This window comes from Sorex araneus, chromosome 1 (genome assembly GCF_027595985.1).
Source record: "Sorex araneus isolate mSorAra2 chromosome 1, mSorAra2.pri, whole genome shotgun sequence".
NCBI lineage: Eukaryota > Metazoa > Chordata > Mammalia > Eulipotyphla > Soricidae > Sorex > Sorex araneus.
In genome coordinates this window covers 137,901,127-138,039,999 of record NC_073302.1, presented here as the reverse complement: position 1 = coordinate 138,039,999, position 138,873 = coordinate 137,901,127, and the positions used below count along the sequence as shown (strand labels likewise).

The 138,873-nt window shown below is 42.6% G+C and overlaps 1 protein-coding gene and 1 pseudogene across 3 annotated transcripts; one reads left to right on the top strand and one right to left on the bottom strand.

Annotated features, from left to right (window-relative positions):
* Positions 1 to 17,224: 17,224 nt before the first annotated feature.
* GPBP1 (GC-rich promoter binding protein 1) lies at positions 17,225 to 74,024 on the bottom strand. Of its 3 annotated transcripts, none has more exons than XM_055134061.1 (13): positions 73,910 to 74,024; positions 71,512 to 72,468; positions 46,436 to 46,554; positions 34,709 to 34,832; positions 33,930 to 34,153; positions 32,932 to 32,998; positions 31,873 to 31,932; positions 25,828 to 26,012; positions 25,073 to 25,213; positions 22,700 to 22,867; positions 22,352 to 22,539; positions 20,108 to 20,210; positions 17,225 to 17,915 (listed from the first exon to the last, which is right to left on the bottom strand). In XM_055134061.1, the coding sequence occupies exons 3-13, from the start codon at positions 46,496 to 46,498 to the stop codon at positions 17,757 to 17,759; spliced, it is 1,482 nt and encodes a 493-aa protein (XP_054990036.1). In that variant the 5' UTR covers positions 46,499 to 46,554; positions 71,512 to 72,468; positions 73,910 to 74,024; the 3' UTR covers positions 17,225 to 17,756. The 3 variants fall into 3 exon arrangements, with proteins under 3 accessions (XP_054990036.1, XP_054990035.1, XP_004608504.1); XM_055134060.1 differs by lacking the exon at positions 73,910 to 74,024 and adding an exon at positions 73,617 to 73,773; XM_004608447.3 differs by lacking the exons at positions 31,873 to 31,932; positions 73,910 to 74,024 and adding an exon at positions 73,617 to 73,773.
* Positions 74,025 to 121,649: 47,625 nt separating this feature from the next.
* LOC129401140 (U2 spliceosomal RNA) lies at positions 121,650 to 121,736 on the top strand (annotated as a pseudogene).
* Positions 121,737 to 138,873: the final 17,137 nt, after the last annotated feature.

Sequence of the window (138,873 nt, the reverse complement as noted above, 5' to 3'; positions counted from 1 at the left end):
ACTTTCAAACAGGAGAAGGAACTGAAAGGGAGCCAAGTGTTATGCACGAAACCCTATCGGTAAAATTCTATAAGTCACAGTGTACAAAGAAAGACAGACAGAAAGAAAGAGAGAGAGAAAAAGAAAAAGAAAGAAAGAAAGAAAGAAAGAAAGAAAGAAAGAAAGAAAGAAGGAAGGAAGGAAGGAAGGAAGGAAGGAAGGAAGGAAGGAAGGAAGGAAGGAAGGAAGGAAGGAAGGAAGGAAGGAAGGAAGGAAGGAAGGAAGGAAGGAAGGAAGGAAGGAAGGAAGGAAGAGAATTGAGAAGCTGGTGGGTGGGAGGTAAACTGGGGGCCATTAGTCTCCACCAATGGATGTGTACATTGGTGAATGGATTGGTGTTGAGAAATTCTATGGCTAAAACTAAATCATGAATAATCTTGTGATTCACAATGACTATACCAAAAAATTATTTTAATTTTTAAATTCAATTTTAAAGAAACGAAAATTATGGCCAGCCTCCAGGAAGCATGCATTCCCAGTCGTGGGAAGCTCTTTGGCTCCCTCTACTGGTAAGTTATATACTTGGAGCAGCAGGTTCAGATCTTAAGAATTTTAAGCAAGCTAGCAAAGCCATTACTTGCTTAGTTTCTATTTTGAAGAGAGGGTGCTGGTAGAAGGATGAGGGACAGAGGAAACAGCTTACAGGCCTGTGGATATGCTTTGCATTTGGTAGGTCTAGCTTCAATCCCTAGCACCGCATGGTCCTTCGCTGGGAGTGACCCCGAGCACCAAGCCATAATAGCCTCACCTCAGCCTTATCCCCAAAGTTTGTAGCCACTGTGTATTGTTTGAACAACAGCGAAAAACTAAACAGATGGTTCCTTGCATTCAGCAGTCTCAAAACATAAAAATGGTTTACATGTGCTAATTGGAGGTGCTAGTAGATAGCGATATTTATATCTATATCTATACCTATTTACATATACACTCCAAAAATAAATAAAATACTTGAAGTGAAAGGCACATGGTCCCCAAATTCTTACAGCAGTGTATTATGTGTTTTTGTTGGGGATGGAGAGAGAGGAGGGTGGTACTTCTAAACAGTAATCAGGGGGCCTGGGGTCCCCTCCCAGTAACTCTTGGTGAGCCAGGCAAGTGAGTCAATGCAGGGGTCCAAGAATATGGTGCTGCTCAGGCCTTGAAGTTCTAGGATTCCCTAGGACACCACAACAGTGCTTGGAGGCTCCTCTGGGGTCACATATGTGGTGCCAAGGATCAAACTGGGGTTGGCCATATGCAACACACACCCCTTAATTCCTGTACAATCTCTCAGACCTATATGTTGTATTTTTTTAATGTTATCAATTCTTTCCACGTACATATAAAATCATGTAAATACATAAGAAAAAATCAGGAAGGACACATACTAAACAACAAGCGAAATAAAAAAGGAAGATAGCCTTGGGTGGAACTCCAAGGGAGTTGCTTTGACTGTCAAGTTTTAACTATTTATAAACATATGGTTTTATTAAATATCTAAGAAACTGAAATTTTATGTAAAGATAATCATCTCTCCATTCCCATCCAATCCCACTTCCCAGGACAATATTAGGAACCTTTCCTGCCTCTGTTCAACACGAAGATATACAAATATATACATACAGTACCTTGTTCTACTTTCTTTTTAAGTTTTTTATTTTATTTTATTGAATCATTGTTGACAAAAGTTACAAAGCTTTTAGGTTTAAGTCTCAGTCATATAATGATCAAACCCCCATTCCTTCACCAGTGCATCTGTTTCCCCACCAAGAACCCCAATATACCCCCCTCCCACACCCACTCCTGCACCTGAGTGGCTAATGATCTTTACTTTATTCTTTCTATACTTTGAATACATTCAATATTTCAACAGAGAACTATTATTATTTGGAATTTTCCCCCAACAATCAAACCTGATGAAAAGGCATCATTTGATAATTTGCTTTCCATTGCTGGGAATGAAGATCATAGGAGCTCGAGCGGCCACTATTTCAGCCATGTGGTTTTGGATTTCTGTTGTCTTAGCTCAGTTTACAGTCTAGATGTATTTCTATAAGAAGTCTCTGGGTGCCAAAATGGGTTAGTAGACCTCCCGGGTCATAGATTTTAAGGAGCAGAGGGGCCGTGCATGCACGGCTGCTGCGGATCTCATCTGGGCAGAGAGCTTGCCGGTAACACCCCCATCCCATGATCTCTTGCGTGCCACGTCACTACAAGCTCATACCTCTTGGTTGTGAGTTCTAGAAGATGGTAGACTCCGCGTGGGCGCTGCTGCTGCCGTTGCTATCTTCCCCGTAGAAAGAAAGCGGTGGGCGAGAAAATCCTTCCCCCTCCTTGGGTGGCATGGGGTTGTAGCTCAGCTCACAGTCTAGATGCATTTCTGATAAGTCTCTGGGTGCCAATGGGTTGGTAGACCTCCTGGATCATAGTCTTTAAGGAGGAGAGGGGCCGTGTCGTGCGCGGCTGCTCCGGATCTCATGTGGGCCAGTTTTATTTATTTATTTATTTATTTATTTATTTATTTATTTATTTATTTATTTTTGCTTTTTGGGGGTCACACCCGGTGATGCATAGGGGTCACTCCTGGCTCTGCACTTAGGAATCACTCCTGGCGGTGCTCAGGGGATCGTATGGGATGCTGGGAATCGAACCCGGGTCGGCCGCATGCAAGGCAAATGCCCCACCCGCTGTGCTATCGCTCCAGCCTCCCTTTTTCTACTTTTAAAAACCTTATCCAATATAAGAACAGGCCGTCTAGGGCTGGACCAGAAACAGAGCAACAGGCAGGGCGTTTGCTTGTCACACGGCCAAGCAGGGTTCAATCCCCAACATGACATACGATCCCCAAAAGAAATGATCCTTGAGTGCAGAGCACTGCTGGGTGTGGCCCACAAAGAAGAAGAAGAAGAAGATAGAAATAGACCACACATAATCTTCTACAATTTTTTTTCCGCTTTATGACATTCCAGTCTTCGGTATGTGACTCAGCAATTGAGCTCTTGACTCAGCAGTTGGGCACCTCCCATGCATGAGGTCCTGGGTTCAATTCCCAGCACCACAAAATTACAACAATAACAATATTTCAAAACTCATTCTAGACAATATGTAAATATGTCTTACTGTTTTTAATAATTTCAAGTAAGGCACAGCATAGATTATTCATTTATTCAAAAGTTCCTTACTTGTGAATTTTTCTAGTGTTTTTTTTTTAACCACCGCATATAGGTGTCAGATATCAATACATGTCATTTATACATATGGTGGCAAAGCATATGCAATAGCAAAAAAGAAAGAGCCACAAGAAATTGTCTTTACATCTTGACATTTTTTTCTTGGCATTGCTGGGTCAAAAATCACACAACTGAGACACACCCAGAAATCTCGGACCCGAGCAACTTGCGGCAGAGATGGCCCGGGACTTTGCAATAGGCCTTCTCCACTGGGCCGCTCCAGAGGGGGGCAGGTGCTGTCCGGCCGCCTGCCCTCTAAGAGCTCCAGCGGTGGCCTTTTTCTAGAAGCCAGCAAGAAGCACCAGTTCCCACGTGGCCACGATCCAGAGACACACACACACAGGAATCTCAGACATGAGCAACCTGTGGCAGCAATTTCTTCAGACCCTAATTATTAAAATCTTAGAATTCCTAAAGCGTAAAAGAAGCCGCGCAACATTATATTATATCCATAACAAGCAATACAAAACACATTGTCTAGCAATTGTATTTTCAGCAGATGCAAGGGGAGGTAGGACTGGTCTTGAAATATCGAAGGTAAATGAAGTAGAGAAAGAATACCTTGCAAATTGTGTGCCACAAAAGCAGGGGGAGGTATGGAAAGGGGGGGAGCGATATTGGGGATTTTGGTGGTGGAAAATGTGCGCTGGTGAAGGGATGGGTGTTGGGTGACTGTATGGTTGAAGTTTAAACATGAAATTTTTGATACTGTATCTCACAGTGAATTAAAAAACATAAATTTTAGAAAGTCACACAACTATATGACTTTATTAGATGATCAAAATTATATTTCCCCCAAGGATTCCCACTCCCACCAATAATGCATGGGGGACCTCTGTTGCCTGCAGGGGCCAGTTTTGAATATTGTCACCAAATACACAATTCAGAAGCAAGCTTTTCCTCTGAAATCTCATCGTTTTCCAGGTGGACATGCTAAATCCTAAAGAGATCAAATTCTTGATTCAAATTACACAGCCTCTAATGGATGAACTGGAAATTGAAACTCCAGCCCTCCTAACTGGCCTCCTTTTCCTCCTTACCCCTAACAGCCCCTGATTGGGGGTGAAAGCAGTATGCACTGCCCCCACCCTCCCAAAAAAGACATTTACATCTTAACCCCCAGATCCTGAGACTCTCACCATATATGAGCTTGCATGACAAGGGAATTTTGCAGATCTGGTTAAGTTAAAGATCTTAAGATAGGCAGATTACCCTAGGTTTATGTGGGCAGAACCAATGAGATCCTGAGGGTCCTTGTAAGCGAAAGAGGGAAATGTAGGGATGGAAGGAACAGTGAGCCTGGAGCAAGGAATTCAGGCAGCCTCAAAGGGCTAGAAAAAGCATGAAAATGAGGGACTTAGGCCTACTGACACCTTGACTTTAGTTCCACAGATTTATTTGTTGGGGGCAGAGTGGGGGGTTGTGGTGTGGCTGGCAGGCAGGGACCATGCAGGGATTTTCGCACACACACAGACACAGGCTCTGCCATTCGAGCAACATCCCTGACTGCCCACTGCAGAATCTGACGGCCAATCTTGTGAGATAATAAATGGGCCTTGACTGTTTTCAGTGATTTTGTCACATTTTGTCACAATGCTGAGAGTACTCCACCATCCACAAGTCTTGAGAGCATTTCATTTTGTGGTTCATAACAATTAAAAAAAAAAAAATCCTAGGGGCTGGAGCCATAGCACAGCGGGTAGGGCGTTGGCCTTGCACGCAGTTGGCCCGGGTTCGATTCCCAGCATCCCATATGGTCTCCTGAGCACCGCCAGGAGTAATTCCTGAGTGCAGAGCCAGGAGTAACCCCTGTGCATTGCCAGGTGTGACCCAAAAAGCAAAAAAAAAAAAAAAAATCCCCAAAAAATATTGTCAAAATCAATCAAATTCCCAACCATACGCTCTTGATATTATGGTGCTTCCTGAAGATAAGTTTAGATTATTGTTGAAGACAACTCATATGCTTGAAAATACTCAGAGCCAGGGGACTATCTGAACACACAGATAACAACCCTTTAATACAGCACTAGCTAAGTTCCCGGCTGACGGATGCCCTTCTGAAAGGACAATAAAGAGGGTTCTGTGTAGGTGAAAAAGCAGAATGAGTAGAAGTTTCACCAAAAATGGAAGGAGCCTAAGGGACAGTTCAATGGCTCCAGCCATGAGGCCCCGAGTTCCATCCCCAGTGCTGCCACGTGCACCAAGCACAACCCTAGCAGCTTGACCACTAGTTCTTCTCAACACCACAGGCCACGGCCAGCTTCCCCCAATCAACTGTGTGAGCACCAGAAAGGGCTACAACCACAATTAAAACTGTGGTGCATGTGTGTGTGTTTGTGTGTGTGTGTGTGTGTGTGTGTGTGTGAGAGAGAGAGAGAGAGAGAGAGAGAGAGAGAGAGAGAGAGAGAGAGAGAGAGAGAGAGAGAGGCGCTCCACAGGATCTCCTCACGAGCACTACAACCAGAACTGTGCAAGCAGAACTCAAGAGGGAGATGCTCCACCAGCACCTATGCCGAGTGCATGAACACAACCTGATGCCCCACCTCCAGCGAGCACAACAAAATGAGTGAGCACCTCAGCCAAGCGCATGTGGGCGTGTGTGTGACCCCATTATTGCAACAACAGCAACTACAAAGGGAAGGGCAGGTGGAACGAGGCAACCTATTGACTTCTTAAATTGCAATTTGTAAACACAAAAAAATACCGCGTTCTTCAGACATCATTTTCCCCTTCCTTCCCCTGCTTTGCAATTTCAAGGTCCTAGGGACTTGTGCATTTTTCTACACGCCAACTAATAGGATCCCAGAGAGACAGGGTAGCTTCCTCCTCACTCAGACTTAGGAGCAATTTACCATCACCCGGGAGACAATGCTACTCCCAGGCAGGACTGAGATCTGAGCTCTCAGCAACAGAGCACAGTGATTCAGGTGAAAATGAGGGCAATGACTATTTCCTTTGACTTCCAGAGTGCAAAAATTTAGGCATTTCAGCAGGGATCTCCAGGCATGCATATGGAGCAAAGAGTCCTAGAGGCTGAACATTTGAATATATTATAGCCTGGGAGAGAAACTTACTCACCTCGTCAATGTGGTTTTACCTATGAATCTGTTGATGCGATATCCCATTCTTCCCTTCTATCCATCTTGCTATATCCATACATAAGAGAATTTCCATTCAATGTCACATGTTTTTGTCTAATCTAGCATGTTATAATTTTTGAAAAGTCTAATTGACAATCACTGTCTATTTGACAAGGGTGATCATCCACGGCACTAACCTTCCCTAAACCTCTTGTGGTGGCAGCCTTGTCTATATGGAAACAGGAATGCTGTGCCGAAGGTAGATAATGGACCAAACATGGTGACCTCTCAGTGTCTGTGTTGCAAGCCATAATGCCCAAAAGTAGAGAGAGAGTATGGGGAATATTGTCTGCCATAGAGGCAGGGGGAGGGTGCGAAAGGATGGGTATACCCGGGATATTGGTGGTGGGGAATGTGCACTGGTGGAGGGATGGGTGTTTGATCATTGTGAGATTGTAACCCAAATATGAAAGCTTGCAACTATCTCACGGTGATTCAATAAAATTTTAAAAATTAAAAAAAAAAAAACAGGAATGCTGGATCAGAGCAGACAGTGTCCATATATATCAAGGTATATTTAGAACCCTCACCAGAATGGAGAGAGCCAACAGAAACAATTTGCTAATCCCTTCCTTGCCTGGGAACTCAGGCGGTGGCCTCTGATTCCTTTGGCAGTTGATTGGCAGCAAGTCGTATAGAATACATGATATGCTGTTACTGCTTTAACCAAGTAAATGCATTTCAAAGGCAATGGGAAATGGGAGAACAGAGGAGGGGTTGAAATACATAGAAATAGTTTGACATCTGCAGGATTATTTGGAGAAGAAGAGTTTTATTAAAACATGGAATGAAGGTTGAGGGGATGGTTGAAGAAATGATAGCACAGCAGGTAAGGCACGTGTTTTGTACGTGGCCAACCTGAGTTCTATCCCTATATCCCTTATGGTCCTCTGAGGATTGCCAAGAGTGACTCGAGTGCAGAGCCAGGAATAAGTCCTGAGCACCATTGGGTGTGGCCCCAAAACACAAACAAGATTTAAAGAACACATAGTATTTTTTCCAAGTGGCATTACCACATATTGCCACTTGAGGGCACCAAAGATTTAAAATACTTTCACATTTTCTCAAAGTTGCTGAAAATTTTGTCAGTGACCATTCAGTTATTTTTTTATGGGCAAGGGGCTGTAATAAGGACACAAAGATAAGGGAAACATAATCACTGGCTTTTGTTGGCAGGCTCAAGGTCTAGGAGGAGTGGCCTGAGAGCTACAAAGGAGTGGAATGTTTTGAAAGAATTATTAGCATTAGGTAGAAGCTACTTATATACTTTATATAAGCACAGCTGCTTTATACTCACAGTGATGCTATTCTTAAGGTCCTAGCTCCAGAGTCTGAGCTATTTTCATGGTTGGTTGAGGTTCAGCTATTTTGCTAGCATGTTTTTGCTATCATTTTCTTATGCATGTACAATGGCATTTTCCTAAGTCTACATGACATGGAATAAATATTGCTCTGCTAATGAAATCTTTGCTATTGATTTTTGGGTTTTAGAAATTTCTATGCTAGTCTCTGGTAACAATCGCATGCATTTTTGTTGGTTAACATTGGGTTGTCCTTGCTCCTCCATCAGGGAGCTTAGGTTTGAGCCACTCCCACAACAGTGTCCCTGAGGCACACCCAGTTCCATCAAGCACTAATAATCCTATATTGCTTTTCTCTTTTCTTTATGTCACTTGCATGGTTTATCAATGTCCTTCTTGTATAGACACAGGAAAATAGTTCATGCTATGCTTTGTAATATTACTTGACTCCAAATAATATTTACTCCTGGACATCCATATTTACTCAAGTCTCAGTTGCCCTTAGTTCATAACACTCCAAGAGCAGGGTCCTGATAAAGAGACTGGATGGACCCAGGGCAAGCTGTAAGATACCCTGGCATAGAAAGGGAATAAGCTAAGTGCCATAAGAAGTATAATAAGTTAAGAGCACAGTCATGGGACAAACTCTGTCATGATCCAAAAAGAAGTAACTGAATAAGGACTCTGCCGGAGTTAGGAAAGACTAACCTGGCCTGAGGACTGTGATGTGGAATATATAGAGATGTCCCCAGAAAAAGTCAACCTTTGAGCTTAAAATATCTTACTGTGTTCATACAAAATGACTAGAAATATTCTAAGAAGTAAATTTACTGATTGTTTAAATGGATTACTAGATGAGGAAAGGAGAAAGCAATACAGCCTAGATGGAATCCCACCCTTGAGCAGATGTCCTAGTAATCTGGAGTGCTGAACCCTCAGATGACATTTTGTCCTTGGGTTAATCTAAAACTTCCCTTGAAAGAGTGGCTTTAATAGTGGCAGTGTGGGGTGGGGGGAGACGGGACTGGGGAGGTGGGAGGGATGCTGGGTTTACTGGTGGTGAATGGGCACTGGTGAAGGGATGGGTTATCGAACTTTGTATGGGGGAAAACATGAGCACAAAAATGTATAAATCTGTAACTGTACCCTCACGTTGACTCTCTAATTAAAAATAAACTAATAATAAAAAAGAAAGAGTGGCTTTACCTCTGTTATGATAATGTTCAACCCCACCTATGTGTACCCCCAACTCTTCATGATTTCTATGTAACTATGCTACAAGGGGAAAGACAGAAGTAAAGGACTTTAAGGTCTACAAGATTAGAATGATGAAACTATGATGACTATGACTTCGACCAAAACTACAACTGATTGTGCAGTAAGGGGAGAGATCAGACAATGCTGGGGAACAGAGAGAAATAAACTGTCTACTAACCAGCCTGGGGCCCTGTTTCTCCATTCCCCTGTCTTTCGTCCATCCATCGCCATGGGCCAGCCAGGGGAATGGTTCATTGGCCACCTAATGCTCCAGTCCTATGCCTGCCCACACTTTGCCTTGTAAACTCACACATTTTCATGTTAACTCAGTTTGTTCTCTGTATTTGTAGCTACACTTATCGATCTCTGCCACGTCATTATCCAGTAAATTCTAATTTTGAAGTCCAGATTTTTCTTGTTCCTCTGTGGAAACATTAATATACTTTCCTGTCTTGTTTTCATAGTATTTTTAAATTCTTGAAAACTCTTCAAACTAAAAAAAAATATTAAGGGAGCACTATTTTGGTCACAACTATGGTTCTCAGGACTTATTCCAGGCTTTGTGCCAAGGACCACTCATGGCAATGCTGGGGACCAATGCAGTGTTGGGGATCAAAGTGTCCACAGCATGCAAGTTTTTTTTTTTTTTTTAAGCTTTTTGGGTCACACCTGGCGATGCACAGGGGTTACTCCTGGCTCTGCACTCAGGAATTACCCCTGGCCATGCTCAGGGGACCATATGGGATGCTGGGATTCGAACCCGGGTCAACCGCGTGCAAGGCCAACGCCCTACCTGCTGTGCTATCACTCCAGCCCCAAGCGAGCATGCAAGTGTTTTAACCCAGATACTAATTTTCTAGCCCCTAAAATTTTATGCAAAGCGTTATATTATTTATCAAAAAATTACTATATTTGGGAGGGCACACCTGGCATACTCAGGTATTACTCCTGGCTCGGAACTTAGGAATTACTCTTGGTGGGCTCAGAGGAACATAAGGGATGCTAGGAATAGAACCCAGGTCAAACACATGCAAGGCAAATGTGGCTGTACTATCACTCCAGCCCCAAAACATGTATTCTTTATACTAAAATCACCTAAATAAACTATTCTTATGTTTGAGAATACTTTAGGGACACTTAGCTCAACAAGCTGAGCATGATTCATATGCAGGAGTCCTGGGTTTGATCTCTGGCATTACAAGACCTACCTGCCCCTCATACCCAACCCCGCCCAGCAGCACAGGGAAATGACCCTGAGAACTGAGCCAAGAGCAGCTCCTGAGCACTGTTATGTGTGACCTAACACACTCTCTCTCTCACACACACACACACACACACACAAAGTTTTCATAAAATAAGGAGAGGAAAAGCCTGCTTTTCTGTTTGTGGGGGAATGACACCTAGTGCTGAGGGGTTACTTCCAACTCAGTGCTTATAGTTTGTTCCCAAAGTGTTCAGGGGACTATGTGGTACTAGGGATTAAACCTGGGGCTCCTACATGTAAAGTCTGCACTCGGAGATGACTAAAGTGTGTCTGTGCACACATCTGGCCACAAACAAAAAATGCAAACAAACCACAAAAAGAGGCATATGGGGGCCGGAGAAAGTATAGTAGTTAAGGCACTTCCCTTATGCCAGGCCAACCTGGATTTGATCCTGCCACCATGTATGGGTGAGCCCCGAGCCCCACAAGGGGTGATCCCTGAACAGAGAAGTCCTGAGCACAGCCAAGTGTGACTCCAAAACTAAAACAACAAAAAACAACAGGAGTATGAAGAAAATTGTCTTCCACTGGCCTTAAACACATTAATAACTTACCTTATTATGCCTTATGAACATTCTGCAAGTCTCAAAGTTGCCACACCCTTTGAGATGTTTCAAAATACGTATAGAACTTAAAGAATAGAATTTAAATAAAACAATGGCACTGTGAACAACATGCACTCAAAATTCATATCCACCCAGAACTACAGAATATCAAGTAACGGAAATAGTTTTTGCAGAGGTAATTAGCTAACAGGGATTGTACTGGATTGGAGTAGGACCTAATCCAATGACAGGGATCCTCATTAAAAAAAGGAGAGACATACAAGCACACCAGAAGGAAAAGCAATGTGAAGGCAGAGGCAGAGATCAGAATTACACTGTCTTAAACCAAGTAGTGTTAGGAATGCCAGCCAGATTATTCCTAGCTATGATGAGGCATGAAGGGTCTTTCTCTGGAGGCTTCAGAGGAAGCAGGGCCCGCTTACACCTTGCTTTTAGACTTCCAGCCGTAACTATGACCAAAGTTCTTTTAAAACCTAGTTTGTGGGGGCTGGAGCGACAGCACAGCGGATTGGGCATTTGCCTACCCGGCCGACCCGGGTTCGAATCCCAGCATCCCATATGGTCCCCTGAGCACCGCCAGGAGTAATTCCTGAGTGTAGAACCAGGAGTAACCCCTGTGCATTGCCGGGTGTGACCCAAAAAGGAAAAAAAAAAAAAAAACACCTAGTTTGTGATATTTTATTATAGCAACCTTAGAAAACTGATGCAGAAAAAAAATATTGTGCTTTGGGGCTAAAAAGATAGTACAATGGGTAGGGCATTTGCCTTTCATGTGACACACATGGGTTCAATCCAGGTATTCCACATGGTCCAGGAGTAATTCCTAGAGCCAGGAGTAAAGCATCAACGGGTATGGCCCCAAAACAAAACAAAAAAAGTGTGCTTCAAGTTTTTCAAACTAGACATGAAAAAACCACCAAAGTTCTTTGAGAACTTAATGACACTGACCAGAGAAATGGGAGGTTCATTTACATGGTGCCAGAAAGACAATATAGTGGTTAAGGCTTTTGCCTTTCATATGGCTGATCCTGGTTCAGATCCCTGGTACCATATATGGTTCCCTGAGCTGACAGGAGTGATCCTGAGCACAGAACCCTGAGCACAGCCAGGTATAGAGCAACCAGTGTTCCCCATTCCCACCCCTACACACACACACACACACAAATACACAAAGAAAGCAAGCTATGCTGGAGAGACTTTACAGTGGATGGGTGCTTGCCTTGTATATACCAGCTCATATTTGATCCCTGGCAACCTAGATATATGGACCCCAGCCCTGCCAAGAGTGATCAATGAGTGCAAAACCAGGAGTAAGCCCTGAGCATCACTGGATGTGGCAAAAAAATTTATATTATATATACTAAAATATATATATATATATATATGGAAGAAAAGAAAGGGGGCGGGGGGGAAGCCTGACTAGAAAATTGACCCAAATTCAAGTCCAAGCAATAATGGCCCAGAACCAAAGACCCAAAAATGGCCATGCTGATCTTGGTCAGCAAGAGAGAACACCAATGAAGAGAAACCCAGTCTATATTAAAAAGATAGGCTATGAGAACCTATTCTTCATATCTCCAGTCTAAATAAGCAGTCTGAAATTTGTTCAAGTTAGCAAGTACAATTTTAACAGAACTCGTCTACAAAAACTCAAGATAAACATGCAATTTTACTTTAGAATTTTCTCATTACTCACATCTTAAAAAAAAAAAAAGAGGCCACCTTAAAAAAAAAATCCTAGAGGGGCTGGAGCAATATAGCACAACAGGTAGGGTGTTTGCCTTGCACGTGGCTGACCTGGGTTCGATTCCCAACATCCCATATGGTCCCTTGAGCACGGCCAGGAGTTAATTCCTGAGTGCAGAGCCAGAAGTAACCCCTGAGCATTGCTGGGTGTGACTCAAACAGAAAAAAAAAAAAAAATCCTAGAGCTGTCTATCCAAAGGATGAAAGAATATTTTTTCCTTCTGAAGTCATCTTGGTATCCTGCATGTCGAGCAGCCACAATACTACGCACCTAGGTGTTGAATATATAAATGATCTTGGTGATGTCATTGCTTAGAAAATTTCTGAAATTCTATTATATTCTTCAAAGTCAAAACATTTAGTAATCTTTGACACTAGAACTTCTTGATTTCTTGTCAAGCTCTGGCATTGTCTCTGCTTCACTGTGAAACAAGACGAAGTGCACAACATAAATCAAATTTGGACTTACTTTAAATGTATTTTAGAAACACCCAAAGCACTCTTGTATTTAAAATTTTTTTTCTTCTCTTTCTGTTCTTAGCCAGGGGCAGTACATGCCAGATTATGGTGCTGCCACACTTGGCCACCACGCTCACCAAGTCCTTTGGTCGCAGTGCTTGCACACACAGTTGCCGAAGGTCGGTCTTTTTAGCTGGAATACTTGTCGGGGTTGCCTTGGTGCTCACAGTCTTAGGACACAGTCCTGATTGCAGGCATGCCAGGGAGTCAGACCATTTAGTTGAAATGTGGTGGGGTTAAAATCACTTGTGGCGTCAAAAATCACCATGAGTAGAATAGCTAGGATCACACTCAGGAAGATGCAAAGAAATCAGAACTCGGAATACCCTTCCCCCATCCCCAGCACAATTTCAAAGAAATTTTTAGGGGCTAGAGCAATAGTACAGCAGGTAGGGCATGTGCCTGGCACATGGCTGAACGCGTTCAATCGCCAACATTCCATCCCCCAAATACTGCCAGGAGTGATTCCTGAGTGCAGAGCCAGAAGTAAACCCTGAGCAACACTGGGTGTGACCCAAAAACAAAAACTTTTTCAAGTTTTCAGGTATTCAGAACATTTATGATTTACCTTCACTGGCCTGTTATGAAAGAATACTTCTGCAAGTCCTGTTTCATTACCTACGCTATATTTTGACTCTTGACTAATATTTTACTTATAGTAACTGCTCAGTACTGAACTCTTTTTTTTGGGGGGGGCGGGGGGGCTTTCTGGGTCACATCACAGCGATGCTCTGGGGTTGTTCCTGGCTCTGCACTCAGGAATTACTCCTGGCAGTATTTGGGGGACCATATGGGATGCTGGGAATTGAACCCGGGTCAGCCACATGCAAGGCAAACTGTGCTATCGCTCCAGCCCCGCTGAAGCAATATTTTTTGGGGAGTGCTAGTTGGGAATGGATGAGAGAACCCCAGACGTGTTTCAGGTCCACTACTGATATTTGAATTGCATGGGACTGAAGGTGGCCAGGCCCAAGGATATAGTGAAGCTCAAGCCGTAAGAACTGGGGCACCCATACCCCAAGGAGACTCAGGGCTGGAGGTCAAGCCGAGGGTCTAATGCACACCAAGAATGTACTCTAATGCTATGAGCTCTCCCGGATATATCCTCACTTTTCCTCATCCTTTGCCTCTAGGATGGCCTCCCACATTTGAGGTATGTACTCTGCCACTAAGCTATACATAACGAATAAATTTACAGAATCAAGTTAACATTCTTTTACCTATACTTCTACTTCAAAAAAAACACAGGCATAAAAATAATTCTCATCCTTAAATTTCTCTCATCCATTTAAAACAAATTTAGGTATCATTTTGAAATGCTTTAAACCCACTACCATTAAAATATTCATTATATTTCGTATTTTAAAAAACATGCTGGAGAGAGACAATACCAAGAGGAAATGATTTTAAAAGAGGGCAGCATACCCAGAAACTTTTGGGGATGTTATAGCTCTAACTCATTACCTTGACTATAGTGATTGCACAAGTCAAAACATCCTAATACACACATTCAACTCATAATTTATAAATCTCTACCTTGATTTTTCAAAAAATACTGGTGCAGAGAAACTAAGTTTCAAGAACCACAATACCTTTTGGAGACCTCCATGGCCTATTCTGGTTTCAACAATTCCAACTAGATGTACATTTTAACAAGTTTTTGTACACAGGCTCCCTTTCAAACAATATGGTTGGTATTCTACTACTTGTTCAGTAAAAAAATAGTTACGCTAAGCATGAACAATACCATCAAAGTTATATGTGCTGTGTCACACTTTTGGTAACCAATGCTATCATACTATACAGAATAACCAAACAACTCCATCAAAAGTATATGTGCTAAGCCACATTCTTGGTAACCAAACTTAATGTTATCATACTATACAGAATAACCAAATCCACTAACTTACCATATTTAAGGCATAGTATTAAAAATGGTTCCATATCACAATGCACAAATACATAGTAAACATCACTTAAATTTTATGTGGGAATTATGCTCCCCCCCAAAAAATAAATCTTAGCATGAAGATACCACAAAAGTTAAAGTTACGAAAAAGAATCGAGGGGGTAGGTGGGATTGGCAGGGATGGTTGTGCCACATACGACAGTGCTCAGGAATTACTTCTGGCTCAAGGATCACTCCTAACAGTACTGAGGAAATCATCATGTGGTGCCAAGGATCAAACTGAAATAGGCCATATGCAAGGCAAATGTCTTACTGCTACACTATAGCTCTGGCCCTAAAAATCCATTTTTAAAAACTACTTAAATATAGAGATGGTTTTGTCCAAGTATATTTTAGATTCTTTGCTAGTAAAACAAAATCTAACTCAAACTGATTGAATTGGGGCATATAATAAAATGCCTTCTGTAAATATATAAAGAAGCTGTACTGCAGGTCGGGCATTTGCCTTGCATATGGCCTAGTTCAATCCCCAGCACTCCATATGCTCCCCTAGCCCACCAGAAGTGATCCCTGAACACAGAGCAAAGAGTAAGTCCTGAGCACCCCCAGTTGAGGGCCCCCAAACCAATTAACGGGCCAGAGATTAAGTACAGCAAGTAAAGCAGCTTGCCTTGCATGTGGCTGACCGGATTCGATCCCAGGCATCCCATACAGTCCTCTGAGCACTGCTAGAAGTGATTAAAAAACTGCTAGAAGTGCAGAGTCAAGAATAAGCCCAGGGGCTGGAGTGATATAGCACAGCGGGTAGAGCGTTTGTTTGCCTTGCACTCGGCTGACCCAGGTTCAATTCCCAGCATCCCACATGGCCGGCCCCCTGAGCATCGCCAGGAGTAATTCCTGAGTGCAAAGAAAGGAGTAACGCCTGTGCAACGCCAGGTGTGACCCAAAAAGGAAAAAAAAGAAAAGAATAAGCCCAGAGCACTGCTGGGTGTATCCCCCCCCCCAAAAAAAAAGCCCTGGGCGATTTCCCGAAGAAAAAACAAAACAAGGGCTGGAGCGATAGCACAGCGGGTAAGGCAGTTTTGCCTTTCACGTGGCCGACCTGGGTTTGAATCCCAGCATCCCATATGGTCCCCTGAGCACCGCCAGGGGTGATTCCTGAGTGCATGAGCCAGGAGTGACCCCTGTGCATCGCTGGGTGTGACCCAAAAAGCAAAAAAAAAATATGTTCTTTGGGGCCGGAGCGACAGCACAGCGGGTAGGGCGTTCGCCTTGCACGCGGCCGACCCGGGTTCGATCCCCGGCATCCCATATGGTCCCCCAAGCACCGCCAGGAGTAATTCCTAAGTGCAAAGCCAGGAGTAACCCCTGAGCATTGCTGGGTGTGACCCAAAAAGAAAAAAAAAAGCCCCAAAAGCAAGTAATATTTAACACTCTACAATTACTTTTGAGAAGAGATTTGTGCTGTTATTTAACCTTACCACCAGCCTAAATGTAAACCCCTAAAAGTGGCTTCTGAAACAGATAAATTTGGTAGGATACTGAAAACAGCAAAAATATTAGCAGTCTTCTAGGAAGATACAATTAAATACAATGAAAGGCAAGAAAGAGTGAGAACTACCTAACTATATAAAACCCATAGCATTTTTGTTCTAACAAGTTGTTTTCTTTACAATTATGGTATATTTACACGTGGGCTGGGGATGGGAGCAGCAAATCAGTTAAAACTAGAACTAGCAAAAGACAAATATAAAGAGCCAGGCTACTCGTTCAGTCAGCAGTGAAACAAAAATGATTTAAAAATTAATATGCAAATGAAAATAAAATGGTCAACAATCATTTAATAACTTATTAAGCATCTGATGAGCATTTTCCAAAGCTTTCTTTTCGTAAAATTAGAAAGTAATCACCATCTTTAATAAAGTATAACTTTGTTTTAATAAGTGAACAAAGCACAGTGTTTAGAAACCAATACCTTGAACACTACAGAGAACAACAACATTCTGAAAATCCAGTTTATTTTTCCATGTTGTGGACAGATCCAGTCAATGTGATCAATTTTTCTGCATGTGTAATAATTTATCAAAATAAGTTTTCCCACAAGATTATTTTCCATCAGCTCAGAAAATCCTGGTCTGACAACATACCCAAATATAGCTCTTGGAAATCACCTCTTAAAATTTGGAAGTGTGGCCAAGTCTTTTCCTGTAACATTTACTGAACTACAAATGGCTAAAGAGCAATTTACGTTTGAAAAGGTGACTAGTACAACAGTTGAATTCAGGAAATTAATTTTAGTGCACTTTGCTCCAGTTTTAGCCAACATGCTACATTGTCCTTTTGGGGGGGAAGTTGGGAGCGCACAAAGTGGACTTGAGGAATTCCATTGTACGAAAAAGATATGACTCTGCAAGCAAACAGTGTAAGCTGCCTTTTTTTTTTTCTTAAGACCTGGACATTTTAAGACAGAAGCTTTGCAAAACATTACACAATTTTTTATTATTAAATGAGAAAAATCTCATTTGTTACATCGTCACATTGCTAGTCAGAGAAATGCTGCAGTGATGAAGAAAGTCAATGTTGGATCAACCAAAGTCCTCATTTCTACAACATTCATTTACAAAGAAATAATGTTCAACACAGCCCAACACAACATTCTTGGTTTTCTTCATATTGAAGTCCCCCAAAAAAATCATCTTCTAATGGGGTTTTTAACTACATAAATTATAGTTCTTCATTTTTACAATTCACCCCAAATTGTATGAGATGTATCACACTAAAATTTCTAAAGCTGTTAGGAAATCCTTCACACATCATCATCATCAGATGTGTCGCTGCTACTTGTTTCTGTGTCATCATTCTCAATAGTGGGTTTGAAAGTGCTGTTTTTCCAGGGTCCAAACTTGAAGTCACAGATCAGGCCATTTTTCAAAATACCATTTTTCCTCAGGCCATTCTTCTGTAACTAAAATGTCAAAGATACAAACATTAAAAATAAAAAAAATCAACTTCCCACCAAGAGTTAGTGATGTAATAATGGTATAACTAAACGTAACTATCAATATGTCGTATAAGATGCCAGGAATTGAACCTGGGTGGGCTGAGTGCAAGGCAAATGCCCTACCCACTGTACTATCACTCTGACCTCGGACAAGTACTTTAAAAAAATATCACTGAAGAGCAAATTGAGTAAACTGGGACTCTGCAAGACAAATTAGGACTAAACACTAGTAGGGTTATTACTTAAACTAGTTACCATGTCTCTTCATTAAAAGAGCAGATGCAGGGGCTGGAGCAATAGTACAGTGGAGCTTGCCTTGTACAAAGAGGGCCAATGTTTAACTCCTGGTGTTCCATATGGTCCCCCAAGACCACCAGGAGTGATTTGTGGGTGCAGAGCCAGGAGTAAACCCTGAACATTGCAGTGTGGCCCCCAAACAAACAAAAAATAGGGCAGACAGGGGCTAAAGCAAGAGTACAGGGAGTAGGATGCCTGATTCGAAAGAGGCCTACTCTAATTCAATCCCAACACCACATATGGAACCCTGAGTCCGAAAAGTGACTCAAAAATGAAACAAAAGCTACCTTGAAGAAATATTTATATAACATGCTCCCCTGCTTTCAGACCTTACACGTGTTGTATATCGCATTCTGCTTTATATGGGAATCTATCTATTCTCATCAAACTGCTTTCTCATGAAGAAACTCATCTCTGTGAATTTCAAAATATTTGGGCAGAAAGGTAACACTCAAGAAATGTTTCATGCGATGATTTAGCTCTATTGACAAAACCAATAAAACTGTTATCGATCTAAGAGATTTTGCATAAAAAGAAAAAAGAAACCCAAAGATCAAAAGAAAAAGATGTCTTACTGAATGAAAGAAAATACTTTTACGCCATATATCAAAGATAAAGGATTGAAACCCAACTTACATATAATTCAAAGCACAACAATGGAAAACCAGTAACCCCATCAAAAGGGGGTAAAAAAAGATAAGCAGACACTTCCCTGAAAAAGACATATAGACAACCCAGAAGGAAAGTGAAGAAGTGTTCATTTTAACTTAGTATTAAGAAAAGTAAAATTAAAATGACAATGAAATGTCATACATCCAACGACCAGAAACAATCAGTGGCAACAGGGATGTGGTGAAAATCTATATTCATTTACTGCAGGTGTGTATGTTGTTTAGTAAGCCTCTATGAAAGAAATGTATGGAAACTTTTTATTAGGAAAAAAAAAGTATAGAGACTTATCAAAAGGTAGATGACCACTGCTTGGCACCAACCATAAGAACACAAAAATATTAACTCAAAATTTATCCCTGCACATCCCCCCAACCCAAAGTTTCATGAATTGAACATATGGAGGTTGAAATCAAGAATTTACAGTAAGGCTAAAGAATGAGTTGAGCATATGGTTTTGTATGCAGGAGGGCAGGTTCAATCCCCAGCACCAGAGATCCCCTGGACACCTAAAGATATCTGATCCCCAGCACTTACCATGGAATACCAACCCCACCATACTACCTCCACTGCAGCACCACAGGGTTTAGCCTCAAACAAAACCTTGCCAATCAGATCCTACTTTCTCAGGCATCTGAATCATGGTATCAAAAATAAATCTATGCCTATCATGAGTCCAGAAAATTATATATGAAGGAAAACTGGGACTATAAAGTGTTTTAAAATGAAATAGTAAAGAATAAAAGGTGAGGGGCTAGAGTGATAGCACAGCGGGTAGGGCGTTTGCCTTGCACGTGGCCAAATGAGTTTGATTCCCAGCATCCCATACGGTCCCCTGAGCACCACCAGGAGTAATTCCTGAGTGCATGAGCCAGGACTAACCCCTGTGCATCGCCGGGTGTGACCCAAAAAGCAAAAAAAGCAAAAAAAAAAAAAAAAACAAGTGAGATAGATAAGCTAAGAGAAAATCTGAACAATGACAAAGACTAATTTCATTAATTCCTAAACACTGTACATCCAAAGATTCATCAAAGTCATGTACGCCTCTATTAGAAGGTAAATCAGATATAATGTGATGTCTAACAACTTGTAAATAATTTTAAAAAAATTCCCTCCCTTAGAAAGAATTACTACTAACAATTATACTGATAAAGAGCAATTTAAAATCACCTGTATGAGTCAAGTCATACCTGTTCACTAATAACTTGGAATTCTCTCATTTCATCCTCAGTTAAGGGAGCACAGGTTTCATCATTTTCACTGTCTTCTTGCCATCCCATCTCCTTTAACAATCTGGATAAGAGGAAGTAAACTGATTAATTTGATCTACATCATCACCTAAATATGGTAATTCCATTTATATGATACACTAAGAAAGCATCTCATTATACAAATATTCTAAAATATGCCTCCCCAAAATGATTTTTAAGTTTATGTTTTAAAAATCTTCCTAGGAACAAAGATAAGGTGTTGTACTTGCCCATTACCAACCAGTTCAATCCTGAAACCATACTCCTGAGCAATGCCAGGAGTAATCCTGAGCACTACACTACCAGATATAGCACCCTTCGCTCATACCTCTCCCCCCAAAAATTAAATGAAATTTAAATATTGTTCTAAACCAAATAAACTTTAGCACAATTGGACTAGGAGGATAGTTCAAGAGCTGGAGAGATCCAGTCAAACCCCCAGCACCAACTGATCTTTCACCCATCACCAAGAGGAACCCCAAGTAAGGCACCAGTAGTAATCCCTGAACCCTGCCAGTTGTAACCAAAAATCAAAGGCGGGGATGGGGAAGAGAAAATATGTAAGCAAAGTCTTAAAGCAGTCCTTAATAATAGTTATAAAAATCTCATCTTGTATGTAGAGAGAAGCAGAAACTATAATCTTAAGGGGGAAAAGCTAAAACATACCCCATCAAATTAGTTTTACAAAGTAGGTAAGAAAAATACATTTTAACACCACTCACCAAATTTAAGCACTCAGCAATTAAAGTGCTATGCCAAATCCAGATACAATATACAGTAATGAACAACTAAAAAACGAATACTGGGCCACAGCAGTGGGTAAGACCTTGCATGTGGTTGACCCAGGTTTGATCTCTAACACCACAATATAGCGCGAGCTGGATAGAAATGATTCCAGAATACAGAGCCAGATGTAAGCCTCGAGCACAACCAGGTATGGCCAAAAATAAACACCACACAAACAAAAACAAAAACCTACTATAATCATACCATTCATTGTGGCCTGGAATCTAAGTAATATATATAACCCAGCCTAGTTCCCATTTCCCATAATGAAATAAAGTTCTAGGAAAAGTAGTATTAAACTAAACAGAAATCAATTCACAGACAAGAATATGGTGAAACTGTAACTTTCATATATTATTAATCAGAAAACAAATTGAGTCAGTCACTTTAGTTTCTCAAAATGTTAATTAAGAATAGGCGTCAAGGGGCTGGAGCAATAGCACATCGGGTAGGGCGTTTGCCTTGCACGCGGTCGACCCGGGTTCGATTCCCAGCATCCCATATGGTCCCCTGAGTACCGCCAGGGGTGATTCCTGAGTGCAGAAGCAGGAGTAACCCTTGTGCATTGCCGGGTGACGGAAAAAAAAAAAAAAAAGAATAGGCCTCAATCATTCTAATCCTAGGAATTTACACAAAAGGAAAACACTGCCATGCAAGAGCCTGCACATTAATGTGCATAGTAGCATGTATTTAAAAATACTCAAAATACAAAAAATACAAGCCAGAGAGACAGTTAAGCCAGACTTGCATGCAGGAGAACCCAATTTGCTCCCCAGGACTATATACAGTTCTTTGAACACCACTAACACTGACCCCTGAGCAAAGTCAGGAGTAAGCCCTGAAAAGGACAGATGTGCCCCCACCCCTCTAAAACGGAAAAAAAAAAAAATCAGGCATGAAAAATATAATGTGGTAGACTTAAAATACAGTGAATGATTTGGGAAAAAAAAAAAGTACTGACACATGTAAAGTTACTGATGTTAACCTTGGAAACATGCTAAATGAAAGAAGTCAGACAAGAAAGCCAAGTAATTTATGCTTTTATTATATATAAACTTTCCATAAAAGGGAAGTCTATAAATATATAGAAAGCAGTATAAAGGTTTCCAAAGGATAAGGAGTAAAAATTGATAACTGCAGAAGTGGTTTCTTTTTGGAAATATCCTAAAGTTATATTGTAATACCAGTTGCACAACATTTAAGATATCAAAATTCAATGACCTGAATGCCTAAAGCAGGTTACAATTTATGGTAAATTACTCTCATTACTTGTTAAAAATAAATCACAGCATTGATGTAATTTCATCAAATTCCTAAACAGAAAATGCTGGAAGAGGAGAAATCATCATCATCATCATCATCATCATCATCATCATCATCATCATCATCAAAACCAACCTGTGTTCAGCTTCAAGTGAACTTGAAAGAACATCAGTTTGTGGGAAGGTGGAAGAACGAATGATCTGTTGGGATATCATTGAGGCATTGCCATTTTCTTGTGGAATATCACTTTCATCAAAGTTTCGGTTTATGTCCCTTTCTTGGTGAGTACTATTGCTGTTATGCAAATTAAATGAGTCGTCATCCTAATTTTTAGGAAGTTGAAAAAAAATTAGTCTGAGAATACAACTGTTAAAAACTTTGATCATTTAGATTTCATCACTGATACAAAATGCTTTAAGGATTATTTGCCCAAATATTTTAGTGATATTGCTAATGTGAAACCAATAGTTAATGTAATCTTACCTTCTCTGAGCCAGGATGGCTTTCATCTTCATGTTCCTCTTCTACTCTGTCCCTCTTCAATGCTTTCAAAAATTCACTTTTCTTATCGGTGCGCATACGAGTCAGTTTGGTTAGCCGAGGCTGTTGATTAAGTTTGTCAACAGGTGAAGAGGAATTTGAGCGATTACACTAAGAAAAAAATTGAACATTGATAAATTTGTAGGTAGAAAATGTCAGTACCAAACTGATATTACAACTTTTTTATACCTTTATGCACTTTTCTCTATCCCTGTATGTTTTTATCTCACTGAATAATTCTTTTCCTCCCACCCTCCACACATCCCAGCTCCAGCCCTCAGTTACCTTTCAGTGATGACAAGTAGTCATTATACAACGGGGTTACAGTGCTCCCAAGTTTTGGCCTGTGGTACTCCAAATGTCACCCAATTTGTTGTGACCCAGGGATCTCAGTGCAACCACTCGGATTGTACTTAGGCTAAGGAGTAAAGCCAAGTACTTAACTAGGCATCACTAGTTTTATGCTTGCCAGGCAGGAGGTTTACAGTTAAACTATTTACTGGGTTTCCTAAAAAGAATTATTGCATTCTAGAAATTAAGGTTTATTAATAGTAAGAACTGGGACCAAAGCTAGTACAGTAAGCGAGGCACTTGCCTTGCACACATACAACCCAGGTTCAATCCCCATAAACCCATATGGTTCACAGAACCCACCAGAAGTGATTCCTGAGTGAAGAAGCAGGAGCAACCACTGAACATAACAGGGTGTGACCCCCCCCAAAGAAAACTATATTCTATATTACAAATAACTATATTCCAAACTAAAGTATAAAATACCATTTAGAAAAAAATCTGGGACTGGAGCGATAGCACAGCGGGTAGGGCATTTGCCTTGTACGTGGCAAACCCAGGTTTGAATCCCAGCATCCTCTATGGTCCCCTGAGCACCGCCAGGAGTAACTGCTGAGTGCAAAGCCAAGAGTAACCCCTGTAAATCGCCAGGTGTGACTCCCCCCCAAAAAAAATAAAAACAAAAAACACCTGAAGCTTGTGGGCTGAAGTCCAATAAAATCTATTTCCTTAATTACTTATAAAAAAAAAAAGCCCAGGTAGCATTTCATCAGAAAAAATTTTTGTAGAAGATCAAGAACAAGAAGAAAAGGGACATGTGTTAGTAACCCTTTGTCTTATTTGTTTCTGGGCCGTATCTGGCAATGTTCAGGGGACCACATAGGGTACCAAGGATCGAACCCAGGTTGGCCATGTGCAAGGCATACACCCTAGTACCAAACTGTTGTACTATCTCTTCAGCCCCACCCTTTGATTTTTAAAGTAAAATATAATAGACAATAAAATGTTTGGGGCCAGAAAAATAGTACAGTGGGCAAGGTCTTGCACAGGACCAGTACCCCATATGGTTCCCTGAGCCCTCTTGGAGTGATTTTTGAATGCAGAGCCCTGAGCAAAGCTAAGTGTGGCCAAAAGGAAAAGCTATAAAAAACTGTACTGTAAAAACTGTACTGTTGACAATAATGTTTGTAGATTGCAATATATCTAAGTCACAACTGAGAATGCTGGCACAAGTCTAAAATCCTACAGCTGATAACATTAAAAAAGAATAGGGTCAGATACTACCTGTTAAGGTGCTTTCCTTGAAAGCTGTTGCCCTGGGTTCAACTCAATGCATATGGTCCCTGAACACCAACCACCAAGGAGTGACCTCTGAGTAGAGACGGAGTTATACCCTGAGCATGCTAGGTGTGGGTCAAAAGTCGAGAAAAATGTTAAAAAAAAAAAAAAAAACAGTATATAAAGACTATGATGTACCAATTAATTCAACGTCTCCAGCAATTAAACGTATCAGATTAGGCTGACCTGGGTAAATGTAAAGAGCACTCCTAGGAGTAATCCCTGAATAGAGGCAAGAGTAAGCCCTGAAGCACAGCCAGGTATGGTCCAAAACCAACCACACAAAAAACCATAATTTTACCATGAAGCAAATTCCTTGCTCTGGATTTGTTAAACTCCTAAAATGTTCATCAACCACCAACCCCCGACATCCACCAAGGACTATTACAAATCCACTTAGCTATTCAAAATTAATTACTATAGTATACTCTCACTCTACTGTAATTCTCAATCATTCTTTCTTATACATGGGTGTTTCATTATACTGTTTTCTCTACATTTTTGGATGTTTAGAAATAGGCATTAAATTTTTTTACATAGTTCCTACTTAACTATCGTGGGGCAGATATACACAGTACATCACACGCCAAGTAGATGTGAGGACTTGGGTTTGATCCAAGCATCTTTTTGCTCACTATTAATTACTCTGATTAATTTGTTGACTTGAGGATAATTTTAATATCATACCTCTTTTACTGAAGTTGTTGATGGACTAAAATTCTTGGCAGTTGATTTAAAAGCATTAAAGTTGCCAACACTGTATGTAGACTCATGAGAAAAAGAACTCCCAACTTTATTTTCTTTAGTTTGGCTTTTCCATTGTGTAGGCTAAAGAAAAACAAAAATATTAATGACTAACTAAAAGATCAGATTACTTAGAGAAAAAAAATGAACTCTATGAAACAAAGAGAGCTACATATGGTAAGAACAATGTTTTCCTGTATTTCTTCTTAATCATTCCTTCATGGTTCCTTTCCATCTTTTTCTACAAATAGTAACAAAACTTGATATTCAGGGGGAAAAATATCTCAATACACACACTGCTTCATATTTCAACTTTATAAAAACTTGAGATTTGTAAAGCTGAAAATTAATGCAGTGTATTCAGATTCAGTCTAAATTCAATCTATAAACTTTTCTGGCTAATATCAAGAAAAGTGAGTTTTAAAAACCTAAAGCTACACACCAAGAAACAGCACTATATGTTACATAATTATGCAAAAATATCAAGGTATCCAGCAAAAGATTGTGAATCATTCACTAACAAAAACAAGAAAAAACATAGCAATTAATAGTCAATTAACATACATGACAAAGAATCTTTACTTTCAACTTAGAAGTCAGCAGTCCACCAATATATTGTAGTTTAAAACCTTTCACAACCTTTTCCCAAAATAACTTCAACTAAAACCTTTTTTCATTTTTAATAAGTTAGGACTTACTTTTGTAGGTGGAGCAGCTGGTTTAGGGACTAAGCCTTTATAAACACTTGGACCAGTCCCATTCTTAACTGGCTGTGACTGAAGATTTCCTACAACTGGGAATCCAGAGAGCTGTAAGTCTTTTGTATTACCTTTCTTAATAACCAGCATCCTTGGGGTTCTAGATTTAGGATTCGGAGGGTATTCTGCATAAATAAAGCACGAGCAAAAGTTACACAGAGCTTCAAATTTCAGCATAAACTAAAACCACCTAAAGAATAATATATTTTCAAACATCAAATTTTTAAAACAGCAATCCTTGGTAAAATAATTAAACTAAGTATGAACTGTATTCCAACATTAGAAAGCTAATACATAAATCCAAAATAACAATTAAGCAACATCAAAAAATACTGAAAAATTAAGCTAGACAGTAGCCTAGAAAGTTAACTATGACCAAACCAAGATTAACTGCATTTTAACATGTTTCATTACTTAGCTATTTACCTTGAGTCCTGGGGCCACATCCAGCATTGCTCAGGGACTACTCCCAGCTCTGTACTTTCAAGGATTGCTAAAAGTTCGAGGGACCATGCAGTGACAGGGATCACAAAAGTCTCCTACATACAAAGTATGCACTTGGCCTACTGAACATTTATCTCACTTTCCCTTTACTCTCCTGCCATTTAGTCTGTTGTGCTAAGGGAACCAAGTATTGTCAAGAACTAAACTGGGGTCATTAGTGTGGGCACAGGTGAAGGGACTGTTGTTGGAACATCTTATGCCTGAAACTCAAACATGAGTAACTTTGTAAATCAGTGTCTCAATTAAAAAGAAAAAAGCTTAGAATATAAATTGCGCATTTCTATTTTTTTATAATTTCAAAAGGAAAATTTTAATTTTTACTAGAATAAGAACGTTCATGATACCAATTTATTAAAATATCTGATGACAAAAATACACTCAATCCCCTGTGCAAATGATATAGAAGAACAACCAATTCAATCCTGGTCTTAGAAAACAGTACACTAACCATTACTAACTTAAACTTTACTTAACTACTGAGGTGGTTAAATATGAACTCCTAAAACTGCATCAGTGATTATCAGACACATCTTTCTGGTGAGGGATCTTTCCCTTAGAAAAGTCTTTGTGGGGGCTGGAGAGAGAGTAGAGGGTAAGGCACTTGCCTTGCACACAGCTGACAAGGGTTCAATCCCCAGCATCCCATATATTTCCTTTCCTATCAGCAGTAACCCCTAAACATCGCAATGTGTGCAACCCCACCAAAAAAGGGAAGCTGCAAAATTTAGCAAAACTAAATGACATCAACAAACCAATCTTCAATAATAAATAAATAAACAAACAAACAAACAAAAAACTGAAGTTGGGGAAGTTGTTCAAGTGGTAAAGTAGCACTGTCGTCCCATTGTTCATCGATTTGCTCGAGCAGGGACCAATATCGTCTTCATTGTGAGACTTATTGTTACTGTCTCAAATAAAGTCTTAAAAGTTTGTTACTCAAGGGTGAGGGGTATGTAAGTTTGATCCCCAGCACCACTGCAATTCAAGAATTTAAACACTAACTGGTACTGGAAAATATAAAAAAGTACTAAGACTTCTGGAAGATTCTTTCTCAAGACATCCATGTAGAGAAGCAAAGATAATTCTATCAAGACAGCACAGTTAACAAAATTTAAACATGACTAGTGATGTTACTGTCACTGTCCATTCCTTGCTATCCAATTGCTCTAGCGGGCACCAGTAACATCTGCATTGTGAGACTTGTTGTTACTGTTTCTGGCATATCAAATACGCCACTGGTAGCTCACCAAGCTCTGCCATGCGGGCAAGATACTCTTGATAGTTTACCAGGCTCTCAGAGAGAGGTGGAGGAATTGAACCCAGGTCGGCTGCGTGCGAGGAAAATACCCTACTTGCTGCGCTATCGCTCCAGCCCTACTACTGATGACTTAAAGTTATTATTAACCTTGGTGACATTAATCACCGGTTAAGCACTTAGGGGAGAAGATCAAATACATGAGTAAAGAAAAGAAGTGTCATCAGCAAGCAATGATCTTACACATTTCTGGAGAAGTAAAGAACATGTTAAAAAAGTATGAAGACTTAGATTGCAGATCTTTAAACTTCAATGTACTCCATCACTACAAAGATCACTTTTCCTAAAAAAAAAAGATTCCTTGACAACTTGGAGGAACAAGAGATATTCTAGCTGTCTCCCTGAGGAGAACATAAATGCAAAGAATAATAAGTATCCTATATCTTCATACAGAAAACCTCAGAAAAGCAGGGAGCAAAGTAAAGATGATGAAGGAAGACAGTGACTCAGAGGGAAAAGAAACTGATACAACACTAATGAATTTAATAAAGTATATTCAAATACACTGGTAAGATTAAGAACATTTGTTTTCAGACCTGATCTAGGCTTTGGATACTGGCATCAACTTTATTAATCAATCTTCAACAAATTAATTCAGTTACTGAGTAATTTTTCCTTCAAACTTACTGGTAACAATATAGAAGTTATAAACATCTCAATTATTAACAATTACATACAACAAAGAGAGTAACTAAAACTATGTTACACATACCATTTTACTCTAAAAAGCAACTCATCTTTTTACTATCACTATAAAATTTCCTGATACAAACCTGCCAAATTGTTAGAATATTGTACCAGAGACAGAACAAAGGGCAGATGTGTGCATGGTAAAATTGTTTCTTTTAAAGACTATTTAAGATACTGGTTCACTTATATAAAAGGATTATAAAATAACCTCACTGACATTCTTCTAACAAATTTCAGGTGCTTAATTACATCGTTAATATAAGCAGGTATTATTTCAATTTAAGTTCAAAACATCTTAGACTTAAAATTTGATTTTTCTCATAATTTCCCTCTATCCTCACAAACTATCATCTAATAATAGTTGACTTTAAATATCTCGAGTGAGGGATGTGACAGAGTGGTAGAAGGCATGTTCTGCATGTGAGGTCCAAGGTTCAAACCCCATTACAGAAACAAAAAAAAATCTATAAAAACAAAATAAATTATCACCTCTTCATCCTTTTTTTTTTTTTTTTGCTTTTTGGGTCATACCCAGCAATGCTCAGGGGTTACTCCTGGCCTTGCACTCAGGAATTACTCCTGGCAGTGCTTGGGGGACCATATGGGTTGCCGGGGATTGAACCCAGGTCGGCCGCGTGCAAGGCAAACGCCCTACCTGCTGTGCTATCGCTCTGGCCCCATCACCTCTTCATCTTATCACCCAACATGTCTTATTTCTTAACAACAAAGTCAATACTGGAAAGTGAATGGCTAAATTCTTTGATTAAAAGAATCTAAATGACTTATAATACAAACTACATAACTCACAGCTACCATCTGATTTTCTCAGCCTTTAAAAATTTTTGTTTTTCACTACACTCTACATATGTACCTAACTCTTCTGACTCAGTCAATTTACTCTTTGATCCATCCATCCATTACAGTTCCTTCTTTCGCCCTACTTTGGACCTTCCCAACAATGTTTGGGACCTAGCTACAAGGGCTAACAGTCTTGGTGTTCTGGGGCGATACCAGGGCGGCGGGGGGGGGGGGGGGGGGGGAGGATGGTGTGTGTGTGTGTGTGTGTGTGTGTGTGTGTGTGTGTGTGTGTTCTGGGGTGATACCAGGGCGTGGGGGGTGGGAGGAGGAGGGGTGTGTGTGTGTGTGTGTGTGTGTGTGTGGAGGGGGGGTGTAAAAGCATGAACTCAAGTCCTCCAGTCTTCTGAGGTACCTACCAACCCTAGGTTCACCTCTATTAAATCTATTAGAATATTATGAAAATTAAGCACAATCTAACACAGCGGGTAGTGTGTTTGCCTTGCACTCGGCCGACCTGGATTCGATTCTTCCGCCCCTCTTGGAGAGCCCAGCAAGCTACCTAGAGTATCTCGCCCACACGGCAGAGCCTGGCAAGCTACCCGTGGCGTATTCGAGATGCCAAAAACAGTAACAAAAAGTCTTATATTACTGGTGCCCGCTCGAGCAAATCGATGAGCAACAGGATGACAGTGATAGAGTGATATTAAACACCATTAACATGGATTTTATATGAGGCAACCTAAGAGTTAACATTCCAGATAGAATCTGAATCATGGTACTTCGAGTAATTTCTACTGTGAACACTAATTTTATTGTCACAAAAATGCTTAAAATTATTTTTTACATGACATATGAATTTTTTTGGTTTTTATTTTTTGGGTTTTTTTTTTTTTGGGGGGGAGTCACATCTGGCGATGCACAGGGGTTACTCCTGGCTCTGCACTCAGGAACCACTCCTGGCAGTGCTCAGGGGACCATATGGGATGTTTGGAATCAAACTCGGGTCGGCCTCGTGCAAGGCAAACACCCTACCTGCTGTGCTATCGTTCCAGCCCCTGGTTTTTATTTTTAAGAGATTTATTTGGGAAAAGATATTTGAAGAAAGGGGAGAAGGGATCACATAGCAGTGCTCAGAGGGGTTACTCGTGGTATGGTGCAGTGGAGGAGTATGATGTAGTGCCAGGAATTAGACCTGGGCAACTGACATATTTGTAGAAAGAAATGCACCTTTAGGCACTAGCTAGGCCATCTGCTTTGGTTCAGAAGTCCAAAATAATTCTGTATAATGTACGTTTGTGTAGGATAGGTGACACCAGGGATCAAACCTAGGTCTCTCATGCATGCAAGGAACATATTGTGCCACCAAGTCACATCCCTGAACCTAAAAGAAGTCTAAAAAAAAAAAAAAAAAAAAGCAACCTATGTTGATAATATAAACTCACCACCCCCCCAACCCTCAAGAAAGTTCATCAAATTAACAAACAAGATATAATAAAAATGCAAAGTTGAAGGAATAATTACACTACTAATGACTGTGAGCTTACTTATATTTAGTATTTTAAGCTCTGAATCTGCCAATAATTTACTATAACGTCTCTCACTCAAGTCAATAGGATTGCAAAAAACAAAAATCAACTGCCACTAATCATGTTCCAAATGCTCACTCCATATGTACTATATATATAACTACATATACACATATATGTACATATATACATATACACACATACATATATACATATACATATATACATATACATATATACAACTATACTAACTTTAACTCTGAGGCACACAAATAATTTTAAATTATTAAGAACCTAAAAGCAGTAGAACTTGTTTATACACTAACAAGTCACAAATAAGCTGCATGAAGATTTATCAAAACTAAAGAAAAAGTTTAAGTAGGCTTAAGCTATATTTTAAATAGCTTTCCTCGAGGCAGTTTTTTTAAATGGGTTTAAACTCTTGATCTACAAAAGGGTAGTTTCAGAGATAAACTTGGGTTTTGCGTTTTAATTTTTTTAAAAATGCACATTACACATTTCCATTGTTAAATTCTGACTTACCTGGAAAGAAGTAGCACTAGAAAAGTTCTACTGAAGTCTTTCCTAATAGTCACTCATATCTTCCTCAGGAACATAGCTATTTTTAATATTCAGACCATATTTGGGGACCCAGGGGTAAAGTGAAAAGGAATAGCGAAGTGTAACACAATGAAAGTTTAATTGTATTTCTATGGGAAGTACTGGGAATTTAACAATCAAGTCACAATCATTTTTCTTTTTCTATGCAGACACATTAGCTCATCTACAAAACAATAAAGAGTACATCTTCCTTTTAAACATCTTTTCAACTATTGCTCAAAAGTCTTAAACCAACCTGAAAACAGTAGAACCAAAATCTTTATTAGTACATTTTGTTCTCATTTTCAAAATGCCTTTCCCTTAAGTCATTTATAAAATTATTAAATTAACAAAGGATCAGAACCAATACTAGCTATAGGTAGTTTTATTTGACAAATGCTTACTGACATTCTTGAATTTTTAATTACTTTCATTCTAATCAAATTCAAACTACTCCTAATTTCTTAGATTTCTATTTAACACCTTTCAGGTGGTTCTATATTATTATGCAATCAGCTGTTCCCAGAAAAACTGAATAATAAGGAAACATACCTAAGAGAGGAGCTTGGGAGATTTTTTTGGTTGGGTATGTGTGTGTCTGGGCGTGTAGGCCTGGGGAGAGTGGTAGAAATACTAATTTGCAATACAGAAAAAACAATGCCATTCACATGGTTCTAACAAAAATGTTTGACCACCCCCACCCCCACCCTCAAAAAACCCTTAAATAAATTGGGAGAACAAAGAAAACAAAGTAATTCCCCAGAATATTAACCCATAAATACAATAAAGAACAGCACAGGAAGTGGCAAAGTTTAAAATAATGCCTTTTATGGTAGGACTGGAATGCTGTCATAAGCCACAATCCTTTTGTCTTACATTGTTGATTTACAGTAGAAAAAAAACACAAACATGTAAAATTCTATGGTTGACACAGCACCTTTGAATTTGGCATCAAATAAATTTGGTTTTCAATTATCAATTTTTTCCATTATTTTAAACTTCACTTGAATCTTTAAAAGCCAGCTGGTTTCTACTATGAGTGCAGTTTAATCTTCTATAAATCAACTTATATTCAGCAGTTTTAAAGAAAAGGGATGTATTACCAGAAAAACTGTCATTAAGCTTTAACAATCAATAAGGAAAATAATTTCAAATTATCAATTAGTTCCATAGGCAAATTCATACAATTATTTTTATTACTCTGCATAACCATTTTCATATGTAAAAAAGATTTTTTGACTCACTATATTAGAAGTACTAACTTTTCCAGTTTACTGTTTTCAACTTTGAAAAACTAAAAATTAACTTAAACTCTTTTAATTATCAGGCTACTTCCAAATGAGATCAATTGACTGCTTTAACTTAGAATTATTTTCTGAAATTTCTATGAGTATTCTTAATGGTATTAACATGTGCAAATCAAGTATTTCAAATCCAATGCTTCTCTACCACTTATAAACATTTTTTCTAAAAAAATAGGTGCATCATTTAATTGTAGCTTAACAACCCAAAACAGGCACTTTAAGAGGAAATACAGTACTGGACTACTAGTTTTTTTAAAGTAAAATCTGTAACATTTATACCCCTAAAGGCATATCAAAAATTACTTACCCCATACACCGGCAGCTAAAGATTTATTCTGATTTGGTTCTCTCTCATACTCAGGATTTAAAGATGGCTAGAAGAAAATTGCAATAGAAAGCATAAAATAATGTCTAAAATGTTCATTTTAAAAATAAATCTTTCCAAAAAACCTAAAATCTATACTGAAGATGATGTAATCACAATTAGTAAAAACTGGTTTGTTCAAAAAGAGTTAACTTTCAGTTTATTCTAACCATTAAAACAAGTACAACCCTAGAGAAAAGTATCACCTACCTTGGTATAACAACAAAAGTATAAATATTAAGAATATGGTAACCGGGAGTGGAGCGATAGCACAGCGGGTAGGGCGTTTGCCTTGCACTCAGCCAAGCCGAGTTCAATTCCCAGCAAACAAACGCCCTACCCACTGTGCTATCACTCCAGACCCAGCTTATGACTTTTAAATACTATGGTGTTGTCATAAACACCAAGTTCAATTATTATTTTATGGGGAAATGTTTTAAATTTCTGTAAGTAAAACCTAAGTGTGTCCTAAGTTTTCAAAGAAACCGTAAGATATAGCAAATAAACAGAGGCAAAGAAGTGGACAGAAGGGATGTTAATGTACAAAAAGCCCTCACCGAAGACCCGAACACAAGATTTAAAATAACTGGACCTATCAATTGTGACCATGTATAAAATGAACTGTATTTAGTAAAATCTTTGATGCTAAAATGGCACGTACAGAAACCTTGTATTAGAAATATCCGAGGTGATGGGGCTGGAGTAATAGCACAGCGGGTAGGGCGTTTGCCTTGCACTCGGCCGACCCGGGTTCGAATCCCAGCATCCCATATGTTCCCCTGAGCACGGCCAGGGGTAATTCCTGAGTGCAGAGCCAGAAGTAACCCCTGAGCATCGCCGGGTGTGACCCAAAAAGAAAATATATATATATATCCGGGGCAAGGGGAAGAATCCCACAAAATTAAAATTAAGAAAAGATTACAACAACAACTACTACTTACAAAATCCTCAGCCTCGAACTGTTTGCGTTCTCTCTTATCATCTTTCCTCCCTGTTTCATTGTCAGGTATGCTGTTTTCATGTAGTCCTTGGCTTTTTCCAGGATGGAAAATACTGCTACGAGAACGGGAACTTCCACCATGGTATCCCCCTCGATGATTTATGTTTTCTGTACCATTTCTTCCATGTGTACGCCATCCATTTTTTTCTTTCCTTCCAAAATTACCTTTATTTGATAAATAGTAAAGTGTTACAAATTCAAAAGAAAATGGCTGTTACAGATTCAATCCTAAAACATTCCTAGGGGCAGCAGAGGCCCCTCCTAAGGGGTTCTTAGCAATTCCAGTGATTCTTGGCCAAACAAGGCTGAGGATACAATGTGCAGGCTTTAAGATGCAGTGCTGGGCTGGAGAAATAGCACAGCGGGTAGGGCGTTTGCCTTGCACGCGGCCGACCCGGGTTCAAATCCCAGCATCCCATATGGTCCCCTGAGCACAGCCAGGGGTAATGCCTGAGTGCAGAGCCAGGAGTAACCCCTGTGCATCGCCAGGTGTGACCCAAAAAGCAAAAAAAAAAAAAAAAAAAAGATGCAGTGCTGCTATGGGGCTGAGCACCCCTTCTCTGCAAACTTCAACACCCTCCCATTCACACATGGATGGGGACAGACATGAACACACAGTGCTAGGGATCAAACCAGGGCCAGAAACACATAAAACATGCATCCTAACCCCTGTACCTGTCACCACAATCATTTAAGAACTTTTGCCTTAGCCAACTGTACCTCCATTAGGACGTCCAATACTAGAGTCAAAGCCATCTGAAGAGTTGTGTCGTCGACGGTTCACATCATAACGATTTTCTGTCCATGAAAAATTTTCAGAATGCTTCTCAAAATTCAATGACGACTGAAACAAATTGTAAGCATGCAGGTAAACGAACACAAATCTAAATACGATTTAAAAATAAGATAGTTTGATTCTCTCCATAAATGTTAAGTAGTCAAGAACATTTTTAATTTGTTCAATAATTGGTCAATGTAAATATAAAATGGGTTCTATTGTTAGTCTATTTTCTTCTCTAATGGAAGAGTAGAAACAACTCAGCAATTATATCCACTTACCCCCAAAAACTTTAAAGATAGGTGTTAAAGTAATAGTATAGTACGAAGGGTGCTTGCCTTGCACATGGCTGACCCAGGTTCAAATCCCTGCACCCCAAATGGTTCTCCAAGCCCACCAAACATGATTCCTGAGCATAGAGTCACAAGTATGTCTTAAGCATTAACTGGGTGTGGCCCCAAAATACACTTTTTTTTTTGGGGGGCTTTTTGGGTCACACCCGGCAATGCACAGGGATTACTCCTGGCTGGAGCACTGCCAGGAATTACTCTCTTACCACTAAGAAACATCTGAACAGATAGAAAAATAAGGGGACCATATGGGATACTGAGGATCGAACTCACGTCGCCCCAAATAAAAACACTTTTTAAAGGTAAAATGCCCTTGTAAATAAACAAGGTAAGGGGCTGGAGCAATAGCACAGTGGGGAGGGCATTTGTCTTGCATGCGGCTGATCCGGGTTCGATTCCCAACACCCTATATGGTCCTCCAAGCACTCCCAAGAGTAATTCCTGAATGCATGAGCCAGGAATAACCCCTGTGCATCACTGGATGTGACCCCCACTCCCGCCAAAAAAAACCAAAGTAAGCAAAGCATGGTATATTTCTCTTAAGAAAATTACTCATCTAAGTAATTTTCCAGGAGAAGGACAAACACAGGATGATCTCACTTCTCTGTGATATACAGAATAACTGAAAGAGAAAATGCAATGTAATAAAGAGGGGATGCTTTGGCAACCCCTGCCTGACCCCAGAGTAAAGGAAAATGGAGAAGGCAAGAAGTTGAGGGGGAGGGGGAGGTAAAAAGATAAGAAAAACCAGTAACAGGAAAGCAGGGATAAAGGGGCCTTGGGTCCATCAGTAATGTGGGGGGAGTAGTATAGCTATATATCTAAACCAGATTCAACAACACTGAAATCATGAGATCTAAACAAACTTTAAAATTTGGCTGCTGAGCCAGCGAGATAATACAGTGCAGACAGGGCACCTTGCACATGGCAGACCCTGTCATCCCATATGGTCCCCCAAGTATGCCACGAGTGATCCCTGAGCATAAAGCCCTGAACACCACCAAGTGTGGCACAAAAACTAAAAAATAAAATTAGAAATAAATGTGTCTGTCAAGGTCGCAGGCAGGTTTGGGAGTGGGGGGGGGGGGGTAGGAAAAAGGGTGGGCGGTGGAAAGGAACTTAGGAACACTCGTGGAAGGAAGTTGACACTGGTGCTAGATTATATGAAACTCAACTACCAATAAATTATGGTTCTTTAGTAAATTCTAATATTAAGTTTATTATTGAAAAAACAATGCTACAAGTGGCTAATAGAAGATATAGAAATCATATGTGGATTTTAAGCATGGTGGAACTTAAGGACAAGGAGAGCAAAGTCTTAATGCTATGCTAAACACAGGCACCCATGGAGACAGAGAGGCTGAAATATTGAAAAGCATTGGGCAAAGACATGGAGGTACAAAACAGTGGCAAGAAAAGTCCATACCTAGCAATAGCACAGCAGGTAGGGTGTTTGCCTTGCACGGGGCCAACCCGGGTTCGATTCCCAGCATCCCATATGGTCCCCTGAGCACCGCTGGGAGTAATTCCTGAGTGTAAAGCCAGGAGTAACTCCTGTGCAACACCAGGTGTGACCCAAAAAAGCCAAAAAGAAAAGAAAAAGAAAAAAGGAAGTACAAATGGGAGAAGACAAGACTGTCCCCCGCAACCTCCACGTGTATTGAGAAGTAGAAAAGAAACACGGGTCAGAAGATGACAGTAATGAGGGGCACAAAGGAACAGGAACTGGCATTTGAACTCTAACACCACAGTGACACACAACCCCAGCCCCACTCCCAACACTACCCACCAAGTGTATGCCTGACAGTTTCCTGAGCATCAAATCATCAAACTGCCCCACTACTCACCCACCTACCAAAAAAAAAGTTATGCAATCCCTAAAGGAAAAATGTTCTCTCACCCGTCACTTAATCCCCATATTCCCAGCTAAAGAAATGTCATCTTCTGAAAGCGTAGTTTGTATTCCTGATATGCAGGTACCAAATTCCTTAGTATCCACAGAGATTAAATGTACCCCATTCCCCAATTTGCCGAATAAAAGGCACCATGGCTTCTTGCATCTTTGCTATAAGCCTTTGGCCAAGAATCATAGTAACATCCTGAGCACTGCTTATAAGGCTCAGGGGAAAAAAATCATTTTAAAAAGAAGTTAAGGGGGAGACAGCTCAAAAGACTGAAATGCATGTTTTCCATGCTTAGAACCCTGGATTCAAATTCCTGATACATGATCCTCTCTGTTTTACCTACTCCTGGGCTAGAGAAGCATCTAAGAATCTCCAGATGTTAGTCAAAAAAGCAAAATCATTAATAATTTTTTTTAAATGGTGGCTGTGCTCTTGATCTATTGCTGACATCTTACTGAAACCATACAACTAAAGTAAGAACCACTGGAAAAGAACAAGATATGGAACTGGGGGAGGAGAGAAGATAAATCAACACCAGCGCTTACTGATCAAATGGAGTTTTCAAGGAACAAGTATTCAAGGGATGAAGCTGGCCTGATCCTCAGGACATTCTAATTTTGCATGAAGTGGCAAAGACACCTTTAAATCTTATTTTCCTGGACCAGGCCACCTGTGATAGGCTCCAACCAAATCAACAGGGTTTTCAAATCACAAAAATTTCCCAACTTTATTCTCACTGAATAATTGTCACAGATTTTATTAAATAAAAAAAAGAGGCAAAAAAATTTAAGTATGATCATTATATAATGCTTTCCATAAAAGTTATGAAACAGGAGCTGGAGAAACAGTTCAGCAGGTAGGACACTTGCTTTGTACGCTCCAAACCCAGGTTTGATTCACAGAGTCCCTTATGGTCCCCAAGCACTGCCAGGAATAATTCCTGTATGCAAAGCTGGGGTAACATTGAGCATCGCCAGGTATGACCCCAAAACAAAAAGTTACAAACAAATTTTTGGACTTTAAAAAAAGGTACTATAATTATTCAGTAAAATACAGTAAACATCTGGCCTGGTTTACTGTTGATGGCATTCTAAAAGATGAAAAATCCACTGGGTGGCAGCAGCCATCTAAAACCGAAACTGAATACTAACTGGGTGCTGGTTCCATAAGCTTGAGGAAAAAAAAAAAAGCCGTAACCCTTATCTAAGGAAAAAGTATTTTTACAGATGTACTGGCTATGGGGCCAATAGTCACCTGAAAAACAAATCAGCAGATTAAAAACACTTCTTTGAGATTATGAACAAGAGCAGCTGTTGATGAGATTGATCTGAGTCACTCATGTAGGTATAAAGCTGCCAGATGAATACAGGTATTAAGAATAATATCACAGGCATCCAAGAATGACTGAAATTAGGGTGTCTACTAAGGCTGTGGAGGCTATTTGGCTTCATAATCACACCAAGCATAAAATACATCCACTATCAAGGCCGGGGTGGAGGGTGGGGAGAGCTTTATCTTTCTGATGAAGAAAAATCCATCACTGGGGGCTGGAGAGATAGCACAGCGGGTAGGGCGTTTGCCTTGCACGCGGCCAGCCCGGGTTCGATTCCCAGCATCCCATATGGTCCCTCGAGCACCGCCAGGAGCAATTCCTGAGCGCATGAGCCAGGAATAACCCCTGTGCATTGCTGGGTGTGACCCAAAAGGCAAAAAATAAATAAATAAATAAATAAATGATCCATCACTGGGGGCTGGAGCAATAGCACAGCGGATAGGGCATTTGCCTTGCACGAGGCCTACCCGGGTTCAATTTCCAGCATCCCATAAGGTCCCCTGAGCACCGCCAGGAGTAATTTCTGAGTGCATGAGCCAGGAATGACCCCTGTGCATTGCCGGGTGTGACCCGAGAAAAAAAAAAAAAAAAATGACAGAGCTAAGTATCCAAACCACTGAAATCTGAACACTGAAATCATGAGATCCAAACTTTAACAACCAAACTTCAAAAGGTGCCTGTCAAGAGGGCAGGCTGTTTCTGTGAGGGTGGGGAGGAAGAGAAGAACGGGAGAGAACTCGAGAACAATGGTAGAGGGAAGTGGACACTGGTGATGGGATAGTTGCTGAACACTGTATGTCTAAAACTCAACTGGGAAAAAACTTTATAAATCACAATTCTTAATGAAAATAAATTTAGTTTTTAAGATTCTCTTTTATGGACCAATATCAAGGTTCATTATCAGTGGATTAACCAAATTAAAAAAAAACTATCTGCATTTGGACACCTGAATACTTAAGAACTGACCTGGCACTACATCACAGAGAAAATTACCATTTGCTTAAGCACATTTCTCATTAAATCTCCACTATCAAATCTATGTGGACCAAGATATGGGTCATGAGTATCTGAAAATTGTGTAAAAAATTCCTGATCCCTGGGGCTGGAGAGATAGCACAGCAGGTAGGGCATTTGCCTTGCAAGGGCCGACCCGGGTTCAAATCCCAGCATCCCATATGGTCCCCTGAGCACCGCCAGGGGTAATTCCTGAGTGCAGAGCCAGGAGTAACCCCTGTGCATCGCCAGGTGTGAGCCAAAAAGCAAAAAAAATAATAATAATAATTCCTGATCCCACTCAGTGCCCCAAAAATGGTTGGAGGGAAAAGGGCAGATACTGATTCCAAGTAAGTTTTTTATTAAGTTTTCAAATAAAACCAGCACTGTAAGAATGAAGAATAGAAATTGTATGGCGGCGGTAGGGGGAAGGGGGGTGTTTACACCAAAAATCAGATGAGGATCTACTATGATTCCAGAAGGGCAGAGAGTGAAAGTAGCTCATACTTGTTCTATAAGCTAAGAGTAGAATCACTGTCTGATTCAAAATAACAGCTAAAGCTAATACTGACCCACCACTAGATGTCATACCCCATTCATATACTTTAAAAACTATGTAATTTAGGGGCTGGAGTGATAGCACAGCGGGTAGGGCGTTTGCCTTGCATGCGGCCGACCCAGGTTCAAATCCCAGCATCCCATATGGTCCCCTGAGCGCCGCCAGGGGTGATTCCTGAGTGCAGAGCCAGGAGTAACCCCTGGTAACCCAGGTGTGACCCAAAAAGCAAAAAAAAAAAAAAAAACTATGTAATTTATGCGGGCATGGGCAGTCCTTGAAATGTTCTAAAGTGCCACATGTCAATGGCAGCTCCCAGGTATATACACGTAGTAAATGAAAAACACTCATAGCAGAGGGCTGGAGAGATAGTACAGTGGGTAGGGCATTTGCCTTGCACATGGCCAACTCACATTTGATCCCCAGCACCTCATTTTGGCTAGCCCCCAAGCCCCTCCGGGAGTGATTCCTGAGTACTACTGGGTGTGGTACAAAACAAACAAAATTAAGCATTCAAACCAGAAAACCTTGGGGCTGGAGGACAGCACAGCGGGTAGGGTGTTTGCCTTGCACGCAACCCAGCCGACCGGCGTTGATTCCCAGCATCCCACATGGTCTCCCCAAGCACAGCCAGGAGTTACTCCAGCGTGCAGAGCCATTAGTTAACCCCTGTGCATCACAGGGTGTGACCCAAAAAGCAAAACAAACAAACAAACAAAAAAAAAACCCAGCAAACTCTGATTTCAGCATGATAAGTATTGCATTCAAGTTAATACCTGAGTGAGTCTTAGATTATGTTATGCATAGCAACTAAGGTCGCAATTAATGGTGAAACTGATGTTTCTTTCTTTCTTTCTTTTTTTTTTTTTTTTTGCTTTTTGGGTCACACCCAGTGATGCACAGGGGTTACTCCTAGCTCACGAATTCACGAATTACTCCTGGTGGTGCTGGGGGGGAGGGGACCCATATAGGATGCTGGGAATTGAACCCAGGTCAGCCTCGTGCAAGGCAAACTTACCCTACCTGCTGTGCTATAGCTCCAGCCCTAATCATGTTTCCTAATCCAACTAATGTAATCCAAAACAAATTTAGCAACAAATCCCAATCTGGACTGATGTGGCCCTTCAGTTGGTATGATGCTATGAGGAGAGGGGGAGAAAAAAGAAAATAAGCTACAGAATTTCTAAGGAAAATAAAAGGTTTCTTTCTGGCCACATCTTTTTTATTTAATTACAGGTATCAGTTTAAATTCCCTTAAGCACATTTTAATAGCCATTCATTCATTACATACATGCTGGTTGAAAAAAAATCATGTACAGATAGAATTTTGGCCTCACCCCACTGCTTTAGGATGTTTCAAGAGTCTTTATTAAATACTGCATAAGACACGTTAAATTATTCCTATCCAGGCTACAAATGTAACAGAGCTCTCAGCACTGGGATAATACTCATGAGGACTCCCTCCCTGTTATGTACCCAAAAGTTTTGGGGCCATGAAGAACAAGTGTCAACATAATACTTAGATTTCTAACTGTACCGTGAGTACCAAGTTCTATAATAAAATCTAACCCAGAAGGAGTCTCATTCATGTCTTCTGTCAGCATCCATAAGAAAACAGAATACCCAGTGATTTTGTAGTAGGCTAAAGTTCCTAATAATTCAGAATGACATACAGTCAGCACAGTAAAATCTGATTAATAAAAATACCAAAACTAAACAAAGGTAAATATGAAACAAAAAATTCAAGAAAGGGCCTAAGCAATAGTACGGTGGCTAGAGTGTCTGACTTGCACATAGCCAATCAAGGTTCAATCCCTAGCACCAAATAAGATCCCCCAGTCCTGTCACAGGTATCCCTGAAAGCAGAGACAGAAGTAAGCCTCTGAGTACTGGCAAGTTGGTGTTCCTCTATAACACACACAAAAAATTTCAAAAGGCATTACGATCAAGGTTGCTAGATATCATACAAACAAAATTCAAACATCATCAAGCACACTTTTTAAAGCTCACAAAGACCCAATCTCAACCACAAAGAGAATTAAAAAAAAATAAAATTTAAAAAAAAAACAGTGGAGACATAAATTAAAAGGCTTTCATAAGGCTGGAAAGAAGTGATCCCTGCATGTATAGCCAGGAGTAACCCTTGAACACTGCCAGGTGTGGCATCAAAATAAAACAAAACAAAAACAATTAAATTAAAAAAGGCATTTGTACAGAAAAAAAAATGTATGGACAAAAAAGATGCACATGTACATATACACATGTTCTAAAATAATATGAAAGCATCGCCACAAGAAAGAACAAAGGATAAAAACAGACTAGTAACAGAAAAATAACTCCGTGTTCAAGAAACAGTGAAAACAAAACTTATGACAAAGTGGCAAGAATATTGACAAAATATTAAAAGGAGTACAGTCATACACAGCATACAATACAACTCCAGTGATAACTTGTCAATGTCTAAGCAAGTCAAGCAGAATCAACATACTGGGAGATGGTGGGGCTTGGTTGGTTTGAGTTTTACCATATACTACCAACCTCAGAAAACTACTTAATTTCAGTCTGAAAATATTTTTAACTTTAACTCAGATCCTCGTATCATTTTTCCAAACAACAAATAAATCAAAGACTTTGTTAAACTGGAATGAAAAAACAAAACAAAACAAAAACCAAACAAAAAAACCTCGTAATAATGTCTCTTCCACCTATTCTTGACAGTATTAAGAGGTTCCAGCAAAAAACAAAAGGTTAATAATAAATGAGAATCTACGAAAAGTGCTTTTGAGATGAAAGAATGAAACAGAGGGACAAGAAGTTACCAGTTGACTTTTGCTTTTAATTGCCAAAGACTTTGGTTAAGGCCTAAGGAAATCATTCCAAATATGTCTTTATGAAAGAGTTCAAATTGAGGACCAGAAAGGTGGTTTAAAGGGCTGAAAACATGCACTGCCTGATGGAGTTCCTGGTTCAGTCTCCAAAACATGGTCTCTAGCAACTCCAAGAGCACTGTGCTGGAAGTAGCACCCCAAAAAACACTGTGTGTGGCCCCCCAACCCAGTATTCCACAAAAAGTGAAACAGTTTCATTTTCTGGAGATAAAAAAGGAAATCCTAATGCTCAATTCATTTAGATTAAGAGTTGGGTTCTATCTATAAGGAGTAAGAATTTTACTAGGGATATTAACAATTGCTAATAATTTTTTGGACCACACCTAGGAGTTCTCAGGTCTTACTCTTATTCTTGGCTTTGTGCTCAGTGATCACTCTTGGCAGGGCTTGGGGACGAAATGTGGTCCAGGGAAAAAAAACAGTCAGCTACATTGCAGGGCAAGCACCCTATCCCACTCCGCTATACTACCATCACAGCCTCAACAATTGCTAGCTTAACCTCAGGCTAACATTTTAATAAATACAAGAATTATTTTGAGCCAGAGAGATAGACAGTGAGGAAAAAAATAGTAATAATTTTAAAAAAGAGAATACAGTGGGTAGGGCCTTGACCTGCACGTAGTTTTAACGATGGTCCTGTCCCTGACAACATTATGGTCCCTGAGCCCCTCCAGGAGTGGGCACTGTTGGATGCAACCCTATGCCACCACCAAAAATTTTGATGCTGTGTTATGTTTTGCATATAAACTTCCAGGTGCTGATAATTTCTTAAGTTTCAAAGTGAAAACAATCTTATTTCTGAAAACAAAGAAAAAGGAGACCGTATGAAATTCCTAAATACCCAAGTTCTGCAAGAGGCCTTTTGTTCTAATTTTGAGGTTTATTTGCTTTTTGGGTCACATTCTATGATACACAGGGGTTACTCCTGGCTCATGCACTCAGGAATCACTCTGGGGGGTGCTCGGGGGACCATAGGGATGTTGGAAATCAAACCTAGGTTGACCACGTGCAAGGCATACTCCCTACGCGCTGTGCTACCACTCCAGCCCCAAGGCCTTTTATCTTTAAATAAGCCCATTGGGATGAGTGAGATAGACAGCATGGTTTTCTGGCCCCACCAACATCCCTAGGAACGGTCCATCAAAAAGTTTACTACAAGAATAAGAATAACTGGAAAAAAGATAGAACAAAAAACTAGAGGGGGTTGATTTCAAGAGGGTGAGAGTAATCATGCTATCAAGTAACAAGATCAGCTACTATTTCTGTTTATAACATCAAATACCATCTAAAAATCTAAAAATGGGATGTTAAATCATTTTTAACATGGGAGGCAAAATCAACAGTACAGCAAGTTAAGGTGCCCCACCCCCTGCCAAAGTCTAAAAATTGGTTACTACTGGAAAAGCAAAGGAAAAGGAAATAAATCTTGAAATCTGTACAAAATAAGGTCAGATATTATTAAAAATTTATCTTCACAAACTAAACTCTTCCATTTCAATGCAGCTCTTTCAAAATATTATGGCATTATTAGGGAACACATCCATCAACCACAGGAGATCAACCTGAGGCCACAGATGTCCCAGGTGCTGCCCAGAGATGCAGGCAGGTGGGTGTTTGTCAGTGTACAGATCGTTACAACATGCCAGTCGACCAAAAGCTTATATTTGGTAGACTGGGAACACATGTAAAGGCAATTAGAGGTCACTCCAAAAGCCTCCACCCTTCTCGGAGAGCCCGGCAAGCTACCGAGAATATGCCACCCGCACCACAGAGCCAGGCATACGTGATATGCCAAAAACAGTAACAATGAGGGTCCTTTCCCCTGACCCTGAAAGAGCCCCTAACATGCCACGGGCTACACTAGCACGCGACTGGAACGAACGAAGACATTACTGGTGTCCACTCGAGCAAATAATGGGAGGGAGGGGGGGACGGAGACGCCACATACCAGGCAGTACTCAGCGCTTATTCCTGGCTCTGCACGGCTAGCCCTGTGGCATACGGCCTACTCTAGTATCCTTATTCTCTTTTAAAGAAAAACAACAACAAAAACTGAGTAATATTACTCAGTACCCTCCTGAAAAATCTGCCTTCTGTTAAAGAACAGTGGCTGTATAGAGTACAGCAGGTCCAGAGCTTCCTTTATATGAAACAGACCCCAATTTGATTCTACCATAAAATATAGTACCCATCCCATCCCATCCCCACCTCCACCAAGAGTCATTCATATGAACACAAAGCCAGGAATAGCCCCTAAGCACACCTAGGTGTGGGCCAAAAACAAACAGAAAGTGCCCCAAGATAATTTCAACAAGAAAAAAGAAAAGGCTATTGTCAGCAGCTGTATATCCCACTAGCGGCAACACTAGTGTGTAGGTTTATGCTTTAACATGGGTGGGTGAACTTGATTAACAGGCAAGGACTCCCTTGCAAAAACAGAGAAGACAGTAATTAAGCCTGTAAATAACTCAAACCAATTCCAAAGCTCCTTTTAATGTATCTTGTAAATAAACAACTATTTCAATATGTTGTAATTAAAACTACTATCTTAAATTTAAAATTAAGTGAACATTTCAGAGTCAGAAGGCAGTACAGAAGAGTAAAGCACTTCTTCTGTATTAACACCAGTTCTATCTCCAGTACCTCAAAAGTGTGAATCCTGGGACCAGAAAGACAGTACAGTGAGTAAGGCACTTGGCCTTGCAAATAGCTGACATGGGATCAATCCCCAGCACCCCATATGATACCCCTATGTTTTAAAGAATGACCCCTAAGGGGCTGGAACAAAAGTACAGTGGGTAGGGCATTTGCCTTGCACACAGCTGACCCAGGTTCAGATTCCCAGTATCCCATATGGTCCTCTGAGCATTGCCAGGGGTGATTCCTGAGTGCAGAACCAGGAGTAACCCCTGTGTATTGCCAGGTGTGACCCATAAAGAAAAAAAAAAAAAAAAAAAAAAAGACCCCCTAAGCACAGAGTCAGGAATAACCCCTAGCACAACTAAGTGTGCCTCCCCACCTCCTCAAAGTACCACCAGGAGTGGTGTCATGGACCTGCCTGTTAACTATATTTTCTGGTCCCAGTGCTGCAAAATTCTTATCATCCTCAAGCTTTAGTAAAGTGACATTTCAAGGTTCTGTTAGAAAATTACTAGCTTTTTAACTGTAGAGAAATTTAAAAGAAAAAGATAAACTCTCTCTTGGGGGGTGGAACAGAGGGAGGGTATCACACCAGCAGTGCTCAGGGAACCATTACATGGTGTCTGAACTGAATCAGGATAAGCAGAGTACAAGTTAAGTGCTTTATCCCCTATATTATCTCTCCAGCCCAAGTTCCAATTAAAAATATTATAGTAAGTAAAACAATCTATAAGAAAGTGTAGGAAAAAAAGGTCAAAAGTAATATTCAACTCATCTGTTTAGAATTTTAACGCTTTGGGTTTTACTTCAAATCTGAAGTAAATAAATGATTTAGCATGTTAAATAATGAAAGGCTAAAAAGTGACCAGGTATGAAATAATTTCAATGTAATATAAAAAAACTATCCTACAAAATTATTAAACCTTTGCATTGTAATTACATTTGTGGAGAAAATGAACAGGAAAGTCTGGCTAAAAAGACAAAGAAAGATGAAGGACAGAGTACCTTTGTTGACGATGGTGGAGTAGGAAAATTAAGCCAGGCTGGTGCAAAGTCATGCTGCGCCATTTAGGTCCAGTCTCTCCGACTCAATGAAACAGGCTTCAACACCTCATGGCAAGTCCCTGTCATATAAAAATATTAAAGGAATTAGACCTGCAGCTCCTGAGAAATCTTTTACAGCTTTATCTCCTTTAAATTACAACAATCTTATTGTAATATTCTGCATATCATAAGTTTCTCCTAGAAAAGGCAAAAATAAAACTATCAACTGTTTCAAACTGAAAATTCTTGATTTCTAGGTTTCTAGTTGGCAGTTTGTCCCAACCAGACAGTGAAATGACTTTTGTTTGGGGCCCACAAGCAGATATGCTCAGGTATTACTCCTGGCTCTGAGCTCAAGGATCACTTCTGGGGGGCTCAAGGGAATATATGAAGTACTGAGGGTCAAGCCCAAAATGGCTATTGGCAAGTCAAGAGCCTTACCCACTGTACTTTCTTCTCTCCCACCCTGAAATAACTTTCTTTTAAATTTTCCTTTTTTTCCAGTGGCTACTTCTATGGTTGCAGTGATAGCACTTTGCAGAACAAATACGTCTAATCAAAATAAACTCCATAAAAACTCCGGAACTGTGAGCTCTAATTTTACTAATATCTTGCATTAGATCTTGAAGTCTTCTAAAATGAAAGTGTAAAGTGAAGTTTTATAGGATCATATAAAGGATTATTTACTGTGAAACACTACAAACTACTTTGCAAAAAGTGGTAGGATGTTGGTGATGCACATCAAAAATATAACCTACTTTTTTCTGTAATGGCTTTTTTTTTTTTTGGGTCACACCCAACAGTGCACAGGGGTTACTCCTGGCTCTGCACTCAGGAATTATTCCTGGCGGTGCTGGGGGACCATATGGGATGCTGGGAATCGAACCCGGGTCAAACCCGGGTCAAACGTCATACACGCTGTGCTATGCTCCAGCCCCCTTTCTGTAATGTTTTATATAATTTAAATATGCTCTAAAGAATAAAATATGAATAGCTGGGGGGTGTTGAGGGGGAAGTTAAGAATAGTAATTAATGTTAGGGTATTTATACAAATGTGTGAAGCAAATCCGATTATGCCACCCCCCTTTGCTGGGTCACAGGAAAACAGACTACTTATCACTTAATAACTTTAAATCAAAAACAAGAGTTCCTGACCTGTTTTATCTGCCTTAAAAGCAGAACCTCACCAAAAAATTTCCACTAAAACAAAAAGCTTTTGTCATCATTTGTAAAACATCATTTGCTCCTTCCATTGACACTTCCCTTTTCCATTAGAGGAGTGGATAGCATATGCAGATAAACTTATTTCTCTTGTTAACTTGTCTTATTTCTCTTGTTAATTTGCCTTTGTCAGTCTAAATTTACAGAGCCTAAGGAAGAGGGGGGAAAAGGCTAGCTTAGAAAGAAATAGAACTTGTACTCACAAGTTAAAGGGTAAATAAAAGTTTCAAAAGCTCAAATCTATTCCATTTCTTTTCACTGTGTGATCTGATTACATCCATTGTAATTCCCAGACCTAGCAATTATATTACAGAAGTTATAATAACCTTCCCTAACCCTCAGAATACAATCACATTTGGGGATAAGTTCTTCAAATGCAAAAGAGGTGATTGACAAATTAGTTTCTTAAGGTGGATCCTATTTTAACAGTGCTGGGAAGAATACAAGATAAACAGGTTGAATAGCAAGAGCTTAACTACAAGCAAGTCAGAGAGGTATTATAGGGAACCTGAAAGCATCCTAGGCTTCCAACTTCCAGAATTCAGAGAACTAAGCCACCTACTTGCAGTATTTTATTATGGCTGCCCTAGCAAACCAGCAACAATAAAACACACAAATGATTATATTTTATTTTATACATGACATGTATAGAGTGGAAGAGAAATATTTCAGTAATATAAAATAGATGAAAGTGAGACAGTGAGAGGTCACAGCTCTAGTAACACCCCAGAGATTCTAAGAGCTTTTTAGGAATCTACCAGATTCAAGTCAGAGAGACACAACCTAGGTTCAATCCCTGGCACCAGATATAGTCTCTGAGCACTGCTGAGTGTCTGACCTCAAAGGTCTACTGGGAGTAGCTCCAAATAAAGATCTGAAGTTGTTCAAAACTTCTGCTTTATGCACATGAAAATTAAACTGAGTATTAGTAAAGTTATAAGAAAAAAAGTGTAACTGAAGAACTTCAAAAATAATGAACTGGACTTTAATTTTATTCTCAATAAATATCTATATTTATTGTCTTCCTCACAAAACTGAAACTTATTCAATGGGATCCTAAAATTTTATAGTTAATATACATGAACTGGGATAAAACCTAATTCAAACCATAGTTTCTTGATACACACCCTGCCCCCATCCCACCCCAATCTATTTAACAAAGAAGGAAGGAAGGGCCCAGAGGAAAGTTTGGCATCTAACATCAGTAAAGCTGAGTTTAAAAACACAGCAAAGTTCCTCTGGTTAAAGCAATTTTATTTTCAGGTCACTTTCCAAAAACAGGCCTGGCTGAATACCTAGCAACAAAAAACAGATAAAATTTCTTTTCTAAGGACCCAAAGATAATACTGAAGACTTACTTACAATAATTGTAAAAAAGGATCTAGTCACAAATTCCTTTATCAGAAGAGTTATAAGCAAATTATTTATCAGGAACATTTACCCCAGTTTTGTAAACTGAAATAATAAAGTGTACTTATTGCAACGTGAAAAATGCAGTATGGAAAGATACAGGTTTTTAAAGAGGGGAAGAAATGGGTAGAGAGAGAATACAGGGATTAAGGTGCTTGCCTTGATGCAGGCTGGTTCCATTCCCCAGCATTGTACATGGTTTGCCATAATGCCAGTCTGCCCCCCACACCACCACGATACACCCCAGCACTAACAGGCAATAGCCATAAGCAATAGCCATGAGCAATAGCCATAAGTAAACTCTGAGCACCACCAGGTTGTAGCCCCAAAACTATTTTTAAAAATAAAATAAAGGGCCAGAGCAATAGTACAGTAGTTAGGGCATTTGTCTTGCACACACCAGACTGGAGTTCAATCCCTGGCATCCCATATGGTTCCCCCAAGCACCACCAGAAGGAATTCATGAGCGTAGAACCAGGAGTAACTCCTGTGTGACCCCAAAGCCCCCCAAAAATAAATTAAGTTCATAGATAGCTCAATGGGAGGAGCACATTCTTTGCACCACACAGTCCCTGAAACTCAACGGAGAGTAACCCCTAGCACAGAACTGCAAAAAAACTCCAAGTGCTTGCCTGTTGTATCCAAATGCCACTACCCCAAATAAGCAAAAATTTTAAAAAATTTGAAGTGTGCTGGAATCAGCTTTATAAATCAGAAATCTCTGAAAAGGGGCAAAACAAAGTTATCCATCATATACACAACCAGTAGACAGAATCTAGACAACCTTAGCTCAGACCCATATGCTTCAAAACCATGTTTTCACTACTACCGTTCTCATAAAATCATCCCCAAAAGAAAGCAACGGTAAGCAAAAGAGAAAAAAAAAACTGAAATTGGGCTGGACCGATGGTGTAGCAGGTAGGGCATTCACCTTGTACGCAGCGGACCAGGTTCAATTTCTCTGCCACTCTCGGAGAGCCCAGCAAGCTACCAAGAGTATCTCACCTGCATGGCAGAGCCTGGCAAGCTACCTGTGGCATATTTGATATGCCAAAAACATAAGAAGTCTCACAATGGAGACGTTACGAGGGCCTGCTCGAGCAAATCGATGAGCAGCGGGATGACAGTGACAGACACCTTAAATTTCAACTTTATTTTATAAATGTACATGTCAGCCATTTTACAAAAAAACCCATCTATACTTTTTCAGTTGTTAGTGGCTATGGGAGCAGGGTGCTGCCAGGAATCAAACTGGAAGTCTCACACGTGAAAGCGTATGTTCTATCATTTTGAGCCACACCTCCAGCACTCAGTTTTTTAATTTTTTAAATAAAAAATAAAAGACAGCTGGAAAAATTTTATAAGGTTAAAGATGCTTGGGCTGACCCGGGTTTAATTCCTGGCACAGCATGATCCCCAGAAATAAGTGATCACAAAAAACAGAGCCAGAAGTAAATTCTGAACAAAACCAAAAACTTATTTGGGAATAAAATAATCTGATAAGGGGCATTTATTTTTCCCTATAGATTTATTTTTGGGGAAGGGGGTAGCACCACATCTGGCTCTGTGCTCAGACCTTACTTCTGGCCAGAGTAAATAACAAACATGCGCAGCTATAGTAAATAATGTCTCCATGATGTAAAATCTGTTTTAAACAGAATCAATAATAACTGAGTGGGGCCCAGGGATAGTGCAGCTGCAAAAAAATGCCTTCTTAGAAATATGAAACTGAGAGCTTAACTCTCAGTACTACAGCATGGTAGTCCCTGCTGCTCTGCTGTTTGACGCAGCTAAGTGTTTTTGCAAGTTTCTTAACTAAAAGTGTAAGAATCCTGGCCAGGACCACAACTAGAAGTGCCATCACTACAACCAAGCATGTGTGGAACCCTGGTCATCTCAAAAATAAAACGGAAGAGGAAGGAATGGGAGTTTAAATAAAAATATTGCTAATGGGGCCTAAAAGATAGTGCAGTGGATAAGGCGTTTGCTCTTGCTTGCACATGGCTAACCTGGGTTTGATTCCTAATATCCCATATGGCCCCTCAAGCACTACTAGGAGTAATTACTGACTACAGAATCAGGAGTAACCCATGTGCATCGCTGGGTGTGGCCAAAGAACAAAAAACTTAATTGGAGAAATTAAAATGATGCATATATCTACGAGGGAAATAAAATTATCCAAAAACTTCTGGTGTATACATTAGGATAAAAATGGGGAGGGAATACACAGAGATAGCTCAAAGGGCTAGAAAACATGCCTGACCAAAAATTAACTCAATAGGGGCTGGAGCAATAGCACAGCAGGTAGGGCGTTTGCCTTGCACTCAGCCGACCCAGGTTCGATTCCCAGCATCCCATATGGTCCCCTGATCACCACCAGGGGTAATTTCTGAGTGCAGAGCCAGGAGTGCATCGCCGGGTGTGACCCAAAAAGAAAAAAAATAATAATAATAACTCAACAAGTTAGAGTGCACTCTTTGCAAATAGGAGTACTGGGTTTAATCCCTGACAACACATACCCCTCCCTCCCCTGAGCACCAATGGGAGTGACCCCTCCCTCCCCTGAGCACCAATGGGAGTGACCCCTCCCCCCAAGCACTGAGTACTTCTGAGCAGTGCACAAAAGTTTTTTTTAAAAAAATAATTCTAATAAGTACAACTCTAAAGATTTTTGCAGGCAAGAAAGCAAAAATAGTGGCTGGGTAAATAATACAGGGGACAAAGTGCTCGATTTTGATTTGGCCAATCCTAGTTCTATCCCTGGCACTACAGTCCGCATAGCACTACCAGGAGTGATCTCTGAGCACATCAGGTGTAGCCCAAACACCCTCAATATACACACTCAAAAAGAGGGAACAATAATAAGGAAATACAAGCAATATATATTATAGGGGAAAAAGAATGATGCTGTGCAAAAATAAACTATAGGAGAATGTATAGAGCTAATTTCAGAGATGAGTAAATTTCAAAGCTGATAAACAAAAATGGGTTGGAACACAAAGATTTGGGAAGGCTTGATGAACCTAGTAATATTATGAATGTGATATATACACTTCATGTGAATGCCAAGCTGAAAACTTAGAATTCAGCACTTACGTTTATCAATCATCATCAAATCATCAAATATAAAAATGTTTTTAGGGACTGAAAAGATGGTACAGGGGGTAGGGTTGACCCAGGTCCTATTCCGGGCATCCCATATGGTCTCCTAAGCCCTATCAGAATGGATCCCTGAATGCAGAGCCAGAAGCCATAGGGAAAAAAAATAAAAAGATTTAACAGAACACTAAAGCCAAATTTCCAAAAAGTTTTGTCTGTTAATTTCGGACTGATCATTAATGTCGAATGAAATAATCGTTCATATCCATGTATGGGGCTGGAGAGCTTTAACAAAATAGTTAAAGCAAATGCCTTGTATGCAGCTAAACCCAGTTTGATTCCTGGCTCCTTCTAGGCCCCAAGTACTGCCAAGAGTGATCTTTAAGCACCCCTGGAAGTAGCCCCAAATCCCCTGCTCCCCAAAAATGTATGTCAGTGAGGGGGTGCAGAGAGCTTCAAGGGGCCCTGAATAGAAAGCTCAAAAGGCAGAGCACATACTCTGCATATGAGAAGCCTGGATTCAATCTCCAGTATGATCCACTGGGAGTGATCCGTCAGCACTGTGCCACAACTAGATGCCCTGCATTACCATAAACAGCCCAATTCCACAGCAACAGAAATTACTACATTGAGAACCTTCCAGACATTAACCTATGTGGCTTTTTCATTCAGCTATTCATATGTCCCTCTATAATAAATAATGCGGGAGTAGTAAGTTCTTTTCTTGTGCTGGGAAAAAATCTCCAGTGTGCAAACTACTGGAACACAAGTGAGGATAACCTAAAACCCTACTTGAGAGATTGGTATCTGACGTGGGCTAAGGAGAAGAATCACAAGGAAATGAGTCCTACACAGGATCCATTCCAAGAATTGTCAGGAAATGGACTCAAGTGCAGGATACCAGTTGAATATCCACAGAAAACTGGAAAACTAAACACACAATACTAATACTGAGCAATTACTCAGCCCAATAATGAAATCTAACACTAATAAGATTAAATTCTTCATTTTCAGGCAGGAATGTAGCTCAAGTGGTGAGAACACATGTCTTGCATGTGTGGAAATAGATTCCATCTCCCACACAACTGCCAATCCAACCAACACTATCACCCTCTATCCCAGCACCCTCTATTCCAGCACAGCTGAGCATGTTCAAGATAATACTACCAGTTATGAAAAAGGTGGGCTGGAGCGACAGCACAGCAGATAAGGTGTTTGCCTTGCATGCAGCCGACCCAGGTTCGATTCCTCCATCCCTCTTGAAGAGCCCAGCAAGCTACCGAGAGTATCTCACCCGCACGGCAGGGCCTGGCAAGCTACCATGGTGTATTCGATATGCCAAAAACAGTAACAACAAATCTCACAATGGAGACGTTACTGGTGCCCGCTCGAGCAAATCAATGAACAACAGGATGACAGTGATGAAAAGGGTAAGACAATGCTACCAATAACAAATGACAGATACAATCGCATTAGTAGACAAGTATACCTATTACAATTTTTATTTCAGTACTAGAAGGAATTGAACTCAGGTCCACAAAGGCAAGGCAAAGGTTCTACCACTGAATCATAGGCCCAATACAACTATTATAAATGTTCATGGTAAGGGAAAAGGATGTTTACCAGAAAAAAAGAAGAAGATATATAAGACCCGTGATAGAGGGAGATAGTCAGGTGTAGCCCAAAATCCAAAAAGTAAATGAAAGACTCAATAGATTTAAATTAAAAAAAAAAAAAAAGTAACATCTGGAACACACTGAATTGGATGAATAGCAAGTGACAGTGCAGAAGAACATAACATGAACTGCTAATAGCATTCATAGACACCACAGACACTTTAAGATAGAATGCAATTAACTGTGATAGTAACTGCCATTATTTTTTGCACCATGTAACAGTGATACATGTTCAAATAGCCAAAAAAAAAACCAAACGTAATTCAATCTAACATCTTTCTCAGCATAATATAAATTAAATGAATTTTAAAAATCAGTAAGAAATAGAACACAGGGGCTGAAGAGATAGTACAGATGATTAAGGTGCTTGCCTTGCATGCTGCAACCATGGTTCAATCTCCAGCATCACATGGCCCTCTGAGCAGAGTTAGACATAGCCCATAAGCACCATGCGATATGGCCCAAGACAACCACCCTCCCATCCATGTCACCCTCCCCACAACCGCCCCCACCACCAATAAAGAAATGGAGACCAGACAGGAATGTAACTCCCTAGATCAGTAAGTTAAGACACTCGTAGTAGATATTGTGAGGCCCTGGGTTAAAATTCCAGCACTGCCAAAAGGGAAAAAGAGATACTCACTTAGATATTAAGATTTTATATATCAAATGCTAAACCACCTCCACCCCCAGGTTTGATCCCTGACAACACATATGTTCCCTTCAGCCAGGAGGAACTCCTAAATGCAGAGCTAGGAGTAACCAGAGCACCACCAGGCAGAGCACCAAACAAAAACCCATGAGTGCTAAGCCACCAACACCTAGCATATCTTCTTTCCAAACAACCATTTTACGAAATACAGACACATACAACACATTTTTAATGATCTCCAAAAGAAGCATTCAAATACTACTTAACCACTTAACCCTCAATTCAACTAAATTAAAATAGCTCAAAGAGCTAGATAGAGTGCATGCCCTACATGCCAGAGGCTGAGTTCAATTTCCAGCACTGTACGGTCCCAGAGCACTACCACCAAGAGCAAATTCTGAGCAAGCACTAAGTTAGCCACAGGTTTTGAGTGTGGGCCAGCTATAAGTAAAAAAATAAAATCTTTTCCTCAAATGATCTAAAAACAAGTAAAAAAAAATTTTAAAATAAATAAATAAATAAAAACAAGTAAAGCCAGCAATTTGGTTCAGTAGCAAAACAGCCCTCTTACATGCAAGAGACTTGTGTTAGGTCCCTAGAGTTCTAAAAATAAAAAGGTGAAAAACAAAACACAGTAAGAAAGGGCTAGTTGGTGAAATCAGTGGCAAAACAGCTGTCTTGCAAACAATCTAAGAAAGCAATCTCCAATGTGACCTCCAAGTGCTCAGTGAGATCATGGCAGTCCTACTAAGATCCTAGTGTAGCAGACAACAGTTCCCACCACAGTCAGATGAGATGTGTGAAAACACTGAAAACTAAGGGATTTCAATAAGACCCCCCACAAGCACTACAAGAATGTTTGTGAGCACCAGAATTAAATGAGTTTAAGCCTCAATTAGCACCAGAGCAAAGTATGAGAGGCACCTCAAATATGAGAAACCCAGGGCTGGAGCACAGCGGGGAAGGCACTTACCCTGCACACGGCTGACCTGGGTTCAAGTCCCAGCATACAATATGGTCCCCCGAGCACCTCCAGGAGTGATTCCTGAGTGCATGAGCCAGGAGTAACCCCAGTGCATGACAGGATGTGACCCAAAACGCAAAAAAAAAAAAAAAAAAAAGAGAAACCCCTAGTCAATCACATTGATGAGGGAAGGAGAGGTGAAAATATAAACTGGAAGAACCAATTAACAAAACCAGTTATTAAATAGGCAAAACAAACCCTACAAATAAATTCCAAAATCATTCCACTGGGGGAAATTTAAAACAGAAAAGCCACTAGAACAAAAATAAGAAACAGAAATTACAGAGTCAAGAGGTAGGATGCAGGACATGCTTTGCAGGGGTCAGAGCAAGGAGTAGGAGAAGCAGGAAGAGCAGGAAGAGCAGGAACAGCAGCAGCTTTGCATTAGAGAAACCCAACATCACCAACATCAGATGGTCACACCCTGGAACTACCTCCAAACATCACTGGGTGTGTCCCACCCACAAAGAAAGCCCAGTGGAGAACAGGTAGGTAGCACATGCCTTAAACTTCAAAGGGACTGTGCCTTGCATGTTCACAGGCCTGAGTACAAAGCATGATCTTCCAAACACTGCAAATGTGTAACCGGTGGATCTAATAGTATTTCTGAGCAATCAATTTCCCCTAGACCCTTAAACATCACTTTGGGCCTTTATTTTAAATATGTTTACATTTAAGTGGGCTGGAGCAATAATAACACAGCAGGTAGGGCATTTGCTTTGCAGGTGTACTCCCCTGTGTCTTCCATGTCCTGAGCCCCAGGAGAGCCCTCAGCAAGTTACTGAGAGTATCCCACCCACCAGCAAGACAGAACCTGGCAAGCTACCTAAGGCATATTCAATATGATAAAAACAGTAATGAGTCTCACAATGGAGACGTTACTGGTGCCCACTTGAGCAAATCCATGAACAGGACAGTGCTACATTTAAGTAAACAATATATACAAAAGGCAGCTAGACCAAACTTCACCACAACCAAGGTCAAAAGAAAACATATTAAGGGCTAACTTTCCTTCAAATATAAACTATTCCTTTAACAGAAAAAAATAAATCAGAAAAACAGGGGAAGGTTATAAATTCAAAAGGAAAAAAGAAAAACAGCAAATAAAAATGTCTCATACCCATTAGCACCACAAATGTGAATTGATGCTAACTCTAGAGAGCAATTTGGCATAGCATTCAAAATTACTCAGCAATCCCACTTATGAAAATGTACTCAATATTTACAATATTCACTAGCATTATTCCTAAAGCTTTGAAAAGTGTACATCTATACACATTATATGCTATTAGCTTGTTTAGGATTTTACAACAATTAGCTTAGTCCTCTTTACATACCTCAAGTTTTTTTCAATACCAAACAAGCTTTTGGACTGGAGCGACAGCACAGTGGGTAGGGCGTTTGCCTTACATGTGGCCGACCGGGTTCGATTCCCCCGCCCCTCTCGGAGAGCCAGGCAAGCTACCAAGAGTATCTTGCCTGCACGGCAGAGCCTGGCAAGCTACCTGTGGCATATTCAATATGCCAAAAACAGTAACGAGTCTTGATGCCCGCTCGAGCAAACTGATAAGCAACCCGGTGACGGTGACAGTGAACAAGCTTTTATGTATATATAAAACACATTTTAAAGTTCTCAAGGTCATAATACTTATCAATGGCAGTTGAATTTTTTTCTTTTTTGTGGTGTTGGGGCCACACCCAATGGTGCTTGCTCAGGTCAGGGATCACTCCTGGCAGGGCTCCGGGTAACAACTTAATATAGAGTGCCAGGGATTGAAATCAGGTCAACCAGATACAAGGCAGCACCTTACCTAATGTATTATCTCTCCAGACCATAATGATATGATGGTTTGTTCTTTAAGCCCATGTTCTCTTGACATATATCTCACTTGTCTGTTTCTTTGCTCTGAAAAAGCCTGAATTCTCTCTCCAACATATACTTTTTCTACTCTCCCTCACATCTTTCTAAATTAGTTTCCAAAAATACCTATGTTCCTTCGCTGAAAAAGAAAGTCAAACCAATTTTGGGTGGGGATTGGGGAGGCCACACTTAGTAGTGCTCAGAGACCACTTCTGGCAGGACTCAAGGTATCTATGAGGTGTGGGGGAATCAAACCCAGTTTGGCCACGTGCGAGGACACAAGCACTGACTGCTGTACTATTTCTCCAGTCCCTTGAAATTCTTAACCATTATACACACATATACTCATGGTATAAATAACTGAGGATGGAGTAATTAAAGATACTACTTTCTACATAGTCTTAACAGGTACATAAAGGAATTCTCTGAAGTAATGTCTTTGCCTAGAGCTATACCAAACCATCAAATTATTCAATCTCTCAAACCAAGGATATGACTCTGATGCTCACACAGATGCCTCATATTGAAGAGGGTTGAGGGTTCACTCCCTAGCACCCCTGGTCCCCAGAGCACCACCACATATAACCCTGATCCCCCACTCTCCAGTAATGTAGGGTATGCCCCACAGACACAGAAAATTCCCAGATATGTGAAAAATGGTTTAGCTACTACCATCAAAACCTGCTCTCCACTGACCTACACAATTTTGTCCCCAAACACTGTTGTATTATACAGTCATGTCCTTGGGACACAGTAGACGTGATCGGATATATGCAAAGCAGAGTCAACACTCCATGCTCCACCTTGGCACTACATGCCCCCCTCTATCACCACTCCTCACCCAACACCATCAACTGTACCCCTAGTGGCCCCTGAGCAACATTCCTGCTGGTGACAACTGTTTAAGTTCTGGTCCTATTTTTCTTATTTATTTGCTTTGGGCCCACACCAAGCAGTCTCTAAGACCTACTCCTGGCTCTGCATCACCATATGGGATTGCGGGGGATTCAACTCGGGTGGGCCACATGCAAGGTAATCAAGCGCCCTACCCCGCTGCATCTACGTGCTCAAATTCAGCAGAACCTTTTTAATAGGACTACAGGAAAATGTGCTCACTCATTTATCTCTATTTCCACAATGTTCCTATTAAGGAAACAAATTTTAATGGAAGAGGCTGAAGAGTAATTCATGCAAAAAACCTGAAACTACCTATATGGAGTTGAAGGGAAAAAAATCTAAAGCAACAACACCCAATAGGTAAAGCCCTGAAAACATTTTCATAATCAGCTCAATCAATTTTTCTAAGAATCTGTTTTATTTTAGGTTTTGGTCTACATCTGGTGGTGCTGGTGGAAATGTGAGCTCCCAGCGATGCAAAGGGGGACCATGTGAAGTCAAGGATATAAAAGCATGTCCTAGTACTTTGAGCTCTCTCTGGCCCCCATCTTTCTAATGTTTCAATCTAGTTAGTGTTTATAATTATTTCCTCAGGACCTCATTTAGCATACTTATAAAGCTTTGGTAAACAAGCATCCTTGCAAGGGATCTGTAACATGCTCCTAGTGGGGGTAAAAAAAGACCACAATGAGAAATTGTACAATAACAAAAACAAAGCTGTGCCTTTATTTGTATCTTTGACTAGGAAACATAATGGTTTTTGTTTCTCCTCAAATATAAATTACATGCCTTCTGGAACTCTGAGTGAAACTCCTTTCAACTGTGTATTTCAGTCACTCCTTGAAATCTATATGGTTTTATCTTATTCTGCATGAGAGAAATTTGCATTTTTCAATCCCTATGATGTAGGAATTCAAAACTGAGATTAATTTTTTTTAATTTTTTTTTTTTTTTGCTTTTTGGGTCACACCTGGCTTTTGGGTCACACCTGGCGATGCACAGGGGTTACTCCTGGCTCTGCACTCAGGAATTACTCCTGGCCGTGCTCAGGGGACCATATGGGATGCTGGGATTTGAACCCGGGTCGGCCGCGTGCAAGGCAAACACCCTACCCGCTGTGCTATCTCTCCAGCCCCACCGAGATTAATTTTTAATGGCCACCTGGGCCAAAGCAATAGTACAGCAGGTAGGACATTGCCTTGTAGACCCTAGCTGGATTCCCTGGCATCCCATATGGTCCCCTGAGCACTGCCACAAGTTATTCCTGAGTGTAGACCCAGGAGTAACCCCTGAGCATCACCGGGTGTTGACTTCTACTTCCCCACCACCCCTGCCAAAAAAAAAAAGGAAAAAAAGTTTTAATGGCTAGAGTAGTTTTTATCAGATAGTACCAAGTCTAGCAAATAATCTAGAAACTTAAATAAAAACTCAGAAAATATTACAGCAACAAAATAAATTTACTTTCAAAGGGGACAGGGAAGAATGAGATAAAAGTTAAGGACTTTTATCAGTGGAGAGCATGTGCCAGGTCCTGGGTTCAATCCTTTCAGTAATAACAGTTAATAATATTTTACTCTTCATAAAACTGCACTGAGACTATCATCAGTATAAATTATAAAAATGAGTGAGAATAAAGGTAATCACTTGTTTTGCTTTGTTTTGCTCAAGGCTTACTCCTGGCTCTAAGCTTACTCCCACAGGGCACACAAAACAAGCAGTTTACTCTGTGCTATTTCTCCAACACTACTGGCTTCTTTTTTTTTTGTTTGTGTTGGACCACACCCAGAGATGCTCAGTGCTGACTCCTGACTCTGCTCAGGGACTACCCCAGGCAAGGTTCAGGGAATCATATGAGGTACCAGGGATCAAACCCTGGTCAGTTGTTAGCAAGGCAAGCACCCTACCCACTGCACTATTCCTCTGGCCCTACTACTGACTTCTTTTGAAGAAACAGTATAATCAAGAATAAGACAGGCCACAGAATACAGAATACAGAATATAGAATATAATATACCCAAACTTAACACAGAGTCATTAAAGTCACTCAAAATATAACATGAGCTAAAACTGGGGTGGGGGGAGGGGGAGCGGGGGAGAAACACACACAAAAAAGAACAATGGCAGGGACTAGTGTGACAGCACAGAGGGTAGGGCGTTTGCCTTCCACTCGGCCGACACGGGTTCCATTCCCAGCATCCCATGTGGTCCCCTGAGCACGGCCAGGAGTAATTCCTCAGTGCAGAGCCAGGAGTAACCCCTGGTTTGACCCAAAAAGCAAAAAAAAAAAAAAAAAAAAAGCCACTTACCCTGCACATAACCAGTCCTATTTTTGATCCCTGGCACCTCCAAGTCCTCTGAGCACCACCAGGACCAGAAGTTACTCTTGTGCAGAGTCAAGAAATATGTCCCAGGGGCTGGAGCAACAGCACAGTGGGTAGGGCGTTTGCCTTGCAGGCGACCAACCCGGGTTCAATTCCCAGCATCCGATATGGTCCCCTGAGCACCGCCAGGGGTAATTCCTGAGTGCAGAGCCAGGATTAACCCCTGTGCATTGCCAAGTGTGACCCAAAAAGCAAAAAAAAAAAAAGTATGTCCCAGCATTACCAGATATGGTTCAAAAGTAAATAAAAAGGGATCATTCACATAAAGCCCATGCAAATCATGGTATCAGGAGGCAGTGGATAGAAGTCTCTAGAAAAGTTTCTTGGGCTGGAAAGAAACTAAAATAACTTGAAAAAATGGAAAACTGATCTTTAGTAAGAAGTAAGCTTTTCTCAGGGAGGGCCAGGAATACTGAGACAACAGTGGACAGAAGGGAACTCTCTGGGGAAAGAGTGTGTTGCTATAATGTTGTATGCATGAAAACCTATCATTAACGGTTTGTAAAAAAAGGTGCGTAAAATAAAATTACATTTTCAAAGAATTTGTTTAATAAAATAGGTTGGGCAAAGGCTTGGCTTTAAATGCAGATCTGAGTTCAATTCCAAGCACCACTACATCCCTCCAGGAGCATACCACCAAGTGTGGCCCCAAAACCAAAAGAAAAGAAAGAAAATGGTAAGGGGGGGAGGGGCTTGACTAAATAAAACTGAAATGAGTTTTGTTTTTCATCATTGAGTTTAACTCATTTAACATAAATGAGCTAAAATTATCATTTTAGGGGCTGGAGCGATAGCACAGCGGGAAGGGCGTCTGTCTTGCACGCAGCCGACCCAGGTTCGAATCCCAGCATCCTATATGGTCCCCTGAGCACCGCCAGGGGTAATTCCTGAGTGCAGAGCCAGGAGTAACCCCTGTGCATTGCCAGGTGTGACCCAAAAAGCCAAAAATAAATAGATAAAAATAAAATTATCATTCATAACCCCTCTCACCTGGAAATTTTTGTGATCCCAGATGTGGCCCAAAAGGTACAATAAGCCCTAAGAACTAGGACATAGAATGTATACACTTAGAAATATTTGTAAAAAAAAAAAAAAAAAAAAGAAATACTAGTTGTAATGTGATGCTGGCAAGCTACATAAAATCTACTTTAATATTCCCATTTGTGAAATAAGGATATAGTTCTACTGGTCAGTGTCAATGAGGAATGTATTTTAACATTATTTAAAAACTTACCAGCGGGGTGGTTGTTCTGCATGTGTCCAACCTGTGTTTGATCCCAGGCACCCTATATGATCCCCAAGCCCACCAGAAATAATCTGTGTGCTGAGTAAGAAGTAAACCCTGAGCATCATCAGATGTACCCCCACCCCCGAAAAAGCTTAGAGAGAAGCAGTACAGGAATAAGATGTTTAGCTTGCATATATAACTACAACGACAACCCTGGTTCAAATGCCCCATACTACATATGGCACCAAGCAAGGACAGGGATAACTCCTGGCTTTGTACCCAGTAACAGGCCCCTATACGCACAGCTAGGTAGCTACAAAGCTTACCAACCTACCTAGAACATGCAAGCATTGCTAATTAGTTATGAAAATCTACTACTATGATGCACTGATACACAGAATAAAGAAATACAACAAGAACTACATGATTTTAAAATAAGGGTCTTACATAGACATTTCTCAAATGAAGTTATGCTGTAGCTAATAAACACATGAAAGCAATTGCTAATCACATCAGTAAACAATAAGGAAATGCCATTCAAAACCACAGTATCATCACAGCTATTAGAGGGTTACTAGAAAACAAATGTTGGAAACAACTTTTGTAATTACCGATAGAAATGCAAAATGGCCCAACAGTGAAAAGCAGTATGGTGGTTGAAAAAACAGAAAGGTTTGTCATATGATTCAATTATTCTTGTAGGTATATGCCCACAAGTATTTTAAGAATTAAAGGTCAGAGAGATAACAGGAGGTAAGGTACTGCTTCACATGCAGTCAAGCCCAATTTGATCCCTGGCACCATATATCCCCAAGTACCACAAGGAACTATGCTTTAGTACAAAGCCAAGAACAGTCCCTGAACACCTACGGGTGTGATTCAAAACATTTTTATTCACACTGACAGCATCATTCACTATAACCAAAAGGTGAAAGAAACCTATATTCCACTAATAAGTCATATTTATACACACAATGAATATTGTCTTTGGAAAAGAATAAGAGAATGGCTTTGGTTCAGAACCAACAAGTGATCGCTTCTCGGCCTTTTGGCTAAGATCAAGTGTAGAACCAACAAGTGAGTGTGGGGTTGGGGTCCCTAGAAAGGAAAGAAACAAATACTACTAGGGACAGCCCACTAAAATTATTCAAATAGCCCAATGAACCTACCCAGACTTTTCCCTGCAACAATCCCTGTAAACTGCTCTCTTGACAGCTACTTTTGCATTCCGTCAGAGCTGGTCCTGTATAGCAGCATGATGTCTCCCTTCTCTACTGGGATTACAATAAACTTTGTATGACTTTTTTAATTTTTGAATCACCGTGAGAAGAGTTACAAAGCTTTCCAGTTTAAGTCTCGGTCATACAATGATCAAACACCCATCCCTTCACCAGTGTACATTTTTTCCACCACCAAGAGCCCCAGTATATCCCCATCCCATCTCTCCCCCTGCCTGAGTGGCAAATGATTTCCACTTTACTCCCTTTCCACTTTGATCACATTCAGTATTTCGAAAAAAGGCCCACCAATATTATCTGGAATTTCCCCCCAACAATCAGACCTGCCGAAAATTTCTATTGCTGATTATGAAGAACATATAATGATTTTGGATTTCTGCTATTTTAGTAATAAGTCTGGAGGGATTTCTGTCAAAAGCCTATGGGTTCTGAGATTGGTTTGTGTGCCACTGGGATCATGGCCGTTCAGGAGCCAGTCTCCATTTGTGGGTGGCAACTTGGCACCTCATCAGGATGGGGAGAGGGGCCAGTTCCACCCCCCCCATCTCATGAGGCCCCCGTGTCACATCACTGCAGTCTCATACCTGGCTTCTTTGACATTTTTATGGCATTTTGGGATTTGTCGTCATACACGCAAGCCATGCGCTCTACCACACCACTCACTCATCTTCGTGACTTTTAGAAAAATAACAATTTGGGGGGCTGGAGCAACAGTACAGCAGGTAGGTCGTTTGCCTTGTACGTGGCCGACCTGGGTTTGATTCCCAGCATCCCATATGGTCCACCAAGCACCACCAGGAGTGATTCATGAGTGCAGAGCCATGAGTCAGCCCTGAGCATCGGCAGGTGACACAAAAAGCAAAAAAAAAAAAAAAAAAAAACACCTTTTTATTCCAACATGAGCTCTAAGACAGATTAAGCTCAAGGACATCATGCTAAATCAAGTCCTTTACAAGTATAGCACAAAAAGTGGGGCAAGAGCAATAATACAATGGGTATAGAGCCTGCCTTGCACAGGACACACCCAGGTTCAATCCCTGATATTCTATATGGGCCCCTAAGCACCACCACGTGTCAATTCCTGAGTGCAGAACCACATGTAACTCTTGAGCATTGCCAGGTGTAACCAAAATCAAAAACGGGGGGGCGGGAGTGGGGGGAGGAAGGACAAAAACTAAATTAGATACCTAAAGTAGTCAACACATAAAGTAGAACAGTAATTACCTGGGATGATGAGAATAGGGAGTTCAGATTTAAGGGGTACACAGAGTTCAACAAACTGACAGTGAATACCACCGAAGGCTCACTTATATGTGGCTTAAATCAGCAAAAACTGCAGCACAGAGGTCCAAACATTAAGTTTGGGAAGATAAAAGTTTCTAGAGATAGATGTTGATGTACTTAGTCCTTTCTGCTGCCAAAATCTATACTCAAAAATGGCTAAAATGGGGTACAAGCAGTAATACAGCAGATAGAAGTTTTGCCAGTAGGTTGCCTTGCATGCAGTCAACCCGAGTTTGATTCCCAGCACTGGAGCGATAGCACAGCGGGTATGGCGCTTGCCTTCCACGCAGCCAACCCAGGTTCAATTCCTCTGCCCCTTCTGGGAGAGCCTGGCAAGCTACTGAGAGTAACTCGCCCACACGGCAAAGCGTGGCGTATTTGATATGCCAAAAACAGTAACAAATCTCACAATGGAGACGTTACTGGTGCCCGCTGGAGCAAACTGGTGGTGATAGTGGTGGTAACACAAAAGTTCTCATACATAGTGTAGAGTACTTGCTTTCTATGTGTGAGGTTCTGGATTCAATCTCCAGCACATTCTAACATTCCGAAGGAACTCCAGAACAGACAGAAAGAGCCCAAATACAAACCCCCCCCAAAAAAAAGGGAGGGATGGAGGGAGGGAGGGAGGTTAAGAAGGGGTTGTTCTTTCCTTACCTCCACATTTCATATAGTGCGTGGCTAGAAAGATACTGAACTTTCCTTACATCATATGAACTCTCAACATACTTTGTGTTTTGTTTTGGGGCACACCCAGCAGTGTTCAGGGATTACTCCTAGCTTAGAACTCAGGAATGACTACTGGAAGGGCTTGAAGGACCATACAGAATGCTGGGGGTCAAACCTTCCCCGCTGTACTCTCTCTAGCGCCTGAACATACTTTCTTCTCCAAAGTTAAAATAGCTGAACCTAGGCGCCAAAGCAATAATACAGTGAGTAGGGATCCCCAGCACCCTAAGCCTTGCCCAAATGATCACTGAGCATTGAGCCAGGAGTAAACCCCGAGCACCACTATGGCCAAAATCCAAAAACAAATAAAATTAAATTAAAATAATAGAACCTAATAATGGGGTGAGGAATTGTCTATGATGGCAGCTACTATTCATAAATATAATGAAATGCCTCTTATTGCAATCTTTAAATACACAAATCCTTTAACAAAAAGTGAAACCCTAATTCCTCTGCTATGGATTAGGCTACACTTAGTGACTAACTTCCAAATAAAATGAGGCATTAGTGACTTGTGACTTGAGACAAGGTCATAAAAGGCACACACTTACTTATCTCTCTTCTCAGAGCATTCTGATTTGGGTATTGCAGCTGCCATGTGGTCAAGAAAAGCAGCTTGAACCACATATGGTTAAGGATCTGAACCCTAAAGAACGGGCTCAGTTAACAGAAAAGTATCAACCTGAAAGCAAAATGAGTACATAATCTTAAAAAAATTCTCCAGGTCCTTCAAATTACTACAGCCCTGGTAATCCTCTTTCGTGAGATTTATGTAAGACCTAGAGGAAGTCAAAATCAATATGCTCAACTGCTCCCAAATTTCTAAACCACAGAAATGTAAAATCACCCACACAAATGCTCAATGGCTTTAGAATATGGTTCACTAGGAGAGTGCATGTTTTGTATGCTTTCAACTATAGATTCCCATTCTTGGCTTCTTCTCCTATAATTAGTTTTTCCCCCTTCTTTCTGCTCATTCCTCTTCTCATTCCTGCTACTTCCATATTATTCTTTTACTCAATCATAAAGGGCCGCAGCACCAGGATCAGAGCTCAATAGGCTGAGTGAATGCTCTGTATGCCAAAGGTCTGAGTTGGATCCCTGCATAGCATGCTACCCTGAGGACTGCTGGGAATAGTCCCAAGTGTGACTCCAAAATCATAAAGTTTCACAGATAAGCAAAAAAATAATTTTTTTCCGTGATCTGATGCCTAGCACCCCAGGGCCCAAAAAAGCGCTGTGTCCTGAGACTCTAGTGCTCAACCATCCGGGACATTTGGTTGAAGATAGCCATGGGGGGAGGGAGGTGCAGAGGGAAGTGGGGACACTGAGCACTGCTTGGGAACCCCAATAAAACCCATCTGGTTATCTCTGCTTAGAAACAGAAAATGTTAAAGCTAATATGCATTTAGTCTCATGTAAGAAGAGAAACAACAAATGAGATCTAATTACAACTTTTAAACGCTGCTAACCAAAGCTAAGTTTACTCAGTCTATTTTCTATCTTGTTCATTAAGTTCTAATAGTGATCAATATTAATACCAAAAGCAGCATATTAAAAAAGTAACAAGATAATGCTCAAATAGAACGAGTCAAAACCACAGGATAGTATAAATAGGGCACAGTGATTATAACTATAGGCTCTGAAATCAAACTAGAGATCCCAATCCTTATCCTAAGTAACTTTCTTCAAACCTCAGTTCCTCAAAAATCTGAACTTGCAAACCTAGTAATTAGTAACTTATTTCCTCATAGGGTTATTCTAAGACTTAGGATATACTACATAAAAGAACATGACATAATCCACTCTGCTATGATTTACATTTGACAATTTACACTGTTTACTTACATTTGTAAGTGCTTTATACCTGGCTGTGCTCAGGGAATAGATATATGTGGTGCCAGGATCAAATACGGGTCGGATAGGTACAGCCAGCACCCTACCAGCTTTACTAATCTAACCAACCAGCACTTTGTGTATGGGAGGGGGAGGGGGGGATTGGGTTTTGGTTCACATCTGGTTGTGCTTGGGGATTACTCTTGGCTCTATGATCATCTTGACAACATGGAGGGGGGAATATTAAACGCTGGGGATTGAATCAGGGTGAACCACAAGCAAAGACAGTAAGAGTCTTAACCCCTATACTATCATTCCAGCCCTGCTGTGATTATTTTAACCTACAATTTAAAGCACAGGGAAATTAAAAAAGGAGTAAAGGAAAGAGGAAGAGGTTCTTATGGGAGAAAAAAGCAACTGCCTAGTAACTGCTCTAATTATTACTGGTAATGTATATCTTAATACCAAGAGATTATTAAAATATTCAAGTCAGTCCACCCTTAAACTGCTATGAACAGGGGCCAGAGTGACAGTACAGTGGATAAAGCATTAGCTTTGATGCAGCCAACTGGGGTTCAATCTACCTGAGTTCGATCCCAAGAGGTCACCCCACCCAAAACAGTGTGACCCCCAAAATGAAAATAAAGTGCTATAAACAAAGTTCAAAAATCTTAAAATTATTCAAGGATTAAAATTAATTATCAAAAATCTTGATCTCAACAAAATAAATAGCACAGGGCTATTCACATTCATTGACAATTTGTCAGATCAATGATTCTTTGAATAAAAACAATTACATTTCAGTGACATTCTTTCACTGATTCTGACATTTCTGATGCTTCTTACCACCCAAATCAGGCTTCTATAAATGTTTTGTTTTGTTTAGTGATTTTTGTTGTTGTTTGAGGACTACAACTTATAGTGCTCAGGGGATTATTCCTGGCTCTGCACTCAGGAATCCCTTCTGGCGGGGCTCAGAGGACCATCTGGGTGCCAGCACTGAACCCAACCGCTATACTATTTTCTCTCCAGTCCTTTAAGTCTCTGAAGTAATCCTTCTAATACATAGACTATCACCATCTATAGGGTAAATTTTAAAATGAACAGAAATAAGAATTGTAAGAAATGTTATACGGTTCTTCTTTATTAAGGTCATTGATTTACAGTTTAACCTTTGTTTTTTTATGGTTGTGGTGCTCAAAGGCTGTTTTACACTACTAGAGTTGCTCCTAGAGAAAAAGAACTTTTTTTTTTTTTTTTTTTGCTTTTTGGGTCACACCCAGCATTGCTCAGGGGTTACTCCTGGCTCTGCACTCCTGGCGGTGCTTCGGGGACCGTATGCGGTGCCTGGGATGTCCTCAATTAAACCCAGGTAGGCCGTCTGCAACGCAAACGCCCTACCTGCTGTGCTATCACTCCAGCCCCTAAAGAAGTAACTTTTAAAGCATTATTTTTTGTAGGGCGAGGGGCGAGATAGTGTCATGGATCCACCCCAGGACACCTCACACATGGATCACAAATACTCTATCACTGCATGCCCCCAACTAAGCAAAACCTGTGCTCAGAGGAACACTGTTGGTAGAAGGGTTAAATCCCTTGGAACTCCTCTGCAACCATGTGCAATCTAGTAACATCTCTCTGGCCCTAAAAGTGATTTTGATTTTTACGTCACAAATGGCTGTGTCCAGGAATATGAAATTCTGGCGGTGCTTGAGAGTCTATCGGTGGCACTGGCGATCGAAACCAGGTTGGCCATATGCAAGACAGGAAACTATTTTGGAAATTAAGGGAGGGAAAGAAATAATGTGATTTAGAAAACATGAGCCTCTCAATAATGGAAAGCCTAAAATTTATATTAAGCACTTTATATTAGTGAACAGATTAATGAAACTAAACTTAGAATTTTCATTTACCGGGGCCGGAGCGATAGCACAGTGGGTAGGGTGTTTGCCTTGCATGCGGCCAACCCGGGTTCAATCCCCGGCATCCCATATGGTCCCCCAAGCACCACCAGGAGTAATTCCTGAGTGCAAAGCCAGGAGTAACCCCTGAGCATCGCTGGGTGTGACCCAAAAAGCAAAAAAAAAAAAAAAAAAAAAAAAAAAAAACAGAATTTTCATTTACCTAAGATATGGCTCTAATTTCTCAACATTTTTGTCAAGAAGAAGGCCTAATAACTTGTCAGATGCTCATTTATTTTGACTTTTTTTTGGCTACACTATTATTAGCTCACTTAATGCATTTGAGGTTAACAAATATTCAGATAAGAACATATTACATTTATTTTCTGATCTAAATTCTCTATTTTGGGGGCCAGAGCAATAGGGCCAGGAATAACTACTGAGTACCTCCAGGTGTTGCCCAAAAACAAACCAATTTTGTTTTGGGGGTGAAGTTGAGGGGATGTTCAATAATTGGTGAAACAGACTAGGTTAGAAGCCAAAGGGATAGTCAAGAAGGTAGGGCAGTTGACTTGCACAAAGCAGACCCAAATTTAGTCTTCGACATCCCATATGGTCCCACGAGCCCCAAGTAGAGATCCCTGAGCAGAGCCAGAAGTAATTCAGAGCACTGCTGGGTGTTGTCCAAAAAAAGAAAAGAAAGAAAGAAAAATAAAAAGAAAATGGTTATTTGTGTTTCCTCTGCCAGAGCTGTGTGTGTCTGATTAAAAGTTTCCACCTAGACTATTAGGTGAGAACATTCTAATCCACCCTTAATTTGGGACAGGAGGTGCTTGATGCATTCCTCAATTTAATGGCTTTCCAAATTACTTGTTTGTATGAGTATTAAGTATGATCAAGAAGCCAGAACCATAGCACAATGGGCAGGAGCACATACTCTGCATGCAGGGGGCCCAGGGTCAATCCTCAGCACAGCATGGTCACCACTTCAACACCGAAGTGTAAATAGCCCTTTTTCAACCACCAGGTGGAGACTTCAAAAACCAATACATGGCTGTACTCATTTCTCAAATAATTTTAAAGGTGCCTAAAAAAGCACATTTAGTCCCCTCTTAGCTACAAAGCCTTGTCATGACTAGTCTTTTCACCGAGGGGGTTGGAGGGAGGGGGGCACACCACACTCAGAGGTGCTTGGCAGTGCTCAGGGGACCTGAAACAGGGTTATGATGCTTGAAGCAACATTCAAGACAAATTGCCTTAAAAAACCTATACTATCTCTCCAACCCATGACTAGACTTTTTGGAACTAAAATATCAAGGAATAATTTTTGTTTTGTTTTGTTTGGGGAGAACAGCACATAACTGGCTATGCTCATAAATTACTCCTGATACTCAGATGCTCAGGGGAGGGGGGGACAATATGGAATGCCAGGAACATGTACCAAGTCAGCCTCATGCAAGCACCCTACCTGTACTATTGCTCTGACCCTTTAAGGAATAATTTCTCATAAACTTCATTTCTATAATGAACTAAAATGTTAAGAATGGGTATTCCTGGGCCAAGGATGTAGCTCAGGGGTAGATCACTTGCTTTGAGGCTGTGGGTTAGAGCAATGGTACTGTCACCAGCCCTACCACAAAAGGAATAAATGAGGGAAACACAGGACACAGGGGTTAAGATGCTTGCTGTGCATGCAGTTAACCCTGGACCAAATATGGTTCCCTGAGCACAGCCAAGTGTGACACACAGCTCTCCCCCCCCCCCAATAAAGGTGGGGGACAGGGAAATTTACATTAAGGGCTACTTTGTGAGGGTTAGGTATGTAACTATAAAGTAGTATACAAACTTCACATGGCACTTCCCCAGCACCATAAAGAAAAAAATGGAAAGGGAAAAACAATTACATAAAATATAAGATTAAAAACTAAAACCAATATTGAAAAGTTATAAACAACTCTAAATTGGAACATTAAACTGCACTTAGAAGTCTAAAAGCACTTAAAGTGGGTATCAACTGAGATAGTGAGGGAGTTTCTACTATCCCACTCACCTATGAGTCCACAAAAATTAAAATGAACACTGCCATACAAATTTAGTTTTTACTTTAAGAGCCCAAAAACTAAAAACTTGGATTGTTTTGGGCTGAGTATTATAACTCCGCAGCAGAATGTATGCTTTGGTTCCCATGATGTATGAAGACCCTTGGACAGATCCCAGAAGCCACCCACTCGTTTCCCCAATTTTCAGTTTTGGTCCAGAAAAACAGCTCAAAACACATGCTGTGCATGCAGGCGGTCCACATTAGAGCATTAGTCCTGAGCAAGTCTCAAGCAACAAGCTGGGTGTTCCCCAAGAACCAATAAGTGGTCCAAATCTTCCCCCCCAAACCCAGGTTCTTATCTCTGCAAAATAATCTTAAATTTCTCATCGTTCTGGATTAGTTTGCTCAATAACTGCTAATAGTTGTTGTCAGACTGTCCAGGAAATTGATGTCAAGCAACAGTATTGCAAGAAACTGAAAAGCTTCCAAGAACAACAGGATAAATTTGACACTCAGTTTAACAAATGAACATCTGATTTGCTCACCACACAGTACTTACAAATTCCAACAGGACTGCACAGGAAGGTGTTGGGTTTTTCTCTGTAATCTTTATGTTTTCCAGTTTGTTTTTTTATTTTGTATCCTCTGAAATAATATCCAAGTTCTTTGAAGATACTTAACCTATGACTATTTGACATAGAGTTATTACTTCAAGTCAGCTACCCATACTTCTCTCTTAAAGTTTTCATATGGCTATCTCCAGAATTAGCCAAGTTCCTTGGATTTAAGATTTTTTAAGTCTTCTTTATTATTCCATGTATTTGTCACAGTTGTACTTATCCACTCCAGATGAAATATCCAATTTATGAGCCAAAAAGCAAAAACAAAAAGAAACTTTCACATCTGAAGGGCATTCCTAAACATCAGCACATAAAGAGACACATAGCTATCTCAATACTACCATGCTGCTGGGAAACTGCAGCATCTTAAATCCCACTTAAATAGAAGACAAAATGAGAAAGACTGTATTCTTTCAATGTCTTCATTTAGAAAATCTTACCCATTGTGATATGAAAAGGGCTGAGGTCAAAAATTCCTAAACTTTTTAATAAAGGTAAAAATAAACCGCCATGAAACTTCAGCAATATTTAAAGAGTAATTTGAAACTGCCAAAACTACTCGGTACACAAATCAAACGTATCTTACAGTTCTGGCTGAAGAACACCAACAGGGGAGGGGTGGGGGGGAAGGCAAAAATACCACCAGCTGCAATACTTGAACCAGTTATAGAATCCGTCTGAACCAAAATACTGAAGAGATGCCCGTGTCTCTTTTTAAGCAGCTCGTAGAATCGTTCACTACTACCAACACACTTCTGAGAAGATTCTTGCCAATCTTAAACTTCTGGGGCAAAATTCTCCAAAAACATTGTAATTCCAAAATGGCCACTTGAAATATCCGGGGCCTTTTACACAAAACCTAGAAGATGATCTTCATAACTGAGTAATTCAATCACCTGTAAAAGTTATCAGACAAACTGAAATTACACACTTGCGTTTCGATTTTGAGGTAAAAGTTAATCCCCATCATAACGAATCACCCCCTGGAAAAAAAAGTGACTTCAACAGACTCGACTGGCGTCTGGGAAGAGTCAGCAAAGACCCCAAATAAGAGTGGAGGATAAAGACTCCGGAACTGGGGGGGGTGGGGACGCGATTGCAGATACCATTTAGGCGGTTACGTAAGAAAATCCTCACACTTTTGAATCAAGATTCAAAACAGGGGGCTGCGTCCTCCCCCCTCCTAGCGAGTGCGTGTGTTTCGAGGGTCAAGTGCCCGGAAAGCGCCGGGCAGGTGAGGCGGCTGGAACGTTGCGGGGGGTGGGGGGCGGGAAGAGAGCCCCGACTCCTCCGAATGGGGGCGTCTCAGCCCGGAACGGGTCGGGGCATCCCTGGCGGCAGAGGAAGCAGGGCGAGAACATTCCTCGGAGCCACTCGCGGGGAAGAGCGGCCGGCTTCGGGGGGCAGCAGCAGGCTGGAGGGCCCCGGGACCCGGAATCGGGGAAGCCGGTTTCTCCCCGGGCTGAGGGGGCGGGGGACACCGAGTCCCCGGCGGCCACCGCGTTCCGAGCCGCCCGCTCCCCGCACACACGCCCCAAACGCGTCTTGTCCGCGCCCGCCCGGGAACCTGCGACGCGGCGCCGCTCTTCGCTGTCCTCCGGGCCCAGTCGCGACGAGCCGCAGGCCACAGGTCGGCCTCGGCGCCTCAGCCCGCGGAGGGGCGTCCGGGGCGCTCGGGCGGCTGGCGTGAGAGGCCGGAGGCAGGCAGGCTGAGCGCCGAGGGCGTCGAACCCGTTCCCAGCCTCCGCCACCCCCCCTCCCCGCCCGCCGCCCGGGCTCCGCCACCCACCCCCCTCCCCACAACCGCCACCTCCGCGCCGCCACGGCTGAGTCCACACCGAGAGGGGCCTCCCCGGCGCCGCGCTGCCCTGGCTCGCTCCTCGCCCGGCTCTCCGCCCACCGCCCTGCCCGCCAGCCTCGTCCACGGGCAGCCTCACACCTCGCGCCGCCAACGCCGCTGCCGACCCCTCAAGCCCCAAAGCCCAAACCCGGCACCCCCCTTCCTCCCCCAGACTCCGGCGCGGAGCACCGAGGACAGTGCTACCTTCTGCCACACCAGAGGTGCCCCTGGTCTGGGGGTGCCGCTGCGCTCGATCCCTGGAGGAGGTTTTCGGTACTTTGAATAATCCCCTTTTGCCGCTTTTCCCTCCCCCACAACCAGTCTCAGTCCCAAAATGGCGCCGACCCGATCCGCAATGTTCTGGGCCAAGTCTCGCGAGATCGTGAAAGGTGGCGAGGCGGGGGGAAGGAAGCGGAGGGGCTGAGGAGGGCGGGGAGAAAGGCGGAGCGAGGAGGAGGAAGGGGAGAAGGGTGTGGAAGAAGCCAAAGCCGACGGACCTACTGGGCGGAGCAGCAGGAGGAGCGCCTCCACCAGCGAACCTTCTGGCCCCGAGCAACCGCTCACGCCTCGGCTCAAAGAAGCTCCGCCCTCTACGACGGGCGACGGGGGCAGGAAAGGGGGCGTGCTTTAGGGCTGGGGGCGGGGCTTCGAGGAGGCCCTGGCGACGGGGGCGCGCGGGGGGCGGTGGCTACGCGCGGTGACGTCAGGAGCAGCTGGAGTCGGGGATTACCCCCTGCTGCTGACGTGAGGATGGTGAACAATCGGGAACGTTCGGTGGAAGGGGGAATTCCCCGCCGCTCCCAGAGGAGCCCCTCCTTCCGTCCCCTCCCCCTCGCCTGGGGCCGCCCGGGCGCCCGGGATGGTGAGGCGGCCCGGAGGGGGAGAGAGAAGCGCGGCGCCCGGCCGCCGCATCTGCGGAACGTCGCCACTCGTCGGCGGAGCCGGGGCGCGAGGCGGGGACGGCGCTGGGGCCCGGGCGGAAGGGGGCTCTGTGCGCCGACGCGCCGGCCGGGACGACGCCGGGCTCCGGGGCGTCCCGAAGCTGGGGGCCGGTCCGTCGTATGCAAATCAGAGCGTGTCGGACGGAAACGCTCTGGGAGGCGGGCGGCGGGGGAAGCCGCCACGCGCGGGTCTCCCAGCCCCAAGCTTGTCCTCCGCTCGTTATCACTACTGTAGTGCATCTACGCTAAGGTTACTTCCACCGGGACTCGACCCCATTCCGTTCGCACGTGTTTGGTTTTGTTTTTGTGAAGTTTGTGGCAGTCACAGTTCTCCGAACTTCTATAGCTTTTCTTTTTTTTTTCTTTTTTTTTTTTTTTTTTGCCTTTTAACTGATTGGCTCACCCTGTAAAACTGACCTTCCTTGAGGAAGGAAATTACCCACCACACGTGCTGACCTGGGGAAGGCAGGGAGGACTTACGGAACATTTCAGTAAAATACAAAGTACTTGGCTCTTCACCATACCCCGGTCACAAAGACTTCATACACACAAACTTTATGTTCTTTTTACATACGTTGTGGAGTTGGTAGTTAAATAGATTGTGTTGCTAAAAGCTAGCCCTGGAAGAATGGATTCAAACGCACCGAAAATTAAACCTCCCATTCTTTTCATCTTCATGGGGGGAGGAGGGGGATGGACGATTTGGCAATTAATGATGTGTGTCTGAATGCAAAGAAAAGAGGATTAACTCTTGCTGGATGCCTTGGTGCCGGAAACAGATTTAGCTCAAGTAATACCCTTAAGATTTCGGCAGCTGGAGAGTTCGGCGCTGCAACCAAGCTGCACTACACTTAAATACAAGAACAGGAGTCGTCACGTTCCTTCTACCACACGGTACCAAGCCGCACCGCTTTTGCAGACGTGGTTTCAAAGAAACCAAGGCAGGACCTGGTTGAATCCTTCCGATCTTAATTCAGGAAACATAAAGGAAAAATCGACCATCTGCGAGCGCACGGATAGACACACGTACAGACTCTTAATTTTGCCTTCATATGGCAAAAAAAATCGAAAAACCAACAGCGAAACGGAGAAAACAATTGTATGACCAACAGGTTAATATTTAATTGTATAGACTCAGTCACTAGGGCTAATGTTTGATTTACATAAAATATCAAAGAGCGCTTACAAGTCATTAAGAGCCAAGTAACCATATCAACTCTTTTTAAAAGGTAAAGGAAATGAACAAGCAAAACAGATTAACAAATGTAGACGTCAATAATGAGGAAGAGGTTTTACCTCACTAAACTCAAAAGAAAATGTAGTCATGAAATATTCTTCATGCAGCAGAATAACAAACTTTAAAAAATTAAAACCAGTGGCCGGAGCGATAGCACAGCGAGTAGGGCGTTTGCCTTGCACGCGGTTGACCCGGGTCCGATCCCCAGCATCCCATATGGTCCCCCAAGCACTGCCAGGAGTAATTTCTGAGTGCAAAGCCAGGAGTAACCCCTGAGCATTGCTGGGTGGGTGTGACCCAAAAAGAAAAAAAAAGAAAAAAAAACCAAAAAATTAAAACCAAAGAGAAGCTACATGCACTTAAACATACCAAGAATCAGATTCTGGGGCACCAGTATCACAGAGGAGTTAAAGACTCTTGCCTTGTATGCAGCTGACTCTACTGGCTTGATCCCTACCACAGGAGCAAGCATTAACAGCCACGTGTGGCTAAAAACAACTAAAAATTACTACCAAAGAAGAACAGCTCTTAAATTTGAATGTATCTTTCAAGCATTTGTTCTTTGCACATCATATCTGTGTCAGTCTGTACATAGATTTATTTCCATTTTTCAAATATTCTTAAATGCCCCATTTTTAAAATTTATTTTTCCTGGGGATTGGAATACAGTGGGTAGGGCGATTACCTTGTACATGGCTGACCTGCGTTCAAATGTATGATCCCCCAAGCCCTGCCAGGAATGATCCCTGAGCAAGTAATTTATTTCTCAATTTAAAACATTTCATAGTAGTCTTTGTGATCTTTTCTGTTTGGTGGGGGAGGGGACAAAGTTCATCCCACATTGCTGGGTTTACTTCCTTTTCTGTGCTCAGAAGCTGCTCCAAGTTGTGTATAGGAGAGAGCCTATACCTCCCTCTCCTCCCCACATGTGATCTCCTTTTCAAAATCAAGATGAATAAATAATAAAAGACAGCATTGGAGAGAGTTCAACAAGCTGAATGCCTGCTTTAATGTGCTAGAGGCTCAGGTTCAATACAAGGCATCACACAGTACCCTAACACTGGGAACATACAACAAAAAGTCACCATTAAGCCAATTTTTTTTTTCAGGGAGAGGCATATTAAAATGGTGTTTTAATTTAACTTTTGCATTTCAATTCACCCTTTGGCTTTTGTTTTGTTTTTTACTTTATTTAAACACCATGGTTTACAAAAGTCAATAATAATACAGGTGTTAAGGGCATTCAATATTTCAGTGCCAATCCCACAACCAGAGTGACCTTCGCGTCACTACATCCCATTTTCCCAACCAGCCCTGCCCAAGTCTGCTCCCTTAGCAAGTACAAAATTATTTTATATTGCCAGTTACAACTAAATGACTAAAAGAATGATCAAAAAATATTACAATAAAAGAAAATTTGTGAAAATTGTTCTATTTCACCATGGGATCATTAAGTCCTTGTTTGAGGGTTTACTAATAAGATGCCTGTTAGCTGAGCCTTCAGTATTATTGTATTTGTTTACTGACCTTAGTTGGCTTCTATGTTACTTTCCCATCTAATTTGGTGTGCTCCTACTGGGATGTCAGTATTGAGAAATTTGGAGTTGTGTCACTCCAGAAACTCTAGGATCTGTAAAACTGGGATGAGTTTATATGGCAGCAGATGTGGGATGTGGGTCTGACTGCCAGGGGTTCTGGAAATATGGATGGGTGAGGAGAGGCTGCCAGCTCTGATTCCAAGAAGACCGCAGAGTTCTCAGCCTAAAAAACAGTGTACCTAGAATTTTCATCGTTTTGGTGTCTCTGCAGAGATTCGTCAAAGGACTTGGCCATTGGCATGGCGCCACATGTGGGAGTATGGGTGCAGTTGCCCGAGCCTTGGCAAGGTGGGAACTTGGCCCACACCTCTCCCTATGGCACCCCAGAGTTTTCAGCCAGAAGACTGATGTACCCATACATTTTAGCAGCTTAGCTTGCATCTCTTCTGAGATTTAGTCGGGGAGATGAAGAGCTAGGCCAATGGTAAGTCTACACGACGGCAGGTGTGGGTGTGGGTCGAGCCATTTCTCTAACTCACCTGCCACTAATGTATTAAAAGAATTCCAGTGTATTAAGATTTCTTCAGGTAATCCATGTGCATGGATTTATGTTTGCTGAGCATTTTCTGTCTTCTGAAGAGTTTTTAAATTGTACATAAAATTGAGGTCTCAAAGTGCTGGACTGTATGTTTTGCATACAAGAGTCCAGGGTTTGGGGGCTACGGCAACAATAAAGCAGGTAAGGTTTTGCACATGGCTGGCCTGGATTAGATTCGTGGCACCCCACATTGGTCCTCTAAGCCCCATCAGGAGTGATCCTTGAGCACCACCAGGTGAGCCCTCCCTCCCTAAAACAGGAGTTTGGGGTTTGATCCCAAGCACCACATGGGAGCCTGAGCACCAAAGTGAGTAGTCTCCAGCATCACTGGGTGCAGCTCCTCAAAAAAATATATTTATGGGGCCGGAGCGATAGCACAGCGGGTAGGGCGTTTGCCTTACACGCGGCCGACCCGGGTTCGATCCCCGGCATCCCATATGGTCCCCCAAGCACCGCCAGGGTAATTCCTGAGTGCAAAGCCAGGAGTAACCCCTGAGCATCTCTGGGTGTGACCCAAAAAGCAAAATATATATATGTATATATATATATTTATAATTACACATAAAACTAATTACTGGAGAACTGACCACTTACTTAATCAAAACGCATGCATGGGTTCACAATAGTCCTACAGGCCCAGTTATATATGACCTAGTTTCCCTAATTAGTGTTCCTTCTTCTGTGATTAGGAGAAAAGGAGGAAGATAAGTGGCATAAAAATCATCAGTAAAAATGTTTAAATAATTCCTCCAGGGCCAGGCTCTACCCACTGTACTTAAGAGAGTAATTTCTCTACTTAGTACACTAGGTAGGGTGCTTGCCTTGCACATGGCCAACCTGGATTCGATCTCCAGATCCCATGTTGTCCCCTAAGCTCTACCAGGAGTTATCCTTGAACACAGAGCCAGAAGTATATCCTAAACACTGCAGAGTGTGATCCCCAAACAAAAACAAAAACAAAAAAACTAACTTCTCCAATAGATAACTTCTAAACACAGATTCTAGACCTATGAGGTGGCCAAGGAATAGAGTGCTTGCTTTGCATTCTACTGATTTTAAATCCTGGCACTAAAAGTATGTGTGAATACACACATGCATGTGCACGCACGTGCACATGCGTGCACGCACACACACACAGACACACCAAAAATAGGGGTCTGAGGATAGTACAGTTAAGGTATTTAAGGTGACTGCCTAGCAGGCAGCTGACCCTCATTCAATCTTGGACACCACCAGGAATGATCCCTGAGTGATCGGAGCCAGGAGTAAGCCCTGAGAACTGCTAGGTATGCCCCCAAAACAAAAGCAAAAGATACCAAAAAAAAAAAATCTTTTAAGGGAGAAACCATACACAGCAGTGTTCAGGAGTTGCTCCCTATGATGCTGGGAATGGGAGCCATCATCTGTCAGAGATTTGCCTGGGCCTCCCATAGGCAAAGCATCACTATCTCTTCAGCCCATATTTTGTAGTTTTAAAAAGATCTATAGTCTTTAGGGAAAAGGAGATGGCTTAAATGACTAGAGCACATGTTTTGCATATAGATACCCTGGATTCAATCCCTGACTCCACATGGTCCATTGAGCACTTGGTGTGGCCCAAGATTTTAAAAGTTCTCATCAACAGAAAGTTACTGTAATTATTTGTGGTAACATATGAATAATTATTGAAATGATCACTTATAATATATAAAATGATCATTGCAATAATGCATGAATTGTCATACTGTACCCCAATAAAAATAAATTTTAAAAATAATATATCTGAATGAGATGAGTTGAACAGCATTTGCAGGGAAAGGGTCTTCTAGTTGGGAACTGTTGCACAGCCAGAAATACAAGGAAGAGAGTCAGAACAAGAAGTTTCCAAAGAGACAAGGAGACGAAGCCACTGGCACTGCAAAGGCTGCTGTCTGTTCTGCAGGGTTGAAGAACAGCACAGAGATCCAAGAGCCTTTACCCTGTGCTACCAAGATTAGATGTGTGCCTGAAGTCTTTTTAAGTCTTTTAAGTGAAGGGGACATGATTGAATTCAAGCTTTGCAAAGAGTCATGTAATCCTCTAGAGAAGAGATTAAGAAAATGAAACTCCAGGAAGAGAATGAAACTAAGACACTACTGCAGTAATCCAGGTGAAAGATGATAAAGGCAGAAACCGCCCTAGCCATCTTTCCATATCTACTACACGTGAGAGCTTGTCTTCCAGGATTATTCTAACACCCCATGACTATGTTTAGGGTCATAACACAAACTCTTCCTTCGGGTTAGATACATGAACTCTCTCATTTTCTACAACCGGTTCATGCAAACTTTCAAGTTTAAGTGTTACATCCTTGGGGCTGAAGAGACAGCACAGCAAGCAGGGTACTAGCCTTGCATGCAGCCAGTCCATGTTCAATTCCAAGCAGTACATAGGTTCCCTTAAGTCTCACTAGGAATGATTCCTGACCACAGAGCCAGGAGTAAGCCCTGATTACTGCCAGGTGTGGCCCCCAAACTAAAAATAAATAAATATTATATCCTTAGGCAGCCTCCCCTGGTTCCCTATTTCCCCCTCAACTGTCCCTTATAAAATCATTCATAATTCTCCAAAGTTATTTACATGATGTTTTGCTAGTTACTCGTTTCATACAGTGTAAGACTAGATTTCATAAGAAACTATGAAAGGGGGAGATAATTCTGTGGTTACGGCATTTGGCTTACAGGTGTCCTATCTGGATTTGATGTCCGGCATCCCATATGGTTCTCTGAGCACACCAGGAGTAATCTCTGAGTGCGTAACTTGGTATGGAAAGGAAAAAAAAATGTGTTTAGGGGCCAGAGTGATAGTACAGCAGGTAGGGCATTTGCCTTGCACTTGGCCGACCCGGATTCAATTCCCAGCATCCCATATGGTCCCCCAAGCACCGCCAGGAGTAATCCTGAGTGCATGAGCCAGGAGTAACCCTTGTGCATCGCCGGGTGTGACCCAAAAAGCCAAAAAAAAAAAAAGAGTATTTAAATGTTTGTAAAGAAAGATATGGCAAGAAAAAGTCAAGGATTATACCTGGTTTCAATTTGTTAGGATCTTTGTTTTGGCTTTTTGTTTTATTTGGGGACCTCATCCAGTGATGCTCAGGGACTACTCCTGGCTCTGTCTGTGTTCAGAGATCAGTTCTGGTAAGGATTGGGGACCATATGCAATGCCGGGGATCAAATCCCTGTGGACTGCATGCAAGATAGTAACCTTACCCACTATACTCATCTCCAGCCTCATATTTGGTTTTTGGCTTTTTTGGGGGGCACATCCTGCCATTCCCAGCTGTGTTCTAGAGTTCACTCCTGACCACAGTCAGGGGTCCATGTATTACCAGCATCCTACTCCTTCAGCTATTGCTCTAGCCCAGACATAGTTTCAATTTGATTCCTTTTTTGAAGAAATTGGTCTTGAAGAAACTCGGGCCAAAAGAACACAATCTGGGTCATGAAAAGCTACAAAAGTCAAAACTCAAGTGGTCACCTAATCTAAATTCCCAGCCCTGCATAGTCCCCTGAGACTGCAAGGTGTGACCCTTAAACACTGAACCTAGATTAGCCCCTTAGAACCACTAGTTGTGTGTCCCTTCTCTCAAAGAAAAAAAGGCCAAAAAATAAGCCCAAAAACCAAAGTGGTCAAGAAATAGAAGTTTCCATAATAAATTCTGTTTTCCAGAATTAGTTTCACTCAAGTTAGGGGGTTTCTCTTTCCTGGAATTGTACCTCATCTGGAGAGGGGCCATGCAGTGTCTTGTTAAGTCAGGAAGGACAGGGTTTCAAATTACCTTGGAATCTGTTCAAAAATCCTTACTCGGATTTGATGATCAAGCATTGGGTCACAAAAGTTACACTGTTGAATTGTCCGTTCCAAGTTGCTCATAAATTTAAGATTCTAAAAAGTCACTGAGGGATGGAGGGAGTGTGGGAGAAGGTCAAAGATCTGAAGCCCATGTTTTGCATGTGGGCGGTCAGGGTTCAATCCCTTGGAATCACCTAGGCCTCTGAGTACAACCAGGTGTTACTCTTAGAGCAAGAAATAAGAGGTGAACTTCCCCCAAAAAAAGACATAATGGAAAATTTTCAGAGAGGTTGCAGTTAGAGACTGAGTCAAGAGAGAAGGAAGCAAGTAAGAGTAAAGAAATAATCAGTAATAACTTACAACGTGAATGGGAAAAAAAAAAAAGCAGGAAAGTAAAACTGTGAGTGAGGTCCTTCTTCTAAGGAATACTGCTAGATGTCGTTCCCAAAACAATTTTTTTTAAGTTCTGGAGGCCAGAGGATGGAAAGATAATACAATACAGCATGCATTGCCTTGCATTGGAACAGCCCTAATTCAATCCCCTGCATCTCATATGGTCCCCAGAGTATTGCCAGGAGTGATCCTTAAGCATAGGGGAATGTAAACCATAAGCACTGCTGGGTGTGGTCTCAAATCAAACAAAAAGTTCTGGTGGGGCAGAGATAGCTCAAAGAGGCACATGAAAGTCATTTCCCTTTTACCCTGAGCACAGAGGTCCAGGAGTAGCCACTGAACACTGCTAGATGTGTTCCCAAAACAAAAACAAAAGGTTTCAGAACCAGGGAGATAGCTCACAGGTTTAGCATGCTGGAGCTCTGGGTTCAGTCCTGAGCACTGGGCCTGAAGGACAGCACAGCAGGAAGGCACTGGACCTGGAGGTCCAGGGTTCTGTATTGGAACCACCTATGGTCCCCTGAGCTCCACCAGGAGTGATTCCTGAAGGCAGAGGAGGAGTGAGCCCTGAGCACTGCCATATAGGCCTCCAAAACAACAAATACCCAGAACTACTTTGTCCTTTGGGTACTGCCAGAAGCCACCCCCAACCATGAAGCCAAGAAGAACTCCCAGCCCATATAGGTGTAACCCAAAACCTAACCAAAGAGGACTTTACTGAATTTATTTTTCTTGAATAACAACTCTATAGTGGGTCAGACAGGTAGCATAGGAGGTAAGACACTCACATGGGCCAAGCCAGGTCTGAATCCCTGGCACCACTTATGGTCTCCTGATGCACCCCCTGGGAATACTCCTGAGCACAGAGCGAAGAACAGGCCTTGAACAAGTCAGCTACAGGGCTCCAGCACCTCCCCACCTCCTTCCAAAAGCAAAATAACAAAAACATGTAATTCACTATGATTCAATTTTTTTAAAAAGCCATGTAGTGGCTACAGTTGGAGCCTGAGTCGTCTTCTTCATCCGGGTGTGTATCTTCACGCTTTCAGCGAGTTGCTAGCAGGGAGGCTTGTACATGCGCCCTTTGCAGGGGTCAGGAGCAATAAATATAGTTGAAGGTCTTAGAGACAGCATCAAAGGGAGCCTTGGCAAAGCTGCCCAGCCATAGTGGAGCATTCTCAACACCAGGCCCCTAGGCTCAGGGATCCAAACTAGAGGGCCAGGGATCGGGTACACCAGCATAGAAACCTCGGGCATGGTTCCCCTAGAAGGATTGTTGATCATGTTCTTCAGTAGCATTGCAGCAAGGGACCCATGGAGAGTTTAGAGAGGATGACAGCTCCCCTGAATGGCAGGGGTTATCTCCCTGGAGCATTTAACACCAAAACTAACATGTCCAATGTAATCAAATGGCAATAAAGGCCTTGAACCTAGTAAGGAGGTTGTATTCCCAAGGATTAATCCTCAAAACCTCATGTCCTTGAAGGATGGTTCCAGGTGTTTGTTTTTTTTGAAGTGATATCAGATCATTGCTGGGCAATGAACAAAGATAGAGAGATGTCCCTCAGGATTTGATCTTCATGTCCTTGACCAGGCCACCTGGCTCAGTGATGGACCTACTCCCTGTCCTTGGGCTTGCCTTCAGGAGCAGTCCTCCCACACAGTGACCCCACTCCTGACCCGGCGCTGATACAGCTGTCCAGCGCCCTGCCAGAAGCCATCGTGGCCTCACATTCCAACATCCCTGGGCCTCAGGGCCCTCCCAAAGCACTGATGTTATCAGCCTTTTGGTATGTTCTTAGAAAAATGAAACCACAGGTTTGAGAAATATATATGTAAATTGTTTCCCAAAAGAAGTCTAGTAACATGTTCACCTAAGAAGCATTTGAGAAGGCCCCTAACATTAGTTTTTTAAAGAAAAAAAAAACAATTATGTATTTCAAATATTTAGTGTATTTTAAATGCATTGTAATTTCCATAATTTTGAATAATACTGAAGTTGGACACCTTTTCTTTTGCGGGAAAGGGGTATTTAACCCATACCTGGCTGTGTTCAGGGGTTACTTCTGGTTTTGTGCTTAGAAGTCACTCCTGGTGGTGCTCATATGTGGAGATCATATGTGGTGCCAGGAACTGAACCTGGATCAGCCACATGCAAAGCAAGTAAATGCCTTACCTCTGTACTATCTACAGCCCAGAACACTCTTCATGGATTCACTGATTGCTTGTGCTATAAACTGTTGATTCAAGTACTATGAGTGGCAGATGAAGAATATTCTTTTTTTTTTTTTTTTCCTTTTTGGGTCACACCCGGCAATGCTCAGGGTTGACTCCTGGTTCTGCACTCAGGAATCACGCCTAGCAGTGCTCAGGGGACCATATGGGATGCTGGGAATCGAACCCAGGTCGGCTGCCTGCAAGGCAAATGCCCTACTGGCTGTACTACCACTCTAGCCCCGAATATTCATTTCTTCCTCAGTAATGTGTAAGATCTCTAGAAAGTCAGTCAAATCCTGATAAAATATCAAGTATTAAAATTTCATTGCAGGGACTGGAGAGATAGCTCAACAGGCTGAGCAAATGTTTTTGCATGCAGGAGGCCTGGGTTCCATCTCCAGCACTCTTGATCCCCTGAGCATCCCCGGGAGCAAACTGTAAGCACAGAGCTCAGAGTAGCCCTTAAGGACCACAAATTTGTGGACAAAACACCCCCTCCAAAATTAAAATTCTAATTATCAAAATTTGCATATTAAGGCCGAAGCCAGGTAGAGCATCTGCCTTGCATGTGGCCGACTCGGGTTCGATTCCCAGCATCCCATATGGTCCCCTGAGCACCGCCAGGAGTAATTCCTGAGTGCAGAGCCAGGAGTAACCAACCCCTGTGCATTGCCAGGTGTGACCCCCCCCAAAAAAATTTGCATATTGTCCAAATAAGTCAATTGCCTAACATGCACATCATAACAACATAAAATATTAAATTAGAAACTAAAGATCTTTATAATTCAACCCTGCCTTTGAAAAACACTCAGACTACCAATAATTGTATGTCAAATAACCTTATAAATCCTTAAATTCCTACTTTATTCAGAATGCTTTATCAGCACCCTCTTCCCCAATCATACACCCTTTAGTCTTTTTGGTAATGAACTCTTTGGTGAACTGTTAAGATTCTGAACTTTTTGTTTTGTTTTCTTCTGCCTCACATTACAGTATCTTTCAGATATCCCCCATCCCCTCCCGGGGTGTGGGGGGGTGACCACAGCCAGCAGCACTGCACTCGGGGCCATTCCCTGTGGTGCTAGGGAAGCATGCGGTGCCAGGGTCTGAACCCAGGGCTCCAGCAGGGTAAACAAGTCCTCTGCCCAGCCCTACACGTTTCCATTTCTACCCAGCGCTTCCATCTCAACATCAACAGGTAAATGGAACAAGCTGAAACTCAAACAGAACATTTTGGAGTTTTTTGATTTGTTTCGAGATCTAATGGACTTTAAACCTGGTGGCATCATCCCATCTAACAAGAAAGGTTCTGCAAGGGGCCAGAACACTTTTAATGCTTATTAATAACGTTGATTAAAGGCCTGAGAAAGAAACTGGGGAAGTGATGTAAATGAAATGCCTGCATTATCTGCGATTTTCCTATACTTGGCTTTCTTGTTGCAGTGAATAATTGAGGGTTACTTCAGTAGCTCAGCAGTCTTACTCAATGTCATTTGTTCATCCCTGTCATTATGGAATTCTTCGAGACATACTCAGTGTACACTCTAGTGACAACTTAGGCTGTTCATGGTCTCAGTCAGAATGATGCTTTTTCACTCTTAATGGTCACTGGAGCCCTAAAGATAGCTCAATGGGCAGAGAGCATAATTTGCATTTGGGAAACCCAGTTAGACCCCTGGTACCTCATGGTCCCCCAAGCACAGAGCTAATAGTAGCTCCTCTAGCACAACCAAAAAAGCAAAGAGTTACTTTGCCTTCTATTTATCTGTGCCTCTTTATCCTTGTTTTTCTTTCTAGTTGTCTGTTCCAGGTCATCAAGCTATTAAGGCAAAGAATGTCACGGATGTTTGTCATTCCTATCTAACAAAAGTAAATGTTGAAAATTGGGATGTGGCTCAGTGGTAGAGTGCAGGCTTTGCATGTGTGAGGCCCTGGGTTTAATCCTACTAGAAATGCATAAAGAAATTTTAAATTGCGGCCAGAGAGATAGCAGAGTTGAGTAGGGCTTGCTTCGCCTGTGGCCATCCCGGGTTTAATCCCTGGCACCCTTAGATAATCCCATGAGCACCATCAGGAGTGATTCCTGAGTGCAGAGCCAGGAGTAACCCAAGCATCAGCAGGTGTCACCCAAAACTGAGAGAAAAAAATAAAAGAGTTTTAAATTAAGAAAAAAAAAGGTAAATGTGATTATACATTATAGCATGAATGATTTTGATTAGAAATAGATGGTTAATAGCAGAATCACTTGAGGAATTACATGTTTTAAATACTTTTTTCTGTCTTATTTTCTGGCAGTGCTGGGAGTTTATTCCCAACTGTGGGGGAGGGGTGCTTGCCTCTCTTGCCTCACTTGAACTAGAATTGCATCTTTAAAATACTCAAACTCAGAAAGGTGTTTAATAAATATTTCTTTTCTTCTTTATTCTTTCATTGGCTTTGTTTGTTTCTTTTCTTTCTTTCTTGGGTCACCCCTGGTGATGCTTGGGAGCTACTTCCCACAAAGAGAGAGAGAGAGAGAGAGAGAGAGAGAGAGAGAGAGAGAGAGAGAGAGAGAGAGAGAGAGTGTTGTTTGGGGGCGAGGGGGCTGTCACTTACAGCGTTGCTTGGATGAATTCATATCTCCCACATCCAAAGCCTGACCCACCTTTTTCTTCTTTTTTTTTTAAATTTGGATAGGTGGGAAAGTACTTATTATTTCCCCCTTTTTCTGATAACAGAATGTTAGTTTCTTGAGGGAACCAATTTGGTACTAGTGTGAGTGCAATTAACCATACCTAAAGTCTCCTTTTAAATGTGGACATGGGTCTCAAACGTGCCTAACTGGGACACTATCTCCATGGCCACAGTGTTGCTTACTGGGGATATCTGACTCCAGCAGCACCAATCAGAACCTTCTGAGACTTTTTTACCAATGCTATCAGGAGGAATTCTCATGCACCAGTGGTTTGGTAAAACTGAGAGGCCACAGATCTGGAATTTCTAAAGTAAAAATGGAATGTCCGGGGCTAGAGCGATAGCACAGCGGGTAGGGCTTTTGCCTTGCACGAGGCAGACCTGGGTTCGATTCCCAGCATCCCATATGGTCCCCCAAGCACCGCCAGGGATAATTCCTGAGTGCATGAGCCAGGAGTAAACCCTGTGCATCACTGGGCGTGACCCAAAAAGAAAAAACAAAGTGGACTGTTCTCCCTGCCTATCATGTAGCTCTCAGAAACAAAAATAATCCAAGCTCCAATATCCATTAACTCATTGGATCTGGTATTTATTTCTTTGCTGGGAGCTATTTATGGCTCAGTGCTTGGGACTGTTCCCTGGGATGACTGGGGATGGTGTGGTACTGGGGATGGACTGGCTTCCTGCATAGAAAGTCTGCACTCCTGCCTATTGAGACATCGCTCTAGTCCCTTGTTTATGTTTTTTTAAAGGGGATACTCCTGGCTGAAGAAACAATACAGTGGGCAGGGCGCATACCTTACATGCGTCAAACCAGAGTTCGATCCCCAGCATCCTATATGGTTCACTGAGCCCTGCCAGGAGTAATTCCTGAGTGCAGAGCCAGGAGTAATTCCTGAGCATCATCAGGCATGGCCCCAAAACTAATAAATAAATCAATTAATTAATAAGATACTCCTGTCAGTGGTGGGGGCAGGAGACAATCGCATGCAGGGCTAGGGATCAAACCCAGAGCCTTGCAAATACTAGGCACATGCTCTCCCACTTGAACCACATCTCACCAGCTCTCAAGTCCGTACTGAAACAGTGACGATCTCCAGACTTCCAGCCACAAAGGCAAATCAATGCCCTCTATTGCTTAACTAGGTTGTGGTGGTCTCTACCACACTTAGGCTAAGTACCTATGAATTCAGGGGCTTTTGTCCCAGGAGGTGGCTGATACTGTGAATGTTTTCTTTCAGCCAGCCAATCCAAAGTTGGCTGGGAGAGATCTTCCATTTCTGAGAAAGGAACTGGCTTCCTGAAACAACCCATGCCGTGAATCTAACAATTCTGCTGTTTCTCTCTCTTTTTGTGTCAGCACTGTGACTGGCCCAAAGAAGAATCAAGTTCACTTCTGCTATCTGTAAACAAGTTTTCATTTAAAGCAGTATCCCTTTTGTGGAGAATAAATTGAAAAGGAAGCAATTTATCCTCTGCTTTGCCTCGCTCACCTAGGACAGGCGTGCTTTTCACTTTAGCAAAATGGAAATCCGAGAAAGATTTCTCTGGGAAGTCTCCCTACAGTTGGCATTCTTTTCTACTACAAGGGATGAATTTAAATTTCTAGAACTGTAAAGATTAGGTGACAGGCAAGCAATGACTTTGGGAAGGAAAGCTGGTAACTCAAAAAGTGAGATAAAAATAGAATTGGTTAAAAAGAGAGAGAGAAAGGAAACCCAAGCAACAGGAAAATGACCTTGCTTAAAATTTTCTTTGTTCTGTGCATTACTTTACAAACAGAAAGCAGTGGTTACAATGGTATCATTAGTCACCCACTACACAGCCATAGTGAGTTGAAACCTACTCTGACCCAAGCTGGGGCAAACTGCTGAGGATGTGCTGCCCTTAATGCTTATGGAAGTCAGCTTTTCTAGGAAGAAAGAGAATGAATGTCAAACACCGTATTATTGTGATGATGTTCTCCTCAGGGCCCAATGCCCTTGGCAATAGGCAAAGGAAGAAAGGTGCTTAGACCTTTTTCTTTCTTTTGGGAGGCTTGGGGAGGGCACATCTGGCAGTACTCAAGGGCTATTCAACCAGTTCCGTGCTAGGGGGTCACTCCTGGCTGTGCTTGGGGGACCACACAGTGCCAGGAAATGGAACCCTGGATTCCACAGAAATAAGGCAAGTGCTTTTTCACTGGGCCACATCCCTAGAGTACTTAGGCAATTCTTTTCTTTCTTTTTTTTTTAGGGGGGGTGAGGGAAATTGGGACACACCCAGCAATTCACAAGTCTTACTCCTGGCTCTGTGCTCAGGAATCATTCCTCGGAGACCATATGGAATAGGACATATGAAGCCAGATTGGATGCATGCAAGGCAAGCACCTGCCTGCTGTACTATCACTCTGGCCCCATCCCAGTCATTCCTAAACTAAAGAAGAGGAAGGTCATGCACACCTGACTAACCTAAAAGTTTTAAGCCTTTCATGGCCTGCTTTTTGACAATAAAGCTGAGCAAACCAGCTTGGTTGGTAATGGCCTGCACTCAAAATTTGCCCGGAGGTAGAGGAGGTGTGAATTCTCCACAAGTCAGATGTGAACACAGTGAAGGGAGCTGGAGTTGTCTCAAGAAGACCACCTGGAAAGTTATAATTCCAACAGAAAGATGGGTCACTGGCAAATGTCACAATAGAACATGGCAGGACAGGGTCCAGGGATGCAGCTCAGTGGCCAAGTGCAGGCCTGACATGCAGGAGACTTGGGTTTGATACCTCATTCAGCAAAATAATAATAATAAATTAATAGCATTTATGGGGCCAGGGAGGCATTCTCATCCACTAGTGATTTGGTAAAACTGAGAGGCCACAGATCTGGAATTTCTAAAGTAAAAATGGAATGTCCGGGGCCAGAGTAATAGCACAGAGTGTAGGGTGTTTGCCTTGCAAGCGGCTGACTTGGGTTCGATTCTTCTGCCCCTCTCAGAGAGCCTGGCAAGCTACCGAGAGTATCTTGCCCGCACGGCAGAGCCTGGCAAGCTCCCCATGGCATATTTTGGCGTATGCCAAAAACAGTAAACAAGTCTCACAATGAAGATGTTACTGGTGCCCACTCAAGCAAACTGATGAGCAACGGGATGACAGTGACAGTGATGGGGCCAGGGAGAAGAGTTCAAGGGGCTGGACTCGTGCTTTGCATGTAGGAGACCTGGGTTTGACTCCCAGCACTTCATGTTCCCCTGAACACCACTAGGAATGGCTCCAAAAAACAAACAACACTGGGGCTGGAGTGATAGCACAGTGAGTAGGGCATTTGCCTTCCATGCAGCCGACCTGGGTTGGATTCCCAGCATCCTATATGGTTCCCCGAGCACTGCCAGGAGTAATTTCTAAGTGCATAAGCCAGGAGTAACCCCTGTGCACCGCCAGGTGTGACCCAAAAACAAACAAACAATAAAACACAAACAAACAACAACAAAAACTACCACATTACACTAGTTCAATAGTAAGGACAAAAATTTGGAGGTGGGTGAGGTTTGCAGCCATAACCCAAGGTGTTCTGGGGACTAGGTGGTGTCAGGAATCAAACTGGGATCAGCTGCATGCAAGGCATGTACCTTAACCCCATGCTATTTCTCCAGCCCCAGTAAACACAAATATTAAAAGGTAATATGTTCTTGCTGCAGGAAAAAGAACTATGTGAACTCAATTTCTATTTATACAGAGATGGCTGAGCAACTTTAAAAGGGAGAATAAATGAGAACTAAGAAGTAGGAAGGAGGTAAGAGTAGAATAAGGGAACAGAAATTTTACAATGAACAGGAGGGGTGCTGTGGTTGGTGAGAAAGCCATTGTGAGAGGTTAGACTGCTCCCCTAGCCCAGAGCCAGAAAACAGGGATCCTATCTCTCTGGTGAGTGCTGGAACGACACAGTAAATCCTTTGGACAGCCCTGAGTGTTCTCAGGCAGGAATTTGATGGGAGGCTGGGCTCATTCTAGGGATATAGCCTTGAGCTGTTAGAAAACAAGATAGTGTTTGTGTATTTATGGGCCAAGGTTGAGGCCTTGTTGGGAAAGGGCTCAGATCTCGGTTGAGGAGATGACCTCTGTCAGAACTAGGGGCAGATCACAGGTGGCCAGCTGGATGAGCCTGCAAGAGCCTGTAAACATGGTTGATAAGGTTAGACATAAATGTCTTGAAAAATCCTGTAACAGAGATTAGCACTTGGAATATTTCCACACTAGAGGATGCCAACACCAATTACAACAGTGTAAGACCTTTCTGCCCTTCTCCCCAATAAAAGGAAGGCATGGAGTTGGAGAGATAATACAGAGGGTAAGGTGCTTACCTTGCATACTGCCGACCCTGGTTTGATCTCAGGTACCCCAGATGGTCCCCTCAGCACCACCAGGACTGATTCCTGAGCACAGAGCCATGAGTAAGTCTTGAGCATGGCTGGGTGTGGGCCCAAACCCAAAACCATGAAGAACAAGGCAACCTTCAGGGCAATTCAGAAGCCGAAAATAAACTTGCCCCATGCTTCCTCTAAAAATGTTTAAAACTTTAGGGGCTGGAGCAATGGCTCAGCTGGTAGGGTGTTTGCCTTGCACGCAGCCAACCCGGGTTCAATTCCCAGCATCCCATATGGTCCCCCGAGCACCACCAGGAGGAATTCCTGAGTGCAGAGTCAGGAGTAACCCCTGAGCATTGACAGGTGTGACCCAAAAAGCTAAATAAAACTTTAAAAGATTATACTAGAGGGAAGGAAGAACTGGTTAAGTATTGTTTGAAGCCATATCTGGTCTGATTCAGGGGCTGCTTTCTGCTCTGCTCTGGGGATCATATGATGTGGGATAGAATGGGGCCTCCCTCATGCAAATCATGCACTGAACCTGTTGAGTTGTCTCTCTGGCCCTAGGAAGGGAGAACCTGAAATGGTGAGAGCATGGAAAATAGACTATTGGACTAGATCTACCTCTTAGATCTATCTCACTATTATCTAAAAGTGACAGTAAAAGTCTATAGAATAGTACCAGAGTCCATCCTGGGATAGAACCCAGGGAGGTAGCTCAAGACAGGAGCACATGTTTTGCATGCATACGAAAGCCTCAATTTCTTTTTTAGGGGGTAGTGGGGGACTTGGTGCATACCTGGCTGTGCTCAGGGCTTACTCCTGGCTCTGTGCTCAGGGACCACCCCTGGTGGTGTTCAGGGGACCATATGTGGTGCCAGATATCAAACCCAGGTAGGGTACGTGCAAGGCGAGGTTTTTTGGGGGGTGGGAGGCAGGAGTCATACCCAGCAATGCTCAGGGGTTACTCCTGGCAGTGCACTGGTGGATCATACGGGATGCTGGAAATCAAACCCAGATAGGCCGCCTACATGGCCAACGCCCTACACACTGGGGTATCACTCTGTCCCCCAAGGCAAGTGTTTTAACTGCTGTATAATCTCAGGCCCAAGCTTCAGTTTCAATTCCTGGCACTGAAGGATTCCCAAAACACTTCTAGACGTGACATCCTAGACCCCTGTCCCTCAAGCACCAAGCAGGAGTAGTCAATGAACACAATGCCAGGTTTGGCCCAAAGTGAAAAAATGAAAATAAAACTAAAGTTTATTTGAGTTCATTTGGGATCAACAAGAACCATACTAAAGAAAGGGTTTAAATTCTCAAGAGCATGAAGGAATAAAGTTGTTTTCTGTCTGCACCCCTGCATATCTATTTAATTGATTAAACTACTCAAATACCCTACCCCGTGGTCTCATTTTACAAATACCTGCCAGAGTGACTCCCTCTGCACATAGCAAAATAGCACTGCACTGTAGCACTGTCGTCCTGATGTTCATCGATTTGCTTGAGTGGGCACCAGTAAAGTCTCCATTGTGAGACTTGTTATTGTTTTTGGCATATCGAATGCACCACGGGGAGCTTGCCAGGCTCTGCCGTGTGGGCAAGATACTCTCGGTAGCTTGCCGGGCTCTCGGAGAGGGATGGAGGAATGGAACCCACGTTGGTGGTGTGCAAGGCAAACGCCCTACCCTACCTGCTGTGCTACCGCTCCAGCCCACACAGCAAAGTACAAGGCACTTACGCAAATGTTTATGCTTACATATAGAGGACAAAAGGTTTTCTGACAAATACAAATCCTATGCTCTTTGGAGAAGAGACATCACACAGATGCAGAAATCCAAGGCCCCACCCAGAGAAGGGCGAACCCCTGAGAAGAGAAACTTTATAAGATTCTATGAGATTATGAAGAGATCATCAACACTGCAAGGGATAAGATTATGAGAAGATCATAAACAGGGCAAGGCTTTCCTGAGAAAACACCCAGATTAACTTTTGTTATGCAGAACTCCAGGGAAAAAAACCTAATTGGAAGATTTGCATAAAAGTTCCACTTAAAAATCATTATGGAGGTTGGAGCGGTAGTACAGCAAGCACAGCACTTGCCTTGCACGTGGCTGACCCGGGTTCGATCCTTGGCATCTTTTATTTTTATTTGGTTTTAAAGCCACACCTGGTGGTACTCGAGGATTAGCCTTTTGAGTTATGGCTCATGCCCCACCTCTATTTGATTACACATATCTGTGTGGCATCCTTTACTGGAAGAAATTTATAATAAAAACACAGTTCACTGTTCAAATGCTTAATCACAGTTTCAATGGCATGCATAATGACATAGTCATAAGTTTAAGCTCTTGAGGAATAAAAAATTACCACAAGCCTGGAGTGGAATTGCTAATGTTCTAAGTCCAGGTCATCAGACATTCGTGTCAGGTCCAGTTCACCCAGAAATCACCTGATCAGCCCTAGTGAGGTCACTGCTGGTAGAACTCTGTCATGCCCAAAATGAAAAGTAACAATAATTTGCCTTTTTTTTTTTAAGTTAGTTGACAACTTGCCTTTTTTTTTTTTTGGTACCTAACATGACTTCCTTGTTCCAGTTCCCATTGGTTCATAAAAATCCCATTTCATGCTGTCCCTTAGAGCTGCTTTCTGAACTCTGCTGAACTAAATGAGTCCCGATTCAAACAGAATTTTTTTTCTTAAACAGATTTATTCTCAAATAAACTCAAAATTTTAAATATGCCTCAGTTTATCTTTTATCATATCCTCTACAGTAATCATCAACTCCAAAAACTACAAATTCTGCCTACAAAAAAATATATCAGCTGCCTTAGTATTAGCTTATATATATCACTGTCATCCCGTTGCTCATAGATTTTTTTCAAGCAGGCACCAATAGCACCTCCATTGTGAGACTTGTTACTGTTTTTGGCATATCAAACATGCCACGGGTAGCTTGCCAGGCTCCACCGTGTGGGCGAGATACTCTCGGTAGCGGGTAGGGCATTTGCCCTGCATGCAGCCGACCCGGGTTTGATTCCTCCACCCCTCTCAGAGAGCCCAGCAAGCTACTGAGAGCTTACATATATATATAATATATATATAGTATTATTTTCTAAGCTTTGAATACTTTTGGTGAGATTTCCTTCAGTTTATTCAGTACTTGCTGAATAATCCTAGAAAACTCAATAAACATTAAAGCTGGGCAAGAACATTTACTATTGCAATAGTATAGCAGATACAGCACTTTGTTTGCGTATGGTCACCTGGGGTTCAATCCCTGGCACCCCATTGGGTCCCAAGAGCCCACCGGGAGTGATCCAAAGCGCAGAGCAGGAGGAAGCCCTGAGCAATACTGGTGTGGCTACAAAACAACAAAAAAAGAAGATTAGTGTTCAGGGTCTGGAGGAAAAGCACAGGGATTAGTGCACATGCCATGCAAGCACATAAATTCAAACCTCCAATGTCCCACACACCTAGCAAGCTCCTAGCAGCTCTGCAGTTTGAGCTCAGATCTTGGCTGTCAGTGATGCCTGGCACCAGGAGCAATTCCAGCAGCCACGCAGACAGGCATGTGTGAGCACCACAAAAAGGGGGTGGGGGGTGTAGAGATAGAATAGCAGGTAGGACACTTGCCTTGCACAAGGAATAACCCACGTTCAATCCTCAGCACAACCTAAGGTCTGCAGAGCCCCACCAGAACTGATCCCTGAGTGCAGAGCTAAGAGTAACCCCAGAGCACCATTGAGTGTGGTACAAAGCAAATACAAAGGGGTATGACTCCAGACGATCAACACAGGTATAAGACATGCTAGTTCAACGGCCAGGAAGCACATGCTCTTGTGAGCACAAGTATGAATACCACAGTGACCCCAGGCAAGTAGAAGCATAATGAATGTGCCTGGAATAAGAGGCAAGACCCAGCAAACACATGGCAACACCACAATGAAAGGAGTGCAAACCTCAGGGAGCAGCATGGCCCTGGGAGCGAGTATCACAGACTGGTGTGCAAACCTGTGGGCACCAAACCTTAAAAACAACACATGAGGGGCCGGAGCGATAGCACAGTGGGTAGGGCGTTTGCCTTGCACGCGGCTGACCCAGGTTCGATCCCTGGCATCCCATATGGTCCCCCAAGCACCACCAGGAGTAATTCCTGAGTGCAAAGCCAGGAGTAACCCCTGAGCATTGCCGGGTGTGACCCAAAAAAAGCAAAAAAAAAAAAAAAAAACCAACACATGAGAACCTTAGTCAACCTTGCAACTCCGGCTATCACAACATTGGCAATCAGGGGAGGAGGGAAATCAAAGATGAAGGAAGCTCAGTGTTGGGCTGGGGAGACAGTTCAAAGTGTGCAACACTTGCCTGGTTTACCAAGGCCCTGAGTTCAAGCCCTAACACCCCCGTACAGTCCCTCAAGCACCTCCAGGTACAGCCTTGGTGGACCCTGTGCATCCATGCGTGGCTCAGTTGGCCCCAGCATCACTGGGCCTAAGCCCTGAGTCACCCACCCCCAGAGCTAGGCTGGGTGTCCCTGGGACTGGCCCTGATGCTCCCAGATCCCTAGATCATTCCTTGGCAGACTCAAAAATGAGTACAAGGTGATTAAATTGAGGTTTACAAAATGTTATCTTCGTAAAACCAAAAACACTCTCCCAAGTTTCCAGCCCAGCCTCAGGTTGTAAGGAGGTGGAAGGTCAGTGGTTTTTACTTCTCCCTCTGGTCTGCACAGTTGCTGCCCACTCCTCCTCACCTTGCCTCACTTGAAGGGAATTCTCCACTTGGAATTCAAACTCTTTGTATTTTTCACTTAGAAATGCTAATTAGTGGAGAGAGCTGCTAGACCTGATCTGACCTTCTCTGTTCCAGCTTATCCCTCCCTTCTTTCTTTCCTACCTGGAAGGGAATTCCTGGACAAAAGAGAAATTTCCTTTTTTCTTTTAGAAAGATTAAGAAATTGCAGAACCAATTGGACAGAGAGGTAGGAGTTTGCAGTGATGGGACGGGATGCATGGGGAATCTTGCGATGGAAAAGGCAGAACCAGCCCTGCTTCCTGCCCAAATGAGACCCCGAGCGGTCGCCCATGGACAGCTCCTCTGCTCCTGAACAGCCATGATTCCCAGCGCCACAGAAACCAATCTCGGAATGCAGCGGCTACAGGCAGAAATACCTCTGGACTTAATACCAGAATTCCAAATCTGGGTGGCCGCTTTCTCGACCGTGTAACATCTTATGCTCTTTGTTACCAACAATAGAAAACATACAATCTAATGGTGCCATTCCGACAGGTCTGACTGTTGGGGGAAAAACTCCAAATAATGATAGTGAGTTTCCTGTCAAAAATTGAATGTAATCAAAGTAAGGAAAGAGTAAAGTGAAAATCATCGGCCACACAGGCAGAGGGGGAGTGGGAGGGGGGTTATGCTGGGGTTATTGGTGGTGGAACATGTGCACTGGTGAAGGGATGGGTGTTTGAGCATAGTATGACTGAGACTTGGTCCTAAAAGCCCTGTAACTGTTCTCACGGTAACTCAATTAAAAAATAAAAAAAAATTTTAAAAGGTTAAGAAATTGAAGAGATCTGCAAGATCATTTTATCTAACAAAGCCAAGTCCTGATTGAATTTTGTATGCTCTCCAATGGAAGGCATTCAATTACTCTTTGATTATAAATAGCCTGCTCTCAAATATATACATATACTCTCCTGGAGAAAACCCAAAACTATGCTCATTGACCCTATTTTAAGTGTCTATATTTCCAATTCAATTCCTACAGATCTGTCTACTCAGGTCAGCTTCTCCCGTTTTTTTCTCAGAGTTGATCCCCACTCTTTGTCCCTCTTCAAACTGTCCCATCCAGCACTCCAGCTGAAAAACTCAGGGCTAGGCATAGGCTTCCCTCTTTCCTCCAGGCAGTACTTGGACACTTTGAAGACAATGACATGGGCAAGCACTGGAAGCACCCAGGGATAATACTGGTGACATTCATTACCACAGACTCAAATATCATTCACTTCTTACCTTGGGAGAGTTGGTATGAGGCATTAACTCTTAAAGAGGAACCGCCCAACTGTCCACCTTGATAAACCAGGGGCCGTGATCACAGAGCAGACAAGAAGTAAGTCCTGACAGAAGTAAGATGGGCTCTTTCTATTGCTGAGATGGTGCAATCTGGTGCCTATAAAGTTCTGGGGAAGCAAACACTGTCACGGTGAATGCCCAATTTTTCAGCAGGAGAGCTGCAGATAAATGTGTGTGGGTGGAAGGTGGCGGGGGACACCGTGTCCTGATACTTGAAGTCACTGTAAAGAAAGGTTCATAAAATGTGGTGTTCTGTCCCTTATTAAAAGGAGCCAGAGAGTTTTCAAGGGGCTGAATGTGTGCATGCTTTGCTTCCAGGAGACTTGGGTTCCTTTCCTGGAGATACCTGAAGGTCCCCTGATCCCCGCCAGGAATGACCACCAGGCACTGAGTGGGAAGTAGGCTCTCAGCACTGTAAGCTGTGGTCTAAAAACAGAACAACCAACCAACTCAGTTCTTACACCTCAGTAAGATTGGTCAACCCTATACATAAATTCCTCCAGTTCTTTGCTTCTCACTTGCTACAAGAGTGATTTTTCTACTCTTCTTTGTTTTTTGGGTCACACCCTCCGAAATGCCTAGGTTCTACTTCTGATGTGTTGCTGAGGAAAAGGTAGGGTCGGAGTCTTTGCAGGTGGTGCTCAGGTGACCATATGGTAGGGAGGCAGGGAGGCAGGAGGGGCCTCACTTGGGGCTCAGACCTACAGAGCATATGCCCAATCCCTTGAACTATTTCTCCAGAACAGTAAGAACAATTTTCTCTAGAGCTGCATCTTTGTACCTCCCTAAAGAGGAAGAAAATGAAGATGCAAGTGTTAAAAGTTGAATTAAAGATTCTTACTGGGGAACCAGAGCTCCCCATTCAACCTAGCACCCCATTCAACCGGTCTCTAGGATAGAAGGAAAATGGCACATAGTAGTTTATTTTTTTAATTTTATGCCTTAAAGAAAGGCATACAATCTAATGGTGCCATTCCGACAGGTCTGACTGTTGGGGGAAAAACTCCAAATAATGATAGTGAGTTTCCTGTCGAAAATTGAATGTAATCAAAGTAAGGAAAGAGTAAAGTGAAAATCATCGGCCACACAGGCAGAGGGGGAGTGGGGCAACTGTACCTGGGGCAACTCCTAGCTGTCACCTCCACTTTTTTTTGCTTTTTTTTTTCGGGGGGGTCACACCCAGCAATGCACAGGGGTTACTCCTGGCTCTGCACTCAGGAATAACTCCTGGTGGTGCTCAGGGGACCATATGGGATGCTGGGATTCAAACCCGGGTCGGCCGCGTGCAAGGCAAATGCCCTACCTGCTGTGCTATTGCTCCAGCCCCTAGGTCTGTTACCTCTAGCAGTGTTCTGGGAACCGTGTAGTGTCAGGGATCAAACCTGGTTCTCCCTAGAATCCTCAGACTTGCATGGTTTGTTGAAAGCTCTGTAGCTCTAAGAGGATCATCACACAAACCAATGAAGAGCCCGAGGTATAAGGGGAGCCAGTCAGGGGGAGCTGCCATGAGTTAGAGACACAGTAAGACACGCATCTTTCCAGCTTAGCTACACTATACAGTTCACCTGCCAATGAAACATTAAGATATGGGGTGTTTCTTTCTGACATGAGTAAATATAAAATCTGTAGATTTCAAGCTGAAAGTAATTACTGTTAGAAATTAAATCAGTGGTGATCCGTTTTTCAAAGCATTTAACCCTGTTGGGGGCTGGAGCAATAGCACAGCGGGTAGGGCGTTTGCCTTGCACGCGGCCGACCCGGGTTCGATTCCCAGCATCCCATATGGTCCCCTGAGCACCGCCAGGAGTCATTCCTGAGTGCAGAGCCAGGAGTAACCCCTGTGCATCGCCAGGTGTGACCCAAAAAGCAAAAAAAAAAAAAAAAAAAGCATTTAACCCTGAATTGAAAATTACCAGCAGCATGCCTGCATAATGAGTCACAGACTAAGAAAAGTATTTAAACAAACAGGGTGTTAGAAAGGGGTCAAAGTAATACCCGTGTGCTGCCAGAAAGCACATAACCCAGGAGAGAGCCTTCTCTCCGCAGGAGAACAAAGAGGGATGGAAACAACCAAAGCTTGCTTCTAAAAACCCAACAACCAATGCCAAGGGGAATATGCATTTCAACACCACTTCTTGGTATTTATTCTCGAAACACAAAAACATTAATTCAAAGAGATATATACACACCTATGTTCATTGCTGCACTTGGTACAATAGCCAACATATGGAAATAATTCAAACGCCCAACTGGATGAATGGATCAAGAAGTCAAGACAAATGTACACAATGCAACTCTAATAATACTATGCAACTCTAAGAAAGAACAAAAACATGCAATTTCCAGCAATATGGGTGGAACTAGAGGATAGCTTACTGAGTAAAGTCAATCCATCAGAAGGGACAGATACAGAACAATCTCTTCTCATACATGGAACTTAAAGATGCACAGTACGACAGCAACAACAGTACAAAGGCAACATAACAGGAGAACTGAGCCACACAACTGGGGGGATGCATTAAAAGGGAACTGCGTTGGGTCCTTGGGGAAGGGAGGTGGGTACACTGATGATGGGTGTGGGGTTGGAATCATGCACAAGAGAAACCATTATTAACAGCACTGTAAACCAAAGAATCGCAATTAAAATAAAATCAAACTAATTACATTAATTAATTTTAAAAAGCACATTACCCTATAAAACAAGAGTCATTAGGGGATTCCTCGGAGGAGTGTACCCTCCACAGCATTCAGCCAATGAGGAAGCAGAGGAGGGACTTGCACACTAAGAATAAAATACTTGCTTTGGGTGTGCCTGCCCATCAAAGAGCTCATCTTGCAAGACCATAAATAACCGGCTCACTTTCAAGTGCTTCATATCTCTACGTGCACTCTGAATTTGGGAGCTGGTGAGTATGTTTCCCACCATTATGTTACAGTACTAAGTGAAGGGGTGCAAGTAATCTAGTAAAGGTAATAGGTCATTTTAAATCTCATGACCTTTTTAAATCTCATACTATGGCCAGAGCCATAGCACAGCAGATAGGGCTTTTGCCTTACATGTGGCTGACCTGGATTCAATCCCCAGCACCCCATATGGTCCCCCAAGTCCTTCAGGGGTGGTCCATGAGCACAGACCCAGGAGTATGTCATGAGCTCCGCCAACTATGGCCCCAAAATCAAACCAATAAATCTCAAGCCCTGATACCACAGAAAGTACAGTAAGTAGGATGTAGCCTTGCATGTAGCTGACCTGGGCTCTATCCAGGCACACCATACCCCAAGTAGTCCCCTTAAGCACCAGCAGAGCACCAAGAGTCAGCCCTGAACAGGCACAGCCCCAAACAAAAGGGAACATAGGGTCAGACAACCTTCCCTTGACAACTCACCTGCACTGAGTGTCCGCTTTGACCCCTCACCTGTGTCCAGCCAGATTGCAGGAAAAGGAGCCGTTCTCTGACCAAAGGAAAGCCCAGGGGACAAAGAGCAGTACTGGGGACAGGATGTGTTCAGTACGGGGTGATCGGGATCAAAGCCGGGTCAGCGTGTGCAAGATAAGCATCTTACCTGCTGTACTATCTCCCTGTCCATGGAAAACTAGACTTATAATGTACTTTGGCAGCACTGTGATAAATTTTCTCAAGTGTAGTATTTCAACTGTAATGCACAATAACTAATTTATTAATATTTTTCCTAGCCCAAATTTTTTTTCACTAAACTGTCCTGAAGAAATGATGTGTATTGCTCTAGAAGATTCCATTTTCTTTTTTTTGCTTTTTGGGTCACACCCAGTGTTGCTCAGGGGTTACTCCTGGCTCTGCACTTAGGAATTACTCCTGGTGTTGCTTGGGGGACCATTTGGAATGCTGGGGATTGAACCCAGGTCAGCCGCGTGCAAGGCAAACACCCTACCTGCTGTGATATCACTCCCGCCCCTAGAAGATTCCACTTTAACATATATTCACCAGCATTCTTTGCATCCATATCTTGCACCAAAGACGGTGTACTAATAATCGTTTGGTGGGGAGTCGGGGAGGTTGGGCCATACCCAGCTGTGCTCTGATTTTACTCCTGGCTCTTGCTCAGGAATCACTCCTGATAGGGCTCAGGGGACCGCATGCAGTGCTGGGGGGTCGAACAAAGGCCATTCTCGTGCAAGGCAAGCACCTGAACCCTTGTACTATCTCTGCCCATCTAATGTAATATCATCTGAGAGATGCCTGCATTTCTTCCCATCTCCCTTTTCACAAAATCTTCTTTGTCGGCAGAAGAATTACAACATTTAAGAGCTGGAATATTCTTTTACGTGTTAATATAAGGAGCATTGCTTAGATCCTAGGGGCAGCAGTAGAAGAAGGGGGCTATGCACGTACAGCGGCACGAATAACCCTCCCGTCACAGCTCGCAGGGAAGCTGAAACACAAGGTTGCTGGTCAGCAGCAATGACTGGCTTAGGGGCCTGATCCCAGAAGAGGGCAGCCAAGAGCTGCCTTAACTATCGAAGGAAGACCTGGCAGGGACCTTCAAGGGTGATCGTGGAAGCAATTCTTGTCCACTGTGGAAATTCCTGAGACCAGTTCAAGTCTGATGTAATTTGACCACAGATGAGGAATAATAGTTGAGGAAGCTAGGTGCCTCCGTTCAAGTACAAAGAGGGACATTAAGAAAAAGGAGTAAGTTGTTGGCATGTGTCAGGTTCAGAGACAAAAGATGATGATATAAGTTCAGGATCTACAAAAGAATAGATTACCAGGCAATTTTTTTCTATTTTCATAAGGTACTTTTCTTTCAGTTTGCTCGAGACCATTATTATATACTTGGAAATTAAAACAAAGATCTGAACTAATAACAAATTTGTCGGTACTTTCAGGCCAAGAAACAAGAAATAAATTGTGATGTATCTCTGGATCAGGATTTAAGCCTATCATTTTAAGCACCACTCAGACTGTTTAGGGGTGTAAGGAATAATGTTTAAAAGCTATCCAGATATTATCTGAGATGTCCCATGCTATGTCTATGGATGTAGACAGGACTGGCATGAATGCATATTACTGGTGTGAGGAGTCTAAAGCCTTCCCTAAAATATCTATGGAGGGTATTAGGTGTGACAGTCCAAGGGTCAACTCAAATATATATATCTATATATGTCTATATATAGGTATATATAATTTTTTTTTGGCTTTTTAAGTCACACCCAGCGATGCACAGAGGTTACTGCTAGCCAGGAGTAGGAGTAATTCCTGCACTCAGGAATTACTCTTGGCAGTGCTCAGGGGACCATATGGGATGCTGGGGATCAAACCTGAGTCAGCTGCATGCAAGCCAGACGCCCTACCCGCTATACTATAGCTCCAGCCCCATCAACTCAAATATCTAAACCAAAGCATTCACAACAAACTCCATCATACCATGTGAGTTATTTCCCCCTTTCATTGTCTTTCTCCTCTTTCGCTTCCTCCTCTTCTCTTTTCTCTCTTTAAAAAAAAAAAATGGGTGGGAGTTAAGCCCAGGGCTTCCTTCACACATAAAAAGCAAGATTCCTACCTCGGAGCAAAATCGTGGGCCCTGTCCTCCTCCTCTTTCTCTTTGTTATGTTCCGACCCTAGGCCCAGAGCTTCAGCTTCTACCTGAGAAGATCAAACTGTCCCACCTTTTCTTGGGGCTGTACTGTAAACACAATGTCAGTCCTATTCCTTTTTGGCACTTGCTACATATTCATCACAGCACTAACCCCTCCTCCTCAAGCACAGCTGTATAGCCCTGTCAACATGAGGGATGACTGTTTTTATCAGACATCAGTAAAAATCTGGAGACAAATGGACTAGAAAAAGAGCTCAACAATGAGAACTCTCCAGCCAACGCAGTACTTCTTTTGTTTGTTGTAGAGTCACACTGGTTGATTGGGTGGGGCTGCTTCCATTGTGCTGCTGGGGGAGGGGGCTCTCCCCTCAATCAATGTTCAGGGAGCGCCTGTGGTGCAGGGGATGAACCTGGGGCTTCCGCATACAAAGCCTGTGCTCCAGCCATCTGAGCCCTCGCTAAAGCCACAAAACTAGTACTTTTTAAATTTCCCGGGGCAGGAGAGATAGTACAGGGACTATACTTTGTATGCAGCTGACCATGGCCATTCATTTGGTACCCCCAAGCACACCTGGGATCACTTGTGAGATAGAGCCAGGAATAGCCCCTGAGCATCACCAGGAGTGGTCCACCCCTCCCAACCCCCACAAAAGTCTTTTCTGTCAAATCCTCTACTGACTTCCCACCTATACGGAGGCCCAATAGGACAGCATGCATCTCTTCCTCATTCTGTCTTCAACTGTCTCATCCCACAGCACCCTCGTCAATGTCAATTCTATCTCATCACCTCTTCAATTCTGTCTCACCCTCTCCTTAATCTCCAACGCAAATTCTTCTTCACACAGGGCTCAGCAGTTGGCCGTGGCCTCTACTTCAAGCTCAGATCCACACCCACTTTTGCATATCCAAACCCATCCAAATGTTCAGCAGAACAAAAAGACTTATTTACCATGTCCCTCCCCCCACAATTTTTAGTTTTTATTTTTAGGTGTGATAGCACTTTAATATATATTTGAAATTAATATATAAATACCACTAAAGACTTAATTCTAAATAAACATCTATGTAGCAACTTGGTAAAATACATATTTCTTTTTTTTAATTTTTAATGAGTCATCGTGAAGTACAGTTAAAGACTTACAAATTTCCATGATTACGTTTCAGTCATCAATGATGGAGTACCCATCCCTCCACCAGTGACCATTCTCCACCACTAATGTTCCCAGTATCCCTCCTGCCACCACTGCCTATCCCTCCCTCCATTTTAAGTTTTTAGTGGCTACACCAAGCAATGCTAGAAGGGGTATCAGGGCCACATCCATTGTGACTGTGGGCCACTAGATATCCGGCATTGAGCTTAGGGCCTGGCATACATGTGCTCTGCTGAAAGCAAACTATCCTCCTGGCCCACACTCCAGTCTTCTAAGGACACTGTGGTGGTACTTTTTGCCCCCTTTTCTTTTATGTATGTATGTATGTGTGTATGTATTTATTTAAATTTTGGGCCACTCTTGGCTGTGTTCAGGTCGACTCCTGACTCTGACCTCAGGGATCACTCCTGGTAGTACTCAGGGGATGTGTGGTGTCAGGGATCAAACAGTTGGCCAAGGCAAGCACCTAACCTGCTACACTCTCTTTCTCTCTCTGGCCCAATCTTTTGTTTTGTGCATCACACCTGGCAGTGCTTGGGGCTACTTCAGCTTTGTGCACAGGGGTCTCCCCAGGTGGTGCCAGACAATACTTGCATTAAGCCTAAGCCTCCTGCATGCAAAATATACACTTACTGCATTGACCTCTCCACAGCATAAATGTTTGTTTTCTACCTTACCTTTACACAAGGCAGGCAGACTAGGAGAAATTTAGAAGGAAGCCACAGGGAAGAGAAACAGTGAAGAAAAGTGGAGGATCCTGGGGAAAGGATGAACACGGAAAGAATGAATAGCTGCAGGCAACAGCAGTTTCAGGCTCGAGCCCCCAAGCCTCCAGAAATTCAGTTTGTAGGGAATGAGACATATTGAAAATTCTATCTAAACTAAATCAACAGGAAAAAAAAGTAAAGACATGTGTTTCCCCTACCCCCAGTTGGAGCTAATAGGTAAGATAAACAGCCATATAATTTCTAGGATGCCTGCTAAAGCTAGTGTTACCATGTTCCTTATACTGTGACACAGGCCTAAAGAAATTTCCATGCCCAGGGTGGGGGGGATGGGATTGGGAGGTGGGAGGGATACTGGGTTCATTGGTGGTGGAGAATGGGCACGGGTGGAGGGATGGGTTCTCGAACATTGTATGATGGAAACACAAGCACGAAAATGTGTAAATCTGTAACTGTACCCTCACGGTGATTCACTAATTTAAAAATTAAAATTTAAAAAAATTAATTAAAAAAAAAAGAAATTTCCATGCCTGAAAAATCCATGTGAAAAGGATTTAAGTATATAACCTAGCTGCTTCATACAGATCTGAAGACCTTCTGATGCTGTCGATATAACTAATACATTTCCTCATTCTTGGGCTGGAGAGATAGTCCAGGGTCTTAGGTGCTACCGACCCCAGTTCAATCCCCACATTGCTGATGGTTCCCTGAGAACAGTCAGAAAACAACCCCTGAGCAATGCGAGGCATGGCCCCAAAACAGCCCTCCCAAATTAGTGACTTTTCTATTCCTGGGGAAAATAAGTACATTAATATAAAACTTTTTTCTATCACTTTTTGTTTCTGGGCCACCCGTGGTGGTATTCAGCGGGCTGCTCCCAACTTGGTGCTCGAGGGTCGCTCTTGGCAGAGTACTCAAGGGAACCTGGAGTACTCAGGATCAAGCTCTGGCTAGAAATAGTTCAAAGGACTGGAGCATTTATCTTGTATGTATGAAGCCCTGATTTGACCCCTAGCACCACATGGTCCCCAAACACTGATGGGAGTTGCCTCTGAGCCCCGCAGCACAGCTGGGGAAGGTCACCTTCCAGAAAAAGTCAAATAAATCACTATATCCTCCTTTCAACGAGGAGGAAAAGAAAATGAAATGGTAGTAGAGTTCTATTAAAGATATATCTAAAAATTGATTAAGGAGCCAAGATTGCTCAGTTAAAAGGTTTCACATTGCCAAATGGAAAGGCCTATGGTTGGGTCTTGGGTCTCAGCAAAATATATTATGGCTCAATCATAAAAAAGAAATGCTCATGAGGAAAAGACAAAGTTGGACATAATACGTAGCATCTATCATTTATGTAAATTAAAACATAAAGATATGTGACATAAAACTACCTATTTTATAAGAAATGTGCATATTTTATAACCCAAATTAAAAGTAATAAAGAACTGGAGAAATAGCTCAAAGGGCTGAAGCAGATGCTGGGCATGTGGGAGGACACGGCTGATGCCTGAGTACCACGTGGGTCCTTGAGGACTATAAGGAGCGCACCCCCCACACACACAAGCAATGCACCACGATTAGCCTCCAGCACTGCCAGGTGTTCCCTGAGCCCCATATATTAGAGTGGAGAAAATCAGAGGGTGTAGGGAGATAATACAAGGTAAAGGCCCTAATCCTGCATGTGGCAGATCCTGGTTCAATACATGGCACCAGATATGGTTCCCTGAGCACCACCAGGAGTGATTTCTGGACACAGAGCCAAGAGTAAGCCCTAAGCACTAATGAGTAATGAGTGTGACCCAAACCTTCCCAGACCTGTCCCTAAAAAAAAAAAAAAAAAAAAAAGGAGTTGAGGTTGAAAAATGTCTAAAATAAAAACTGAAAATAAATACTAAAAAGCATTGCATAGCTGCTCTTGAGCAGTGAACAGCCATTGAGAGATGACAAGATATCCTGCTGTTCTGGTCTAATGTGAAGTGGAAAAAAGAAATAAATGAATGAATGGTAACAACATAAGCTTATCCTGCAGTAACCACCCTGGAAACACTGAATGGGGTCACAAAGCTAGCTCAAAGGGCTACAGCACATACTCTGCATGTAGAAGGCCCAGTTTCTATCCCTAGCACTGAACTGGCAATCCCCTTAGTATACTGGGTACCCCTCCCCCCAAAAAAAAACCATTGTAAGAATAATAGATAACTGCAACAATGCTAAAAATACTTAAGGAAAGATTTTATTAACGGATAGGGTTTTTTTTGCTTTTTCGGTTTCTGAGTTTATACGTGGTGATGCTCAGGGGTTATTCCTGACTCTGAACTTAGGAATCACTCCTGGCAGGGGACCATATGGTATGTCAAGGACTGAACCCGGGTCAGCTGCGTGCAAGGCAAACACCCTACCTGCTGTATTATCGCTTTGGCCCCCATAAATTTTATTCTTTTCAAGCCAATTTATTTGAGATTTTTTTGCTAAACCTAGCTGTGCTCGGAGCTTACTCCTGGCTCTATGCTCAGGGACCAGGCTTGCAGTACTCAGAGGAGCATATGCAATGCCAAAAATCTAGCCAGGGTCAGCCATATACAAGGCAAGCTGCAGCCCCCAAGTCAATTTATAATTCAACATCACTCCAATCAAAACACCAATAGGATTATTTTTAGATCTAGACAAAACCATTTGAATGTATCACTAAATACAGTTTACTGAAAGATTAAGATATCAAAGAGTAGCTTTAAAAAACAGGGCAAAGGGGCCCCGAGAGAAGTAAGGTACTGGCCTTGCCCACATTTGCAGCAGCCGCAACCCTGATTAAAATCCTCAGCATCACATATGATCCCCTAAGCACTGCCAAGGGTCACTCCTGAGCACAGAGCCAGGAATAGTCCAGAGTACTGTGAAGTGTTGCCTCCAAAACAAAGAAACAGAACAAAGAAAATACAATGGCTAATCACAGTCAACGATAACAATAATCAATGAAATTTGGACTGAGCCTGACACTGCAGGATGTGAGCTGAGATGCCCCCAGTGACCAGGCTTCTGGGGCAGAGCACAAACTCAGCTGCCTCTCAGCCATGAAAAAGGGTTGCAAGGCGAGGGCATTCCTAACTGGAATGAATGTGGAAACCCAGGTAGCATCATTTCCTGTTGTCAGATTTGAAAGATTTTCCTCATAAGAGTAGGCCTCAGCTTTTATCCCAAAGTCTGTGAGACCTGATGGTTCAGGAGGGCAGAAAAATCAATTTGCACAAAAATCACAATTAAAAGCTAATAAGGGACTCTGTGAGCCTCTGGAAAATGAAAGCATAGAACCTGTGCAGAATATGGAAAACAGAACACAGAACCAATACCTGCAGTTAGCAAAGACAAACTCCCATAGGTTTCAGATTTTGCTGTCCATATTGACTGCAGCTCCTGTAATGCACAGAGAAAGGCACCAGCAGGACCAACAGGTGTTTGCTGGGGGTCTGATCTGCCTTTAGATGTACAGAGCAGACCTCCTGGGCTACTCAGAGAGCAGAAATTCACAAGGCCTGCAAAACCATCAAATACACAAACATAAAAACAACACCAAAAACTGGATGGAAAATAAGCAAAGGGAAAGGAGTGATCAACAATGAGGCCTTTGTGGAGTTGGAGCAGGACATGGACCAGAAGATACAACTTGCTAGTCCAGTGGGGATTTACAGGCCATGAAGAAGCTGCTCCATTAGCCAAAGAAGGAACTAGACAAGCTGAAGAGTAAATGAAGTCATTTAAATTCCTGGAAGAAACTTGAGCCAGGGGCGATTTTACTACCTTAACTTACTGACCCAAAATACCTACATGTACAGGATGGACCATTGGCTGCAACAGATGGGCAGATACAACCTTAAGACCAAATTGGAAAAGCAAGGTGGTATTTTGCAATACCCTGTGAGGAAAAGTGATGAAGCAGATACTAAACTCAACATTTGATATTTAAAGACTGAGATTCTGGCATTATGCTTCATTGAGTTAGTGTCATTGCAGCATCTCCCTTACCCACAAACATAAGCCCAATTAACCTTTTGCATTTTTCTTTTCTCCTCTCCTTCCTAACGTGCTGGATATCAAACCCAGGGCTTCATACCTGATAAAGCATGTTCTCTACCACTGAACCTTTTTGTTTGTTCTTTTGTTTGTGAGTTTGGGGGCCACACATACCCAGGGAAACATGTGTTGCCAGGGACTGAGCCAGGGCCTGCCCCATGCCAGGCAAACACCTTAACCACCCTGGCCCCTTGAATCTTATTTTCTTTCCCTTATAAATCAGGTATTCTTTAGATAAGAAAGGATTTTTTCCTTTTATTCAAGTCAGTATTTTGTTTTTAGCCTCTACTTGCAGTGCTTGGGAGTTACTCCAGGCTCTGTGGGAGTCAGTCTTGGTAGTACTCCAGGACCATGTGGTATTGAGGATGGAACCTGGTCTTCAAGCATGCAAAGTATGCACTCAGCTCACTGAGCTCTTTCTCTGGCTCTAGGAATCAGTAATTTTATTATCACATGTCTCATGTTGGTTGCTTAAGGTCCACATCTGCAGTATCCCATATGCTCTATGTTCTCTCTCTCTCTCTCTCTCTCTCTCTCTCTCTCTCTCTCTCTCTCTCTCTCTCTCTCCTTCTACCTCCCTCTCTCTCCCTCTCTGTACACACACACACACACACACACACACACACATGCACATGTGCATGCGTAGCACGCACGCTCTCTCCATATAGATATCTATATCTATCTGAGAGCGACAGACAGAGAAAGATTGAGAGATTGTTTTTGTTTTGGGGCCACACCAGAGATGCTCAGGAGTTATCCTGGCTCTGCACTCAAGAATTAGTCGTGGGGCTGGAGAGATAGCACAGCGGGTGGGGCGTTTGCCTTGCACGCGGCCGACCCGGGTTCAAATCCCAGCATCCCATATGGTCCCCTGAGCATGGCCAGGGGTAATTCCTGAGTGCAGAGCCAGGAGTAACCCCTGTGCATTGCCAGGTGTGACCCAAAAAGCAAAAAAAAAAAAAGAAAAAAAAGAATTAGTCGTAGTGGTGCTTGGGAAACCATATGGGATGCCAGGGATCACATTCAGATGGGTTGTGTGCAAGGCAAACACCCAATCTTGTTCCTCCAGTCCCTCTATATGTATTTTTATACTGACTTCTTCTGGAAAAGTTCCCTTGAATGTAACCAAGTGTTCTGTTTATCTTGCATTGGTTTTCCATTGTGGGGATAGCTTCTGCTATCTGAATGAAGAAATCTGATTTGCCCTTTTTCAATCTCTGCCGCTATATTTTGAATTTCTTTTTATTTCTTAATTTTTTTTAATTATTTCTGGGCCACACCCGGACCTGTGTAAGTGCTCAGGGCTTCCTCCCGCTCTGTACTCTGGGGTCACTCCTCACAGGATTTAGGGGACCATATATGGTGACAGGGATTGAGCCTGGGTCAGCTGCATGTAAGGCAAGTACCCTCCCAGCTGTATTATCACCCATCCCTATTTCTGGGTTTTTGTTTTTGCAAAAGGCAAAATCAAACTTGTGTAAAAATATATATATTTTTTAAAGGTATGCTTCAGGACCTAGAAATTCAGTTCTAAAGACTGATTTTTGGCAGTTGAAGTTTGCATGCCTTTGTTATGACAATGAAAAGAATCTTCATCAACTCTGTATCTCTCAAGAGATCTGAAAGGAATGTCCTTTTAATTTCATTGATTTGCTTGACTGTTCTTTTAAATTGGTCCTAGACCCCCTGTTGTGCTTTAATTCTTCTTTTGTTCTTTTTAATGACAGGTGCTCAGTGAGTTGTATTCATCTGTTTTGACAGAACAAAATACCTACAGTGGCCTGAGATGAATACCTGGAATGGCCTGAGATGAACACCTACATCATGGCCAAAGCGTTTCAGCAGGTAAGGTGGTAGCCCTGCTTGAAGATGACAGAAGTTTGATCCACAGCACCCATATGATTCCCTGAGCCCCACCAGGAGTTATCCCTCTAGTAGAGAGCCAGGAGTAAGCCCTGAGCAATACTGGCTCAGTACAAAACAAACAAACAAACAAAAACAGAACAAAACAAACCTAGAGGGGGCTGGAGTGATAGCATAGTGGGTAGGGTGTTTGCCTTGCACGCGGCCGACCCGGGTTCAAATCCCAGCATCCCATATGGTCCCCTGAGCACCGCCAGGAGTAATTCCTGAGTGCAGAGCCAGGAGTAACCCCTGTGCATCACCAGGTGTGACCCAAAAACAAAACAAAACAAAAAAAACCTAGAGAGATTTATTTTTTGGTATTTTTGTGGTAGCACTGTAGCACTGTTGTCCTGTTGTTCATCGATTTGCTCGAGCGGGCACCAGTAACGTCTCCATTGTGAGACTTGTTGTTACTGTTTTTGGCATATCCAATACGCTATGGGTAGCTTGCCAGGCTCTGCCATGCGGGCGGGATACTCTCGGTAGCTTGCCGGGATCTCCAAGAGGGACAGAGGAATGGAACCCAGGTTGGCCTCATGGAAGACAAATGCCCTACCTGCTGTGCTATTGCTCCAGTCCCAGGCATTCACAAATGCAAGGAATATACCCCACCCCTGAGTTACATTCCTAGCCTACCATGGTGATAGATAGATAGATAGATAGATAGATAGATAGATAGATAGATAGATAGATAGATAGATAGATAGATAGAGTGGTTGCTTATCCTTTTGGTTCACATCAGGCAGTACTTCATCGCTATTCCTTACTCAATGCTCAGGGGGTGCTCCCAGCAGTGCCTGGGATACTAAAGATGCAGGGGATCAAACCCCAGGCTCCCACATGTAAAACATGCAGTCTGACCCTGAGTCATCTCCCCAACACAACCATCGAAACATTTTCTCAAGGAAGCACTGGTAACATCAAAAGCACATCACAGCTTACTTAACTCATAGTTTCCCAGGAAGCACCTAACTTTGCTAACAGAAGTAGTTGCTAACAGAAGTAGTTGCTTATAATTTTAAAATATAGGAACATTATATATTTTACTAAACAGGTATCAGGGATCACTGAAATGACAGAACTTGAGGACAAGTTTATATATTCCCTTGCTCATTCCTCTTTTTTTTCTTTTAGAAGATAAAGACTAAAAATACAACTAGTGTGGCTAAAAACTAGAAGAAAATTAAAAGAGTGGGCAGAAAGGTTAAGATCAATAAGGCTATGATTACATCTCATAGGTATCATTGCAAGGTACTTCCCAAATTAAAGTTAATGAGAAATGAAATTAGGTTGATTCAAGATGTAAAGGATAAATTCAACCACTTGTTCAAATGATACAACAAAATTAATTGTCTTCAAATAATGGCTGAAGAATTTAAAAAATATTCTGCAGCCTATTGAGCCGACTCTGCTGTTTCCCTGTGGGCCCCGGCATAAGCTACGGGATCTTGGAGATAGTCCTTTATGGTAGACATTTATATCTGTCCTCATTGGGGACATCCATATCTTAGTCTTAGGCTCCAAACAGACCAAGGAGCATTGAGGGTCTATGCTAGGCCAACTTCCCTGTTCACCAAAAAATTCCCATCTCTGAGAAGTTGGGCTCTATCAAGTATAATGTATTAAATTGGAAGATGAACTGGCAGAAAAGCAGCTCATCCCAGCTGGCTATAGAGTCAAATACATTGCGAATCTTTGGTTTCTTTACAAATGGTGGTCCTGTGTTCTAGAAAGCCTTGGGCCTGCCCTACCTAAGTTTCCTGTTCTCCACTCCTCCTTCCCTGATCCCACCACAATGTATATTGCTTTCTTTTTTCTTTTAAAGAGGGGTTATCGGGGGCTGGAGCGATAGCACAGCGGGTAGGGCGTTTGCCTTGCACGCGGCTGATCCGGGTTCTAATCCCAGCATCCCATATGGTCCCCTGAGCACGGCCAGGGGTAATTCCTGAGTGCAGAGCCAGGAGTAACCCCTGTGCATCGCTGGGTGTGACCCAAAAAGCAAATAAATAAATAAATAAATAAATAAATAAATAAGTAAATAAAGAGGGGTTATTGGAAAATACTCTAAATTTAATCAAGAAGGTTTGTGTCAACTTTAGAGAGGTATGTTAAGTGCTGCAACTAAAAACTGTCAACTAGGGGTCAGAAATTCAAATGCACAAAGGGACCAGAAAGACTATATAAACACACATATCATGTTGAACTTAAAAACACCGATGCATGAATGGAATAAAATTTTTGCAAAAATAAGAAACTAAGATTCAGAATTTTTTTTAAACTTCAATTTGGGGAGACAGCTCAAAGGGCTGGAGCAAATGCTTGGCATGTGGGAGCCACGGGTTACTATCTGGCACCTCACAGTCCCTTGAGTACTTCCAGAAATCACCCCTCAGTACTGCCTGAATGTGGCCCCCAAAATAAAATTGGATAAAGGTCTTGAACAGGCATTTTCCCAAAGATCTACAGTTAGTCCAAACACACATGAAAAGAAACTCAATATTTCTCAACACCGGGGAAGTGAAAATCAAAACCACTCAGAGATATCACTTCATGCTTGTTAGATTGGCTAATGAAACAGAAAATAGAGAAGACACAAAACCAGAAAACAATCATTTTTGGTGTAGATATGGAGAAACTGGAATCTTTATACAGTGTTGGGAGGAATATGAAGTATAGCCATTCCGGAAAATAATGTACTGCTTCCTCAAAAAATTAAAAACTGAATTACCAATATGATCCAGCAGTTTCACTACTTCTTTTTCATTTCTTTCCTGGCGGGGGAGCACACCCAACTGTGCTCAAGGCTTACTTCTGGCTTTGTGCTCAGGGATCACTCATGGTAATGTTGGGGGACCAAATGAGATACCGAGAATGGAACCTGGGTTGGTCATGTGTAAGGCGAATACCCTACCTGCTTTACTATCGCTCTGGCCCGCAACTTCACTTCTGAGTATATACCAGAAGATTTGGAAGCTGAGATCTTTGAAAGGTATTTATTTGTAGCCTTTCTTCATTTCAGCATCATTTATAGTAGCTAAGAGGTAAAATAACTTGTGCCCTTTAATAGGTGAACAGACACTAAAGTTATATGTGCTATATGCACTCAATAGAATATTATTTAGTCCTGAAGGGGAGAAATATTGACACATGATACAATATGGATCAATCATTTTTTGGTAGGGAAAGGTCACATCTGGCATTGCTCAAAGGCTACTCCTAGCTTTGCTCAGGGGTTACTTCTGCTGGTTCAGGGGACCATGCAGCATAGAGACCAAATTGACCCATATCCCCACCCCTTGATACTACTATTTTACAGGGGGCAGAGAAGTAGCACAGCAGGTAGAGCATTTTGCCTTCCATGCAGCCAATCTGGGTTCAACTCCCAGTACTCTATAAGGCTCCCTGGTCCTTCCAGGAGTGATCCCTGAGTGCAGAGTGCAGAGTGCATAAGCACTGTCAGGTGTGGCCCTCAAACCAAACCAAACCATGTCATCTTTGTTAGGATTCTACAATCAGCTATACTCAACTTCTGATTTTATCTGCATGTCTATTTATTTTTTTTAGTTTTCGATCACATAAGGTGGTGTTCAGTGGTTACTCCCAGCTCTGTACCAGAATGGAACACAGGCCTCCTGCATGCAAATTTCATTATCAGGACCAGTTGGTGCTTTGCATGCACTCAGTCCATTGAGTTCTCTCGGAGCTCCATGTTTCTATTTTTTTCCAAGACATAGAAAGTTTTTTTTTTTTTAAAGAAATATTTTATTGAACCACCGTGAAAACAAAAAAAATACAAAGCTTTCAGGTTTAAGTCACAGTCAAACAGTCAAATACTGATTAAACCACCATCCCTTCACCAGTGCACCCGTTCCACCACCAAGAACCCCAATGAACCCCCCTCCCACCCCACCCCCCATCCAAGTAGCTGATGATATTCCCATTATTCTCTCTATATTTTGAGTACATTTCATATTTCCATACAGAACTCACTACTGTTGATTAGAAATTTTCCCCAACATCAGGCCTGCTGAATAAGCATCATCTAATAAATTCTCTTCCTTGGTAAAGGTGAAGACTTTGAGTCCGCGCGGCCGCAATAGCGGCCGCGCGGTTTTGGGTTTCTAAAATTTTAGCTCAGTTCGCAGTCAAAGTGCATGGCTGCAAGAATCTGCTCTGGTGCCAAAATGGGTTAGGAGACCTCAGGATCACAGTCAGTAGGCGGGAGGCTCTGCTTCTCGTGCCGCGGCTCTTGGTTCATCTCTGGGCGGAAGGCGCGCCGGGAACACCTCCCCTCCCAGGATCACCTACAGGCTACGTCACTAAAGAAAGTCCTACCTCCTGGTGTAGGGGTCTTAGAGGGTGGCTCTCACCGCGTGGCTGCTGCCGCTGCCGCCATTTTCGCTCAGAAAAATGGGGTGGAGAGGGAAAAAAATCCCTCCCCGGGCTGCACGAGGTTGTAGTTCAGTTCGCAGTCAAAGTGCATGGCTGCAAGAATCTGCTCTGGTGCCAAAATGGGTTAGGAGACCTCAGGATCACAGTCAGTAGGCGGGAGGCTCTGCTTCTCGTGCCGCAGCTCTTGGTTCATCTCCAGAAAGTTCTAATCAAACAACATTTGTGGCTTCTCCACTTGGCAATTATATATTTCATTATAAATGAACACCTCTGGGACAGCAGTTCAGCTTTTCAAACAATAAGAAGCTGACTTAGTCTATTTTATAATAGTTTTTGTATCTCAGGAGTCAATTCTAGATGGTGTTCTACACAACAAAGTTCTGCCGTTTATGTGGTTGCTCCCAGGGACAATTTTCCTTTGTCTACTGGGCAAGAAACAAGAGTCATTGTAAACAGAAGCTAATGAGTCACTACCTTTATTCAAAAATATATGATAGGTAAAGAAGAATCTCTTTGCTTCTCACGATCTCCAAGTAAAGACTTTGAAAGCCCAGAAGCCATGCTGGAAGGCACCACAGGCTCCAGAAGGTCAGGAAGTTCCCACCTTCCCACAACACAACATGCATGTGGCTCCAAGAATTATCCAAAGACCAAGGAATAAACAGTGTCCACAATGTCATCATCAAGTCCCTCTTGACCACAAAGAAGATAAAGAACCACACACTAGTCTTTATAGAAAATCGACAAGCTTCAGAATCAAACACTGTCGGACATTCGGATAGCATCATGTGATTGCTTACCAAGTATAACAGAGTCCAGGAGCAATCTATTAAACTGGCTCTTGATCTGATCATGATTTGACTCATCTAAGAAAACTGGTATCATCTGAACAGTATTAAACATTTTTACCTGAGGCTGGAGAGAGAGTACAGCAGTTAGGATGCCTGCCTTGAACGCCGGCTGACCTATGTTCAATCTCCTGCATCCCATATGGTCCTCCTAGCACCATCAGGAGTAATTTCTAAGTGCAGATACTCAGGAGTAACCTCTGAGTATCACCAGGTGTGACTTAAAAACAAATTTACAACCATTTCACCATCAAAAGAAGTTTGGAGGGGTACACGACATGAGTAGAAATAATTCTTTCCTCCCCCCACCCCCTTTGACCATACCTGACTGAGCTCAGAGACTACTCCCAGCTGTGCTTGGGGGTCATTCTTGGCATTGCTCAATTGGCATCATATGGTGTCAGGGGGTGAACCTGGGCCTCCAGCATGCAAAGCATGCACTAAGTTTGCTGAGTTATCTCTCTAGCCCCTAGATATAGTAAATGTATTGTTGTTGTTGTTTAGGGGCCACATCCAGCTGTGCTCAGAGCTTACTCCTGGCTCGTTTCCAGAGACCATTCATGGTAGTGCTCAGGAGGTCCTACATGGTGCTGGGGATCAAACCTGGGTTGACCCCATAAGGCAAATACCTTACTCACTGTTTTATCTCTCTGGCCCAGAAGTAATAATTTTCTCCCCTTCTTTTTTTTTTTTTTTGTGGGAGAACCGCCAGCTGTGTTCATGGCTTACTCAATGCTCTGCAGTCCTGGTGTATGTGTCTAGAAGACCATATGCGGTCACAGGAATCAAATCTGTGTCAGCTGCATGGAAGGCAAGCAACTCAACCTGCTGTACTACTTTCTCCAGCACCTCCCAAACAGTAATTTTAAACAGAAAAATATTCATTCTTTGGTATGTACAGCCACATATTTTGAGATACTATTTTCAAAATTCCCCTCATATTTTCCACTTGTTCGTCTCCCATTCAAGCATATAGATGAATCTGCTTCTATAATAGCACCCGAAGTACCAGCCTGTTAGACACTATATCAAAAGGTTCAACCACTCCCATAAAAGAACTCAGATTTTTCCAAAAGAGGAAAAAAAGGAGAGGGGTCAGGGTTTGAATGAGAATATCTCAACCACTGAGAAATTCTCAGTGGCTGAGAATACCTGCTTTGCAAGCAACAGACTGCAATTCAACCCCAATGCAATGACATGTGCTGATGCAATCTTGGCAACTCTGTCCTGGTGCTGCAAGCCATTTCTGACCACACCTCAATCAGGTGTGTGTGAATATTGCAACTGAACAAAAAAGCCTCTACAGCAGGGTGGTAGTACAACAGGTAGGGCATTTGCCTTGCATACAGCCAACCTGGGTTCGATCCCTGGTACCCCATATGGTCCCAAAAGTCCTGCCAGGAGTGATTCTTGAGCACAGAGCCAGAAATAAGCATAACTGAGCACTGCCAGTTATGCACAACAAACAAACAAGAACCCTCTGCAGAAGTGGGGAATAGCTCAAAGGGCTGGTGCGCATGCTTTTTAAGTCAGGACCCTGGGTTTTATCTTTGGCACCACATGGTACCCTGAGTACCACAGTGAACAACCTGCTAGCACCAACCAGACATAGTCCAAGCACTGCTTGCTGTAGCCCCCAAACCGAATAAACAAAGACTTTTCTTAAAAGGCAAAGGGGGGAAGGAGAGATAGTATAGCAGGTAGGGCATTTGCCTTGCACATGGACAACCCAGGTTCGATCCTTGGCATCTCTTATGGTCCCCTGAGCATCGCCAGGAGTAATTTCTGAGTGCAGAGCCCAGGAGTAACCCCTGAGCATGGCCAAGTGTGACCCAAAAAGTCAAAAACCAAAACCAAAACCAAACAAATAAAATAAAAAGGCACAGGTGGTGCGATCTCCAGCTAGCACTTAATTTAATGATGTGTGAACATCATGGCCAGGAAGTGCAACCTCTGGTCAGCACAACCAGAACGTGTGTAAGGAGTACTATAACTACAGAGTGTGACCTCCCACGAGCACCTAGACTATGGCATACAATCCCCTGCAAACCCCACAGCTTGATGTTCAACCCCAGTGAGCACGGTGCCAGTCAGGTGTACAAGGGACCTCCACTCCCACTCACAGCAACAACAGCCAGAGAAAGGTGGGGAAGAAAGGGTAAAAATTTCAAAAAGAAAGGAGTGTTTGTGGAACGAAGTGCCTGGGTGAAACAATTAAGAGATGAGGAAATCCCTTCACACTGCAGAGAGGTCTATCCAGCTCAAATCTAATTTTTGGTTTGTGGGGTGTGAGAGTATATGTGTGTGTGTTGTGGTATGTGGTTTGCAGTGTGTATGTGTGTGTGTGTGTGGGTGTGTTTTGTGGTGCGTGTGTGTGTGTGTGTGTGTGTGTGTGTGTGTGTGAGAGAGAGAGAGAGAGAGAGAGAGAGAGAGAGAGAGAGAGAGAGAGAGAGAGAGAGAGAGAGAGAGAGAGAGAGAGAGAGATTGCCCAGTCCAAGTCTGTTTTTGGTCTGTGGTTACATATACAACCACAAACCAAAAACGGATTTGGGCCATTTGTTCCCAGCAGCAGTCAGAGGCTATAGCAAGACTTCCAGGAGGAATGACTGCAGGGATTGCAAAGGAGCACAGCAGGGCCGAGCAGGTTACACACATCAATCAAAGGGCTCTTAAGAGTGAGTCAATTCTCAGTTCCAATCTAGTGTTTTTAGATGAGACTGTGGAGCCAGAGTTACTTTCTCTCCCAATTAAAAAAGAAGAAATCTAAACGGTACAGGAGAAATCTCCTGCTTGTTCAGTGTTACTAGCAATTTGCATGTTTGAACGCCATGTGAACCCAAATAAAATTATCTTTCAAGTTCGATGTGCCAAGCCTGACCCAGCTGCACAGCCCACCTGACAGGAACGAACAGTCTGGATAGAATTAAGAGCTTGTTCCACTTTGGCCTCAATGCAGAGATGACCAATGGCTAGAGAACTATTCCGACCTGCTGCTGTGCCTTTCTGAGCTCTTTGTTGGATTATTCCTATGCGGAACTCAAAGAATAAGTATTCGTTTCTTATTAGTCCAGCAGGATAGAGTTTGAAGAAATAAAGTCATAAAGTCATTCTAAAAAAAACAATTTATATTACTTATAGTGATTGATGTTACATATAATACACACAGACAAACACAAATACATTATTTGGGAACCACACCTGGCAGTTTTAGGAGATACTTGGGGGATGCTACGGGTGGCGCTGAGGGGACTAAGAAGTTTCAGGGATCCAACCCAGGGCCTGCCTAACGCACAGCATGTGCTCCAGCCCGCTGAGCTGTGCATGTGACATCTTTCAGGCCTGACTTTATTTATTTTTTTTTTTGGCTTTTTGGGTCCCACCTGGCAATGCACAGGGGTTACTCCTGGCTCTGCACTCAGGAATTACTCCTGGCGGTGCTCAGGGGACCATATGGGATGCTGGGAATCGAACCCGGGTCGGCCGAGTGCAAGGCAAACGCCCTACCCTCTGTGCTATTGCTCCAGCCCCTCAGGCCTGACTTTAAGAACTGAGATTCACGCCTGTTACACACTTAAAAGCCCTGAAAAGCCCTCAATCAGGCCCATGTTCAATTTTACAGCCCTTTGGCCACCTCAGTCCACTCACACACTGAAGCAATCAGTGAAACTCCAATTCCTGGAAGACAACAGGACCAGACTACATAATTCATTAGCTTACATATCTTCACATTCTCCCCAGAGCTTTGCTTGATGTTCCCCACTCGAATTCTCTTCCCCTCCCTCATGTCTGCCTAACAACCACAGCTTTTTGTTGGAGTGAGAGAGGCAAGAGAGCACTCCCAATAGTGCTGGCGGTAAACCCAGGCTCCCATATGCAAAATTCGCTCTCCACCAGCCACCGGGCTATCTTCCTGGCCCTAGCTCTCTTACTCTATTTATTTATTTTATTTTTCTTCTTATCTTCCTGGTCCCAGTTCTCTCACTCTCCTATTTATTTTTTCTTCTTGTTTTCTAAATTTTTTAGCACCCATCCCCACAGAGACAGTACAGCAGGCCACAGGGATTGCATGTAGTCTACCCTGGTTGGTTCCCCAGGCATCTCCAACCCTGACAGGAGTGATCCCTGAATGCACAGGCAGGAGAGTAAGCCCTGGGCACTTCAGGGCATTACTCCGAAACAAACAAAAAATTGGGGGGGGGGGTCACTCCCGGCTGTGCCCATGGGGCCAGTCCCAACTCTGCTGAGGGAACGTGTGATGGCGGCGTCAACCCTAGCCGTCATATTCCCAGCCAACTGAGTCATCTCTCCGGTGTCCCTGACTAACTTTTGGGGGGCGACGCCAGGGACTGAAGCCAGGGCTTCACACACACCAAGCGAGTACTCTATTGATGAGCTTAATCCCCCCATTGGCTTTTTGGGGTCTCACCCGGCGATGCTCAGGGGTCACTCCTGGCTCTGCACTCAGGAATTACTCCTGGCAGTGCTCAGGGGGACCACGTGAGATGCTGAGGATCGAACGACGGGGTCGGCCGCGTGCAAGGCAAGCGTCCTGCCTGCGATGCAACAGCTCCTGCCCGTCACTCGGGCCCCAGGGGAGGAGGCACACGCGGTGGTGCTCAGGGATCACCCCGGGTGCTGCTTGGGAGCGACCCTAAGCGACTGCGCGGACTGAACTGGGGTGGCAGCGTGTGAGACCTTCATCGGCCGCCTTTTCCGGTTCTGTTTTATTCTTGTTTGTTTGGGGGTCGGACCCGGCTGTGCTCTGGGCTTTGCGCTTGGGGATCACTCCCGGCGGGGCTCAGGGAACCCCCCCCACCCCGGGATGGCGGGGATCGAGGCGGGTTGGCGGCATGCAAGGCCAGCGTCCCAGCGTCCTCCCCGCCGTGCCAGGCTCGGGCCCCGCGGGTCCCCGTGCTTAATGGCGAAGCGTGCGTGGTGCCCCGCAAAGACGGTCTCTCCGGAAAAGCTGGAGGGGCGGGTGGCCCCGATGCCAGGTCTCGCCAAGCACGAGCTGGCGACGGACCGAGAACTCACCCAGGCAGCGATGGGTCCTCTCCGGCGTGGTTCGGCTCGCCCGGTCCGAGGTCTCCTCCCGCGGGGGCGTCACCTCGCACAGTCGAATCTTTCCACTCCCCGGCGTCGCGGCTGCTCGCGCCTCCAGACTGCCGCCTCTGCGCAGGCGCAGTGCGTGCGCGGCACCTCTCAGGGCGCGCGCAGCCAGTAGCTCCCCGACGAGCGACGCCGCCTCCCGCGATGCGAGGTCTTGGGCACTGGCGGGAAAGGGCCCGAGTTCCGGTGAGGATCCCCCTTCTGTTCGGAGGAGCACATCGCCCTCCCTGTCTCTGCCCGCGGCTTCGCGGGTCAGCCTCCGAGAGTCACGCCTCTGCGCTGGGCTCTGATCAGGGCTGAGAAAGAGGCGCCGATCGGATGATCGGACGCAAGGAAGCACATGGCCATGTGGGCTGGGAGATGCTGGGAAGAGACTAGGAGGAGATGCTGGGAGGAGACCAAGCTTTACCGCCCTTTACCTCCGGTCTGGGTAGAGACTGTCACGTACCGCTAAAAGACCCCTTTCATGAAGGGGTGTGGGAAACCACCTAGCCTTGCACTCCCTCAGTCCAACTTCGATAATTTGGGCAATCGGTCAACCTTATAGGGCCAGGGAGACTTTTTCATTTTCTTTTCGTTTTTTTTTTACCCTTCCGTCTTTGGGTCACACTGAGGTGCTCGGGGCTTACTCCTGACTGTGCACAATCAATCGCTTCTCGGCCTTTTGGCTAAGATCAAGTGTAGTATCTGTCTCCGTGCACAGGGAGCACTTCTAGTAGGCTCCAGGGATCATATAGGATGCTGAAGACGGAGTCCAGGTCGGCCACTCAGGAGGCAGGCTCCTTACCAGCTCTGTGTTATCTCTCTGGCCCAGTGCAGCGGAAACCTTCGCAAAAAAAAAAAAGAATCACAGCTGGATTTCCCCACCGTGCTTTCAGCCCTCTCCCTAGAACAGTCTTCTGTTTGTTTGGGATGTGGGGCCATCTCCTGTGGTGCTCAGAGGCTATTCTAGGTGCTGGGGGACCACGTGGTGCCCTGATGGACCTGTAGAGCCTGTATTCCCCCACCCCCACTCCTTTCCTGAAGTGCTGATTCTAAGAACACTTCCTAGTAAAGAAGTTGCCAGCTAATTTATTTTTTATTTATTTTATGTTTTGTTTGTGTTTGGGGTCACACCCAGCGATGCTCGGGGGTTATTCCTGGCTCTGCACTCAGGAATTACTTCTGGAAGTGCTTGGGAGACTATATGGGATGCTGGGATCAAAGCCAGGTTTGGCTGCATGCAAGGCAAACACCCAACCCCACTGTACTATTGCTCTGGCCCCTTGCCTGCTAATTTCTGCCGTGGATTTTTTTTTTCTTTAGATAGCCAACATGGAAAAGGTGACTAATCAATTAGTATTTTTCCGTAATTTTCATTTTGTTCGGGACCATACCCACAATGATAGTGCTGAGGGCTTACTCCGAGCTCTGCACTCAGGGATCACTCTTGGAGGACTAAGGGAACCATATAGGGTGCCTGGGATTGAACCCATATCACTCCAGTCCTTTTCCTGTAAATTTTAGAAAACAGTCTTTAGGAACCAGAGAGATAGTGAATAAGATGCTTTTCCTGCACAGGGCTGACCTGGGTTTGATCCCCAGGTGTCCCATATGGTTCCCCCAATCCTGTCAGGAATTATAACCTTGAACACAGAGCCAAGAGTTAGCCCTGAGCACCCATGTACATGGCACAAAAACAAAAACAATTTTATTTTCTTTTTGGGTCACACCTACCGATGCTCAGAGGTTACTCCTGGCTCTGCATCTCAGGAATTACTTCTGGCGGTGCTCAGGGGACCATATGGGATGCTGGGAATCGAACCTGGGTCGGCCTCGTGCAAGGCAAACGCCCTACCCACTGTGCTATTGCTCTAGCCCCCAAAAACAATTTTTTTAAAAATAAAAACAACATTTATTTATTTTATTCCTCCCTCCAGTCCTTTCACTGTTACTCTCGTTGGGGCTATAGTCAGGGTTTGCACAAGTGGAAGACTGTGTGCTTTCATTTTTCAAGCTGGGGTAATCATGGTGGGCCAAAAAGGAGGACGAGGGAGGCTGCCATACATCAGGCTGCAGTGCTTGGTGCTTGCACGTGTTTGCTATACTTGTACTCATAGTTGAGGCATAGAAGTTATGATTGTGTGGGGTCAGAGCGGTAGTACAGGGGATAGGGCGCTTGCCTTGCATGTAGCCAACCCTGGTATCTGATATGGTCCCCTGACCTTGCCAGGAGAGATTCCTGAGCTTTGAGCCAGAAATAAGCCCTGAGCACAACAAGGGTGTGGCCTCCAAACAAAAACACCAACAACACAAAAAAGAAGTTATGATTGTGGTGTGCACAGGGATGGGGTTCTGTGGTGTTCACATCTACGCTAGCCAGAGATTATACTTCTGGGACATGCTCTTTGCGCATCTTGAAATTTTTTAGATGCGATGCTTCCTGGAGGAGGTATCACATCCCTGCAGTTCCTATATAACCCTGACCTCTGTGTGGCCAGAAATCATTTATCTATGGGGATCACAGACATCAGAGCTGCCATGAGCCTGCTCAGAGTGTGTGAGACACCAGTGATTTCAATGGCTATACCCTTGAAAGGTCCCTCCTTTAATCCTTTCCTCTAGGCTTGTCCCTGTATGATTATGATTGTTATTGCTGTTGCTGCTGTCATTGTTGTTTCTGTTTGGGGGCCACACCTGGTGATGCTCAGGGCTTATTCCTGGCTCTATCCTCAGGGATCACCCTGGTGGTACTCAGGGGACCTGTGCGGTGCCAGGGATGGTCCTGGGCTGGCCACCCACAAGGCAAGCTCCTACTTGCTCTACTCCCTCTGGCCTTTAGGTTTGTTTCTGTAAATTTAAGACAGTTCATACAAACAACAGAAATAGCAAAGTCACATCAACTATGTTTATTTTATAATAATTGGACTGGAGCAATAACATAGCAGGTAGGGCATTTGCCTTTCACGAGGCCAACCCAGGTTTGATTCCTCTGTCCCTCTCGGAGAGCCCGGCAAGCTACCGAGAGTATCTCGCCCACACAGCAGAACCTGGCAAGCCACCCGTGGCATATTCGATATGCCAAAAACAGTAACAAGTCTAACAGTGGAGACGTTACTGGTGCCCACTGGAGTAAAAATCGATGAACAACGGGACAGCAATGCTATTTTATAATATAAATGAAAGAATAAAAAGGAAGATGGATACCTAGGGTGAAAAAAATAGCTATTAACCACTGAATTATACAGAACATAGGTCACGAATTTGAAATTGAGTTTATTGTCTTCCAGTCATATTAACTCTCTTAGTGTGGTGGAAATCGTGTCAGTAAAATTAACATTGTGCCCAACAAAAGGGTTGCAGGTGACTTAAGCTTCTGTGATGTTCGCTTTCTCTCTCTACTGCAGGTGCTTTCGACGCAGCTTTTTGCCATGAAGGCTTGAGGTCTCTTTATTACCATGGACATCCAACTCAACTGTCTTCTGTGGGAGAAAAATAAGGCTGAACTGAGCTCCCTTTTTTTTTTAAACTGAGCTCCCTTTGAGCAGCTTCGGAGCTCAGTGTTCTTGCCGAAGATAAAGACTTGAGACACTTTTTTTGCCAGCGCAATTAAATGTTTTCTATTTATTTTCACTCTAAATAGTGAATAGTAACAGCAGAGATAATATATGGGTGTCCAGTGGATTAACAGTGAGCAGAGAAGTGAGGGGGTCAAGAAAGGAAGGTCACAAAGGTGTAAGAAGTCAAGGGGACAGCGACCAATCAGAAAGCTGTGAGTGCTTCATTAAGGACACACAGAGCTACTGTTCTGGATGAGAATATTTGGATTCAAAATCCTGGCTCTCTTGAATTTCAAATCTGGGCGGCCGCTTTCGAGACCGTGCACCATCATATGCCCTATGTTATCAACAATAGAAAACATACAATCTAATGATGTCATTCTGACAGGTCTGACTGTTGGGGGTAAAACACCAAATAATGATAGTGAGTTTCCTGTCAAAAATTGAATGTAATCAAAGTAAGGAAAGAGTAAAGTGACAATCATCTGCCACACAGGCAGAGGGGAAGTGGGAGGGGGCTTATGCTGGGGTTATTGGTGGTGGAACATGTGCACTGGTAAAGGGATGGGTGTTTGAGCATTGTATGACTGAGACTCGATCCTAAAAGCCCTGTAACTGTTCTCACGGTAACTCAATTAAAAAAATAAATAAAATTTTTTAAAAAAGGAAAAAAAATCCTGACTCTCACTCTAGTTGCGACTGTGAATAAGTTGTGGTTCATTCTTCTGAACTTTAGTTTCCTGAAACTAAGTCTTACCTCATAGGTTTATCACAATGACTAAGTGAAGTATGACCTGAAAAGCACCTAGAATTAATGTTTGGCAATGAACTTGCTTAATGAATGTCAGACTGGGCGTTGGAGGCTTGGCTCTCAGCATGGCCAGAGTGCGTTGGGTGTGGTATCAGCACAGACAGGAGAAACCAGACCTTCTTTTGTTGTATTATTTAAGTCAACACACATTAGTCAGCACCCAGCAAATGGGGTATCCTGTGGGGACATAAAGATAATTTCGAAAATCCTATTGGCAGGGAAGGACCGTATGATCACGTGGCTCCTGGGGAATAGAGACCCATTTGAGAGCTCACAGAGTGTGAGCAGAAGCATGAGGCCAGGCACAAGGCAAAGAGCTCAGGTTTGCAGCTAAGACAGGCCTGATTGCAAGTCCCTGGTCTACTTCAGGCAAGGTTAAGCGTTGCTGAGACTTAGGTGGTCTCATCTCTCACACAGGGATGTTTGCCTTACAGGAGCCTAGTAATGATGAGAGGACACATATTAAATACTGGGTACAGATATTCATTGATTGTTAATTTTGGGGAAACAATAATTATGGAAGACCTACTCCTTCTGTCCCGGGGAAGGAATAGCCAACCAAACAAAACACAGAGAGGGGCCAGAGTGATAGTACAGCAGGTAGGGCTCTTGCCTCTCAAGCTGCCGACCTGTGTTTGATCCCCAGCATCCCATATCTCGTCCCTGAGCCCACTAGGAGTTATTCCTGAGTGCAAAGGCAGGAGTAACGCTTGAGCACCACCAGGTATGATCTTTCTCCATGCGAAACAAAACACACAAAAAAGAAGACCTAGATCCTTGGGTGTCGGGGAGGAAAAAATAATCAGAAAGAGACCAGCATCCCCTAAACTGAACTGTCAGAGACTAGGTAAGGGCATTCGCCAGAAAACTAAGGACACTGATAGAAGAGGGACGGCTGCACTGGTGAAAAGTGTCATAAAGTCTCATCCATACTACATACGCCTAGCTGTGATAGGAGTTGTTATTCTTGCATCCCTCATGGCATCTATTCATGGCTATAGTTTCATTTGTGTGATTTTGAGTCAAGTTTTCTCTTCCAGGTGCCTGAGTGATAGTACAGCAGGTATCATGCTTGCCTTGCATGAGTCTGACCCTGGTTCAATCCCCAGTATGACATTTGGTTCCCCAGCGCCTGCCAAGGGGTGGTTCCTGAGTGCAGACCCTGAACACAGTTTGTGTGGCCCCAAAACAAAACCATTTTTAAAAAAAAATTATTTATTTTAAATTTTTTCTTTTTATTTTAATTTTTATTTACTTATTTATTTTTGCTTTTTGGGTCACACCCAATGCACAGGGGTTACTCCTGGCTCTGCACTCAGGAATTATCCCTGGTGGTGCTCAGGGGACCATATGGGATGCTGGGACTCAAACCCGGGTTGGCTGCGTGCAAGGCAAACGCCCTACCCACTGTGCTATTGCTCCAGCCCCTTAAATTTTTATTTTTAAGATTTTTTAATCACTGTGTTATAGACCCTTACTCAGCTGCACATAATTAAGTTTCAGTCATACAGTGTCCCAACAACCATCCCTCCACCAGTGTACATTTCCCAGCACCAGAGTCCCCAGTTTCCCTCCCATCACCAACCTCCATCTAGCCTGCCTCAATAGCAAGCACTTTTCTTCTCTCCCTCTCCCTCTCTCTTTTCCCTCTCTCCCTCTCCCCTCTTCCCCCTGCCCTTTCTCTCTCCTTTTGGGCATTGTGGTCTGCAGTTACAGATACTGAACAGTTATCAGGAATATCCCTTTACCAACTTTCAACACTCAGTTCTTGTCCAGTGTGATTATTTTCAATTATTATTGAGCTATTACTGTCATACTGGTCCCTTTTCTATCTTACCTACCCTCCACCCCACACATACTTTGTGGTTGATTCCAGCCACTGACCAGGCCTCCTCGCCCTTTTTTTTCCCCTGGACACAGAACAAAATCTTATCTCTTTCAGTAGACTCCAAGCTTTATGAGAACAGAAATGTTTGATCCTTGGTGGTGGTGGAGGAGATGCACACCCAGGTGCTACTCACAACACGTTGTTGAGGATCACTCTTAGCAGTGCTCAGTAGACCTTGTGCTGGGGATCAAACCCAGGCCTCCAGCATGTGGACCATGCACGCACGCCCTTTGTGCTATAACCCTAGCCGAACCCTGCGTGAACTTATTCTTATGGCCCTCGTGACTGTCTGCCTCCAGTGGATGCGCAACAAAATACCTTTGAATAAACTAATAAACTGCATTTTGGAAATCTTGGGGGGTGTTATGCAAGAGTGATTTTAAAGTTCGACAACTCTGGCTCTCAGTGTTGGCTCTTTCATTAATTTGATGTTAGGCTAATTAATAAATTAGCCTACAATTTACTTTTCACATGTGTGAAAAAAGAATAATTGGACTGTTTCAATGGTTCAGTCAGATAATGAATGCAAAAGGTTGGCATAGTGTAAGCGTTCTTTTATTCCTTCTATTGCCAGGAAAACGGGTTATTCATATTCCCCTGGCATTATTGCCCCACAGTTTACTCTCCCCCACTGAACTCCTTTAACTGTAATTCTGACATATGTCCCAGTATTTTTCATTCCATGGGACTCCACCCTTTAACCCAGTGATTTTCAACCCCGTCCATACTTCAATGACCATCTGCAGAAATCTCCAGCCAGTCCCAAGAAGAAGTAACTGCTGCTTAACTGATAGTGGATTCGATCAAGTTCTTCAAACAATAAGGTATAAAAAGGTAAAAAGCCATTGTTTTAACAGATTCTTGAAGAAAGCTCCGTAGGGTTACACAATAGGGTTCACAGACCCCCACCCTCTCAATGAATGCAGAGGAAGAAGCTAATTCAATGAGCTTGAAAACTTGCCTGGGGTAGGAGCCAGCTGCAGCTCTGGGCTCCTCAGTCACTTTTTGTTTTGTACATTCTCAGCAATCAAACTGATATACATAATGACCTTTCACCCCCCTCCCCCAAGTCTTTACTTCTATCTGCATCCCTGCCCTTGTTTATAACCTCATCTTTACTGGTACTCCATCCCGCACCTATATTATCTCACCTGCGGTAATAAGCAGGAAAATGACTTACGAGTTTCAGATTAACCTAGATTCTTGCAGCACAAACATACACACAGTTCTTTCAGGTCATTAGCCAGTGTCTGCTCCAAAAATGCTCCTTTAAGCCTCAGTGTTCTAACCTGAAGTTCGAAAGTTGGATTTACTCCTCCCTCTTTCTAAATTTTTGGGATCAGGCACAAGACCTTCCATGAAACGGCTTTGTGTGGGAACTGGGAACGGGTATACTGAGAGCCTGGAAGTTTTTTGTTGTAGGAAGAATAAAGCTCTGAGGTGTAACGGAATCCTAAAGGAGAGGAGTTTGAGCTGATGGACCATAGGGAAGAAGAACTAATACCCAGTTTGGGCCTTGAAGAAGTCACCAAGGAAGACAGGCATGAAAAAGAAAAAAAATCATTATAGAAGTCTCTCATAAAGTCTTGTGATAGCAAGGTGGGCAGATAGTACAGCAGTTGCAGTTGCTTGGAGCAATAACTCCAAGGACTAAAACACATGCTTTGTATGCAGGAGCTGCTGGGTGAATGACTAGCACCCATGAGCCCCAGAGCACTGCTGGTTGTGGCCTCAAAATAAAACTACTGCAGTAGGACAGTGGTTTTCAACATTTGAATGCCTATGAACCTGCAGCAGTCTGAAAAACACTCATATCCAAACTGACTCTAATTACACAGTTTCGCCTTGTTGCACCAAGCAGTAGGTTAATATCCCCAGTAGCAGCACTTCAGAGCATAATCTAAAACTGGGGTTGGAGTGATAGGGCAGAGGGTGAGGCTCTTGCCTTGCATGTGACCCACCCAAGTTAGATCCACAGGACCCCACAGAGTCCCTCGAGCCTGCCATGAGTGACCTCCAAATACAGAGCCAGGAATAAGCCCAGTGTGACCCGAGAACCAACAACAACAAAAATAATCTGAAGTGAGTTCACCAGCCTGAACTGCTTCCATCAAATCATTTCCTTACTTTCTGCAGTGCTTAGTTTTGTAATTAAATAAAAAGCAAATAATAAATAGCTTTTATTAGGACTTGCATGAATACACTTGTCAGGAAATTCCCAGGAAGGTGATACCATTTATATAGGTAACCTCTCATTTTAAATTTGAGGAAGATTGGGGCTTGGAAAATTTGACTAACTGAAGGTTACGTAGATGGACTTTATTCCACCCTCTATTGCTCTTTTTTTTCTTTTTGGGTCACACCCGGTGATGCACAGGGGTTACTCCTGGCTCTGCACTCAGGAATTACTCCTGGCAGTGCTCAGGGGACCATATGGGATGCTGGGAATCGAACCCGGGTCGACCGTGTGCAAGGCAAACGCTCTACCCGCTGTGCTATTGCTCCAGCCCATCCTCTATTACTCTTAATGCATAAGCTAACATGTTTTCCTTTGCAGACACCTTTTATCCCCAACTAATGCAGTGAGCCATGTTTGCAAATACTGCATGCTTTAAGTTTCTAGGAACAGCTGTTGCATGCTTACTTTTTCCTGCATGGCACCACAGCTGGCTAAATTAGGTGGTGAAAGACACATAATGGGAGGTGACAACAAGGAGTACTGTTTGCTATTCAAAATTTTGTATCCAGGGTAACGCGTTCCATTTGAAAATTTATTATGAGGCTAAATATATTAATTATTCAGATGTCATCTCAGATGTGGTACTTGTCAAAAACAGAGAGAACTGTTTTCCCAAAACACATCATGCTCAGTGTGCCTATTATCAGACACTATTTATGTTCTTACTTCAGTGCTTTCGTTTGAACCTTCTATTAAATATGCATTGCCTTGGGTGAGTTATTCATTGTGTTAAGATATCTGGGGACTGAGAAACTGATTTCTTTTATCTTCCAATATGTTGCAGAGTAGATATATTGAGCGTAGTCTTTCATTTCACTAATTTTTCTCCCTTGGTGGAATTTCTGAAGGATTCCACTCCTCTCTCTCTCTCTCTCTCTCTCTCTCTCTCTCTCTCTCTCTCTCTCTCTCTCTCTCTCTTCTCTCTCTCTCTCTCTCTCTCATTTTCCATCTCACAAAAATCTCTCACCAAATTTATTCTTTGGTCCTGAAAATAACTGGAGCTGTATAGACATGACACATCAATGGTATTTTTCTATTCACTCATATTCATGATCACTGTCCTCACTATATAAGGCAGAGAGATAGATGGCTCTTTCTTCAGAGATATCGGTATGCTGATGGAAGCTCACCAAAGGAAATTTCATGTGACCTCATCCAGGGCACAACGTCCTTTAACTTGTCCTTGATTACATTTTCTTCCTTCTTAGGGCAGACCTGGATGTTCCTACCAATTCATCTTCTTTTGCTCTTCCCTTTTTCCTCTACTTTGACAAATGTCTTCTTTGTTCCTCTCACTCTGTCCATCCCAGGAGGTCAAAGTCAAAAGAAATTCTAGGGGGCTGGAGCGATAGCACAGGGGGTAGGGCGTTTGCCTTGCACACAACCAACCCGGGTTCAATTCCCAGCATCCCACATGGTCATCTGAGCACTGCCAGGAGTGATTCCTGAGTGCAAAGCCAGGAGTAACCCCTGAGCATCGCCAGTGTGACCCAAAAAGAAAAAAAAATTCTAAAGGTAACACACCCATTTACTCCTTAGAAGGAACAAACAAATGAGATTTATGTATAGAACATTACTTTATTATTATTTTTCTTTTTTTGGGTCACACCCAGCGATGCTCAGGGGTTACTCCTGGCTTTGCACTCAGGAATTACTCCTGGCGGTGCTTGGGGGACCATATGGGATGCCGGGGATCGAACCCGGGTCGGCCGCGTGCAAGGCAAACGCCCTACCCGCTGTGCTATCGCTCCGGCCCCTAGAACATTACTTTAGATTTAGACATTTCTCACCCAGAATCTCAGCTTCTAAAAATTAAGTTTCTTCAAGGAATAATAGTAAACATACACAGGCAAAATAGAACAAAATTATATCCCATATCGATCATTGATTATTTAGACCATTACTGTAGCTTTAGAACCAATCAGAACCATATCTGTATTACTTAGAATGTATTAGGGTTATGATAATAAATGTTTTAAAATTATTAATCATATTAAGAAATAACAATAAATAGAAATATATTAATATAATTTATTGTTATTATTACATTATTGTTATTATAATTTTAACCCCTTGTTATTTACGGAGAATCATTGCAGGGGTTCATTTTTAGCTGGATGTCCCACCAGGGCAGGAAATGAATAATAACTTTAAAAATTCTGTTCTTCTCCCTAGTTTACCTCATAAGGACAAGGTGTCTGAACACATACCTGAGCACCAGCAGGTATGGCTCAAAAAAAAAAAAAACTGGATTCCAGGCTGTAGAGATGGCTGAAAGGGTTGGAGCAGATGTTTTGCATATAAGACCTTCTGGGGACTGAAGCAATAGCACAGCAGGTAGGGCATTTGCCTTGCATGCAGGCGATCCAGGTTCGATTCCCAGCATCCCATATGGTTCCCTGAGCACTGCCAGGAATTCCTTTTGTGACTCAAAAAGAAAAAAAAGAAGGAAAGAAACAAAGTGAAATAGATTTTGACTGAGTAAGCCAAAGAATGATATTGGCTCAGCTGGTCAGTACAATCTAAAATGTTGCGTGTGTGTGTGTGTGTGTGTGTGTGTGTGTGTTAAAAAGCAACCTCAGAGCATCCAAAAGTATATATTTTGCTTTTGGGGTCACACCTGGTGATGCACAGAGGTTACTCCTGGCTCTGCACTCAGCAATTACTCCTGGTGGTGCTCAGGGGACCATATGGGATGCTGGAATTGAACCCGGGTCAGCCGCGTGCAAGGCAAACGCCCTACCCACTGTGCTATCGCTCCAGCCCCTACATATATTTTGGTAATAGCAAAGCAAAGTTCTAGGAAGAGATCCTGAAAACAACTATGAACGTCAAAAAATTATGATGGTTTTGAGGAAAAATAATAATAGTAATGAAGCATTGTTCCAAGCATTTAACATCTATTAAAGCATTTAACATATATTAAATCATTTAACCTAAAAACTGCCCTGTCAAATTGTCTGGGATAAATCCTATTTTGCAGAGAAAGAAAGTGACAAAGATGAACTGGTGAGTCAACAAAAGACACATCAGCTAGTAAACAAAACCAGAATTAATTGTTTGGGAGGGCACTAGGGGGTCTGCTGTGGAGGAATGCTTTTAGAACAGTTAAAAATAATTATTTGGGGCTGGAGAGATGAAACACCAGTAAGGTGCACATGGCCAACCCATATGATCGATCCCTGGCACCCCATATGGTCCCCCAAGCCTCGATAGGAGTAATCCCTGACACAGAGCTAGAAGCAAGCAGTGTTTGTTCAGTAGCACCGCCAGGTAAGGCCCCAAGCCCAAAACAAAAAGATTTTTTAAAAATGGAGTGAAACTAGGAATTAAAAAGGAAAATGGAAGAATTAAGAAATATACTTATCAAACACTGCACTTTTGAACACCACTGAGTCAAAGAAGAAATTAGAAGGAAACTGAAAATATCTTGAGGCAAAAATAAAAGCACAGCCTACCATTACATAGGAATTTAGCAAAAGTAACTTTAAGGAGCACACATGATAATGTTTATATGTAAATGTGATAAATGCTTATACGTGAAATGGTGACATTGCTCAAGTAGTTTCTTTGAGCTTTTTTCTTTTTATTTCTCTGTTTTTTAGCAGGGCATTGTTTGTTTTTGGACATTTGTCAATACTTTGGACTTATCGGGGCTGGAGCAATAGCACAGCGGTTGGGCTTTCGCCTTTCACACGGCCGACCGGAGTTCGATTCCTCCGCCCGCCCCTCCCGGAGAGCCCGTTGGATATGCCAAAAACAGTAACAAAAAAAGTCTCTCAATGAGAACCATTACTGGTGCCCACTCGAACAAATCGATGAGCAACGGGATGACAGTGACAGTGATCGTGCCTTTGTTCAGGGATCTCTCCTGAACAAGCGTAGGGGCCCATATGCCATGCTGGGGACCAGAACTGGGTTAACACAAATGCCCTACCTGCTGTCTGTCACTCCAGCCCTGATCAGTAATCTTTTACAGCAAAAAAGGGTTATAATTTCTAAAAAGTATTGAAAGCAGTTGATTTAGAGGAAAGATTATATACCTAGAATATTATAAGCTCAACAAATGTTTGTCAAATGATGAACAATGAGTAAAATGAATGAATAAAAATAAAACAATGAATAAATAGGTGTTTTTTTTTTTTACTTTTTTGGGCCATACCTGGTGATGTTGAGGGGTTATTCTTGGTATTATATGCAGGACTCACTCCTGGCAGTGCTCAGGGAACCATATGATTTACTGGGGATCAAATCTGGAGTCAACCATGTGCAAGCAAACACCCTAACCGTTGTGCTATTGCTCCAATCCCAAAATGAATAGATTTTTTTTAATGGGGCTTGTAAGAGAATACCTTGTTCTTTCTAGCTATGCATTCACAAAGAGTAAACCACCAGGCTTGGGTGGTGATAAGGACGAGAGAAGAGAAGAGAGAGAGACAGAGAGAGAGACTGAAACAGACATAGAAAGGGACAGAAATAGACAGAAGGACGAGAGACTGGAGGAAAGAAGTGGAGAAACAGGCTCTCACAGGGTCAGGGATAAGTGACCTCCCCCATCTTCCTGTTCTTCTGGGAGCCTGGCAGTCGCACCCACAAACTGCCTCTGGCACCATTTAGCCTCATTAATGGCCATGACCCAGAGACTCACAAATAAATCTCTGAAGAGATCAAGAAGCTGCAGAGATGCCTCCAGACCCCAAAGTCACTATCCAGTTGAAAATTTAACTCCAGCTATATCAACTTATTTAAAATTTTAGAATTCCTCAAATTCCACACTCTACACCACTGATATACCAGGAGTAGCATACCACATTGGATGGGATCTAAAGTAGAAGGCAAGCAATTTTAATTTTATATATCAGCACACAAGGATCAACCTGTAACAGCATGTTAGTAAATCTCTTATACAAGGACTTAGTGGCTAATGGCTCTAGGGTGAGATACAACAATCTAAACCACTGTAGCGGATTATCCGTAACAAACAATACAAATTAAATAATTGAGGGCATGCTATTGGGACAGGCTTGGGTGGTGATAGGGAAAATTTGAAATAATGGTAGTGTAATTGAATTGGGATTGGTGTTGGGATATTGAATGTAATAAATTATTGTGAACAGCTTTATAAAAATAAAATTTAATTTTAAAAAAGTGGAGGAAAAGGAAGCCTCCCTTTCTATATTATCCTCTTATACTTCATTGAGTAAAATCCCAGAGCACAAACTGAGAATACTAGACAGGCTCCATAAACTCCCTCTCTGGGTTTATTCACAGCTCAGATCCTACTACATATTTATGTAATCCTTGATATTATGTCACCCACCCAAAAAAAAATTAAAGAATCCTCAGAACTTTTGCGGTTTTTTTGGTTTTTTTTATTTTTGCTTTTTGGGTTACACACCTGGTGATGCACAGGGGTTACTCCTGGCTTTGCACTCAGGAATTACTCCTGGCGGTGCTCAGGGGACCATATGGGATGCTGGGAATCGAATTCGGGTCAGCCATGTGCAAGGCAAACTCCCTGCCCTCTGTGCTATTGCCCCAGCCCAAAAAATTCTCAGAATTTTTATTTTAAAATTGATTAACTAAAAGTAATATTGTTTCCCTAATATTTTTCTGCTCTCATTTTGTTCATGATGGCTTTATAATTTAAATTCTGTTGGTGATAAGAGCAGTGTGTTATCTGAAGATAATCAGTACTACTTACTTTAACTTTTCTCTTTTTCTTAATGTCCTACTTTTATTTCTTTTGCCTGTAGATATATGTATTTTCCAATTTCAATAGTGGCTTCTATTCTCTTTAGGAAAAAATCCACATAATTTTCTTTTTAATGTTAATATTAATATGGAATTCAAACCCATTCATATGGTAATTTTCGCATTCAAATTTATGACTATAATTGAGAATATCATATTTTTGATCTAAAGATAATCAGAATGAATAGGACTATGGTCAGATTAAACTGGATTTTCTACACATGCAACACCAAAAAGTAAAAGGGGTGATTTAATACTACCTAATCTGATATTCAATATTCATAGAGTGCTTCCCTAAATTCCTCAAATGAAGTTATTATTCTGTCTAAAGGACAGACTTGAATAAAGAAACCAAGCACAGATGCTGCTGCATATCAATTATAACACCTGGAAATTCTTACCATATGTGAGCTACTTTTCAAAGACATACATTCACTCTTTCTAGATTCATTTCTAGGGTGTGTATTAGACACTGTGTTAGGCATTAAGATGAAAGAAACAAAACTAAATGGAAAGTGATTGGTTCCTTATGGGTTCTTTGTGTGGAAAAGAATTGGGGAAGGAAACTTAGAGAAGTCAGTCAGTAATTACAATTACGACATAGTGATGGAGAGATTGCTCAATGAGCTGGAGTGCATTATTTGTATACTAGGGGCCTGGATTTGATCTCTAGCATTGCATGGTCTTCTGAGAACCACAAGGAGTGACCCTTGAGCACTTCCAGGTGTGAACCCAACCCAAAATAAATAGTATTTCTAAATCGTGAAGAACATGCTATGATAAAGGTAAAGCTAGGGTGCATTGGGGACCTAGGTTGTGGCAATAATGGGTAGGATTTGGAAAATCTTAATCCAAAATAGATTAAACCTGAAAGTCTTAATCTCTGCTATGGGAGACCTCAAGGACATTCCAAAGACGAGCACGAGGGCTGGAGTAATAGTACAGTGAGTAGGACATTTGCCTTTCACATGACTGACTGGATTTGATCCATGGCATATTATATGGTCCTGAAAGCCCTGCCAAGAGTGCTACCTGATCATAGAGCCAGGAGTAAGCTCTGAGCACAGCTGTTTGTGGCCCCCAAATAAAATTTTAAAAACCCCTAAAGATGGGCAAAAAATATAAAGGCCCGAAATATATAAGAGGATTTTATGCTTCCAGAACTGCAAGAGGCTTTCTTTGACTAGAGATTACAATGAGAAGTGGAAAGTGATACAACACAAAACTAGAGAGGTGAGTAGATACCCTATCAATAGAGGTCTGTAAGCCATTGTAGGGGAATAGAGTTTTTCCGGTCCCCAATGTATGTGTACCTGAAATCTCAGAATGTGACCCTATTTGGAAATAGGGTCTTTATAGGTGTAGTTAGTTTAGGGTCTTAAAATAATTTTGGTTTCTGGGCATGCCCTAAATCCAATAACTGGTGTGCTCATGAGAAGAAGAGAGAACTCACAGAGACACCCACAGAAAGTATGTGAAGATGGAGACAGAATTGGAGAGATGCCAGATTGCCAGGGTCACCAGAAGCTACATCTAGGGATGAAGTCTTCTCTAGATCTTGAGAGGAATCATAGCCCTGCCAACAACTTGGCTTCCAAAATCAAGAACTATGAGAGAATATATTTTTTGTGACTTTAAGCCACCAAAACTGGAGTAACTCCTTATAGTCACACAGGGAAATGAATACAGTCAAGGAGTTTGAACTGAGATCTCTATACCTACATGTGAGATGTCAGGCTTGACATAGGCTATGAAAAGATTTAAGCGAAGAAGTGACAGTATCAGACTGGTACTTTCAAGTGTCACTCCAGCTGCAGGGTAAAGGATGCATAGAGGAGAGAAAGACTGAATGTAGGGTACGTTCAAGGATATAAGAAAGGGTGGTCTTCATTAGAGAAATGGGAGAGGGCATGAAAGAGTAGTTAGATTTGTGAGATTAAATAGGTCGATTTGGAAGAATTGGATCATTGTTTAGATGAGGTCTGTGAAGAATAAAAATGTCAGGAAGTCACTTAACATGCAGTCTTGCTTTTCCTTAGCCCCTTTCAGGAGAATTTGGTCTCCTCAACAGATCTAGCCGGGAGGACACAGGCAAACATTAGTAAGTCACTTGACCCAGTTAATGTTGAACAATCTGATTCTCTCTCTTGGTGTGAACTAAGAAATTCAGGGACCTGAAAGAAATGTTGTCATGAACTTGACCTGAGAGATCACACTGGGTCAAAATTATAATAGTCTTCACAGGGATGGGGGTCAGGGTGTCAGGGTGGGGACATAATTCAAAAGAGGAAATAAAAGTCAAAAAAGTTTTCAGGTTAACTGGAAGGTGAAGAGAGATTCCTTTGGTTATATTTCCTGTAATTATCTTCTGTGATAACCGGAAGTTATCTTTAAGAATAGATTAACTTTAAGAATAGATTACTTGCCCTGTTGAGTGGGTTTTATGGAGATAGTGTATCTCACAAAATCACACTGATCTCTGGCATAGATAACTCTATGAGAAGAAAAACAAGTTTTGAGAGAAAAAAACATTGAGTTTAGATGTAGAAATTTTGCCTTTCTGGTGCCTCTTCTAGAACATCTACACAAGTTCAGTGTTGGCACAGAAGACTTTATGGGAATGTTTCATACCAGAGTTCAACTCCAGAGTCCGTCACCATGTAAAGATGAATTATCATTTTTTTCCAGGTAGGTGGAAAAAAAGAGCTAATATCAGTGAGAAGTCTGGCAGCTGAGGTATTTTTTTACACCAAAAAAGAATAAGAGCCTGCAGAAAGAGCCGGAGAAGTCAATCAGCAGGGCAAAAGGGAGCAAGAGAAAGTTGAGAAAGGGGGGCTGGAGCGATAGCACAGCAGGTAGGGGTTTGCCTTGCACGCGGCCGACCTGAGTTCAATTCCCAGCATCCCATATGGTCCCTTGAGCACCACCAGGAGTAATTCCTGAGTGCTGAGCCAGGAGTAACCCCTGTGCATTGCTGGGTGTGACCCAAAAAGAAAAAAAGAAAGAAAGAAAGAAAGAAAGAAAGTTGAGGAAGGCTTTTCAAGGAGTTCTGGAATATCAGATTCTGTGTTAAGCCCATTGGTTTTTAGCAAGAAAGAAGGCATGGTGGATGCTAGCAAGAGGATATTAAAAGTATTGGGAAGAAAGGAAAAAATACAAATGTAAAATCTTGCTGATGATTTCAGTAAACTGGGAGCAATGAGGAGAAAGGACAAAGGGCTGTTTGATAACAGAGACTCGAGCCTGCTTCCAGACTGAGGGGAAATACCAATTGATAGAATTTAATGCATTGATACTAACAGTATAATTTGTATTAATTGAACCATGTTCAAATGTAAACCACCAGTGGTATATACCAGAGTCTATATGTTAAACATTTAGAGCAAAAACAATGGGTTTCTAAGAATGTAGGATAGATGAAGTAGCAAGTTGAATCTTCACCCCTTTTCTTGTTGGTGAGAGGGAATGATGTTTAAAACAGTGAGTACAAATAAATCTATACGTTGACAAGAATTGCAAAACAGAGTTTTTTTCTTTTTGACTTCTAATATGTCTGTGTAGTAGTAAAATGAAGCACATCAAAATTATACTAACAAAACTGTATTAGTGAAATGTATCAGAAAGATACTATAGAATTATAA

What these genes read in the sequence shown, in the direction of transcription:
- GPBP1 (XM_055134061.1), bottom strand. Translation starts at nt 46,498, where the DNA reads ATGGCGCAGCATGACTTTGCACCAGCCTGGCTTAATTTTCCTACTCCA. An exon ending in TTTAGCTGCCGGTGTATGGG is followed by an intron (nt 31,933 to 32,931) that starts GTAAGTAATTTT and finishes CACTCTCCCCAG; the next exon opens with GCCTACACGCCCAGACACAC. An exon ending in TCACTTGAAGCTGAACACAG is followed by an intron (nt 20,211 to 22,351) that starts GTTGGTTTTGAT and finishes CCTCTTATCCAG; the next exon opens with ATTGTTAAAGGAGATGGGAT.